This window comes from Netta rufina, assembly GCF_964035555.1.
Source record: "Netta rufina genome assembly, chromosome: 7".
In the NCBI taxonomy this organism is placed as follows: Eukaryota; Metazoa; Chordata; class Aves; order Anseriformes; family Anatidae; genus Netta; species Netta rufina.
The window spans coordinates 12,164,077-12,285,972 of NC_140130.1; the positions used below are offsets into that span (position 1 = coordinate 12,164,077).

A 121,896-nucleotide genomic window follows, 5' to 3' on the forward strand; every position below is an offset into this window, starting at 1 on the left:
TACTCATTCTTGCTCATACTTATGAGCAAGAATGGCCTCACAGAGACTGGCTGTAAATTACTATTCTTTCCTCAGGAAAGCTGAAGGAGGGGCAGTGGAATATGTCTGTAATCAGAACAAAAGTTAAATTTTGAAAAATTGGAGACAAAGAAATAAAGAACAGTTTAGTATCCTTTACATTCAAACTGCTTAAATATATGTAGAGGTAGCTTATATTTTGAAATGATTCTATACAAACCATCGATTATAAGAATATATTTTATAAATATAAAACTAGACATTTAAATATTATTAAATAGTGAAAAAACTATTTCAGCTATTAGAGTTACAAACAGTTCCCCTTTTCTTGAAAGAATTTTCAGGTCTAACAAATATTATCTTTCCCAGAAAAGCTTGATTCCATTTTTTTCAGTCAGCAAATGAGGCTCTAATAATTATCTGGCAAATCTACAACTGCTCCAGACTTTGTAGTTGTTATAGCCCTACAAACTGTTATGGAGCAAACAGAGTGACGTCAATATGAAGCACACTCAGTTCTTGTTTCAAATGCACACGTGAAAAAACTGCAGACTTTGTTGATTAACACACCAGAATCTACAAAGAAAAAATAAAAGAAAAACCCTCTAATCTCAGCCAACAGCATGCTTTGCACAGTCAGTACAGCACTCATGATTCAAGATCATAAACCTTAGATTTCTCATCTTCCTAAGGACTAGGCCAAAAATCTTCTGAAGGCCATTTTAAAGCACTGTGCTGTGCACCTTGTTTCCCTTAGCATCCTCTTTCCAGGACTGGTAGGCATCTGATAGTGGCTCATCATCTTCCATAGAGCATTTACAGCAGCTTTGAATTTAAATGGGGAACAAGAAAGGGAACATCTCTTGTTGAATCCCCATCACCTGCTTTTGTCCCTTTGAGTAAAAGGAAAACCAGTGATACAAAAAGGGAATACTAATGTTTAAGAGCTCATTTGAAATATTTCATACAGGAGCTTTTTATTTTCACTAAAATTTCAGAGAGGCAATGTAATTTGAAGTTTGGTGTGGTGAAGCAGAGAATGACAGGTTAAAATAATTGAAAAGGAGCTCAAGTTCTCTTGTTAATTGCATGCTTCAGGGAGAAATCCCTTGCTGCAGCCTCACATCGAATCGCTGAACAGAGACCCAATATTTACTATCAATCAACATTACAAGCATTTAATAAAAATTTTTCATAATGGAAAGACTGATGGAGCGGAGATGGATCATTTCCATTAACTAACTCCTCTCCACAAACTAGAAACCCATTACCAGATGCAGCAATCTACTCTTCTTGTAAAGTCTAGTTTGCTCCGAGAAAACAAAGAACAACAACAAGCACACAACTTCTCCAGTACATAAGAAAAACACAAAAAGCTTCCCCTCTTTATTTTTTCCTACTTCACTAATGTGCAAGAAGTGTGCTTGGGACTAAAGATAGTTATATTTCTTCTTTAACAGGAGAGTCCTGCAGGAGAACAGAGAGGTGTGAGAATAAAAGTATGGAATAAAATACTCGGCTTGGTCAAGCCAGCCATGAGTCACAAAACATTTTAAATTAATTCAAATAAAAGAGATGAACACAGGACCTTTATTCCTGTAAAAGCCCTTTGTTCGGCAGAAAAATTCAGATCCGGATTGTACACATGGCCAAGTCAGTAATGACCGGATTCCTTATCACTACATACCTGCTTGTTTTCTTATGTGTATCTGAAGTTGGCAACTGAAAAGTGAATCATATAAATTAATTTAGCCTTTAGTAAAAGCCCTTTAAACTCGGGTGATAATGTGGAAGTAAACAGGAAGGCATCAGAAATCTAGCATGCAATACAGTGGAAATATCCACTATCTACTAACCTCTGCATTCAAAGCAGACTGCTAATATCAGGTCAGGATGCTGCGCTGTTTTACACAACTAACCACACCTGGAAGTGATCCATGCCCATGCTCCATGGATAACTTACCCCCACAGCATACACTTACATACATATTCAGGGCACAATCTCCAGAAACTTGTATGTTCTTCCTCACATTCTCCATTCATTCATATATATTTTAAATAACAAATGGATCTATCGGTATAATGCAAGTAAAGGCTGCTGGAAGGCAAGGACATAATGCAGGAAAAAGGACAAAGAAGAGAAGGTCTATAAGCACTGTTACAGGAACCCTCAGTGCCCAGACAAGACTAACTGCATCAGTTAGCCTGGCTGCATTACAAATGAAATGTTTGTCCAAGATATCTAGATCACAGAAGTTTGAGTTATTGTCATCGTATATTTTCCCCATTTTTGGCAAGAGAAAAGAAACCCTTGAAGGACTCTCAGAGACTTTAGTCAAACGGCTGATACTGTCTGTTCTTGGCTAGAGTTCAAGCAATGACACAAGAAAGGATCTTGAAAAATGTCTGGCATTGAGAAGAATAATCAAGTGGTTAAACAAACACATACTGAATGTTAGTCTATAATAAGTGCAACGCAGTTTCATTAATATAAATATCTGAATCAAAACTAATAAAGGCTTATATAGCGTATATTAGCTAGCAAGTTCCGTAACCTAAGATTTTCTGGGGATAATATCCTTCCTGAAGTGACCTCAGTGAATTGAATGAACTACAGAGATCAATTCAGTTCACTCTTCATCTGTTCTTCCTCCCACCCTCCTTTTTTTTTTTTTTTTTTTTTTTTTTTGTTATTATAGAAGGAAACTGAAGTGGTTCAGACACATGTACAATTGTTTTAAGAGAAAATAAACAAGGAGGATGATTTTTCAAAATACACATGCTCAAGATACATTGTCTTTTCCATTAAGTGTTTCATTAGGGGGATGAAAACCCAAGCCAATAAGCCTTGTACTGCTTCAGGAGAATCAGAGTGAAATCAACTATCAAAATGAAGGAAAAAGACAGTTCCAATTATTGGTCCAGTAAGCCTAGAAATGGAACAAATAGCTTTTTTTAAAAAAAAAAAAAGTTATTAGCAACACAGAAGGACCGCTAAAGACTATTTTATAAGGTTTACTGGTATATTTGTCTTCACTGTGTACAAATATTGGATACTTGTACAGAATATCCCAAAACATATTGTGAACTATTGGAAATGACTGGTTTTGGTAGTTGCATTAAATACCTAATAAAAGTTAACATGCTGGAAGAGAACAAAAAAATAAAAGAAATCAAGTCATACAAGACACTTGCAAGTGCCTGAGTACTTGCTTAGAACTTTTCATCAACTGCTTTTCCATATATCGCAGCAATTACATGGGGATCTGGGGCATGCTTATGGGGCTCATCACCTGACCTTCAGCCTTATCTTACTTATTTGTAAAATTATTCTGATTAAAAGACCATTCTTTCACACACAGACTGATTCTAACTTAACTAATGCCTTATGGCTTGCCCTGATAACAGCATCACATTTAGAACCACAAAAATTATACCTATACTTCAAACATGCCAGGAATGCTACAAAAACCAGAGCCTGAGTATTCCTCACATTGCTCTTTTCTCTCCTTTGAGGGCAGGACCACCAAGCAGAAGATCCAACAGAATCCATATGGGGTTTCCACTCCAATAGCCTCCACGGTGCGTTTCCTGCAGCAGTTTAAGGGGCACAGGAGGTGAACTGTCTCAGGACAGCTACCCACACGTTCTGTAACAGGGTGTATGCAAAGCTAGCAACCAGCAGGCAGCTGCTGGGACAAAGCAAGCCTGTAAGAAGCTGCTTCTAGCTCTCTAGTGGCAGATAGTAGATACCAAAATTCCTCTCTGTATGTTCCTACCACTTTTTTTTTTTTTTTCTTTTTATTAGACTAGTTACAGCTGTGCCCTAAGGAGAAAGAAAAAAAAAAAAAAAAAAGTTTCTAAGAGTCCCTGGGTATTAATCTTGACGTTAATCAAGGCTTCATACTGCACAGGTATTGCTCCTTTAAGAAAAGCAAAGCAACAGTGGTGAACTTGAATATACTCATACATGAGCTCTCGTACATGATACGATTCACATCAGAAGATGAAGGGGAGTGGCAGGTGCAACATAACCAAAAATAGATATTCCAAAATGTTGGCCCCTTTAAAATATTTCTGTTTAAAACACTTACATGTGTGTGGGGAGGGTGGAGGCAGGTCTGTCATGATTCCCCCTGGAGTGATTCCAAGTCACGTATTTATTAAGTGCAGCCAGTTACAGCATCTCTTAGAAACAAAACAAAAACAAAGGTTTCTACAATTTCCTCAGCTTTGCTTTGTTACAGAGAACATCTATTCCAGGTCAAGCATAGGCCACACTGTTTCCAAGTACTGTGTGTCCTCAGCTTTAAAATATGGTACTTTCTTAGGTTTCTAATCAAAAAGGTCTTTGGCAGCCAGGAATCCCTGAAGATTGTTAAAAAAAAAAAAAAAAAAAAAAAAAAAAAAAGTGTAGTTTTTTTCCTATACTAGGCGAGAAGTTTTTTTGTCACAATTTATTCATCTTCTATCACCATATGGTCAACTTTTCCAATGCATCCTAATTAAGACTACATCCTAATTAGATCCATATCCTTAGCAGTGACCAGAAGACAACTATTGTGCTGTGGGTCTGCTCACCAAGACAGTTCTCCCTAGTTTATTTCCACAGGAAGCTCCGAGTGCTGAGGCTAGGAGATGCATATTCTATCACCTCTAGATTTTCTGCATTTTTTTGTTCAGGATAAACGAGACACAAATCTGGGTAGGGTAATATTTGGCTTTCTGAGGACTTAACATATTGCAGGGCGGGATTAGAAGTAGTGCGGTAGAATACAAGTTGTGCCTCGAGATTTCCTGTTTTGAAGGCATTTTGCTCCTTTCCTGTGCATATGAAGATTTGCCTTTTCTGAAAAGTTCAGGTCCACACCTGCTTCTAAGGTGGTATACACTTCCTGCTTGCCCATTGCAATGAACTTACCAATTCATTCATTAGTTCAATGGCTAGGAAGAGACAGGAGTAGCTGTGTGCTCGCCTAAGTAAAGAAATCCAAATGATAACTTCTAGGGAATGTGGTTGCCCATTCAGACCATGTTTTCTAGCCTTAATGTGCTGCTCCTGCAACAAACCTGACATTTTAACGAGTTTTAACCTAGTTCTGAAGCATTACCCATACACCACAGAGTGCACCAGCAAAACCACAGCATGGACATCTCCCTCAGCTTTCTGCAGGGGACTTTCAGTCCTGTGGTAAGCCCACAGTTATCTCACCATACGCTTCTTAACGTCAACACAAGTGGTCAGGAATGGAAATGAAACAAACGTGGACAGAGAGAACAGAGAGAAGATAAGGCTGCCTTTATAGAGCACCCTGGACTGCAATCTCTTTGCGAGTGACATTCAGCCTGCTAAGCAAAAACACTTTCCTTGCCTGGATTTTCTTATGGGGGAGATCAGGATAAATATGTATGTATATATATATATATATAATACACATTTTTTTTGGCAGAACACTGTACAGAAGTGTTTTGGTCTACTAAATTTATTAACATTACTGTCACTGTTAGATTTTATTGGTAAAGACGTCTATTTACAACTGTTATAAATCACAGGTAGTAGCACATCACCTCTTAGTACAGAAATGAATTTGTTTATGCAGGCTTTCCATTGTATGCTAGTCTTTTAAAAACAAATTTTGAGTAATGTTTAATTTTCCCCTCAAATTTATGAGGTTTCCTTTACCCACCGACCTCCACTCCCCTCCAGATCTTTGTCTACATTTCTGAAGTTCTGTAAACAGTATTTACATACCTTTAAATGAACTACACAGTTTGCACTGCAATATTTAATCTTCCATGATATCATGAAGATGCACTCCGCTCTTTGAAGGTAGCAGTACATCTTACATATTATTACTAGAAAAGGTCACGAAAAGATCAATACAAGCCTTATGCTTACATATCTTACTATAGGAAGTTGTCCTTTAGAAGTAATAAAAAAAACCTCCCTTAGAAGGGAGCAGAGTTGTAAGGAATAAAAGCGGTAATTAATAGGAGGCAGATGGAATGCCTTGAACTTTCAAGGTTTGATCCTCTGCAGCCTAAGAGGCGATAACATCCATAATAGACTCTTAATAACACCAAGCACAGATGTAAGTGGAACTGACTAACTAGGAAAAACGAGGGGGGTTGCTAACCAAGAAGTGGATGAGAATATAATCAGTACATTAACAAAATTGCTTCCTTCCAGTGCCCCACCCATGCACTTCTTTGCAATACTGGTGTAATTCCCTGCTCCTTCCTAAGCACCAAGTGCATCGCAGACCTAGTAAAGATTTTACTCAATAACTAGGTGAAAAGATCCAGGTCAGAAATATAATTTTAAGTTGTGGCTCAAATCACCAATTGGCACAAAGCCTACTTTCATGATGGATTATTAGCACTGTTGTTCTTCAACTTCAATTTTGTTTTAGCATAGATGGGCGTACCAGGGAGGCAACCTTTCCCTATTGTATTGAAGACCTTGCTGAGACTTGCTTTTATTAGGTAGCATTTTAAATCTGTTCCCTTCCATCACTTTAGCATGATCATTTTGCCCAAGTATGTTTATCACAGCCTCCTTGTTGCATAGATGAGACCACCAGGAAACCTGAGTACTTCTAAATCACTCTTGTTCTTTTTGCACACAGAAAAAAATGAGGCACAAAATAAAAAATAAAAAAAAAAAAAATCAATTCCAAGATCCAAGAGGGATTTATGTATTGAAAGTTGGAATTTAGGAACCTAAGCCAAAATTATAATCTTCAAAACCCATGTTCAGTGCTTAAATTCCTCTGATATGCTAGTTTTCAACACTTAAAATCCCCTATCTGCTGAAAGCACTGCTTCTACATGTCCACGTTGGGCAGATGAGGAAGGCTAAGAAATTCAGAGCTTAGCATCTGTGTCTTGCTAATATACATAAAGCAAAGTATTGCCACGTATCTGAGCTGAGGGGGTGGTTTACCAAGTATTCCCATAGTAAGCTGAATGAATGTAGCCCCATAATAATAGTAAGTTTTGTCTACCAATTTCAGCCCCAGTGATATGTACCTCATTCATTCTTTTATAAGATATCCCAGTGATCAAATATCTCAGCCCAGACAGAAAGTGCTCTTTCTCCAAATATTTTATGCTTAAAACTGAATTTATAACTTTAATCACCATAAGGACAGATTTCCTTCTATAGCACATGACACTTCCTCCATTCCTTTTCGATTTAGTTTATTTGAATCCCGAGAGTCCATTCTGAATCCTTAGAAAGTAAATCTCCATCTCTCCTGTTGAAGCTGACACCTCCACAGAGAACAGCCTGCAGCGAGACAGGGCACAGCTCCACTTGAGGCCTCACCAGAAGGAAGGACAGCGCAGGTAACCTGCGTACTGCTGACATCCCCAGTCACTGCTATTTCACAAAAGGAAATCATCAAATAGCCTAGCGCTTCATTTTATCAGTTACTACAGTATCGGCAACAGGATTCCCAGTTACACAATCCAGATTGGTTTGGCAGTTTCTGGAATGGAAATGAGTTTTAGCAGACACTGTGCTCAGTGCATGTTTGTGCAGTTCATTTGGCTCACTAACTCTCTTTAAAGGCAAAGTCAGTATGCACCCACCTACATCAGTTGAATTTTATGCTTCTCACTGAGAAACCAGTCTCTTACCTAAACTTACAGGGAGAGGTTAGGACTACAATTCAACCTGAAAGGAAGAAAAGGGTCAAAGCCATGTGGCAATGAAAGCCCTTCTCTTACTTGTTCTTGATAAGTCATGTATGCTCTCACAAAGGCACTGGGACTGTGATCTGTAAGCCCTCATGCAAGATAAGTAAAATTGAGACCCTTTCCCTTCTTGTCACTCTTATTCTAGGCCTGACCTCTAGTTGATTTTCTTCCAACTTTAAAGTCTGCATATTCAAGCTTATACACTGGCCTTTCAGAATTTCTTCAACATCTTTAGTAGTGTTTTTTTTTTTTTTTTGTTATTTCTTAACATGCAAGCACTCCTGAGCCCAGCCCTGCACCTTTCAGAAGCACCGTTTACCCTCTGTTGGTTTCCAAAAGAAGGCCACTTCCCACGCACTGTCTACAACAGATTATTATGCCTTTTTTGGCTCACAGCATTTAAATAGCTGGGCATTTTCCACAGGGTGCCATTCATATGCTATCACTAGCAAGTGACCAATTGTCGGCATGTGGCCAAGTTTATTTAAGCTGTCACCTGGAAACTATATATTTTTCTATTTGGAGCTCAACTGTCTTACATTGGGAAACAGTGAGATATATGCATGATTGCAAATAAGCAGCAGCCTGCCTTTACTACCATACACCTATTGTTTCACTTCCCATTCACAATTATTTTTGTTATTGAAATGATTTTGGCCTGAGACAACCTGTAGCATAACTGAAATCCACCTATGTTTTCAGGACTTCGTAGGAAAGCATTATGTCACTTCTGCCCCTTTTCTAAGGATTCATAGTCCTGAACTGTTTTTGGATTTTTTTTTTTCTTATTATAGGCTTAGGGTTTTGTTGTTCATGTTTAAACCTAGAGACACTTGAACTAAGATGGTTTTTAAGATTAGTTACATCTTACTCTAGGGAGCACGGAAACCAAGTCCATTCTCACGTGTGTTGTTCCTTTACTCCAGAAGGAGAGCGAACATCTCAAATACAGGTTACTTTTTAGCCTTTTTCTGACAATTAATAGCAGACATCTAATCACAAGTTAACAGTTATAACATTACTAAATAAAAGTATTTTAACAGCTAATTTCCCTCCACTGTTATGTAAACCAAGCACACAGCAGAGACTGATGAGGAAAGTTAAAGTGAACAAGCAGTTCTGGTAGAAGTACAGTCCCTTCATTCACTTTAGTGATTCAAAGGAAATGGGAGAATTTAAATTAGGGAAAACATTGATTTTTTAACTTCCATTATTTCCTAATCTTAGAATCCGTGTCAAAGTTGCATTGAGTTGCTACTCTTAGGCACTCAACAGGCACAATTGCCCTTTTTGTATTCCTCTCCACAGCACATCAGACACACATCAGACACTGGAAGAAAAGGATAAAATCCATAACCACTGCATACAACTTTCCTGGCCACAGGCAGCCCCACATGTGCTCCAGGGCAGGCTGGAGGTTTCCTCCTAGTCCAGGCATGGGGCTGAGCCTTCCATCCATGTATGTATGTGCAGCTCCGCAGCAATTTGGAGGGTGACCTTCCCACCACAGACCAACAATAGCTTGGTCCCAACAGCCTCTCCCAAGCCCCCCTTTAGTCAGGTTAGCCAGGGTACCTGTCATTTTACTGTCAATAGCTAAGGACAGGTAAAAACTGGGCAATTTACTTGGCTCCTAAGTCTGCTTAAGCACCTTTTATGCAAGTTACTTCCTCTTCTCTGGATTCCAAGCCTCACAGCCTGGATTTTATACCAAATTTCTGGCTAAGACAGAAGATTCAGCAGTTTCAGTGGAGGTGAACTTTCCCTAGATCTGCATTTGGCCTCACCAGTCATCCAGCAATTTTTCCATTTGCTTCACTTACATAACTACTCCTGAAATAGCATATGGATTTACTATAGAAATTCAGTTGCTCACACTGACTGCATTTGAAAGTGAGCACACTCTCCGACCTTGAAATATCTCAACAATGTAAGTCTAAGACTCTAAGAGATTAAAATAAACATTTTATCAAGCTATGGTCCACCAGAGCAATGCAGATACCTAAGCATACATCTTTGCTAAGAATTACTTTCCACATTAAACTTCATGTGTACATGCAAAGTTTGTGCCTAAAAAAAAAAAAGTTCATATGTTACTAAACTTTATACAAGAGCCTTAATCTATGTAAGAGTGAGCTTTAGTGTACAAATGAGTTTGTCTTCTTCTCAGAGCAAGTTTATGATGTTAAACCAGCACATCTGGTCGATATTTAATTTACAGTAGCAGATAGTGTGGAGCAGGCTGATTATTTGCTCAATGGTTGTAGGCAAATTATGTTCAAAAGAGCACAGCACAAGGACAGTGAGAAAAAAATACAAATATCAACTCTTGAAAAACAGATAGTTTCATTTCTTGCTTGTCTGATGGAACAACTAAGGGAAACAAAAAAAAAAAAAAAAAAAAGAAAGAAAGAAAATCAATGCATGCAAAGAAAAGTGACCAAACTGTGGCATATCACCTTTGTTTGATAAATATATCTCCAGCCTTGCTACATTTATATCCCATCCAATTCCAAGTGTTGAGCTCAACGAAAACCTGTGCAACATCACCTGGATAATGGTAGTTAAGGTACACAGAAACTATATAGTCATTTTGGGCTTCTTCGGTTATTCTTGGTTTTCAAAAATAAACTGCAGTTCTGTATTTAATTTGGGTTGAAAAGGGAAAAAAAAAAAAAAAAGGCAGATAAGATGTTCCTGGTATTCCACATAGAATAGCGAGCAAGGCAGAGAATGATAGTCATATAAATGGGACCCTTTGGGGCAAATGGCAACAAATACATTAGCCAGTATTTTAGATTTAATTTCACTAATGAGCTGAAATAGACAGCAAAATAGCTTTTGAAACGTGAATATGAAATATGAACATCTTTGAAATACAGTTACAACCAGAAGTTTTTGTTTTAAACAAGACATTTGTTACTTATCACCCTTTTTTTTTCTACCCATTTGCTTTTTCCCCAGTATAGTGTCCTTAAGGCCTATTGATGTATTTCATTTCCCAGGCACTCTTTTGCTCTCTTTGTTCTGAGACCCAAAAGTAGCCTGCATATTAGCCAAAGATTATGAGCTTATAGCTAATAAGTTCTGACTGGTGTAAAAGGCTCCAAGGGAAACAGCTAAGTGGGAGAGTGTGTGCAGACAAGCTCAATATTAGGACACTTAAAAATCAGCCCATCAAAGAGACATACAAGAACAAAAGTCCATGTATTTCTACTTTTAAGGAGTCTTCCATTTCCCATTGTCTTCCATTACACATTTTACAACTGAAACTTGTAGGGTTTAATATGTCCCCCCCAAGCACAAGACAACTTTACTTAGGCATCCAATTTGTCTGCCATTCATCAATGCCCTCCACGTGAACCTTGTGGCATCACAGAGACATTTCTATCCCCTGCATTCACAGTGCTGGAGTCTCTTGAGCCAACAAACTGTCAAATTAGTGCCAACTCATGACAGCTTTATGATATGTAATCTTGTTCACCAGCAAATGGTCTGAGACCCCCTGCTTGCTACTGCTGTCAAACAAGAAATGCTTTTTTGTATCTATCTGATAAATTCATATTTTGAAAGCAGATTCCAGCTGGGAAAGTAGTGGTTTTGCCTCACAAAAATCTCGCATAAGTACACTTAACTGCTTTCTCCCTGTGCTACTTAAAAACAAACTTAGGCGTTTTTGCTTGAAAACGATAACTTATGGGATAGTAAATTGGATTAGATTAATTCAAAATGTACATTGGGCCTTTGCTTCAAAATACTTAAGCACCTAACAACCAGCAAATCCCTACACCTTCCATATTCAATTATGATTGAAACAGTGCTAAAAAAATTTTGCCTGATCTCTATGAGCTGTAAAGCCCACGTACCAGAAGTGGATAAGCAAATAAACCCAGTATATCCAAGTATATTCAGAAAGAGGAAAAGTTGAGACAGAGAAACAGTTTTCTTAAGCTTTCAAGACGATTAACTCTGGATGAAAGAACAACTGTAAGAAATTAGAAGAGAATACACACACACCTTACATAGAGGATTCCTTGAGCCAGGAAATAAGTGTTTCCTTCATGTCTCTTTGGTCTAGTCACTGTAATATAAAGCAATAAGAATATACTTAGCTGAGATGTTATATGTATCCTGAAATTTTCAGCTTTTACATCCCTCTGTGTACAAGTGATCTGATATTAGCTGCCTGCATTTATTCCCTAATTGGTGGCAGAATTAACCACAAGCAGCAGCCAAAGAGAAAAGCGAGTGTGTGAGAAGTGCTTAAAAGCAAGATTGCTATTTTCAATTTGTTTCATTTATAATTCAGCAGACACAAAGGCTGCAATTCCGCAAAGTTCCCATACAGAGTACTCCGGCGAAGTCAGTGGAAGCACCAGGATTTACAGGAACAAGCCCTGTAAGCAGAGTCAAGAATAAAAACAAAACCAAAAAAGAAAGTGGGAGGAGCAGAAATTGGACACAAAAGGCATCACTGATGTTCTCCTAGTTTAAGGAGATTCACAATACTGTCTCTCCTTTAAAAAGGTCGAGGTATAACAACTGTGTTAGAAAACAGCCTCTGGTTTTCTTCTACTGAATCTTTCTCTGCTCTGAAAAGTAGCAGAAAGCATTAATGCTTTTGTCCAAGGAAATATTTTTGCAACTGTAATACACATATCCAAACTTAGCCAATAGGTTTTAATGAACATAGCATTCACACAAGTCTAATACCCCCAAACTAGTCACATAAGAAACAACCTGAACTATTAACAAACAAGCTTTCAACCACCATCCTATGGATCTGTGCTAGGACTTGAAGAGTCTGCAAGGCCACCTGGAAAAGGAGCCCAAAAGCACCAGAGCCCTGCCACACAGCCACCTGATACTGAATTTCCTGTTGGGAACTAGAGGATTCTGCCTGATGTGATCCTGACCTTAGGAGCACACAGTTGCTCAAAGGGAAAGCATCCCAAAACAAAGTCAATCATGCTGCTAGATGAGAAAATAGTCTCCCTAGGACACACAGAAATACAGGTATGGGTGTTCTCATAAGAAAAAAAAACTCTGCTCACAGTCAAAATCCCACAGATGGTTCCCCAAATTCATCCATACTTCTGGTACCCAAGCACTGCAGCACACTGTGGGACAGCCGGTGACTGAGAACAACAGTAAGAAGCACAGCATTGCCTTCTGGCTCTCCTGCTGGAGAGGTGAGCAGAGCAGAGCTGACCCAGGCCTACTCGGGGCATTGGAGGATCAGCTCCTTCCCGGCCCCAGCTCTGCTCCCACTGGCCCCACGTGCGGAGGCAGGTGGTGGCCACTGCCAGCAGCAGCTGGGCAGAGGTACGTGCTGCCCTACCTACCCAAGCCCACTTCTCAGAGATAACTTCCCATTGCTCTCATGGACGAGGACTCTGGGGCTTTACGATCAAAAATCCATGTAGATATTCCACTATTATTTTATAATTGAAGCTAACACACACACCTGTCCCTAACAGTACTTTCTAACATGGCTGGCATTAAAGCCCAATAATTAATGGAAATGAAAGATCTGCAGCTCACCCTATTTCAGCTTTAATGTCTTTGAAAGTGTTGCTTGTTCCTGTCCTGCAGCTATTCCCTGCATATGTTACATAGCCTGAAATTTGTTTCAGGTAGACTGAAAATTTGACAGCCTAAGTAGGCAAGTTTCTGTGCTACATTTAGCCACACAAACTAAACTGCTGAAATATACAAAGTCTGGAACAAAAAATAAAAAATAATTAAAAAAAATCAATATAAACGATGATATATTTTTCAAAAATACTTTGTCTGCTGGAGCTTCGATTAGCAAAACAGCTGTCAGATACTAGCTGAAGCGAGGTATTAGAAAGACAGAACCTCACAAGCTATTTAAGAACCTTTAAATTTAGTCCTTTAGGTTGGCATTTCCTGTATTCTGGTAAGAATGTGTAGATAATGAAAACACTCTATTTCCCCTGTAGTTATTCTTACTAATGTGACTTGAAATTATTTGAATTCAAAAGTAAAATCTAAAATTCATTTGGGTTGATAGCACCAGGGACTTGGATGCAGCTGACAGCTGGCCATCTCGCAGCTATCAGAATCACTGTGCCTACAGCCCGCAGCTCCGCACATACAGCCACCTGCCCATCCCACAGCTGAGACACACTGCTTGGTCTTTCCTGTCACAGCTCAGGAGCCCAGCTCTCCCATTTACCTGCCATCTAATGAGAAACAGAGATGAAATGACCTTTCCACTCACAAGTTAACAAGTTGGAATTGCTGCTCACTCCACAGGACAGCCAGAGACTTGAGCAAAATATGCGATCTGCAGCTGTACTGCAGTAACATGGGGCTTAAAGTTAAGCAGGAAGATGCTTTTTTTATTAGTCTTTGTAGTAGGGAAGTCTTATGTTGTGGGCCAGATAAATCCCTGTTGTTCCTTCCTCTGTATCAGCACACAGGAAGGCACCTTTCCTTCTCAGTGTGAGTTTACAGTCTGAGAGGGAGGGAGACACAGAAGTTTCTTGAAGCAGTGAGTGGAACCCAGGCTTTGGTCTTCCTGTTGAGATGCACCTATTCAGCCACACTATCTCCCCAGACAAAGGCTCAGGGTATCACAGTGTACTCAGCATACAGTACAATAAGCTTATAAATACATATTCTGAAGCATACTTATAAAATATGCTTAATCATTGTGGTCCCAGCTCCCTCAATGAAAGCTGCTGCTATAAAGTCACATAAGGCACGATCGTCCAACCGCAGGCTGTAGCAACTACTATCTCTGCAGTGTATAGCTGAGCTTAAACCTTCTTGTGCTTGATATTTGTTGGTAAACTTGTGTTTATAGTCAAGGGAAAGACACACAAAATGTACTCAACCTTTAATGGTCACTACAGTTATAAACAGTGACATTCACAACAGTCACTGTCAACCATCAAGCAAGTCCTAACAAAAAAGGATTGGATTGTGATGCCAGATTTTGAAGAAAAGTACACTATAAATCTTTCAAATCTCAGCATTTGCTATAGAAAAGCAGTAATGACCAAAAGAAAAAACAAAACAAAACAAAACAAAACAAAACAAAAAAAACAGAGAGAGAAGGAGGGGAGGAGAAGGAGAGAACAAGCAGGAGATTATGGAGCATTTGTTCTTTGGTGCCACCGGAGAAAGACTCCTGAGAACAATCTGTATTTATCATGATTGCCAGACTCAATTAAACTTCAGTGTATGCACCCCAGCTCCTGAGAGCAGGTAGATTGCTTTCATGCAGAAATCAGTTCTGCAGGGAAATCAGATCAATAAAGCTCTCAAAATGTGCCACAGTTTCTTGCTAATTTTCCATTGCTTACCACTCAATAAATGAGCATTAGCCAGCCTGCCTTTCCCTGATCAAGCATGTAGTTAGGTCCCCCTAAAAAGTAATCTGCTGTGCTGCACCAGACATGCTGTCCTCTAGGGGATCGGGAAGAGCCAGCGTTCCAGGCATCCCTTCTCCACTTAGAATTGAATTTGAGTTCAGACTTCAGATAAAGCAAGAAATTAAAACAATACTTCTAAATAAAGAAAAGCATGAAGCTCATTCATTCTCTCTTTCATGAGAAAGCCTTAAAATTAATTTTCACTACCATGCTAATGCTTCACATTCATTTTCAAAAAGCACTGTTCAGTATTAATAACAGATGCTCCATCCAGCTAATCCTGTCATTTGTTTTGGCTCTCAGGATTGCTGTTCTTAATGGATCCTTTTTCCAAGTACATCACCCTTGATGTGATATCACTGCTACAGATATAAGTGCCTCTTCCTCCCCTTTAAGCTCATGGTTTCGTGATGTACCTTCCCCAACCTATTTACTATACCATGCTAAAAATAATAACCTTGTCAGCCTACTTAAAGATGACCTTTCAAAGGAATACCTTTTGTAAGGTCAACGTGCCATTCTGCTTAAAAAATAAAAAATAAATAAAATTAAAGGAAAAATAATAAATCAATATTGAGCTGATAAATTTATAAAAACAGACCTACAGAATGTTCTGATATATACATATTTCCATACACAAATAGGATATATGCACAGAGAGAAAAATATGCGTTTAGAAGTCCAGAGTGGGACTTGATATTCACTCTGCAATACCACTGAAATTTGATCATTGCTGTCTTTAAGTTGGTAAAAGTACAAACATAATGAACAAGAAAAGGAAATCTGCCTATCATCAGAAGTTAGAGTCAGTGTGACAATATTTCCTACATGCATATTCTTGGCTGTATTGATCTCTTTGATTAACAGTGTTCCAGGAAGAAGGCATATGATCTTGTGTTATTATCGCTGTCAGCAATAAACTGACACTTTTGTAGCATCATACACAAAGCGAGCATACAAGTGCTCAACAGAAATTACTCTGGCATCATTCTTGCATGTTTCCAGCTCAGCATGTGCACTAACCATATGCGTATTTTAATTCTTAAGCTTGAAATTAAGCATGGGTCTCAGTCCTTCATCTAGGTAGTATAAATATCTGACAGAAATATGAATTCCACTGGATCCTGATGTGGGCTGGGTTTCTACAGTTTCTATACACAACTCATGACATCTTATGAACAGTGCTACCCCCTTAAAATTTGGGTACAAAATTTGAAGATATAATTTAAAAATAAATAAATAAATGACTAGCAAGAAAAAAACACATGAGCATCATTAAGAATCACTTGCAGTTGAATGCCATTCTCTGTGCATTTCATAGTATCTGAGTTAGATGTACCTGGAGAAGACAGGCTTTATGTTTTTGATAATTACATTTAGTCTTTCACATCACTAAGCTCTGACATCATACATAATATAATGGGGAATGTCTCCAAAAGAAGGAGCAGCAATACGTAGAAAGACATAGCTCTAACAGTCTGATTTCTAAGGTACCATAGTTTCTCACTTCTATGAAACTCCGTCATTCTGCAGATCTCTGAGGTAGGTGAGAGAAAGTTTAAGAGACACCGCACACTAATAAAGAGAGACGCCTGTGACTGCCAAGTTTCCTGTTCCTGCGAGTGCTGGCATCGCTCCTGGAATGGAGGGGAAGAACAGTCTGTTAAAGTGCTATTGTCTCCAATAGCTCAAACATCTGCAGGAATAATGAGGGGATTTAATCTTCTTTCTCCTTTCCTTTCTCCCACTTCTTGGCCACTTTCAACTACAAGCACTTGCAATGTTTGTGTACGTGCCATACTGCAATATTGACTTGAATCTGGCAGCAGAAAGCCCCAGTTATTTAGCTAGCTTAACTCATAACACCAAACTTCTGTAGCAGCTTTTCAAAGCATGTTTTTTTCATATGAGTTCTCAGTCTAATGCAAGATTTTCAGAAAACAATTATTCAACCCTAAGGAGTGAAAAGGAGCATCCATATAGATTTTGTTCGAAGTAACTGGCCATTTCTCATTGCTGAAACTAAAGCTTTCAGTAGATTACAGAACATAAAACTTAAAGCCACATTTCCAAAATCATTCTAGAGGATCTGTGGTCGAGCTGAGTACATAAACATACCTAACACTAATTTTCAATATCATTTTGGAAAACGCTAACAATCGTTTTAGTGTACAGCTATTATACTAGAAGGAGGTCTTAAGTATTGTAAAGCATATATGTAGGTCTTCTTCCAGAAACATGCAGGATTTAGCTTTTAACATCGTATGCTGAAACAAACAACTCCAATAGCCCCAATTCCCTCCAAAATAATTTTTCAAAGCATTCCATGTGTAGATACAAAATTAATATACAGGAACTCATTTAAATAGTCCTGGACAAGTATTATCTGAACTTGTATTAGCTGCTAGTATAACCCAGTTTGTCACCAAATCACATGCCAACTCACGTCCTGAGCATCCTGGGTTGCAGAGAAGTACGTTTGGTCTCTTCTGAAGGTATGCACATCACCATTTCTTAGCCATCAGCATTAGAATTGGTACATCAGAGTAGGAACAACTTGCCTAGTGAATTAGCCCTCATATTGGACTCTTTTAAATAGGTCAAGAACTGATGTCTACCTTAAGAATGTTTGATCACACATTATAGTCTCAATGAAGAAATCACAGGATTAATTTCTATGTCATTGAGTTCTACAACAGATCCCCCCACTGGTCTAAAAATCTATTATTCTAAAATAAATAAATAAATAAATACACACACACACCACAAACAACCTGACTCCCATTTTCCTATTCTGTAGTTCTATTTAAAAGTTTAGTTGGCTTAGAAGGGGGAGTGGGCATCCTCTCTGTTACAATAAACCAAGTTTTCATCTCAGAGAGCTTTTAACGCACATCAGCTGCAGCATTCTGCATTGTGAAAGAAGCATCTAGCACACATACCCTGGCTACATTACACACATTTCAAGCTTAGATGCAAGAGTTTGGCTCCCTTCTTATTTCTTAGGTCAAAAAGGGCTAACAGCACTTCAAAAGATAGTGCACACTCTCAGCTGGAGAACTTCTTCCACCATGGGGGCAATCAGAGTCCCAAAGGAAGCTCCTTTCTTCTACTAAAAAGGAGAATTTTTGGCTGCTGAAGGAGGCAAGCTGTGGGAGAAGATTTTTAATGAACTCAAAGCAGACACTGTGTGAATTAACAGCTGCGTCACTGGACCTGGAGTCAGGAGAGAACATACCCTATTCCTGGCTTTGTGACCTCAGGCAGATCAGTTTTACTTAATAATTACTGCACTACAAGTAATTGGTAGCTGTAAGATCTTGGAATGCAATACGTGCATAGTACTATCAGCCATCTTGCATTGCTTTCAGTTTAGTAACAAAACGGACTGAAGATGTCCAGTATTTCAGCCCTTCTGAAAAGTTGAAGTGGAAAGAAGACAAACCCCAGGACCTGGCTCATTGGGTGTCCCATGCATGTGCAGTGAGGAACAAAAGGGGAGCATGCAGACAGCGAGAAATAAATTCAAGAAGCCAAACACCCCTGTTCATACTGACAAAGCAAGGAGTAGCATCCAGACCATTTCCGGAAATTTCCCCTTTCACTGTGCTATGAAACTGTCTTCACCTGGTGCTGTTTTCAATAGCTTCATAGCTGATGACTGACATGATTCACTTGGTTTAATCCTGTATAAAGTACAGTGACAAGCAGTAACCACCACTGCCTTCTATTCAGTCATTTAAGGAGACCCAAGGTGCCTCCTACATCCTTTTAAATACCAGTTCAAAGTAAAATAAAAATATCCAATAGTTATCCAAATATCCAATAGCAGGAGAACCCGGAATACTGACATGATTTGGAGGAGAAGGAAGAAAAAAAATAAAAAAAATAAAGCCACAGACTAGAAATCATCAAGTGTTTTAATACCACAAGTCCAACACATGAAGTTACAGAATCTTCTAGAACTCTGCCAGTCACAATGACAGGTATACTTGAGGAAACAAGGTAAGTGTAACAAACTGTATATGCAATGGGTCATATCTTGCCTTCTGAGAGCAATGCAGGTGGCTTAGAGTTTTGGAAGGGGAAAAGGATTACTAGGAGACTATCAATCACTCTGCAATAGGTTATAAAGCAGTGCCTAAATCCCCAAAGTCTAATGACATTTAGGAAGACATTCAGAATCTGCTTCCCTTCTGGTTTTGCCGAGGCTTTCCCTAGCTAGTATTAACCCCAACAACCTGTCTCTTTGCATTAGCCTCAAGCTAAGTTCTCAGTGCACTCTTGGTCAGGGATTCCTGTTCTTGTCCCAGCACCTCAGCCAGTAATGTTTCTAGTTCAACTGTCAATATTTTCTCTAGGTCAGGTCAATATTTGATATCTTGGCTTTCCTCATAAATGAAATTAATACTGCAGCAAGAACAAACCATCCACGTTTTATCAGTTTTGAAACATAAGCTCAAAAAAGAAACCTCTCAGGTGCCCTAGAAAATATTCCTGCTATGAACTTTAGAAAGTGAGTGTCATTTTTAGTACCTGCCTATAATCCAAAAATTACACTTTTTTTTTTTAAGAAAGTTTCTCCTCGGTATCAAGATGCATTAGCGTCATCCATTGTGAATGGAAATAAAAGCTGGAGAACCTAAGTTTCTACTGTTATGGAAACAGGTTGGACAGAGTAAGAGATGTAGGATATGTGCAATAACTTCTGTCATGGAGAATTCAACTAAATAGAAATTTCTCTTTTCTGTCAAGTTGAGCCAGGGGAGTTTTAGGTTAGATGTTAGGAAGAACTTCTTTACTGAAAGGGTTGTGAGGCATTGGAACAGGCTGCCCAGGGAAGTGGTGGAGTCACCATCTCTGGAAGTCTTCAAAAGACGTTTAGATGTAGAGCTTAGGGATATGGTTTAGTGGGGACTGCTAGCGTTAGGTCAGAGGTTGGACTCGATGATCTTGAGGTCTCTTCCAACCTAGAAATTCTGTGATTCTGTGATCTCCACTTCAGCAGGCTGGCTCTAAGACACGCAGTATTTTCTCTCTTTCTCCTTTCCAGCTACGTTTATAGGGCTGAAGAATCTGACTACCAAGAAGTTTGTTAGAGCAATTCTTCATCAGGAAGAATTATGGTAATTAACCGATGCCAGGGTCACCTATTATACCTGGTGTCTAGCTGAATTAGGAAGCACTTACCACAGTTCTCACGTGTGGTGTCCAGTTTGCCATAGACAAGAAAAACAAAGAAGCCCAACAGAACAAAATAAGAACACAGAGCATTTTCCTGCTATAACTATTATATGGGGGAAAAAAAAAAAAAAAAAAAGAAAAAAAAAGAAAAAAAAAAAAGATGAAATGCAGCATGTCCTCAGTGAACAAGACTAGCCACAGACAGAGACACACTATGACTTAGAGGCACACGTGTCAGTAGCACCAAGAGAATACACGCTCAGTTCAGGTTAGCTGCATACACCCAGAGAACAATGGCAAGAACCTTGAAGTCTGAAGCCCGCTTCTCCAGACACACATCATCAGCTGCAAAAACCTATGAAGTATATGCTTAAATCCACAAACACAAACAGAATACCTTTGTTAAATGCTATTCATCCCAGCCCTGTAAAATCAGATTTTCTCAGCTAAATTAGGAAAAAAAAAAAAAAGAAAAAAAAAAAGAAAAAAAAGAGAGCGCAATACTGCTTTTCATACCACTCAGGAACAATTTAGTCAATATACTCAAACTATGAATTTGTAGGAATCTCACATTTAGTTGCCAGTGTAAGGCACATCTTTGTTACATTGCTTTTTATAGTATTTGTCACCAACATACATCAATACTCCGTGCAAATCTACTGAAAACTAAGAACAAAAAATCTAACTTCCCCTTGCTAGAATGTTTAAGTATATATACATACATATGCGCTATTTGAATGCAGAAATAAAATTATAATGAGATCCTAGAGACTGAATATATCAACTGTTGAAATATTTTGACTTTTCCAACCCTTGCTGCCCATATTTTTGTGAGCTGTGTTGAAAGCGATCAGTCTTGGATTTTGTAACAAAATTGGAAAGATTAAACCCATCATGCCTCAGAACAACAAAAAACATTAAGAATATGCTAGAACTGAGGGTGCAGTGCAAGCATCACCATCTGTTTTAGACAAAATAAATATTCTGACACTATTTTACTTCAGTAGCATTTGTGAGAATTAAATACATACCTACCACTTCTCTAGTGACATAAGAAAGGAGAATCATGCCCCACTACCAGTACAACCTGTAACATCCTGGTAAAGTGGCTGATGCCAGCAGGAGCCAACTGTGTGAGGTGGAAGCTTGGCACAGCTAGGAGCACCCTGCACTTGAGGGCTTGCCTGTGGCACGAAGCAGGCTTAGCTGATCCTTCCTGCCATTCTTCATACCTACCCGACATCCTTTCATAAAAAGTTTTCTTCCCAGAGTATGGGATCAGAAGATTACTTCAGTCAGTCCCTTTTGTACTTCACCCAGCTGACCAAGGACACACTTGAGTGGCTAGATGCTCTAGTTTCACGACTCACAAGCAAGCAAAATAAAGAGTGGTAACAAGCTCAATGTAAAAAGCCCCACATTACAGAATGAAAACACCTTGCCCATGTGCCTGTTCAAGATAATGCAGTATACCATGGTATTACCCAAAAAATAAGTGACTTACATGCATAATTCTGCATGAACACTTACAGGTCTTCTCTGCACCCAGTGGGCCACAAGACACTTCCAGCTCCCAGAAAGAAATCAGCCTGACTTTTCTCATCTTGAGAAGGGCTGATTCACAGGACCTGAAAACAGTAGTTACAAGCTGACCTGCAGCCATTTTTCTGTTGTAGATAAGGGCTCTGCACGTATGCTGTGGACCACGAGGCAGGAGGTAACCACTCGGCACTACCCCCTGCACACAGGCGGTTGAGCAGCCCGGGCTGCCCTGGGGAAAGAAGCAGCCTGTTGAAGTGTGTACAAAGCTGTTTTCTTTCCTGATGCCCTCTCTTTTTCTCCCTGCAGTAAAGCACCATTTTATTAAATAATTTAGCAAAGAGCAACTTGTTCAACACCAGGACAATTAGCTTACGTTTTTCCAGGTGGGAGCTTAAACCAATGTTCATTACTGACCCCTAAAATTCAACCCGGGTCCTTGTTGCTGTCAGCAATGGGCTGACAGTGGGGTTAGAGGTACAGCACCACACAAAGCAAAACACCACTGCCTGTGCACTCTGCATGCTTCCAGCCTTCAACCTGCCTAACACTCCCACTTACAGGGTCACAGGGGAAAGAGCATTCGGGATTTCAGCTACTGGTTCATGCCAGAGTCAAAAAAATTGAAATAAATCAACAAGACTTCCCCCTTCCTTAATACCAAGGGGAAAAAAAGTTCTTAACCAAAGCAGCATGCTTGCCTTGTCATAGTAGTCATTTTCTCTACCCTCAGAAGAGAGTATATGAAAGCAGCCTGGGATTACACTAAAACTGTAACAGTAACTTCACTGCTGAAAAACATGGACCTTGTGCCCGTTGCAGCCCTTTTCCTGTGCTCCAGGAATTCACTGAGGGCAGTGGAGGAAGAACCAGGCCAGTTCTCGCAGGTCTGCAGCAGCCTCTGCCCAAGGCGACACTCAGCAGTGCCAGCCCTGCACTGCAGGAGCCATTTCTGCTGATGGCCCCTGCCCAGGCGGGACAGCCAACAGCAGAAGTAGCGAGGCAGTGGCGGCTGTTGTCTACAAATCACATGGACTGATGAACCAAAAGACTTTGAAGAGCTTCAGAGATACAGACCCCTAGGAGCAAGCAATACTTTCTGCCCAGAGCTTCTTTTTCTTCTTGCTTGACATCTCTGATGTTAAACTGTGTACAGGCCACGGAATAAAAAGTTGGGAAAACAAAGTTCAGATGATAACAGAAAGAAAAGAAAAAAAAAGGAGGGGGGGGTGAGAAAAAGTGTAAACACTTGAAAACTTGTGTATCCTGAATAAAAGGAATTTAGATATTTTTGTTTCGATACTACGTGGGTTTCAAAGAAACCAAGTGTTCATTATCTTTAGGGGTAACTGTTCACATGAGCTTTGCCACTGGTGCAAAAGATACCAGTAGTACTTTCTGCAGAACCAGATTAAGAACCAGAACCAATCAGAGCAAGTCATTTGGAAAGAGCAGCAATCCCAGCGGAACACATGAGGTAACGTGACCCAGAACCACAGGTCGGGGCGGCAGCCTGTGCATCCCTGCAGTGCTGGGGATGCCACAGCAGCAGCACACACAGACCAGATGCCCCACACACGCCAGCCCTCTCCTGCTCCAGGGCCATCAGTGCTCAGGTCCACCACTGCCTTTCAGCATCCCTCTGCAGACCCTGATCATCTGCCTGAGCCTACTCTGAGCTAGGAGAGATCAACAGCATGACTGAGTATCATATAATATCCCTAGCATCAAATCCTGTAACAAGCCATGAATTTTAGGTGTATCATTTCTATTGGTGACAAATTTTGCAATGGAGACAGTCTAAGGAGCTGGAAAGGATTTAGCACAACGTGCACACAAACAAAAATAAATGAATAATACAATCAACCTCTCAAGCTCTTCTTATGGACTGTCTAAAGTTGCCTGGCTCTTTTGGCCTGTTACAGAGAAAGAGCCATCCCAGGTAAGACAAGTGAGTGCCTACGGCTTGTACATTTTTCTGTTCCCAGAGTTTGGCCCCCAGAGCAGAGAGTAGAACAGGAGTTCACTGAAGCCTGAGACATACAGAAGTAAACCGCTTCAAAACCCAAATTAAAAACCTGCAAAGACAATGAAGAGTGTGAGGTTAAAGCAAATGGTTTTTAATGGATATTAGTAAGAGAAGCATTCTAGCACATCTACATTGCCCAGGTTAATATGAAAGATGTGCCTTAAAACAGAAGAGTGTGACCAAACACTGCAACATCGAAATGCTCAGCAAAAGCCACCTCTGTACTAAGAGCCATTTCTCAACCGACCTGACAAAAACACCTCTCTTCTGCTCGCTCAGAAGTCCCTGACCCCCTTTCTTTCACACTCTTGCACCTCTCATCCTGCTCTGGAGTTGTCTGGCTGCCCACCCTGCTCACAGCAAGACATGTATACATATGTATGTATATGCAGTTGCAAGTCACGATGTGCTGCTTCCACAAGTAGTTTACCATCTCTCACCATATACAGCTGAACTTCAAGAAACTGCCAGGTGGGTTTACTGGTCTAAACACTGAAATCATTGTCATTGCAATTAAACCTTGCAACTTTTTCTGAAGGAGAGTTTCAGGCTCAGAGTTTCTGAGCAAGTCTCTAGGCTGGCCATCTCTCCACAAGTGCCATTTCCCAAGAGGCAACTGATGAACGTATGCTGGCCTGTTTTCCACCTCAGATTTACTGCACTCTAGAGAAAATAAATCTTTGTATCTATGGAAAAAAAAATCAATGTGAACTCATTACAAATGTGCGGTTTCTGAACTTATTTTTAGGAGTTGGTTGAAGCATCAGGTTTTTTTTTTTCCTGGTAAAATATTGTTTCCTTTTTTCAATCTCAAACATGCCTATGATTTGACTAACAGAAAATCAGAGAAGACAGTTACTGCTAGCCTGAAAATTTAGTTGAAACACTACCTCCTTCCTTCTGACAAAAACTTTCGTAAGGCAAAGCATTTCCTGAATATCTCGGAAATAATATTATTATGTATGAAAACAGAAGAGTTACGTTTGCCTACTGCTCACCTGTTATAATACTTATTCCAAACTTTCACATTTGGACAGGCAGCTGATGGTGTGATGCAGATCCTGACATGGGAATAAGCATAAGCTACTCCTTCACCTTATACATCAAAGCAGGCATCATTCCCAGCCCCAATACACACACAGGAGGCATCAACCACCCTGTGCTGCTGCTCAGGCATCACAAAGATTTGGTGTGGGGAAGGGGACATTAACCAGAGAACTTGGACAGGAGGGTCCAAGGTGTCTGTATGTCTACTCTGGGGCTGTCAAGCCACTTGCAATCTCTGAGCACAGGTACTACGCCTACAGTCCTGCTTCAAAGTGCTCTCCTAATAAATGTCCCTTTGCCACCTGAATGCAGTGACTCCACCCACCTAAGGGAAATGGAGCAACTTCTGCACCAGACATGAGTTCAGAGCCGCATCATATTTGCGAAACAAATCTCCAGAAGAAAAAAAGGGAGCATGGGAAGGACAGAAAACCAGTAACCACAGAGTTGGTCTCCTCAGAAATTGTCATCCTTTTCTCTTATAATGCATTTAGCAAACCAAAAGGCTTCAAACAGGGGACTGCAGGTGCCACTGTGTTTGCATGATTTATTTTATCCAGTGCAGATCCTTTCCATAACTGTGATACCATATCCTTCAGGAAGGCACAGTGCAATACACAGTGCATTCTGCAGGAAGTACGCTCAACCTCCAAGGAAGCTTAGGTTAAAGAGCCCTCTGCTGAAACCTATGTTCTGTCACAAGCTTGCTCTGCTTCATAACTTCCCTTTCTCCTCCACCTCTCAGAGCAGTTGCATTGATTGTTCAAGCCATAACGTCATAACCTCCCTCTTTAGCTAATACAGTCATAACCTAGAGAGATTCACTTAAAAAAAAAAAAAAAAAAAAAAAGAATATTTAAAACACTTTTTCTTCTGACAGTAATGATGCTCACTAAGCCCAAATTCCCCATCACCCAAAACAGAGAACAGTCTTCAAGACCTGCATTTAGCTACCCCGACCTACAACTTCGCATGCACCTAAGCATTCTTCAAACAGAAACCAGCACAGCTGTTGCCAAAATTTTATAGCACATGTAATTCCAAGCACAAAACAGTGGTTAATGCTTTCAAGAAGTATTTTCCTAGTCTGCCTTCAAATATTTACAAACACTACATTTCTTTGCCTACTAGCTGCCTTTAAAATTAATGTTTCTCCCCTACTAGCAAATACAGATCTGTGCATTGCAGGCAATTTTTATTTAACATTGTTCAGCATAGCTTCTCCAAATTAGAAAAATGTATCTTAGAAAGATGACCTTATTTCTGTGGAGTAGAAGAGTGTGGATGGTTCCATATTTTACAGAAGACCAATTAAAATCATTTTCAATAAAAAGCTCAGTAAAAATGTAAAAGATGGGGGGGGGGGGGGTGAGAGAGATAAAAAGAAAACAACTGAAGAAGTAAATTGCATGTAAACTTTCCTCAGATAGCAACCAAAGAATAAAACACAGTCATCTGACACAGAGAAGGTTAAGGGGACGAAAGAATGAATTGGGTGGACATGAAAAATTGAAGGAAAGACAAATTCGGAACTGATGTCAGGCCACACATTTTAATTGCGGAACTGCATGCCAGACATTAACACAGAGCCAGGGTCATTCAGAGAACGATCAAAGGGCACTTGGGGGACATTGGGCACTGGGGTGTAGCAACTTTCTACAGAAAAATCTTACTAGTCTTTTTTAACTTGTGCTATTGCTGGATCATTCAAAATAACTAGCACAAACTGTGCTGCTCCTTTAGGAGAAAAAAAAACACACACATACAATGAAAATAGTCATACCATCGAGGCTGTCAATCATAAACAAGAAAAACTACAGGCATTCAAAATAAACTGCCCCTTTGGAGCGGAGGTCACCTTGTCAATATCAATCTTCTCATTTTGATGCACATTAAGAGCTATTGGAGTATCCCCTTTTATCCTATGACTGTGAATTGACCTTACTGACATTACTGAATACAATATGGTCATTTAAATATGTGGTAATTATTGGTAACTGCACTAAGTAAGTTAGTAGTACACAGGACACCATTGCTTTGGCTTGTATTGCCACCTGGTCTTTATTTAGATAGATTTGTTATTTGCTGTGTCTTGACTCAAACTGTGTTCACACCAGTTGTTTTCCACTGGACTCCCATGAAAATTTACACTAGAAAAAAGACCATTTTTCACCTGGAAAAATTAAAAAATAATAATAATCTGTTGCTTTACATGTTTTAAGTTAGCAGAATTCATATTACATGAACACCTTTAGTTTTCCAGTCTGCAAACACACTCTTTCCAGAACAACATGTTTTAAAAAATAAGAACTGTTCAAATGGGAAACCAACTCACTGTGGCTGTATGTTGCCTTGTATGATCTTCTTGCTCATGAACAGCAAGCAGGTCTTGAAAGGAAATATTTTACATGTACCGCTACCTTTAGCACAGTATCAAAATGCTCTTTGCCACCTCACATTCACTCCTCATGCAAAAACACTTGCAAATGAATCAAACGGGACTTCTGTCAAAACATGACATAGAAGGAACAACCAAAATTGAGTCAAAAAAAAAAAAAAAGAGCTCAAAGAGCTCCTGTGAAACGTGTCACAGCTGGTCACCACAGAGGTGACAACACGCACCCCAGCACCTCTGATAACAGCTCAACAGAAGCAAAACCCTGCAAGATGCAGCATCCTTTCGCTAGGCCACACTTTACTTCCAGATCAAACCAACAGCGAAACAGTCCATCTCCAAGACTCAAGATTAAGCAGGGCAGGTGCTTAAGGTGTCTACGCATATATACATGAGGTCTTTTTTGCATGAATTCTGAGCAGCCACAGCCTTGTGAGCCCAAACATTGGCCTTGGGAGGACATTGGTCAATCTGAACACACACACACCAGCTTCTGTGCCACTGCTAAATGTGAGCAACAACACTTCCTTGTACATCAGCTCCCCTTAGTCTGAAATCGGCTTTGCTGATTTACTGGCCAAGATATATAATGTGATCACCATAGAGATAAATTTCTGTTAAAAGAAAAAAAGAAAATCAATAGTAGCTTGGGCTGGAAAGGAACCTTGGAATTGATTTGGAGATGACAAGCTGGGCTTAGGCCCAAAGCAAAAGATCCTGGCCAAACAGAGTCTAATGCTTTTAGAGTTCATTTAAAGATGACCCCAAATTAAATTTCCAATTGCAGGGGCCTAATTCACTCCAGATTGTTTAGCAATACCGCTAAGAAAAAAAAAAAAAATCCTGACATGAATATCCTTCAGAGGTTTTGGAGTTCAGTTTAATAAATTTTTAATCAGGCGTTGTATATCCTTCCATGCTTGTTCACTTTTGTTGCTGTAGGTTGTCACATTCTGTTAAGCCTGAGGATCAATAAGGAGGCAAGCTCCTCTGACAGCTTGCAAACACTACCGTTTTCTTCACACTGTTTCTATTCAGTGCTTCTTCCTTCATAGATACACCCACATTTTTAAAAGCTATTGCTTTTCCTCCAAAATGGATACAAAGTGAGCGTAGCCCCATTTTAAACTAAGCATCTCACTTTGTTTTGCCACATCATGAGTCAAATCTGATAGGTTATGTGGCTTTAAAGATTGCCATGCACTCATCCTTCCAGACTGCAGCAGCCCCATCACATCTGATTCATCTGCAGTGCATTCTTACCTGTAATCTGTGCCAGAGGCATTTGCTCCAGCAACTGCGTGAGAAGTAAAAATAAACCACATACTGACAACCTATCAAAAGGTCACTGAACCAGGTCCCACTGGGCAATGCCCAATGCACATTCAGGAAAAGATCTGGAGCACCAGAAGGGCAGTGGTGAGCACCTGTAGCTCAGCTGTGACCCAGAGTATTTCAGCAGCACCATCCAGGCTTGACTGGTACCTTTGCATGGCTGCCAATGCAACAGCCCTAGTGTTTTTGTTAAGTGTCACATTATAAAGATAATGGTGATGGAGAGAACAGTGAGCGAGGAAAAAGAGGAGATAAAGGTGAAAAACACTTCTTTAAAGTGAGCTATACTTGCTTTGATGATGGCTTCAATCGTGTCTTCACACACAATTAATGCTAGATTTTCACACTATCACTCATTTGGCAGAACATATTTAAGTCAATACAAAATGCAGATCTGATTTCAAATTAGCAAGATCACCAATGAATTATATGATGAGAATGATAGCAAGTCTGCGCTGGCACCAGGCTTTAGCATGCCACCTGGTATTCCAGATTGCACTGATCCCAGCCTGTGCTGATCCTCACCACCTGGTATATTGCAAAATGCCTTTCCTGCAATACTGCAAGGCTTTCTGAGCCTTTCCCTCTTGGAGGGAGAGCCCTTCTGTTTCCAAGGTCACCCACATCTCCAAGTAACAGTCTTGCAGAAAGGCTGCTCAGCTGGATCAGACCTTGGTTTGTATCTCAGCACTGCAAGAGCCGTACACTATTGTAATCTGCTGATCACCTACCCGGACACTGTGCTTGTTCTTGAAACCAAGAACGTTTCCTCATGCTCGCTCTGCTTTTAGACAACAGCTACAGTCCTCCTGGGCACGATCCGTGACAAGCACCCTCATTCAAAATCAGCATACGTGCTTCTGCCTAGATCATCATCTCTTTTCTGCTCCTCTGCTGCTGTAGCTTCACTTATACAGCACTGAGTACTAGTACTCCACAAGAAAAGACATGAAAGCGGGCTTGGCTTGACAGATAAATAACCCTTACAGACCCAGCTCCTTCCCTACTTTCTCAGGTCAGTTTGCACATCAGCTCATCGCTGTCCCCTTGTTACAGCTGCACCACAAATGAAAGCTTGCCCAGACTATGCCCAATACACACCTTAGGAAGCCCTGCTGTTTGCTGAGTTGAGGATACCTTATGTTATACAATCTGAACAAGAGCAACAACTTTTTTTGTATGAACAGAAAATTTTGCTACCCCAAAAACAATGCAGGGAAATCTATATTGCTGTGTTGAGCAATAGATTATTTTGCAACTCCAAACAACAAAATGACCAACCACACAGCAGAAGTCAAATGCCTGACCTATGTTGACAGGCAGAAGGGAGTCAGGCAGGGTCCAGCACCGCTTCCCTGCGGAAGCCTTCCTTTCAGCAGGAACAAGTTACTGCTATCGCTGCAGGCATGCAGCTCTGCATTGCCATTTATCTTCTTGAGAACTGACAGCACAAAGCTCCAGGGGTGAGGGACAAAGGAAAATGGACAGAAGCTACAAGCCCCAGCCAGGGCCCCCGAGGGGACTCCCAGGGGCACAGCATGCAGGATGCAGTGCCCCAGCCCTCACCACCCACCCAGGGACACGCAGACAGCTGGGACACAAGGCTCAGGGAGCACTGCCATCAGCAAACCAGCCCAGGCCACCATCCCCTAGCTCCACAGCTACCAAATACCAGGATTGATACAAAACTCAGAACAGCATGCATAGCTTAGAAAGTCTTTTTCTTACATTAACCAGTGGCTCCTAAGGAGGAGGCTATCACCAAAGAATCCATAGAACAAAGAACTTACTTCTCACTTACCGATTTCCATCATGTCCTCCAGCTCTGGCAGCTTCCCCTTCCAACAGAGCAGCTTCAGCCACCTGTGGCATGACAGCTTGGAGGCTGAAACACCTAAAAAACAAGGTGTAACTGGTCAGTCACCTTAATCAGAAAAGCCTGTGCCTCATCTGTAATATCACAGAGACCTAGAAAATTCTCCTGGGTTCAGCTAGCCTAACAGAGGTAGGTGAACCAAGGAACTGCCAGGAATACAGAGAGTCTCCTTGGGCAAAACAAGAAAAGAGGGCAAATAAAATATTTGTGGGTGGCCCTGTTGTGAGTTAAAAACAAAACAAAACAAAAAAGGTACACAAAGTGGCACAAGACCTGCCAAAATGAAGTTAAATCACCATGATTGAAACAAACGAACAAGTGCGTATTTTAACAGATAGGATAAAGATATATGGAAGTAGTGCTTAGTGTCACAGAGCTATAGCGATCTAAATCCAGTCCAAGGAATGCCAGAACACATTGTCACACCGTTGCTTTATTTCCCACCTTGGCAAATGGAGATAATTTATAATCTTTCTGTTATCAGAGTAGCTTAAAGGCTTCTTATGCTAACACATAACAAGTGAAAAACATTGAGAGTCTTGGAGTGTAGGTAGAATAAAAATGCAAAATATATTAGCTTTCCACATTAGTTATGGCTGGAAGGAAAATAGGATGCTAAGCAGACAAATTACTTTACTCAGTATGGCAAATTATCCATTCCAAAAGGCAACTATTGGCATGAAAATAATAAGTGAATGTTAGAGGGCATTAGCAGAGGTGCAAGAACTCTCCACCATTAACAGTGTTAGTTTATGCTTTTAGGTTTACTGGAAATTAGCCATACCTCTCTAAAGCTTATCAACACTTGACTCACTAGAAATTGAAACTTGAACCCCCAAATATCAGTTTCTCTGACATTTCATAATGACAAACCTTAAATAACATAAACTAATACTTTTCCATATTGGTTAGGAAAAAAAAAAAAGAAACAAAACTGCTTCCAATCTACTGGAACAGTAGTTTCAGAGGCAAAACTCCACTTACCCTTGCCTCTCTTAATATATGCTCATTTGCTTCAATGAGGACATTAAAATTCAAGAGCAGCCAGATCTGTTTCACCTCTCCAATTTAGCAGAGCGGCTGCTTTGGAGTCACAGCTGAAACCCCAATGGCACAGACTGTCCTCAGCAGGGCACGCTGCATACGTGTGACCAGCATACGCTCCAGCCCAAAGCCTGGCTGTGTGGTCGAAGTCAGCGAGGTGAAGCAACAAGGCAGGCTCTCAGAGACCCTGTTATGGGTGTGAATGGAGCAAGTTGTGTGATGTTGTGAAACACTCAGAGAGAAACAGCTTCTGGGCCGGGGGAGTGAGAGGCTGGGCGGGTCCTGCTTTATATAGCTAGTCACAGTTAAATGAAGAGCACATTTCCCTAACAAGCCCTTTTCCCCCCTATAACAATATGATGAATTAGGTTTAATAGCTGCTTCAGTTCACTGCTTGAGAAGATTAAAATGGTATCTTTCCGTTTTCCAGGAGCAAAAGACTGGATTGCGATTGTTCTTACTTGCAAAGCCATCTGAGACTAACGGGCATCACTCCATCTGGGAGACAAAAATCTGCCCTTCCAGCTGAGACCGTAACCCCTGAGTATCGATCAAACGTCCACCTCCCTTCCACATAATAGAATTTCCCGGTGAGCTAATTGTTTTCACTCCTTTCATCTCTGTAAATGAGGTCAATGGCAAGGGCAAAAAAGAGAGAATTAGCTCAAAGTGTTCTTGGCTTCAAAGCAAGAGGAGACGCAGCTTCCGGATTTTGGAGTGTGCCATACAGGGTCTATTATAAACCACCATGGGACTTCACAAATATTCTGAATGTCAAATTGCTTCTGCTTAGGACAATGCTTGCCCCCAGTGCCTGAGGATTTACACTTCCTACATCTACTATTATTATCTGGCAGTGCCGCTTATGGGTCAACAATGGCCTTAATTCATGCTGCTCAATTCTTTCAACAGTGACCAGCTATCATCCACCGCTCCTAAAACACCCTACAAAAACGCACAAAGCTTCACACCAGACATGGAGGTAGGCAAGGACCACAGCACTATCAGTGCCTCATCTTCACTGCCATCTTCTGCCTGGGGAGATGGGACCACATGGCACTGCCTGCCCCTGCAGCCCTGCTTTGTATGGGTGTAAGCAAGGGGCTGTAATGGTGCAAACAGATCTGAGAAGAAAAACAAGCATCAGGAAAGATGCACAAAACAAGGTTAAAGCCTAATCCTCAGGAAAAAAGTGGAATTTTGGCGCTCTCTCCCTAAGTAGCAATGATGCTCTAAGGTCTGGCCTTCAGCCCTCCTCCCATTTCACACACACCTTGCTTGGCCACACGTCCTAAATCGAGGCTTTACCCTGTGTGATACTGCATTTTCCCCTGTGGATGCTGAATGAAGAGCTCAGCACCAAATTAATTGCTTCCCCACCCCTACAAGCAGAAGTCTGCAGGTACCTGGTGCAGGCCCTCAATCCTCATCTTAGTTAATTGTTCTGCCTGCAACAACTATGCTATAAAATAGTATTGTGCTGAGGCACTAATGGGTTCGAGAGGCTTTTTTTTTTTTGGGGGGGGGGGGGGGAGTGGTGGTGGTGGTGTTCTTTTTTCTTTTTATGGGGAATCTTATTAAGAGTCAACATATCCCTAGTTACTTGCACGAAACTAAGGGCTTTTTTTTTTCTATCTCCTCTTTCCTTCTTTAAAAAGAATCAGTGTAACCAATTGTACTCTGAATTAAACTGCACCCATAAGTATTTTCATATTTTAATGTCTTCAGTCTCCTGCGTGTCCTCATTTAACTGTTTTCTTTCCTCTTCTCTTATACAAAATGTGTCCTGTAATCAGTTTGTTAAAACACATCAGCAGAAGGAAGCTCATTTGCCCACGGTAAGCACTGTCCCCAGGTGATTTCCAACAGAAAGAAGAGCAGAGGGAGCTGATACCACTCATGACTAGGCACACGATATCACCCAGACCTCAAAAACAGAAGTTGCTTTAATCAGTGTTATCAGAAAGATTCAAGATCATGTTTATTTCTCATATTTTGGGAAAAAATGGAAAGAGAATTGAAGAATAGAAAAAGAATAGAAAGCTAGAATGGAAAAGAAAGCATGCCACTAGCATAAACAGCTAAACTTCAGTTTTGTTTTTTTTTTTAAAAAAAGAAAGAAAAAAAAAAAAAAAACAAGACAAAAAAAAAACAACTCATACAAAGCTCAGCCTGCACTTCCCATATTCTTCCATTTCTGAGTCCCAGCACTGCCAGACTTGTAGCCTAAACACTGGCAGCAAGGAGTGGAGCCTCTGCCAAGCCCATGGCTGCTGCAGCACTTGCTCAGATGCCCCCAGGTTCATGCTGGTTGGTAACTGCCCAGAAGTAAACAGAGCAGGGCAGAGGCCCCAGTAGGTGCACCTTGCTGGCTCAGTTCTGGCCTCGCCAGACCCTGATCCCCCCAGTGTGCTGGGAGGGTAGGGTGGTGGACTGCTGGCCACCACCTCCACAGGGCCCACAGGCTCCCAGCTCCGGCCACTGGCAAATTGCTAGCCGGCACCACTTTGACTTGCTCCCAATCAAGGTAAGACAAAACTCTGTGGTGAAAGTCTCCGTGGTTTGCTGTTCTTCCCTAAGCACTAATGCTAAAGCTGTAAAAATCAGGTTTGCTTTCTGAACAGATGCACTTTAAGCCAAGATCTGAATTTGTGGCCTTGGCACTGAAGAGACCTTCCAGACACCACAGCTCTCAAAACACACGGACAACGGCCTGTCCACAGGAGCTAGCCCTCCTTAAACAGATCCAAAACCAATTCAAGGCCAATAGCGGCACAGCCTCCACTATTTGCGAAGCAAAACTGTTACAGGAATCTTCCTAACATGTCCACATATGTTTTCAGTGCTTTGTTGCCAGAAAGAACACCTTATAGGATGTAAAACTACGCCATAAACATATGCAGATCAGCTCTGGGAATTATTTTTGAAAGTCTGTTCTTTCCTGGATGTGAGCAAAGGTTATTTTGTGTCTTGAATAGATATAGTCTAGACAGATGGAGCATCATGGGGGGAGGACAGAACTCGTGATCTGTTTGTTTCCTGAAGAGCCTTTTGTAATGAACTTTGTAAAAAGGCTTTTTGTAAATCCAAGTGAATTAAACAGCTTAATAAAGCACTAGAATAAACAACTTATTGACAAATAGATTTTTTTATTGCTTAAACTATGAATATTGGAAACAGATGAACAAGCAGGAAAATTTGGATAAAATGATTGTAAAATATGCACATTCCAGTAAGATGGAAATTAATTCTCTTCCAAAAAAAGTGTTTTTAATTTAAATCACACAAGCAAACCCATCAAAGTCAAGTTTTAATATTTTCAGGAATAAAGATCTCAATCTTTCTTTTCAAGCTAAGAACGGTGTCAGATCACAACCATTTATCAAGATCCTAAATAATTCATCTTTCCCTGTGTTGATTACTGTCTGAGATGAACAATGTGCCCTAGAAGCTATTGCATGATCTGAAGACCTCTGAATCTTTAGCAGTCTGCTTGTCTCGCTAATTTTTGAAAGAGTGTACGGCATTAAGACAACAAGCTAAAGGCTTGCAGAAAAAGAATTCCTACTAGGTAGCAGTTCAAAGAGAAAACCCAGTGAAGTGTATGAGTTAACGTTTGTGTTAGCCAGTCTTTACATTGTTTTGCATACATTCAGTCTATAATCTTCTACTGTATCAAAAAATCTTGGGAAATCTTTCAGAGATATTATCCACAGATAATTTAAAATGAGGCTTAAATGGCAACCGGTATATAGACCATTAGGAAACCACAAAAGATGAAATTAATAAATAGATGATACTGTAAATAATTCAATCTATTTGTAATATTTAACTTCTATGGACCGTAAGATTGTTTCATAGTTTCTGCAAAACCTGCCCTTAACAGTAAGTGAAAATCATACAATAGCATTCCTCAATCTTCTGTGTTTGAGTGGTGATTGAAGTGCATATGAGGGGCTAAGGCCACCATTCAATGAGGTAGTAAAAGCTACAACTGGCTCAATGAATTTGCCCCCACCTCTATCTTCCCATTAGTTTTTGCCAAAGCAGGTCACACACTGCAAACTGGAGTGGGGAATTCATCCTGATTTAAGAGTACCTCTCCACTTTTTACTTTAGACTCCATGGATGAAGGAAAAAAAGCAGCATTAATTTGGGATTACAAATCAAATACTCATGTCCTTAAGGAATAGTCTGAAACCCTGGTTTTGGACCTAAGAAACCTGGCATTTAGCAATTGAAATTCAAAGCCAAAGAATCAGCCTCTCCAGACTGCATCTTCACAGATGACCTGTCTCAGGTTCAGCGCTGTTACCTTCCTGCCGAGTAAGTTTTCAGTACAGTCTTCCAGAATATGAATTTTAAAACCTCCAAAATAGGGAAGTTTAACCCCCCAAAAAATAATAATAAAAAGAGAAGAGAGAAAAGAGAGAAAAGAAGAGAGAAAAGAGAGAAATAGATCCAAATATACACAACAGTATCTCGTAGAGAAAAAAAATAGATATCCACAACTTTTTCCTTCATCTATCTAATTTTGATACAACCAGCATAGAAACGCTTAATGCCCTACAATATTAGCTACCCAACATTTTTAGTACTGGAAGTAAGTATCTTCTTTGTACTAAAGAGAATTAATTTTATTTCCTCTGTTTCCTTCATTCCGGCAACTGCTTAATACTTTGATCTTCCATGCATTTCCATTTTCTCCACCAATACATTTCGTATAATTGGAATGAGCTGCTCTATTAAGCTTCTTAATAGAGTCTATGTTCTCAAAACCCAATAACTTCAGGAAAATACATTAAAATAGACAACAAATTAAGCATGGTGTTTCTGAATGTGAGGCTCCATCAACAGCGACCTTTAAAGCTACAGTAAGGATGCTGTTCAAAATTGCTTGTGGAGAAACCAGTGCCTAATATGTCTAATTGCATTAGTTTGTTCCAATGCTACAGCACTCTGAAACTCTTTGAAAGCAGTATGTTGTTGGCTGAGAACAAGTTACAGTCCTTATATGAAGAAACAGTGGACATGTGGGGATATCAATGAATTGCCTCAGAGCTGTAGGGCAAAACCTGACCTCTATTTTTAGCTGTATCACCTAGCATAGACAAAGCCGTTTCAGCAGTGAAGTAAAGACTTGCTGTGGCTCTGTATATGCAAGCAACATCAAGCTATTACACATAGAATGAAAGTATTTTGACTGTCTAACATAGTTATTTTAATTATATCAATTGAATCCAATAACTATGCCACAATACCACATTAACTAACTTAGTTTGAAATACAATGTGAATGGAGCTTTTATTTCTAAATCATTATAAAGATGTAATTCCATTTTAATATAGCAAATGATATAAAATAATTCTCTCAAAGCTAGTTTGCTCGGAAATGATTCCTACCTTCTCCCACAGCCATACAACCAGCTACAGCCATATGTATTTTATCCCACCTCTTAAGTCAGTGAAAGAGGAGTTTTTCAACACCAGTGCAGAAGAAAGTGACCTGCCAATGTGCAAAGGGAACAACTGAAGCCTAGAGATGAGGTCACCCAGACACATTACAAACTGCTGGAGTGGCTATTTGCCAGATATCCACCCAAAAACCCTGCCGCTGGGGCAGGGCATGAAACTTCTTCTGCTCCAGTATGGTATCACCACCTGCAGCTTGAAAACGTACTGGAGACAATAACAATTGAGAGAAACCAGATGTAATCTTTGAAAAATTACTCCAGATAACCAATCAAAAACAACAAGCATTCTTTTAGCTTTATGCTTCCTAGATAAGGTATTAATTCAAAAGCCAGCTCCTAGATGATCTTCAGCTACCATTAGCATTTGCTGTTACCACAGGTAGTGCTGTAGCTAAAAGGCCCTCCCTGTCAGTAACACAAGCATCCTCTTGAGCATATCCCATCACCCCCTTACATTTAATTATTCAAAATTGACGATTAGCATCACGATCTAAATAAGATACTTCAGGATACAGTTCATTTTGTGTTACCCTGCCCAGAAGACCTGTATAATGCATTCTACCACATTCTTTTTCCTTTAACATGAAAATTATACAAAAGACTGTTTTTATTACATTTTGAAGCATGCCTGGGGCTTAATCATGAACAAGACTGCTAATTATTTGTACCTCCTGCAGCACTGATTAGGTTTATCCAAGATAAGAACAGTTCAGCCTCTTCTGCCACCTGCCAGCACTGATCGTTGTCAGCGATGCTCTCAGATAATGTGGACTTTCTTGCTGTACTCCACCATCTGACTTGTAGTGGTAAATTATATTTTTTTGGATAATTTTCCTCACAGTTTTACTCAGCAGCTGCAGTGAGGGTCGCAGCCCAGGCACTGGCAGCCTCCTCAGCTCGCCTGCCTGGCATTTTGGCTGGAAAATGGTTCCTGAGGAGAGGTGGCGAGCGGCCGCAGGCTGTGGGGACAGGGCTCCAGGGGGTGTGGAAACCAAAACCACAAGAGGTACCTCACAGGGTATCTTGTGTCGAGGACCAGATGCCATCACCAAATAATGCTGATGAACCAAAAGGAGACCGTCCTCACTCTTCACACTCTATAACACAAAAACCCCTCTCCAGACGCCATAGCATTACCCCGGGAGGTTTCTTTCTACTTTGGGGGTTACTTCATGTACAGTGAGGCCCTCATTTTCTCCAAGGCTGGCAGCTTTCTCCTCAGTAAATGTGCAGCAGTTTCTGGCTGCACTTTGGCAGCCGCAGACCTGTGGTCTGGGGGCCAGGGTTGGCCCACAGCCCACTGGGGCAGGGCTGCCTCAGGACTAACCCCTTCCCTTTTCTACTCCCTCAGGACAAAGCTAAACAATTCAGTGCTCAGAATGGGCCAAAAGCACTATTAGAGATCATTGTTACTGATTTTTTTTTTTTATATTTTTTATTTTAAAAAAAAAAAGTCTTTTTGGATGAAAAACAAATACCTTTCTTACCAGGACCCTGGTAGCTGTCTTCACATACAATATTAATGCGATCTCCCAGCTATGCAAAGTCATTATTTTCAGACAAATACTCATAGTGACGATTTTAATCTATATGTTGTGCACTGCTTCTCTCATACCAGAGTTGAGGATTTATAGTGACCTTCTCCACAGCACTGTAAATCACAGCCCAGGAACAATTAGCAAATGTGCTGGACCTCGGCCAAGCTCTCTATCACCATAAAACCTGGGCAGTGCTGGGCCTCTTCGAGTCCAAAGCAGTGACAGAATCTGCTGTGTTGCTTACTAAACCTGTTTTCCCTCATAAATTTCCAAAATAAAATCGGCTCTGCAAAAGACTGCAAGATATTTGCCTTTCTGTGAGCAGAGCCTCTGCCACTGCAGCAGATCTTTCCAGATGGAAGAGGTGCCCTTCCTCAGCCCACAGCACACCAGCCTTCAGACCATCTGCTCCCACTTGAACACGCGGAATGTCCAGGTGAAAACTCATCTTAACAAAGGCATATCATGGTATGAAGGTGCCCCCTCTTTTTTCTTTTTCTTCTTTAAAACCCAACTACCGGTATTTCAGATGGAAACCCAACTGCTGGTAGTTCAGATGGCTACCACCAACATTTTTCCATGGGTCAGCTACACAGACACCACCAAAGCTTTGGAAATTGCCACCCACCAGCAGACCCCCAAAAAGCCAAAGCTCACCTAAATGCCATTTCCATTTGCCATAGGAGTGCTGCTGTTAATTGCTGCAGACCAGTGGTAGGCATACGCTGACAGAGGTGTGGCAGCTCTCTCCTATCTGGTTTTGGTGACACCAAGACATAGGAAGAGGTGCCTGAGTGCAGGGAATGGGACAGAAAAACTGGGAACAGCTGCAAGTCACCAGTGACAGACGCTCCAATTGCAGTAGCATGGTGCTAAAATGAATGTTAGATAAGCTTAAATGTAGGACTTAAAACTGTACTTCAGGAGTCCTTGAAGAACTTCCCAAGCTCACAGAGTACACCAGCTTCTCTGCACAATTTGCTACATATTAAATTTCTGTAAAAAAGAAAAATCAGTTAATTTTTTTCCTCTCCCTTTGAAATGGGATACCTAAAGAGTATAAAAAAGTATAATCCAGAATATTTTGTACAACCTTCACAAGTTAAACATTTTCATACTACTTTGGCTCTCTGAATGGCTGTCTCCACAACAAAACTATTGTTGTTATCCACTGTTTCCCAATTCATCTTTGGCAGAGCTATTACCAGCAAACTACATCAAAATAATTTTAAATTACACATAAACAGCAGAGATGAAACCGTAAGTGTTGCAGTGGTAATGTTAGGTTGGGGAAAAAAACAAAACAAACAAACAAACAAACAAACAGAAAAAAACCTTTGCAATTACTTGTCATGAACTGTGAGCGAAAATGCAAAAAGGAATACATAGAAGAATGGAAGATACAAACAATGGCACCTAAGACTTAAGTTTGCTCACAACGGCATAAAAATGGGATCAAGGGGAAACACTTCTTGCAAATTCAGATTATACCTAACCTACACATACAGAGACAGAGCCAACAGCTTTGTTGCAAAATTCTGAAGGCAACGGTTGTTTGTTAAGCAGAGAATCTTAAATTATTTAGAAATAAAAGATATTCACATGACCTTAGTTGAACCTTACAGGGGAAAAGAAATTACCAGCAAATTAATTTGAGTCTGGTTTCAAACCAGTATCATATAGGCAGAAATGGATGCATTAGAATTTCAATATTATGAGTACACAGAATGTTATGAGATTAATTAAGGAAGTCCTGAAATGCTAAACATTCACATAGAAGTCTACAAACCCATTCAGCAGAAAGCTTTTGTGTGAGGGAATCTGAGCCCATATGGGATCTCCCATCAGAGATAGCAAATATTACCACAGTGTAATAATAATAATGAATTTTGGCTTGACGATAAAGAGTGAATTCATTCAGGAAAGAGACCAAGAAATTACTGATTTTTATCTGAACCACTGCCTCTTTTGAGGATGAAGTATTAAAAATAGGTATATCACAGTAACTATTTGATGGCATATATGGTATAACAAAAATAAATTCCTCTGCTCTCCCAAATAATGATTGTTCAAAGCCTATCACGCTGAAAAAGATTTCAACCATCAGTTAATTTAACAGAATTGAAACTACCTGGTACTACTTCACTCATCTTAAAGTTTAACTCCACACCATCAAACTAAGCTGGCCAGACATAATAAGACATTCCCAAAGGAAGAAAATTACATTGTGCCTACCTCACAGAAAATCACCCAGTAGTTACCAGCATTCAGAAAGTATCTAACACTGCTTGGCCAGAAAGTTGCACTTAACTGAGGGGTCTACTGGCAGTCTCAGCATGCCGAAACAGCTCAAGTAACAGAAGATCTGGATGAAGCTCTGTTCTGAACATTTATTTCAGATCTAGTGAGAAGCAGAAAAATATGAGATGCGTTCATGCACGGAACAGGTGATTTAAGCAAAGGACAAAGCTACTCTAGTGGCATTTGCTAGTACATCAAAGCCAGAGAACACAAAACTCGTGACCACTAACAGATGATCTTCATGCCTTTTAGTGGAAGACTTGCCAACAAAAAAATTGAGGCAACAACCCACAGTACTGCCAATTCAAACACATTCAGAGACATCCATTGGAGTTCCTTCTTCCACAGAAGTCTACTAGAATTAAGACGAAACACAAAGAATACACAGTAATTTGCAATAAAATACTTTATTAGCTGGACAGACTTGCAGCATGGATAGAAATATACTGAAATAGAAAGTCCTCCAGGATATAATGTAGAAAAATCACAATCCATACTTCTACATCTTATTTACATACATTTGCAAATGTGTTCAATACATTGAAGGAGGTCATGTTTGCATATTTTCCTGTCTTAATAGCACATTTAGTGTAGTCCAATACATTTGTTTCTTCAATAGAAAATTGCACGACTACCGTATTATTCCCATTTGCCCTGAACTCTGATAAAGTTTTACACATCCTTCTCTCCCTCACTAGATCCTTTCAAGCTTGACTTCTGCATTTTTTTCTCCCTTTGTCCCAGTATTCGATAAATTTTCTTCTTAGCCTCCTTTTGCCTGTTGAATTTTTGTTCCTCCTCCTTCTGCTTAACTTTAAGATATTCTTTAACCTGCTGTCGATGTTTCACTCTGGCTTTCTTTATCTTGTAATTATTCACTGTACTCAAGGCGTTGAGTAAGGCCGATATCTAAAACAGAAAAAAAAAAATGAATTGAAATTTCAGTTTTGGAGCAAGAAACAGTTGAACTGCAGCTGACAACCATATAATGAATCAGAGATTCATGGCAAATTCCTAACAATTTTTGCATCTGTTCCCTAATGTCTAAAGTGGTTTAATTTAATCCATCTTGTTGAGAAGTTAAACAACGACTTAATTTTTGTGTACTCTGATTTTGGTTTGATACTATTTACAAGACTGTGCTTAACTGCTACTATCAAACACAAACTGAAGTTCAGATCTTCTTGCTTGAAAGCACTCTGCAATTCTCAATTTTTGAAGTATTTGCTTCAAGTCCCATATTGGTTAATAATACATAATAATGACGAGACAAATAAAAGACTGCAACTATCAGTTTAAGTCACCCCAATGAGAGCACTATATCCAACCGAAATACCTTGAAAATACTATGACAAGGACAGAAGTCATATTCAAGTTTTAGGTGACCTACAAGCTTAATAAAAAGACATTATCCACTCAGAGCCATTTCTATTTATGTACCATGTGACAAACAAAGAAAAAATCGCAGTGATACTTTTTCAGTAGGAGCATACGTTATCTTTAGCACTAGCAATACATTCAAATGTGAAAACAATAGTTAGAAATGGTTTAAGCAACAGATTTACCAGTAGGGAATCCTTGTTTCAGAATAAGTGATAATTACCTTCTTTTCATGAGGCTCCCTGATAACAGCTGGTCTCCACTGGTCTTTTGGAGTCTTGCCTTTCTTCTCAAGGTTCTTAGGCTTGTTCTTAAATGGCAGTGCTTTCTGCAGTGCTTTAGGAATGTGGAGCTTATTGAAATGCCTTTTCTCCCTCACGATAGGCTAGAAGAATGGATATAGGGTCACGCATCTTACGTATGTTCTAAGAAGCTTTCATTGTATTTTCCAACATTCAGGGGAAAAAAAAAAAAAAAAAAAAAAAAGTTCTCCACACCCTAGCACCAAACTGTGAATGAAAACTTCACTCCTACTTTACTATCTAGATTACTTCATAAACTCTCATTGATCCAAAACAATTTGTTTTCCACTGCTTCAATTCTCTCTCATGCCAGGAAGTACTGTGTCCTGTGCATTAAAATATTAAATCACATGTTCTTACATATGCATATATGTGTTTACCCTGGGCTTAGTCATCTGCACAGCTCTAAGCCAGAGTGCAGATTAGACTGTGATCACTGACTTAAAAAAAAATAAATGTATTAAATATACCTTATAGAGGGAATCTTTGTTTTGTTTCAATTTGATGCCTCGTTCGTGCCTCAGCTGGCCTGTTGTCTTCATTCCTCTCCAACTGTCTTTCTCACCCGCTGGCTTCAGCAAGGATGTTACAGGGTTATAAAATTTCGGGATAGAAACAGGATACCAAGTCCTCACAAAGACAATATCTGAAAGAAAATAAAAATATCACTTGGTTGTGACAACATAGTTCATCACATCCATATTTTAAGCAAATATTGTCTGAACAGAATATATAACTAACATCTAGACCACATGCTAGTATTGTATTTGGCACATATACCAAATCTCTTCAAATTTAGGTAGAAACAATGTCATTATTTGTACACCTGGATTCTGCAAAATGCCATGAAGTTATGATGACGGTAGATTCCTAAAGAGCAGCCAGCTGAATACCACCCTCCATATTCCTATTTAATTAACGAACTAGCGCAAGAGTTCATGTATCTATCTGTGCCTGTACTATGACCGATAAAAAGGATTTGCCTAACCTCTCCTTATTTTTCATTAAAGAACTAACCTGCTTTTGTTCTGTACTGTCCATAATTTCACTGTGTTTAGGACATCAGAAGTCATATAAACCTAGATAAATACAAACTCACGTTCTCAACATCACGGTGACGCTCAGCAAACACAGGAGATCACTAACCCCTGTTCTCTGCTTACTTTCCCCAACACATTAGGGGGAAAAAAATTAACCAGTTACAATGCCACACACTGGATTTCTCAGTAAAAAAGACATCCTTCTAGTATTTGCACCACTAAATACGATTCACATTCATGAAGGAAAGCATACCACACTGTGTAAAACACTTCAAAACGCTCAGAGAAATAAATCTCCAAGACAAACCTTTTCATCTGTATACTGTAAGACTTCCAAGTATAACTGAAAGAAATCCAACATAAATGTACTTCTTTTTTTTATTATTTCATTCTGCATCTCAGCAGATTTCATGCTTTGTGAATTCACATCTCAATTATCAGATTCGAGAGACTGAGACGCTGCATTTCAATCTGTGAAGCAGGATGAAAGTCGTGTGATAACAGCCCCTTATCAATCTTACATGGAAAGTGCAACTTACCACTCATCAGCAACTTGTCTTCAAATGTTGCTCTAAAAGCACCTGCTGGAGCTCGGAGGGCCTTTTTGATCTGTCCTCGGATACCACTCACAGTACGAATTGCTGCACCTTCAAATTTAGCCACTTCCAACTGAGAGTTAAACATTCCCTAAAAGCGAGAATTACCCATCATTATTCAAGATGCTAAGTTTATTTCTGTGACCTATGTAGGCCACAAAAACAGAAGTCATCCTCACAAGCATCTGATGCAGAAACAAGAAGATCCGAGTATTGTCTTTATACCACAAGTACTGACCGTACCAAAAACCTACTGAACTGACTTCAATTTACTAGAAGTAATCTCCTTGGAGTCATACATCAGAGGCAATGTTTTTAGCATTAAATACATGCATTTAAAACTCTAAAACTGAGCACACTTGAGAGAATCTGTCCAGTTCTATTTGCAAGTGATTTGCTGGAAAATAGCATACCTTAAAAGTAAAGCAAGCTGCCTCAAATTGCTAGCTGTGAGACTAATACAGCTCTGCAACACTTGCGCTTCTCCTTGCATAAACTATGGGGAAATCCAGGAAAATTCTGCGTATGTTTAATGCAAACATTTGAGTGCTTGGCTGTTAGAATCAGTCCTTAGTTGCTTAATGCCCCAAATACAAAATAACCTAATTTCTTCCTCAGAGCCCAACTAAGGAGAGCTGAAGGGTCAGTCAAAATTCACTTCTGCAACATTTTCTGCCCCAGACTTTTTCATAACTATAGTTGTAAAGTCCTAAAGTACTGCTAGAAGCCATCTTTGACCCCAGAGCTGAAATTCAGTGAGATGAAGCTGCTTGAATGACACTGTGGATTGGAGAACATTCTCCAGAGTTGTCTACCACTACAGCAAGCTAACCTTTGAGTTAGCTTGCTGTTTGAGGAAGAAAATAAACTATAAAGAACAAAACAAAACAACAACAAAACCCACACTGAGTGTGAGCCAGGTGACTGTTCCAGAATTCTTGTCTGGTTAACAAAAGTAATTGGTATTTGTTGGCTAGTACCTTTAGAGACACTGCAATGATTATGGAGAACTTCTGCCTCGGGAAAGACAAATGAACGTAGAACCAAGTTCCATTCCTTCCTAACACTAGTGAACAGTTTTATAGTACATACATACCTTAATAAAAGAAGTGTTCTTATAAATTTTGAATGGAAAGCCAGTTAGCTTTAATTTCTTCACAACAGTTATGGATTTGTCTAAATCAAGCACAACTCCTGTAGCAGCTATCCGGAAATCAGGCTGAAACACGCAGAGATCAAAGACATGGCTGAACTGTATTTATCACATAGCAATACATATGTTTACTAAATAGTGAAGAAACAATTGCATTGATACAATTACATTGCTTTTTGGAGTTTTAGTTCAGAATTTATAACATTTACAGGAATACCTCAGGATAACAAATACAAACTGACTTCATACAGACTAGTTAAGATACCGCTGACACAACATTCCTGCCATTCACTAATAAGATTCTCAGAGCTTCCATTCTAATTAACTTGGAAGCAACCTGGAAGTCCTTGTTATCTGTCTGTTTTTTCTCTGTAAAACAGAATCTTGCTCAAAATCTCAAAGGAGAAGAGTCATGCACTGCTATAAATCACTATTATGTTGTGGACACATGATGAGAATAACCTTTTAATACTTGTAACACAATGTCTGTGCAACAGGACTTCTACAAGGTGTATTTAACAAAGAGATAATCACTACTGTCATCCTTATTACAACACCACTCAAGAAACTTTTCTATGCTGTCTGTAAACAGTGATCTCTTTATGGGTAACATATGCAAAAAAGATCAATACTGCTTATTTACAAGAATTCAAATACTCATAAAAACCCTACTGAGATACAGAAAAATCACATCAAGGACAAACTTTTTCAACAGAAATATTACAATCTCATCTTTTAAAAAGGTTTCAGTAATTATCTAAATACTGAGTACCCGAAAAACAAGTAGGCATAAATCCTTCCATGGAAAATAGTGTAACTGTGTTTATCATTTTCAGTATAGCAGATAAAAATTCATGTAGGAAAAAAAAGCCTCAATCTAGGTTCTTATCTAATTGCAATACATCTTTTAAAAGATGAGTCCACCCACCTGCTAAGGTCCTACAATATCACTGTTTTACAACATGGAAACCTTCCTCCCTGAACCCATTTATTATAAAGATATAAATCCCATGAAAAGCAGTAGTTGACACTTTGTTGTAACAAACCTACCGTTGTGCCACTGACAGACTGAACCGCCAAAAATCCTGTCCCCTGAGGAGTGATGGGCCCTACAAGAAAATTAAATAAAAAAGCATGAAGAGCTCCATTATACAACATATAGCTTCTACGTAAAGCTCAAAACGCTTAGGAACACCTGAATAATCTCAACAAATAAAACCAAGGACAGGTTAAATAAAATATTCAATCCATTACTCAGATAAATAGCCCCACTAAAATTAAAGCAATTATTTGTGCACAAATTTACCTACATATGGAAGCATTTGTACGTTGGGCCCATACATGTGCAACTGCTCGCCTTCCCTCTGCACACAGCCAAACATATCAGGTTCCTCCTTAATACAATAAAACCAAGCGGAATGCTCACAATAGAATTAAAAGCCAAACCTCACTACCTTCTCTTTTAGCAACTGTCTGCTTTACCGTATCATTTTTTGTTATTTTATATTCCACAGGGAACACAACTTCTTAAAGATCTTTCATTCCCAAAGTTCCCAGCTGTGTTTCCTTATAATCTTTACAGAATACAAGTAACTCAAGACAGTAGCTCCATAATGCCCTCACCCCAAAAAGTTGCTCCACAATGCATATGTTGCGGTGTGTACTTTAGAAGTCTGTGACGCCCATTGTGATCTTCAATGTAGAACATGGGGATAGTCTGAAATCGCCTCCACCCTAATGACAGAATTAAAGGATCACGTGTCTTAAGAATCTTCTTATACCATCGGTGCTTCTTCAGGCGCAACTAATTAGAAGAAAAGATAAACAATGTTATAACAAGATAATCACACTAATTTGGAAATTCAAGCCTTTACTTTCAGGAATGACTGAAAGCAGCTTCCATCTACACTAGAATTTTCTTCCTCAGAAAGCTTTTATCCTTGAACACTCTCATTAACGCTACGTTGACTGGAAAGAAAGCTAATCAGTATTTCACTTACTTCAAAATCACGTTTGCATTACAACAAGCAAACAAAATTTTATATATTAGTAACTTTTCTCTAGTCACCTCTTGATAGAACATGAACTTTAGAATACAATTCATGCTTGTGATTTAGCAATCACAATTACAGTGTACCTTAGTCCTGAGACTTATCTGCAGAACCCTATTAGGAACATTAAATAACAGTAACATTTTTCTTCCAGTTATCTATCTAAGCCTGTGAAACTCCAGCATCTGCTATTGTAGAGTTAATTGTATCAAAAACAATTCCATTATTCAAGAGAGAAAAACAAATACTTCTGTCTGATTGCTATGTCCTCAAGAAACAGAAAATAAAAAGCAACTCCAAACACAATAAAGCACATCTGTACTGAAAGAAAACGCGCTCACAGCTTTGGCTACATACCTGTACATATCCGACATTTCCTTCACTGTTGCCTAAACCTCCCAGGATAATAGGATAATGAGGGTCAAAATTCAGGACAAATTCACATGGGACATTCTCAATCTCTATGCGAACATACATCCCAGGCCGAAAGCCCTCATACTGCACTCTGGTCTCATCATCTTGATCTTCAAATTCAGCTCGATTAAGCTATGTGTCAAAGAGAAAGTCACCACGTGTTTTACAAAACTCAAGTATTAACAACTTGTTCATGAGGTGCTGGTTCTATTTAAAACATGCTAAGATTTATATAAATCTCTCCTGAAAGATCTAATAGGTTTTGTGACTTTTTATTCAGAACCATGAATCCTCTCTGCTACCATGAGATCCTTCCAATTTGAAATCTCAAGTGGGCCTGTTAGTCTACTTGAAAGACAGTGCCCAAGAGAAGCAAATGACTGAGCCACTTCTGATACACGTTTCATAAGGGTGACTTTGGATTTTAAAAGGTACAACTGTCAAAAGCACATTTTTGATTTAGGAACCCAATTACCTTTTAAACATAACATCCTGATCTGTAGGTGCCACTTATAAGGGGAAAGAGCTCGTATCTTACTCAGCAGCTTAAAAATATTTCTGTGTCCTCAGACACTCTGTATCCTCAAATGTGTCTTTTAAAGTTCTTCTGTGCCATATAAATGCAGATATTGTGTAAATATTTAACAAGATATCCTTGTGAATAAGAAAAGCTTTACCATCCTACTTGAGCTCCTGATGTTCAGTGATCTTACAATGTAAGATGCCATGTTCAAGCAAACTAATTACCACTTCCATTTTTCAAGGTACTAAGATAAGGCACAAATCTTGTGGCTCAAGTTTTGTTTGTTTGTTTTTTGTTTTATTTTTTGAAGAAGTCTTCACACATCCCCAGTTTGAGATATTTGCCCTTCCATCCTGCAGTAGGAGCACAGCCAACTGCAGGTACGTATTTCTTAAAAAGACCTCTAGTGAAACAATTGTAAATTATTTCATGTAATTTTACTGGAATTACTTGTTAACACTTAAAGTGTTCTTAGTAAGTATGTCAGTATACCACGATCACTTATGACACAGGCTAATACAACAGGGTAACACTTAGTTTAATGACTATCTGGGGCAAGATTTTATTAGAAGGGAAGACAGTGAAATTATTAGGAATTTAACACAATGTTCTTCCAAGCCAGCCAAAGAAATAAGCCACTTTTAAGTTCAGAGGATTTTATCTAGAAACAAGGCCTGGAACAAAATCAGTACCAAATTATGAGTAGTTCCCCTCAAAACTCCTACTACATGTATAGAGCATCATCACAACAATTTTTCTCAAAATAGCTTGACAGTTTGATGAGAAGACTACCATGCAAAAACTTACACATCTATTTTTAATACTGCAAAAAAAAAACACACCAAAACAATACCAGGCAAATATTTGATGCAAGTTAATATGACAAGGATTTTTACTTCCTTCCACATAAAAAGCTTCTTCTGGGGAGAGAAGGGCATCAGGACTCCTCTCTCTTGTTTTTGTCATTGTTTGGTTTATTTTTTAAGAACTGCCATAGTAGTTCCACTACTAAGTAACAAATAGATTATTGTTAAAAACTTCTAAATACGTCAATATATGTCATGTAAACTTCATCTATTCAGCGATTTAGAATAGAGTTAACTAAATAACTCAATTTAAATTGAACTTCGATTTGTTTGGTTTGTCATGTGTGTCTCCAGCAAAGACCTGCGCGGCATTTCTGAAAACATACAGTCAGATAAATTGACAAGTTAACAGCTTGTACCTGGGCCTGTTTGTGCATTTCTTCTTTAAGATCATCAAAGTACGTGGCATCCCCTTCATCATACTCTGCATCAAACATTTCTTTCAGTTTCCGTTTCTTGTCCAGCCGCTCCTTTTTCTTTTCCTCTTCCTCAGCTTCTGGTTTGGACTTTTTTCCATCATTTCCCTCTTCCTCATTTTCAGACTGATCAAAGGCAATTTAGCAAACATGTAAAAGTGTTAACTGAAAAAAAGCCATTCTGATCAACACTTTAATACACATTAAGAAATATTTTTTCATAATGCAAGTGATTGCATTGACTTATTCGTTTCTACCTAAAATGGAAATGTTTTCTAAGTTACTCATAAAAGAACATGTGACTTCGGCTATGACCAAAACATTCCATAATCTTATCATATCCCTTTTCACTAAAAGGGTTCTTGACTTAACATTTATTTTAATGTTGGGGAAGAGACCCTAAAATAGGCCTATTATGCTACATCTAAAACAAGCACACGTAGTAGAAGAGGAAAAACCAACTTGTTGATAGCATTGAGTAGTACTGCTCTGAGGGAAGCACTCTAGAGGCCAGAGAGGAGTAAGCTTGTTCACAAACCATTTGAACGCTGTCAAAATGATGATGTTACCCTTGATTTTATACCAACTGTAAAGACATCAAGTTGTTCAGTCTAAAAATTTATTGACTTTTCAATCTATATCATCACAGATGACTACAGCTCTGTTCTTGGGAGACATCCAAGCCACAGCAGCAAAGTGCTTCCACCATCCCCTTTTATACAGATGTAAGGAATTTAAGTTTCCATTATTTGTTGTGTTTAAACAGAGTTCTATAATCTTCCACATCAGATGACAGAGTATCAACAGTTGTGATAACACTTGCTTTTAAAGTATTTATCTTATAACTTCACATCCTCCAACTCTTGATTAAGCCTGACATCTACTGTTAAATAGTGAGATGACTTAATTAATCTACTCTATTAATTTTAAACAAATATGGTAGAATCTAAAAATACACTTTTTTTTTTGTTTGTTTGTTTTTTATAGGTTCCAGAGTCACGTATCTTTTCTTCCTTGCTCCTATTCATTTCTTTCAAGTCACAAAAATAAAATGTATTGCATGGGTTGCCTACTCGTTGATCAGCAACTCACATATACATATATACGTTGCTCCAGAATACACAAACACGGGTCATACCTCATCTTTTTCAGCAGCAGACTTTCCTTTGTGCACAACACCTGTTTCAAGATCTTCAAAATCTCCATACAGTTCTTCTGCAACAAGAAACAACCATGACATCTGACATCTAACCTGTTATACTGTCCCATAGAATTTCTCATACTTCCAGTGTTATCCTTGGAATTATTTTGTAGATTAGTTTCAGCCCAAACATATTTACTTCCTATCCACTTTTAGAAATATGTTCTGTCTTTCCTATTCTCTATATTCTCAGCTGAACTCCACTGGATATTCCTTTTACCTTTTGATACTTATATTTTATGTTCAAATACATAAATAAAGCTTAATCATTCTAAATGAACACAGATGCTGCCTCACAAAATTCACTTCATGTAACAGGAATGCTCTTAGTTAATACTCCAATGACTCAAGGCACCTAGCAGAGCAATTGAGCTTCTTTATTAAAATAATTAAAAAGATAAATACATATTGCAGACAATTTTTAGGTTTAAAAAACTCCTAAAACTCTCAAACCTCAATCTGCAGAAACAGTATAGACATATCACTAAAGTTTTTTTTAAGTTTTTCCAAACATTTATAAAACCACAAACAAAAAACAACCTTAAAAAAAAATCAAGATAGATCTCACTTCTGAGCCAAATGCAAGTGATCAGTTTGTATTTCCATAAAAGAGAATTTCTGTTTATTTCCACCTAGACTATCCAAAGCAATAAAATGTAGATAACTAGTAACTAAATTAATATAAACAATGTGAAGTTAGTATGATCGAGTGTTAAATAAGGACCTCATTTCCTAATTTAAAATATGCAGCCTTTTTCAGAGAGCAAATTTTCAACATGTGCTACTTGCACATTTTTACGGCAACATGGAAATATATTCACATCTGTAGAATACTTTATATTACAGTTTGAAGAAAATTTCAACATAGAACTAGTGCAAAACATTCTAAACGCATAACTATGTCATATCTAAGTATTTTTTTTTCAACTCCTTTATCCATTAGCCATTTTTAGAAGTCTTACACATACCATCTTCCTCCAACAACTTTGCAGCATCTTTATCATCTTCCCACTTTCCTGTAACAAAGCAGTCTTTAATACTGCTCATAACCTGCAAAATAAGAGTTGATAACAGGCTTTAACTATACAGGTCAACAACACAAAGGTTTTCTAATTCAGTCGCCTCTCCTCAACCATCTTCCCAGCTTAGAGATCATCTGATATTCTCACACACACCTTCACATCAAGACATCATTACCAAAACTACATAATGCCTCAGCTGAAAGCAGGAATGAGAAACTACCTCAAATCTCGCCCAAATGTCTTTACAGATCATATTTTCACTCTTGATTCCCGTCGTTTTTTTTTTGTCTGTTTCTTACATAAACAGAAAACTGTGATCCATCAGATAATTGAGAAGCAAGCATTAAACTATCTTATCTACCTAGTTTTCTATTCAAGCGAGAACAGACCTTGAATCCTGTTAGCCAGTAAATACATCTAATGACCTAAGTAGCAAAATATATGACACTCATTGTCCCTTGCATAGGTTTGTTTCAATGCCACTCCTCCACAACAATTCAGTAGTGCTTTTGAAGACATACCCAAGACATAACCATTATATGATTTGCAAAAACAATTATCTAAGTGCATTACCTCTTCTAAGTCCCAGTCCTGAGGCTTTTCTATCAGAAACTTGGAGCAGTCAAGAGCATTAGCCTTCTCTTTGGATTCTTTGTCTGGACGTCTGACTTGAAACAAACCTCCAAGTTCATCACCTGCATCCTCACTTTCATGTTCGTTGTCCTCAATCACTACATGAAGCATACAGACAGTTGATTACATCCTCCACAGTACATGGATTACTTTCGTCAACCACCTCTTTTCTACCTCGTCTCACAACACTTGCAGTAGTTTGAGGGAAAAAAAGAAAGATGCAAGCTAAAAGCACCTTATATCAAAAATATCAAAGACTGAAGAAAAAGTCATGGTTCTGATCCAGTGTAAGGGTTAAACTAATACATAAAAAAGGAACACGTCAGGTAAGCAACAGCCAGGAAGATAACTATATGCTGTGACCATACTTGGCTTCAGTTGTGCAGTTGTTCTGTATTGAAACACAATTTACTTCACAAATTCCATGTACTTACTTGACCAACCTGAGATCTAGTTCTATTTGCATAACAGGTATTATTGCTACCAATAACGCCCCATAAGTAAACAGTGTTCTCTCAATACCGTGGCTAGAAACAATACCAAAATGATCTGGCAGTAAAAGCAACACTAAACTAGTGTTTAAGTCAAGAATATTGAACTTGAAAATCTGTCTGTATGTCTTTCCATTCCTGCACTGTGAGAGGTTTATAGAAGCCAAATTCTTACTGTATTCTACTTTATACATTCAGACAACTCCTGGCAAAGTTGTGAATTACATAGGACAAATTATATAAAAATTATTTTATCTTCTTTTCAAGTCAGCTGGCTTACTTATTGCTTTTCCTTGACAAACACCCTTAACTCAGACATAATACTAAGACATGTCTAAAAGAACAGATATTCCACTCTCCATCACTGTGAGACAGAAATTACTAAAAACAGACAATGAAAAGACACTCCTTTATGAAAGGCATCAATCACCATAATGGATCTGTGTAATAACTACTATACAATTATAGAAGCGACTAAATTTTGATGCCTTGGGGAAAATAGTTATTCTGTAAAACATGAGTAACAACCGAGTAGCCTGCCAAATGAGCTCAAAATGTTTTTATTGGAAAAGTAAAAACTGTTTTTATTAAAATTATCAGTGAAAATTAGTATTGGCAATTAAGAAACTCAATTAATTCCCCTCAAGCCTCCCTCTAAAAGTGCTCCAAGATTTAGACTCACGAACTGGGTAGCAGCTAAAAGCCTAGTATATATTAAGATTGTACAAGTTTCCAGACAAATCTGTACCTGTTCCATATACAAGTTTACGAAGATTAGGGGTTGACTGTTGCTGTCTTAGAAAGGCCTGAGCTGCCTTCTGTGTGAGGTCCTCTTTCCACTTCAGTGCACCTGAAAAGGAAAAAATGCACATTGCATCCCCAGAAAATGGCAAAACTTAGGAACGACATAAATTATTTAAATAAGGACATAACCTCCCCACGCTTAAGAAATGTAAACACAATCCACAGTTTATCTTTTTTTTCATACTTCATATATACACAGAAACTTAAGTTGTGGCTAACAGGTTTTATCTCCTCTTTTATTTTTTTTTCCCTCCTGATGAACGCCAATTGTAGAAGGACAAGAGCATTAAGAGGTTATTAGCACTACTAACAAATTTGACTACTTCCATGATGATACTTTTCCTGTCCAAAGCATCACAAAACAGTTGAGACTGGAAGGGACCTCTGAAGTTATCTTGTCCAGCCTCCCTACTCAAGTAGGGTCACGTAGAGCAGGTTACCCAGGACCACCCAAACAGCTTTTAAGTATCTCTGAGAAAGGAGATTCTGCAGCCTCTGTGGAAATGTGTTATGTTGCCTCAGGGCAACATATTCAAATGCTCAGGTCAATGGTTAAAACATTTTAGTAATATTCCCCCAAGAATGGTTTATTCTTTCTAAATGTAATAGAGCATCTTAATTTATTTTACATAGTTATCCAGAAAGATTAAAGGTAAGAAGAAACGTATATAGAAACACTGAATTTTATAAAATTAATCACCTCCATTTTTGAGCAAGGAAACCTGAGACCAGCTTCCTACACTACAAATCAAAGGCTTAACAACAAATAATCTGATGTTTCCAAACTTGAAGTTGGCCACTCAATACAATGCTGCCCCTCCAATACATATATTTACTCATTACAATATTCTTTACCAGTGAAGCCAATAAAAACATCTGCAAAACAGCTGCATTAGAAAAATTTAACATGCACAGTCTACCTGCAGTGTCAGCTGAGAAGTCTATTTTTTCTTCATACTCCTCCTCCTCTCTCAGTAGATTTTCAATATCATCATCAGCTTCAGCTTCTACAGCTTCAAGTTTATTCTGTCTACGACTATCAGCTTTCTTTATCCAAGTTTGCTGAAATTGTTTCTGATTTGACACTTCAGCTTCTAATTCATCATGTGATTGTTCTTCATCACCTCCCTCATCAAGGGATTCAACCTCAGATTCTGATGCCTCTTCTGCTGTGCAATTTCCCGAATCTGTAGTGAGCACTGTTTTCTTTTTCAGACTGCGAGCTGACAGTTGCGATCTCATTTCCCTATCTGCACTAGTTATTTCATATTTTTCAGAGTCAGCAACTCCTTTGCTTACAGCCTCGAATTCACTATCTGAGCTTTCATTCCTGTATGTCCCTTGCTCATCGTCATCATCTTCCTCCATCTCATTTTCTTCAGGTGCAGTTTCTCCTTCTTCTTCAGAACTCATCTCAAGATCGTCCTCACTATCTGCAAATGCTGGAAGTTCACTCATGGATTCCTCTTTAGCCACCTCTGTTTTCAGGTGCTTAGCACTCCCAAGAGCCATCTCTTCCTCCTCATCACTTTCTTCCTCCGCATCTTCTTCATCGTCACCATCACTTCCATCCTCAGACATGGCTTCTTCTTCTTGGTCATCTTCCTCATCACTAACTGCATCAACATTTTCTTTCTTCTCTTCTTCATCAAATAATGCCTTCCGACGTACTCTTCCAGTCTTCGGATCAATCTGCCTCTCTTCTTTTGGCATCACAAACCTGTTTTCAAAGATCACATTTGGGGGAAAGAGAGTTAAGTGCAAGTAAATTTTAGTGAAACAATTAAGCTTCATGTTAATATTTTAAAGCCTTTCTGTAAGAGGAATATCAAAAACAGAGAGAGGTTATAGAAAACACTAGAAAGGCAACAGACTTAAGTATGGTAAACCTCTTAGTTCAAGAATACACACTACATTATAGGCCTACAGAATTCTAAGAAATTTCTCAATTTTCCATTGAAAGAAAATGGGTTATACAAGGAATTCAAGGAATTTCACTGAAGATTATAACTACCGTTCTCCAAAGCTCTGACGAATAGCACAGTTAAACTTCTTAACACCATATCAGCATGGAATTTCTGGATGGCAGAATTATACTGGTTGCAAAACTTTAACACCAGTTGTTTCTCAAAATACGTACTTGGTATGAGAAGTCTTAGAAGACAAAGAAATAGGCAATGAGCCATTCTACTAATTGTGCTCTATTAAGAATTTTTCGTAAGTTAAAACATAAAACCAGAGACTCTTTAATGTTCAAACACTACGCAATGTTCAAAATTCAAAACTTACTCTTGTCCCACGTCTTCTGAACCTAATGGTCTAGAGTCCATGAAGAGAGAAACCTTGCTTGATGCCATCTTAACATCAATTGCTGAATGAGTGGAGATGAGGCTCTGAACTAGTTCATGATTTGGTCTCACATCCTCCTGGTAAAAAAACATTTTTTTACATTTAAATTAGGATGAATAAACAAACAACTAATTAAGTCATTCATCTGCCTAAAACAGTAGAAATATTCATTTGTTAAGAAAAAAATTCTGAAGCATTTTCAATACACATTTTCTCAGCATAGCAAGGTCTCACTTCTTCAACAAATGCATGTAGTATTAACCCATGAAAAATGAAAGATGGCCTCCTTCACAGTATGTAACCACTACAATAAATATAAGCAATCTTATGTACTATCGACCTTCAGCAGAATACAGAGGAAAACAGCTAAAGTCAATTGTTTCATATGCAAAATACGTCATCTCTCCCTTTGACCAGTCAAATCCTTTACGTGCTTTCCTGCAAGTATCCTAATTTACATAGCAAGAACAATAATATCCCAGCACCAGGAGCTTCCGTAAGTCTTAAGTCAATGCTTTGACAGTTTCCAAAACTAACTTCAATTACTTATTAGTAATTGATCTTTCAAATGTTTTGCACAACATTTTGCAAAGAAAAATCACTAGAACAGAAAAATAAGTTAACCAACATATAGGGATTTTTTTTTCTTTTTAGTAAGCTTATTATTAAGCACTTCATTTTGGCTCTAAAGGTGAAAACTACATTCTGTAAGACAGGCGAATTCATACCAACAACATTCCTTTACCTCTTTGTTTTCATGAGCATGGCTTCCACCAAGGTCAATATAAACAGCGTCCTTATCATACACGATACCCCCCACTCCTGAGAGAGGGGCATAGATTAGCTTCTCTTTCTCACTTAATGAACGCTTCTTCTGCTGTTCAGGTAGAGCACAGGGGTCTGGTAGGAAACTCACATCACTCACAGTAAAGTCCCCTACACCTGGGGTGACAGACAATGAAGCAATAAGGCTGTCACAAAGTTTAAATTCTAAAATGTGTACAATTCATCACAAAGAGGTAAAGAAACATAACAGTGTTCAGTAATTTTTCAGCAGCAAGCTTTGTATCAAATATCTGATTCTTCTGTTTACCATTGAGCTTAGAGAAGCTTACGTTTTGTCACTAGAATACTGAAAAGCTTTGTGTTTGCCTGTTTTTAATAAGAAAATTAGTAACTCACTTTCCTCAGTAGGATTGCAAATTTAGTATTATCATATCTCCAAATTTAAGCTTTTAAATCATGCACTTAAATACTAAATTTATTCAGAGAGTATGAGAAATTTTACATAAGCCAAATTTCATTTTCACTACTAGAGCTAGTTTACACTACAAGCACCTTTTAAAGCAAAACACCGCTGATGATCTTCAGATGCTGCCAATATAATCTAACACTGTAAGAGAACCGCAGAATTAAAAGCTAAACTATTTACAAGAATGCATTTCTACAGGAATGTTATTATAAAAAACAATTTCCAAGACCGTAGAAAGGTGAAAAAAATTACAATGTACTGTTTAAAGATGCAAATAAATTCACAATAAAAATAACATCAGCTACACAGATCAGCACAAACAATTTCAAGAATCTGATAAATTACCTGGCATATGAATTTGGCTCTTATTTTTTAAGTGTGCTCCTCTTAAGTAGCCGTAAACTGATACCTTCCTGTCACATTTGGGATTGATTCGGACATCCTCTGGGTTTGTCAAATCTTCCATTCTACCCAACATTAAAAAAAAAAACAATAAAAATTAAGAGAATAGAACTGTGGCACCAGTAAGTCATGCTTTGCAAACTCTAAAAATCAAACTGGTAAATGACAAATATCATGAAGGGAAAAAAAAATTAAAATAAAACTGCAAAATATTTTTGAAGTTGCATCATCATGTCCAACAACATATTTCCAGAGGACATACTGACACTTCCCTAAACGTATACCTCTTGCTTAACATTTTAGTCATTATTTACACACACGAACTCCTCAAATCAATTTTGCTAGTAGAGGGAAAATGAGTTAGCACCTTAAGAATCTGAAAGATGTATTCCTTTCAGCCATGTAGTACCTTCTTTTCCTTAATAATGTCAGCGAGCAACACAAAAAATACCACATGGACTGGCAGAGGGAAAAATAGACTGATTTCAGGCAGATGAGATGGAAACTGCTTCCACTACTGCTTTCTACGCTGCACAAAGGAGGAAACAAAAACAGCCAAAGAGGGGACACTTATTCTGGCTGCAGATGAACTTAAAACCCAGCCAGAAACCAAAGTAATTTTAACAGTTAGAGTAACCTAAAACAACGTGACTGAAAGCCTACCGAGTGTTTTTGTCTCTTTTTCTCCGTCTTTGCTTTGTGTATCTGCATGATGCTTACCTACTTCTCTAAGATTTTTTTCCTAAAGAATTTCAGCTTTGAAAGAAACTGTTCTAGATCCTTGTAAGAGTTTAATCATAATTGTAAGCATTCTGGCAATAAAACATGAAAAGAGAGGTAATTTCTCAGGTAGGTATAGCCATCATGAAGATTGCTTTCATGTTGCACATGAACTAATTCACCAGCCCTTGTTAAACTGCTAGAGTGCTCTTTTACTTTTCTACAGAGATTTAATATAATCATAAACAAGGAGGATCCTTTAATTACTTATTTTCCTGGGTTTCAAAAGGATTTACTATATACCAAAGGCCAGGCAACATGATCCAATGCAAGTAGAAAATGAATGGCTAAACTCACAAATGCAAACTTAAAAGTATATTTTAATTTCCCCCAAGCCATCAAGATAATTACTAAATACCCATTACACACATAAAGCTGACTGGTTCTAATAATACATGAATGACCTTTTTAACTGCAAAGGTGTTTTCTATGCTGAGAATAAAGATCAGAGAAAAGCACGCACCTGTCTGCAAGAACGTACGGGTGAGAGGTTTGCCAAGTAAGAGGTCGGAATTTCATAACAGAGATAAAACGCCCCAAGTTGTGAATTTCCTGCTTTTGATATTCTCCGTGAACCATCCCAGACAGATAGAACAGCTTAGCACCCTAAACACGTTAAAAAGACATAAAACCATTAAATATCATTTTAATACCTGCAAAACTGAAAAAGCCAATGGAATTCTAGTTCGTAAATTATAAATGTAAATTGCAATTTAAAATGGATTCCAAAAGATCAAACTAATTGGCTTAATTCAACATGAAAACTGCCCCCTAAATCTTAGGAAAAGACAACTGATAGTGAAAGAAAAAAACGGTCCAAAGGTTCAGTTTGTCTCCTAAATTGAACAAGCACATCCCCCTTGCATAATACCTGTGTAACAGACCTTTTTACTAGTACAACACATTTAGTAGCTTGGGACACAGAATAATTATCCAAGTATTTCAGTAAATAGAAGATCACATTATCTGATATAATATCAAAATTGTCCATTTAGAGTATTATCAAAGAGATTTTAACAATGCCGTAATTTTTTTAAGTATTGCTTTAGTCTTAATTCAGCCTAATTTAATGCACAATATACAGAAAATGAATGCTGGATGTCATACCGGATATACTTCAGTCCAGAATCTGTGCTTTAACTTCTTTTTTGTCTTCTTTAATTGTTTGTTGTTCTTGAATGTATCCAGGTGGGTAAGAATTCCCATAATTTTGGGAAAGCCATGTACCTGACAAATGTTCAGGAATTCAAATGTTTCCATCTCGAATCCAAAGCTGGCATCAATAAGCATCAGAACCTGAAAGACACAAGATCATCGTTTCACTGGAAGACCACCACGATACCTATATGAGCTAATTTCAAAGACCAAGCCATTAAAGGTCATAACCTTCTTCAGAACAAAAATCCTGCAAAAGTTTTGTTATGTATTTTCATATAACCTGAAAACCAACTTGGTCTTTTTAATTACACTATCCATCTTAAATGCTTCAGAATTTAGTTCAGTTTAGGAAATCAGATCAGCTTTTCCAGTCAATCAAATCTTTGCACTGATCTCATTTGCACACTCTCACGAATAGAACTATGGAAGAACACAGCTGCCCTATGAATACAATAATATACACTATTATACTAAGGCCCAAATAGGTATCTACTTGGCAAATTTTAAAAATGAAAAATAGAAAACCCTCCAATATTGGCAGGAATGACTAATAAAATTAAGTTATCCCTCAGCTACGGGTATCTTTGTCTTAGATTCATTAAGACCTCTAAGGCAGAGTGTTTTGGTAAAGCAAGACAAACAAGCTTTCTTCACACACTGTAATACTGTTGTGCATCGCTCAAATACACTGACACAAGAAAGTGGCACCCAAAGTAACATGAAAACGGAAGCAAAGCCATGTTAGGTCCTCAGCAACGAAGAACTTAAAATGCATGGCAAATAATGAAAAAGGTCAGCGAGTTATTATGTCATCTCAGCCTCCTAACAATAAGCCCAAATACATTCACAGCATCACTGTGTGCATTCAGCATCTTAAACATGTCACATCTACTTTCTGACAGATTTTTGCAGATTGTTTTTAATACATCTCACTTCCTCAAGTAGAAAACATGCAGATAGAACAGTATCTGGACTATTGTATGTACTTGAATTCAGTCAATATTTAGCTAAGGATCTCAAGCCCTATCGGCTATGAACACTCAATGTACACAAAATTCTACATAGATAGATGGACTGTGCATCAGGTCCTCACTACAAACAGACAATAAATTTTACCAGAAGTTACAAAGGTGATCACATTTCACTGAAATCAACCACACGGCTGCACAGCAGCCTTCAAAGACAGACATCAGACTGCATCAAAGAAACTCTTGGTACAGTCCAGTCAAAAGATGTACTTCCAATATTTATTTTTATTAAAATGACCATCTATCATTAACTTACCAAATCAGCAACTTTAGCCAGGTCAATCATTGTGTTAATGTCACATCCACATTCAATAATAGTTAGCCTGCGTTTTTTACCTGAAAACAAGATTAAGAAGAACCAAAAACTGAAACAGAAAGCAAATTAATTACTCCACAGCTTGCTTTTCCAATTTATACTCCTTAAGTCCCTAAATAGTATCTGGGACTCACATTCTTGTCTAACATATAGACTGAACAATGTCACATTTGTCAAGTGCCTGTTAACATACGCTTTTAGTTCTGCTAAATTTTAACCTTTTGGTTTAAAATTATCAGGTTGAGTACATGGTTTCAAAGAAGTTGTCCTGCCTTTTCCAAAAACAATATTAATTTCAAAAAAGGTTGTTTTCTCTTTGTTTGTTTTTACTTTGAAGAAAACTTCTGCTTATCCTTAGTAACCCAGAGTTAGTACCAAGGACTTTATTTTACAGATACTTTTCCAGGTAATATCAAAAGGACAAAACTACACCCTGATACAGTTTAAAAAAAAAAAAAAAAAAAAGTAGAGGGTAAGAAAGATTTCTTAACATGCACCTCAATTAGAAGGAAGTACCCAGAGTTAATTTGACCTGACTAACCAGAGTTGTCCAATGAAACTTTAGACAAGAATGACATCTTGAAATAACTATCGTCTAAAGTTACCAAATTCCAGTCCCTGAGTCCCAATAGACCAACCAAGAAATCCAATTTAACACATTTTTCCCTTTCCATTTTTCCCTTTTCCATATTTGTCAATTATTCCTTGCAAATAGCAGATCACAGAATTATAGAATGGTTCATGTTAGAAGAGATCGCTAAAATCATCTAGTCCAGCCTTTGACCTAGTACTTACAATTCCACCACTAAACCATGCTACGGAGTTCTACATCTACATCTTTCCTGAAGGCCTCCAGGGATGGTGACTCAACCACTTCCCTGGGCAGCCTGTTCCAATGCTGCACAGATTTATTAGTTTAAATCTGTGGAGTCTACCTACACCAAACATGGCTGTCTAGATCCAAGCAAGATCTCCTGTAAAAATTCTTTTGCTGAGATGCTCCTCCTAGGACCTCAGTGATCCAACTGGTAATACACAAGAAAAGTAAAGAAAAGAACAGGCTAGGCCAAAGGAAAATTGGGACTGAAAATTTCACAAAAAAGAAATGGAAATGACTAGGGGGTGAGGTGGAGAAACATAACTGGAAATGCCTAAGCAAATTAACTCTTGGTCTAAGAAAGAAAGGTAAACAAAGATGGGACTGTAAGTCAGGGAACCTTAAAGAATGAGAAACGCATGTAGAAGCTAAGATAAAGCTAGAGAAAATCAGTTCAAGAGGGAAAAGAGAACCCAATAGAAAATGAAAACTAGGAAAAATATTTGGGGATGGAAAAAACAGACAAAAGGCCAGAAAGAAAAAAGAGAACTGGGATCCTAGCAGGGTGGAAAGTACAAGTTTAGAAATGCAAAAGCCCTAGTCTCACTATTCTGTTAGTGAACATGCCTGATAACACACCCAAATGATTTCTTCAACGTGACCAAAAATTATGAGAATGTGAACACATTCTAGCCCTAAAAGCAAGACAACTAAGGAGTGTAAAATAAGCATTTCAATTTCTTGTATCTTTGTTCTCACCTGAAACAATTGTAACAGGACCCCGGATTTCAACCAATTTTTGCCTTGTGAAGTTCTTAATGAGACATTTTATTAAAGTGCTCTTTCCAACCTTGGGAGGGCCAACAACAACCACCACCACAGGAGGTGGCTCCAAAGGAGTACGGTCAACCACAGGGATGTGATGTTTTTTAGTCTTCAAATCCTGAGTTCTGAGAATAAATTTATAACAAAAAAAAAAAAAAGAACAAAACACATACAATTCAGTAACGTTTCTTTTTGAAAGTCTTCAGCAGATGCAAAAATCCAAACATGAAGTTTCAACAGGCGCCTGGCTGCTACTGTCCATGTGGAACTCCGACAATCTGAAGAGCTACACAGATTTTGTTCTTTCCATTTCGAATAGCACACCTGCAGCACCTGACGCAGATGCAGAAAGCACTGCACTGGTGACACACGTGTAAGTTACAACACAACCTTGGAAATGGTGAAAGCTTCATGAGCACGCAAGTTACACTATATGCATTTCTCCTCAAAGGAGTACAGAAACCCCAGCCAAAGTCCGTCCAGCCGCCTAACTCTGCACGTTGCACACCGTATACATATCCCTGTTCCTTATATATATATATACCCCTGTTCCTTACCTGTGGAAAGTTCTGGCCATCCGCACCGCGGACTGGACCGTGAAGGCTTTGGGGTTTCTTTTCCGAGCATCCTCCTCGTCCCCTATTCCTAGATCATTGAGGTAACGTTTCCTTTTCTTCTCCGCCTTCGGCCCGCTGTGCTTCGCACGGTGCTTCTTCTTCTCCTTCTCCTCCATCTCCCCCGCTCAGCAGCAGCCCACACGCAGCCGGCTCCTGTGCGCGGCGCAGGAAGCGCAGCCATTAGCCCACGTGTAACACCGCGGCCCCCCCACCACCCCGGCAGCGCCACGGGGCCCGCTCCAGGCGGCGGCCGCCTCCGGTGCCTCCCGTCCCGCCCGGACACCCGCGACCACCACCGGCCCCGGGGCTCCCGGGGAGCGCGGCGCCCACCTGCCCCCTGCCTCCGCTCCCAGCGCCGCGGTGCAGGGGCCCTTCTCCCCCGAAAGCAGCAGCCACGCCTCGCGTTCCGGGCTGCCAGCGGAGCCCTTTCGCCGTCGCACCGTGGGGTGGGCGGGGAGACGGGTAGACCTGTCGGCCCGGCACTTTGTGTCGGTGTTCCTCTGTAGGATTGTGTGTGTTCAGAGGGCCTTGAGTGACTGGATGAAGCTGTGGCGCTTCCACGGGACAGGAGAGTGCTCCGGTGCTTCAGGTCAAGGCAGAAAAGTTAGCCGTGGCAGTGAAGGAGTCAATTATAAATTACTGACAAAAATCAGGACTAACAGTCCAGGCTTCTTGTGTACACATTCGCTAGACAGCTTCTTCACGGAGATGGCAATTTTATTCATAAAATAACCACCTGTGTTTGTTTCATTTTATTATATTTATTTTGTTCTATAAAAAAGGGAGTAAACAGTGTATGTGTTAAAATCTCGGTACACTTGTACAAAGAAAAGGATTTGCATGTATAGTTTTCAATACGCTAGGCCTGACAATGCTTCGACACAACCACAGAAGCCCTCCAGAGCTGTACATCCCTCCCATTAGTTTCATCAGAATATTTTTTGTGAATACAGTGGTCTTCCAGACAGCCATGGAGCTCAACGAGTCTAACAACAGGCCCACTGCATGAAGTGCAAAGCAGGAACACAATTACATCTTTGTTTGACTGCAGTTCCACAAGTTCATTATCGCCCTGGTAGAAAGCCTTCATTTGGTAAGGAGAAAATTACTTTTTTTTTTTTTAATTAAATTAACATCATTCCTTTAAAATAATAACAATCATACAATTTGAAAAAATTATACAGTGGGACACCACAAAAATATTGCCTTTTAGAAGGCTACAAAATTGGTCATTTTTAAATGAAAACACTATACATTAAGTATCTAGAAAAAGGCCAGGAGTGTCCTTTATCAGGAGCACACCTAAAACTCAAATAAACCCCGTGAACCATTCCCTGCCACCACCCAGATTGTTCCTGCCATGTGCATACCCGTTTTGTGTAAATGCCTTCTCCACTAGAGGCTGTAAATAAAGTCTGTTTTCTGCAAGTTCTTAAGTTAAAGAAAGTAGATTCAGACACAGGTAAAAAGAAAACCTTGTACAGCAAGGCTACAAACCCAATTCCATAGTCTCAAGCCTCCTGGCAGAATTAATCCCACAGTCTGAATATTGGATGACTAAGTCTTCTGTACAGATGTATTTGTGAAGATCAGTCTGTACATACAGGTTAAGGAAGCTACCAAAAGCCAAATGCATGCAGGAATTCCTCTGCAGTAAGCTTGGTGGCAATCCCAGCAGAATGGGGCTGGGAAGGGGCAGCAGTACACATTCAGCAAGTCACGCTCTTGTATACCTTGCTAATTGTGTTTATCTTTCTTTCCCTTCCAGACAGCACACACATCTCACAGCAAGCACTCCACCCTTTGACCTGCAAAACCTCTAGCCAATTTAGATGGCACTGCAAATTGAACAAAAATCACTCATCTTTCATCGGGCAGACTCGCTGTCACAGTTTCATGTGTGACCCAAATGACAGGTTGAACTCTGGCCACCCAAAGCAAAAAGATAACTTTTAGGCCCTTGCTCCCCATTTTGCTCATTCTCAAACACTGAGTCTAAGCCATTCCCCCAGATTTCGTTTCTTACACCCAGCCAATGAGGGTCATAGTCATTTACTGTCTCCAGCAGCTGCTGCCCATATGACGGGGCTGGAGCAGTCCCTGGGTATCTCCCTTCATGTTTTGCAGGTACCAAAGGAGGACTAGCATCACTCGCTGCAACCACAGGTGGGCTGTGCCTCATCTGCTTAAGCTCGAGCGTAGATTCCCCTTCACTGTAACTCAGAGTGGAACCCTTACCAAAGGGGGAAGTGTCTTGCTTCATATACAAACAGTTCTCATTGACCAGGCCTTGGTCAGCACTGAGGTAGTTTGAGACAGGCCTCCTATACATGTTCTCTTTAGCTGACAGATATTGGTAATCTTCTGTACATGGCTGGAGAACATCTGCATCTGCGTAGTAGTTTTCAGGGAAAGATTTCTTCAAGTAGGGATAGTCCTGCACTTGCGGGACAGGGAGCGAGAGCTGAGGAGCACTCCCTACGGCTCCCGCGCCGAACTGGACCCCTTTTCCCACGTAATCCGTGCTGAAGTGAGACGGGGTCTGGGTGAAGCCTCCAAACGCGTTATCCAAGCTCCTGAAATGCGCATCGAGCCTCGAGTACTGCTGCCCCGCACAGGGCTGCCCAAAGTTCAGGCCGCCCCCCGGCAGCCCGGGCTGCAGACCGAGGAGGCCAGGGTCCGGCCCCAGCCCCAGGGTCCCTCGGCACCGCTGCTGGCAGCCGCCGTGGCTCCGCTCCTCCTTGCCGGACACGGGTTTGGGCTGGAGGGCGGCTTCGCCCTTCCTGCGGTTCAGCTGCCGGGCCCTCCTGTTCTGGAACCAGACCTGTGAAGGTGAGCAGGCGTTAACCCGGCCTCCTGCCGCTGCCAGGAGCGCTCTGCCGAAACACGCGGCGAAAGGCGCTGCCACCGGGGGACAGCCCGGGGACCCCGCGCCGCCCGGTTGCCTCCCCGCTGCCCAGCACGGGGGGCCGGGGCGGGCAGGGAGGGCGCCCTCCGGATCTCCTACCTGGATCCTGGCCTCGGGGATATCGGTGAGGCCGGCGAGCTGCTCGCGCAGCGCGATGCCGGGGTACGGCTGCTTCTCGAAGGCGCGGACCAGCAGCTCCAGCTGCGCCTTGCTGAAGGACGTGCGCTTCCTCCGGCCGCCCTCCCGCGGGGCCTCGCCGGGCGGCGGCCCGGGCCGGGGGCTGGCGGGCTCCATGCGGGCCGAGCTCTGCGGGGCCCGGGCCCGCCGCCCGCCTTATGAGCCCTCCGCCCCGGCCCTCGGCGCCCCCCACCCGCCCGGGCCTGCCCCGGGGTGACTCAGAGCCGTCTCCCACACCTCCATTGTCATCCCATCACCAAAATACACACCGCGAGGGCTCGCCCCGACGCAGGAGCCAAAGCGTCTCCCGGCGAAGCCCCCGCCGCCGCCACACACCCACCCACTTTTTTTTTTTTTTTTTAAATTCAAGTGGAAGGGCAATAATTTCCTTTTTACTTCAGCTCGGCCTCCTGAAAAGGCTGCTTTTGCCCTCCGGCAGGGCTGGGCCTTTCCTGGAAACCTAGAGCTCCCCAGAGCGCTCAGGATGTCTCCCCAGCTAAGGAATATGGGTGCCCCACATCACCCCCTGTCCAAGGGGAAACCGTCCCCTTTCCTTATTGTCGCCATCCCTGTTACAGGTCCCCGTCTTCCCTGTTTGGTTATACAGCTCCACTCCTCTTCCTGGCAGTGGGAAACTTCTCACTGACTCAACTGGGGCAAGCAAAATGCTGGTGGCTTTGCCAGATACCACACCAGAACCCACCACCAACACCAAAGCTCCCCCCGGCACTCTCTGCAGTGCTCTGTGGGGGGTGAAAGAAAAATTTCCCTCCCGTGTGCCTGCTGAAGAGCTCAGTATAACCAATGCCCTTCCTGGGACTTCTCGTCCTCCTCCAGACAGCTTCACGCATCCAAGTTATGCACAGAACAAGCAAGCTCTGTGTTTCAGTCCAAGGTGAGGTCATGACCAAAGTACTAATGCAAATGAGGGGCCAGAAATATTTTTAGAGAGCCAAGTGTGACATAAGGGTTTACAGGAAGCAACAGTTGCAATGCCAAAAGGAATTAGATGTTAAAACAGGATTAGAACGGCAGCAAATCAATTAGTTAATGTAATAATTTGTCAAATGAGGCCATTAAAGGCTATCACTGAAGGAGTTCAAGAGCAACGGCACCATTACTTCATGTGTCTGTTGTCTCAACACGTCCCCAGTCATTTTCAGCCTTGGGACCTGCTCCAGCTTGCTGTGAAGCTTAAGGGTACAAGAACAAAACGTGAGCTATTACGTATTTGCATTCTGCAGGGACCACCGCGCCTGTGATCCAGGCAGCCACTTCTCAGCTGAGCTGGACAAGGATTTTAACGTGAGGCACACCACCACAGTCATTCACAACAACAAGGAATGCTCTGCCAGACAATGCCAGAGATGAAAATCTGCCTAGTCTGCTACTGACAATCCAACAAGTCTGCTACTCCAGAGGCTAAGTTCTTTTTTATCACCTCTGTCCATAAAGCAAGACGAATGCCCTCAGAAACAATAATACAATAATAACAACACAATAATTATATTGCAGTATTATATATTACAATAATACACATTTAAATATAAATGCTTATAAATGCAAAGAGTACTTTCTAGCAAAAGTGTATATGATGGCAGTGACAATTTCAGAGGGATGACAGCAGTGTGTAGTCCAGGACATCTGGAAGAAACACCTTGAAACAATTTCTCACTACTCCTTCCCATATAATTCTCATAAGCCTGGACTGTCACAGCACACATACATTCCACGAGGAATTGATTTCTCTCTCAGAGTTCCAGGATGGTTCAGAGACCTTCCTTTGCATGTAACAATACAATTTTTATATAGACAAGAATTTGCATGTGGGAAAAAGGGAAAACCAGGCAGCAAATGGTTTGGCAATTCTAGGTACTGCAAGGTATGCTGCTAACCCTGCAATTTTAGTTCACTTTTAATATTCAGATATGCATGTAGGGAGAGGTAGATTAAGGTTCAGACACAACAGGCAAATTTACAGAGCTTTACAACAGTTTTATGGACAATCTTCTCCACAGAAAACCCAGCTACCACTCCTTGTTCTGATCACGCAGGATGCAATTCTACTCACCTTTAAGCCCCCACATAGCTTAACACAGAGTCCTGCACATGCCAGATCCAGTGTGTGCTTGACTAGAAAGTGCAACAACTCACAGAGCTACTCCATCCAAAAACTGATCATTTTTTTGGCCAGGTTAGTTCTTGGCTAGCTTAATTCAGACACCAAAAAGGGAGGGGGATGCACAGGTGCAGAGAGAAAATTAGAACTGGGGAGCTCTGCTTTAAACTGGCCCAGGGAAGCATGGAATTGCATATGACCCTTCCATCTCTCCGCATTTCATCTCTCCGTGGGGTGCATAATGGATCGGATCAGGGAATGGTACTGGATCATTTGCCAGGTACAAAGAGAGCTAACTCATAGTCTGGCCACAGTGAAAATGATGCCACGGAGAAGGCAAAAAAAAAAAAAAAAAAAAAAAAAAAAGTCATTTTCCCTTTCTGGCTTTCCAATTTTTCTGGCAGAAAAGGTCTGAAAGTGTCACCTCATAAGGATAAGTACAACACAAAGCCGACCCTGCAGGCAGCCTGCAACATTGCTCTGGAAAGGAGCGGTGATCCCCCCCAGCACACACACGCACCCCTTACAGAGAGACAGCAGAGAAGAGATAAGGAGGAGTCAGCAGAGGAGAACCGCTGGGGCTTGCAGCGACTTGCACTACTTGCTAACAGCGAGTGTCCATCGCTGCTAGCTAGGTCAAACAGAGCGGGCTTTTGTTAACATCCCCTGGCTATGGAGAGAGCAGTTCACACTTCCCGGAGTTATTGTTCCAGGCGCTCTGCCAGGCAGCCTCTTTACACCCTTCATTTACAGAGATTTTCTTTGCAATGCTAATTGATAGAGACTTAGATTGTGAGTTTGTTTTTAAGCGAGATTCCAGGAAACAAGATGGCAATCTTTGCCTCCGCCTCCTCTTCCCCCTCTTCTGCTCTGGCACACGGACTTGGCCTAAGAGCTAATTTCTGCTAGTGACAATTTGGCCATGCTCTGAGCCAGGCACCGACCAGCCCTTGCTGACCATGTTCCCGTGGCTGCTGCATGTGTCATAACCAAAACAACTGTCTGTGAGCCTCCCCATCTCTTCTCTAAACCATATCAAGGGGAAATGCTTTTTTTTTTTTTTTTTCCCTCCTGTATTTTTTATTCATTTCACAAAGGACTGTAAAATAAATGCCAACAGCAGTGAAAAACGGGGAACGGAAGAAACGTGGAGTAAGATGCAGGAATACAGATGCAGTATGCTTAAAAACTGTATCTCTTCAGATGATACTCGGATTACAGGTTGTCTTCAGGCTCCCACCAATGCCCACACAACTTTGCTGCAGATTTCAGTAGGGTCTAAACGTGGAAACCCACCATGTCCTCTGCCAATGCCCCTTTATTTCAGAGTTATACCATAACTGCATCTGCAGACGAATTAAAATCACACATGGAATGTCCCGAAAATATTGCTCAAAAAACAAACAAACAAACAAACAAACAAAAAAAACACACTATGTAATAGACATCTAGGAGAGGCAACGAAATGATTAGCACTAGCCACAGTGGTCTTTAAAATGGCTCTGAAAAAGGTTTGCATCTATCCTAGCGCAGATCGGGGAACCAGGAGCTCCTCTCCTTTCTCCCTCCCGAGCAGCCCTGGTGTGAGGAGATGCGAAGGAGGCCCCAGAATCGTGCAAGCACAAACGCGATGCCCAAGTACCGAGTGCAGCATGGGCCCAGCCGCCAGGCGCCTGCCTGGGGAGTCTTTGGACAAGCACAGACCCCTACAAATCCCTACATCAAACATTTTCCAGGGCAGTACCATGCTATTGATATTTAAGAAGAACTTTCATCCTGAAGGAGGCAAGATCAATTTCACTAGTTGGTCTTCAGACATTAACACCTCATAAAAAGGATGTTCATGCCTCGCTTATCTAGAGTGCATCTTTAATTATCTCCTGGTACACATTTTGCAGCCCATTACTTACCAGTCAACACTGCTTTAATTATGGGCTTGGCAGTAAAAGACAGCCCTTACATCACTGAAATAAAAACGCTACAAAGCAACCCTGGAGAATAGCAGAGATTTCATGTTCAAATGTAAAACTGTGGAATTCAGCAGCAACACGTGGATCCTCTTCCACAAACATCTCCCCCCATATGCAGTCCTGTCATAGCCAAATGTGCCCAGGAGCCCTCCAAAGACCACGAGCAGCCAAACGATGCTTGCGCTCTCACCTGCTCTGCAGGGCAAGGAGCACTTACAGGGCACGTCTTGTTCTGAAGGCAATTCAGTAATTCTGAAAGTGCCATGCCAGACACACACACGTCCGTGACGTGTTTAGGCAAGCCGGATGGAGACACATCTTGCACCTTGAGCAAAGAGAGGTGAAATTTAGGATAATCCTTCCTTTGCAAGAGCACTCATTGCCCAGTTCAGCACCAGCTGAGAGAGAGCTGTCACCAGACCACTGAGCCTTTCCCTACAGCAAACACGTTTCTTGTGACAGAGCGTTGTTCTGACCTCTCCTCCTGCCTGAAATGAATGTCGTTTCCAACAGCTATAGTGAAGGAAAACACTATTGCTGAGAACACGAACTGTTAAGGCAAAGCAGTCTTGGTCTGCTGCAGTACCCATTAAAATTGACAGATTTCAAGGTGAAAAAAAGCATTAGGCCAGCTTCATGTAACTTGTGAATAATCTTAGACTTCGGTTTTTCTTACATATAACCCTTAGAAGTTCATAGTGTGGATTGTAGTTACCTGAAATCTGGGGTAGCCACTCAAAAAGGGCCATACTCACTAAGACCAGACGTATGTCTAACCTGACACTTAAGTCTTCTGAAACAGCCAAGAAAAGGGTTCCTGTCTAGGGATCCGGGGTACCAGGTCAGCCAGCTACGTAACAGCACGTTTACCTAGTACTCGCTGTCATTCGCGACTCAGGGACTTCCTAAAATGGATTAGTTTCTAAGTAAACAGAAAACACAATGTGCTTCTATTTTGTGAATTGGAACAGTCTTTTTTTTTTTTTTTTTTGAATCTATGTAAAATTTTAACATCCTCTCACTAAGACTTCCACAGCTTATCTACGTTATCTATGAAATAACATTTCTATTTGTTCTCGATGTGTTGCCTGCTTGAATAATTTGGTGCTTGCTGCCTCCCACACAAGAATTTGGAAAGCCCCATGCTACTTCCAGTGGTTCATGCTGCCTGCTATTTCATCAAACCCCATCACTTACTCCCTTCATAGCAACCTCATTTCCAGACTGAAGAGCCCCACTCACTGCAGTTGATCCACGGTTATTCACCCTATGCCCCATGCCTTTGGTCATTCACGTTCCCCTTTGAGAACTTGTTCCAGTGCTACTGTATTTTTCCTGAGACAGGAAGACTAAAATGTCTTCCAACATTTAAGATGTAAATAATCACGGTGTTTCAAGTTTTATGTTTTCAATGATATTTTCTTCACCACTTTCCTAACAACTCCTAAAATTATTATTTTTTTTTTTTTTTTTTGTCCATCACTGAGCTGGCATCCTCACAGAACCAGTTACCAAACTCCAAAATCACATTTCTGAGTTGTACTGATCATCTGTAGCCTGAACCTCAAAATGGGTCCTTAGTCGTACTGTCATTATGCTCCCTGCTGTTCCCTACTGTTGAGTTCTTGAGTCTTGTGACAATCTTGAAAGAAGTCGTCACTTCTTTCAAAGAGAAGACTGCCATAACTTTTAAAGGAAAAACAAACAACAACAACAAAAAAAAACAAACAGGTGAAATTGCAGACTTCATGCCCTACATTAAATGGTAGTTCAGTGGTGCCTAACACCGTTAATTTTTCTTGTGAACCGAACGATGGAAGAAAAACCCCAGGAGATGTATGTAGGATTTGCTGGGAAGGCACTGAATAGTGCTCCCATTCCCACGAAATGCGGTGTCTTCTCCTTTGGTGAAGGGAAATCTCTTCTGCGGGCCAGGCCCACCTCAAACAGCCATGCAGGACAGTGATTTGCAGTTTGGACAGGCAGAGCCTGAGCCTGCACAGAGTTAGGATGACCACAGGGAAGGGCAAATCAGCAGAGCCACGCAGGAATGGGCTGCTGGATTGCCACGTGTACAAAGCCCAGTGCATAGATCATAATTCTCATACTCCTTTAAACTCTGATAGAAAAGCTGTGCAGTGACGTGTGCAGTTGCAAATGCATTCACTCAAATCTTGCTTCAAGAAACATCAGAAAATTCTGTTCAAAATATCCTCCCAAAATCCAGACTTGGAGCACCCCCAAGTGCAGTTTGGTCTGGCAGGCCCTCACTTGCCCAAACCCCTGAGATAAGCACCGTTTTGTTTAAGTGCAGCAGTATTTTAAGACCAATAGGGTCATGTTCACAGTCTGCATTCCCTTATTGTAATCCCATCCCTCATACTCCCTACCGTCTCCTTCCCCGTCTCCCTCCCCTTTGTGAGGGCTCTGCCAGCCTCCTGTCTGCAGATGCCCTAGGACTGAGCAGCGCCAGAACCACTTGGGGACTCTTAGCACCTTGGAGGGTCAGACCTCTGAACTGCAGATGTTTAGGACAGGGACTACAACTTTTGTGCGTGTTTGTGTGTGTGTGTTGGCGCAATACAAGCACACCCATGTGATACTACAGAAATACTACAAACCATCATAGTCTGCCAAGCTTGATTACAGTAACTAGTCACCTAAAGACGAGTGAATGTGGCCTCAAGGCTAGTCTGCTGGGACTGGAGACAAGTTGTCTGCAGTCCTCTCCTCCCTGTTCAAAGACCTATTGGTCTAAGCTCCCTTGTCAGTCCTGCTCCTCATCTCCCAAGTAGTATCCCCGCCCATGTGCTTGCACTGAGGTGCGCTTCCCACCCATCTGCTACTGACTCCGTTTCTTTGCCAGATCTGTGCTGGCTTTTTTGTACTGCAGCCAGTTTTCCCTCACAATATTGCTATTTCAGACCCATAGGGGGAGAGAAAGGAAAAAAAAATAATAAAAAAATATACCCAGAGCTAGAAAACTGTGTCTATTGACAAGACATTTTCGTTAACTGAGAAATACATTAAAAATGCATTAGCTGGTCCCAATAGACCCTCAAGAGTAGAGCACTAATTGGAAACCTTCCCTTTTCCCAACACTGTGTGCCTGTGCTTACTACCATGCACGTGAAGAACTTGGCAACCTAAGGCTGTGGCTTTCAAAGCAGAAAGCAGAAATAAAAAGTTAGGAATTCTCTCTGAAAGAAACCAGAAACAATACCAGATACCAAATACTACGTATTAAAAGACTCAAACACTGTCATCAAGCAGTTAAGGGACAGAACAAGGCATCCAAATGCTGACAGCTTGTTGGAGATTTGCTCCTTCAGCCTGTTTTAACCACTCAGAGCATAACGCTGCCCAATGCTGGTATGCAGTCATGGCCCCCTTATCTCCATGTAACACAGTTTTAGAATAGTTTCAACTACTCAGGTTTTTCCAACATAACCAATATGAGCAAAGTTGTCTGGTCATGTTTAATTTGTCCTGGTAAGGTAGGCTCAGTATTATTAAGCAGTCTCCCCAAATGGCATAAAATATCTTTTTGTTCATATACCTTCTAAAAACCCTACTAAATACCCATTGCATAAATCCAACCTAAAAGAAACCCATCAAACACTTGTAGCACAAATCTGAACTGTATAAGCTGAGATTTCAAATGGATGTCACTTGTTAGTATTTCACTTTTTAAAGCTATGTCACACATGAAAGAAATCCATCAGAGATGCATGCATATCTTAGTAGGACTAAAGTTACTGACTTCCAACAGATAGCAGTAAAACCAACTACAGATCTGTAAAATGCATGCCTGCAATAAAAACTGAGGCTCTGTTTGCAACCTGGACTTCAAACTGGTGAGTTTTTGCTATTTAGAAGAGCTTATTAATGCTGGAGTGTTGGCTGCAGCACATTACAATATAGAGGCCTGTTCCTTTTTAATAACAAAAAGCATAGTGTTAGGATAGGCACACAGAACTTGACATAAATTGATCTCTAAAATGCACAAACTGAGTCTATAGTAAAATCCATGAGAAATTACTACCTTTATAGTTTAAAGGTAATACTTAGTTCTTAATTTTTGCAAAGACTAAAGGTGTAGCTGGGGCCTTTATAGCTGGCAATTTCCAAGACTTCCATTATGCTCCCAATTATATTCACAACATGATAGAAGAGAATTAGTTTTATCAAGCACCCATGGAATCCATTTACCTATGAGAGCGATAGATCAAAGAGATGTGTGAAGGTTTATTTACTTCCAAGTCAGAATTATTGTACCCCACTGCTTCCTCTTATGTACTTCTCATCACTCCTTGAAGTACATGAATCTGCTAAAAGTCTTGACCATTAGCTGAAAACTGTAAGGCTTTAAAGACCATATACTTCCTTAGCTTATCCAATTTCAAATCTCAAAGAGAAAATGAAATATTTTTCAACTTAAATTTAATTAATTTTCCATTTAAAATTAAAAATGACAGAGGAGTGAAGGTGTATGTTATCTAGTTAAATTAGCAATCAGACATTTCTAGCAGTCAATTCTTTACAGCATTGTGTCATTTAACTCTGATTTAAAAATATTTTATTGATAAATCCATTTCCTTAAGTATCTTTCACTGGCTGTATCTCATCTCTTTTAAACCAGCCACAAATCCAGTTTAAAGTTGGCTGCAGTTCGTTCCCAAGTAATTTCCTAAAAAGATCCCAATCCCTTAATCATTTTTTATCCAAAAAGTTGCTGTTTACACAGCCACATCACTGACTCCAGTAGGATGACTCACGCAATAAAGGTTAGTCTGGATTAGAGTAACCACCACCACCTTTTTTTTCTCTCTCTCTCTCTTTTTTTTTTTTTTTAAGAATTTTAAAAGCCACAGAAGAGCTAACATGTCTCTATCTAGTCTCCGGCATCTACCAAGAACAAAAAACAAAAGAGGCAGACTACCTGGCAAATACCCTTTGTACTTCCCGATGAAAGTGAGATAAGTCAATATCTCTAAGTTAGAGATAGCAAATGTTTCTAAACTGAAGGGGGAATGAGTTTTCTACAGTATTAGGTACAACAAGAACTTTATTATATGAAAATCTACTAGAGTGATATAGTGCTGTAAACAATGTATGGAACGAGACAGGTATGTTTCAGGGATTACAATGCAGTGGTCCATTTTATTGTTTTCAGCAGGACTAACCTGTCTCAGTTTACATTCACCTTTTTCTTCCTTTTATTTATTATTATTATTATTATTATTATTATTATTATTATTATTATTATTACTTTTTTTACTTTTTTATTTTTTTTTTATTTCTTTTAAACTAGCATATTTGTCTTTGAGATCTCCGGGAGGATCATACAGCCACCATCTTCATGTTAGGGCACTGTTAGTTGCCATACCTGTCGATCTCATAGCGAACATCTGTTGTGGTCTTAGATTCTTCAAGAATACTTGTGGCTTTAATTACCAGCCTGAGCCTGTATCTAAATCAAGTGTGGCAAGTGAAAGAAACACGTTTCTTTGCAAATATGAGGGGGTACACATTTCTTTCTAGCTTGTTTTTTTTTTTTAGGATTATGCTTTCCTTCACTTTTCTGTGGCTTTGGCTAGTACAAAAACAGACTCAATGCACAATCTGTGTAGCCTGGAGCAGGGTAAAGCCAGATTAGCTCATCCTCAAATGCCTATGGAGCCCTGTCACTGTGATGGCAGCCATGCTGATTGTTAGACACCAACATCCCTACGTCCCCTAGCACAGGAAAGGCCTTAGAAAGAACATGAAGTTGTCTGAATCCTGTCACACAGAGATATGTATTTCAAACTATATAAATCTAAATGCGGCCTGGCCAGAACTGACTGTGCTGTCTGCTGGTGCTAGGCCTTGGTGACATTTTGGTGTGTAGTGTGTTGTGGGGAGCTGCCAGGCCTTAATTCAGTCACTTTGTGACACTGATCAGAAAAATGAACACTAAAACTGTAGAATTCTCACAAGTTAAGGCTGGGGAAGTAAAGCATGAAGAAATAGTCTTATTTCCTATAACCTTGACGAAGTAAATTCATCAAGCCTAGCCTATCGTCGCCCAGCATTTTTCAATACTTCACACAGTACTGGTTGGCAACTGTAATTTCCAATTCAGATTACACTTGCGAATAAATATAATTACCGACAAATCTTCTGGTGTCGAAACCACAAAGGAGCCTAGGCATTAAGGCATAGATCCAGGCACTTTGCCGAAACATGATCAAGCTTTACAGCTAGACTCTGAGAAAAGACTTCCCCAGTGCCAGCCGCCAGCCTAACAGCACCTAAGAAACAGCGAGCAGGACCGACAGGGGGCAGCGGGATCTCTGTGCTTGGACACCTCGGTAACCAAACGCCCTCAGAAGGGCCGAGCCCTTCAGGGAGGAGCAGCGGCCGCCCTCCCGCTGCCCCGGGGATCGCCGCTGGGAGGCGCTCGCTGCTCGGGCCCGGGCTGAGGCGCGCCCCGGCCGCCATTACGTGCGGGGGGCCGGGCGCGGTGGCGGCGCCGCCCGTCCGGTGCCGCCCCCCCCGAGCAGCGCCTTAGCGGCGGTGGCGGCCCACGGCGGGGAGCAAGGCGACGGGATGGCGGCGGGGACGGGCGCGGAGCGGCTGCAGGATGGCAGCTGCCACTTCCAGCGCTCCCGGCTGCTCTGGATGATCGCCATCGCCTGCGGCATGATCCTTCTGGGCGTAAGGCGGGCGCCGCGTCGAGGGAGCGGGGCGGGCCGAGGGGGGCACGGAGGCTGCTGCCAACGTGCAAGGGGCAGTTTCAGCGAGCTAACAGCTAACCTTTTTTTTTTTTTTTTTTTTTTTTTTTTTTTTTTTCCAAGTGGGTAACGCTTGGACCCTCAACCATACCTTATAGCTATTTGGGACCGTTTGGCACCTTCCTTCGCCATATCGCAGAGCACTACCACACGTGGGTGTGCTACGCGTAAGTTACATCTGGCTCTGATTTATCGCACCTCGCTTGTTGTCTCGGACTTCCCTGTTTAGGCTGCGCTAAGGAGCTTTGCTGTGACCCGGCTGTTAATTACATGTAAAGAGGTCTGCCTGCGAGCTCATTACAGCTCGGGAGGGGGGTGCTAGGCATGTGGAAGACCAGAGAGGCTAAGACCTGGCTGAAAGCTTAAACGATCGGCTTGCAGCCTGGCATCGGTGTTGTTACAGTGAAAAGGGAAAGGAGGAGGATAGAGCTCCTGGGTACGTTACTAACTTATCCTGTCCATTGAGAAATAGTCTGCTGAAGCCACTGTGTAGTGCTTAGCTTTGCTGGGTTACAAAACACGTTTTGTTACCTTATTCAACAAGAGCTGGAATACACTTCCCTGTAGCCAGGTCTCTCATGTAAAGGGAATCCTCAGACTGTCTCACTTATTTTACCATGCATCATGTAGATGATAGCCTTCATCATTGCTTTCACATAGGTATTGAACTGATCTGAACTGCATATCCTGCATAGCTTTTCAAAAAAGCTTCTATACAAAACACTACTGATCAAGTTTGATTGCCACGTTATGTGTTCTGTTAACTTTCTCAGTGGACTTCAGGCAGTTTTAAGACAATACTTTTCCTCCTAAGATAATAAACACATCACTTTCTAGCTTAAAATGTAGAGTCAATTCTGTGTCCAGTTTGATATTCCTTGCATAATGCATTTTGGATGTGTTAGTCTTCCACCTAATTTTCAACAAAATAAAACATGTTTTCTTTTTTATCAGGTTCTATGTATCCTGGCTGATTCACCTAGTAGAAGCCCTGTATGGTGTTAAGTTATGCCAGTAAGTTGGTCCCCTCCCTCACCTTAAATGCTCTGGAAAGGATTTCTGATACAAGTGACATAAGTTACAGACTGATTTTGGTGGTGATAAGCAACAATATTGTTTCTGAGGATGCTGATAAAATTCTTGCTGCAGTGATAGCTTGCTGTCCTCCATAAGAGGTTACTGCTGTACTGGGTAGCAAAAAGGGGGGGTTGGCAACTTAGAGAACTGGCAGCAGCAAAGTCTGCCAAAGCTTGCCTGCCTGCCTCTGAACTCACTGTTCTTTGTATTTATTTATTTTGAGAATCATTCTTTATATAATAGGCAAGCATAGTTTCTTATTCTTCATTATTAGGTCAGATCCTGGGTAACATAGCACTTCAGAAAGCAGTGGGTAAAAATAAATAGATGTCTAAATTCAGTCAGATGTTAACAAAATTTTGAGACTGTTAATTAGCGGCTTAAATAAATTCTATCTGTATTGTGAAAATACAATTGGATACTTCTATTTGGGACTATGCAAGATCTGATTATATATGCAAGTGGAGGAAAACATTGACCAATCAGACTTGAAAAGTAATGCCAACTAAGTCTTAGATTAGGAGAACAAATTGTTTGGAAATGGCATGCAGTCCACACATATCATCCTTGTGTTCATTTGACTTAAGTTTGTAGTAATTCAGAAGAATACCGTTGCTACTTCTCATGCTAGTATTTCTTTTTGATTTTTGTGTCTCTACATAGTAGCTGGCAAGTCAGTTTGCTGTTGTGAACACTAGATGTTTTTCTACTTGATTTAATTAATGCCCTGTTTGTCACAAGCTTCTCGGATAACATCTCATGGAATCAGAGGGATTTTATTCTGTTGAAGCTATCTGAGGTGGTTCTCAAGGCATAAAACATTCAACGAAATAGGAGTTGTTAATCAACTCTTTACCAAACTCCAAACTTAAGTTCTATAGCTTTATGTCAAAACTTCAACTCTGATTCTACAGATGTATTTCAGATATATGGGCTTAAGGTGATTTTAAACCTGAGGACGCTTCATTACCATTGACCATACCAAATGGGTCTATTGTAATCAAGTTAAGTAATGAAGTTTTTGCAGAGCAGTGTTAAAGACCATAAGAAAAAGAACATGAGTTTACCTGCACATTGACTTGGATTACTAGCTAGTCACAAACGCTATATGCTTCTTACTGATGTAAAACATGGTGATGTCTGCTTATGAACATCACAAAGGAGGCATGAGGAAGAACTAGAAAGCAGGTAGGTATACACATGTTAATCAGTAGTGGCACTTCCATTTGGCTTCTGGCCTGTATTTTTGCATATGATCTTTTCAAGTAAGCTTGCCTTATAGAAGCAGGTACAATTGTTAAGACCTAGTTTTTAAATTTCTGTACTCATTTGAAAACACTGCAGCTGGGATTATAAACAGTTTTTCTACAGCTGGTAAGAAAACTTAAGAATGAATAGTAAGAAATGTTGTGTTAATCAACACTTCATACACATTAATTTGGTCTGTGTAGACACAATTAACAACTGAACTGTTCTAGAAAAGATCAGTAGAGGGAGCTCCCTTCTAAAATTAATGTGTACACTTAGGCTCAACAATTCTTCACTGGAAATGTGAAACCAGTTGTTCTGTTGACTATCATGTTTATCCTTCTATTCTCTGTAAATCCAGGAATATTTCCCAACAACGGTAGGGTGTGGGGATAGAGTGTCACATTGTTGGTTGAGAAGGACAGTTGTCTTCAAGACAGTCAACGTGATCGAATTTTTAAGGGATAAGAAGCATGACTATATTGCTAGACTGAGATAGCGTGACTGTTGCTTCAAACTCTTAATGCATTTACTTGAGTATAAGTCATCTTACAGACATTCTTTATAGCATCACTCAACCTCTTTGTGTAACATACGGGAAAAAAAAAAACAGGTGCTATTTAAATGACAAGTCAGGTCTCTTGATCTTTCTGTACCTTTTTCTAGCAACAAATTCAGGCAACAGTGATCTGCCATCCTGCATGGCATAGTGATACCTAAACAATTGTCAGGCCAATTCGTCCTAGTAGTACCCAGACTATCATCACCAAGAAGGTATATATGGATTTGTGTAAAGAGCAAAGGTAGATTAGTATTAGGCGTGTCTATTTTCTTGATTCTTTGAAGTTTGTAAACTTGTCATACAGAACAAGTCATTTCACATAGCATAGACAGAAATTGGAGATAGTGTATTACTGAGGAAATTTTATGCATGATATCTATAAAAACATTTGTTCTGTAGACAGCTTAAAATCCACTGCAATCTGAAGTACTAGCGTGTTCAGTTAGTAGTCTTTCAAAAATTTGCTCTCAGTAGTGACAGTAATCTAAGATCAAATGTTCTAATCAATTCTGGCATATCAATATCTGACCTTAGTAAGTAATAAAATGTAGCCTGCAAGATTAAGCTTTTTGATACATTTTATGGTTTTGTTAATGTTACAGATCTAAAGGCATCACTGACCCAGCAGTTCAGTTTCATTGGTTCGTTCAGACACTTCTATTCGGCTACGCTTCTTTTGGTCTTCTGGTGTCTTACAAACCTACAGCCAAGAAGCACTTCTAGAAGACTGTGAAAGATACCTCCTTCGACATTCTTTATCCTCATTTTTCAGAAAATAACCTGTAATTAGCTAACTTATGTTCCTGCTATGTGATGCGATGCCCTTCTACCAAAGTAACTCTCCTCTTACTTAAGAAGAAATCTACATGATATTTCATAGGGCCCTGTGGATATTTCAGCAGAAGTTCAGCCCTTCAGTCATGGCACTTCCAAAGTTTAATCCACTTTATTGTGCAAGAAGCCAAAGGTTGCTCCTTTGCAATGTTTGGCATTGATTGCATACTCTGATCATCATTGATAAGAAAAATCCCTGACAGCTGGTAGCAGTGATTGATGAACAACCTTTTCATGGAGAGCAAGTTTCTTCTACAAGAGGAACAGGTATTTGCAGCCACAAGGCAACTAGCACCTATTTTGTGGTAGGATTTAAGTTTTCCTCCATTTACTCCACAGGACCTTTTACTAGCTTTTTCTTTTTTGTTAGATCTTGGTCTCTGTAGTTTGTTCACTTAACTTACTTTGTTCCACAAAGGACAGACCACTTCATTGCTGCAGGCACATTAAAAATACCAAGTCTCAATTCAGGTTGAGGTACAGTGATGAGCAGGGATACATGAAGCACTTTAACTTGGTTTAATACATGTGCCTTCAATTTCATGCAGCATGACCTCATCTTTTGAATGAAGATTTTAATCTTTGGGTTACTGTAGTATATAGAGTGTAGTCTCTCTAGTATACTTTATTCTCTCCATAGAGCGTAAAAAGAATCCTGTAGCTTTTTTGAGAACTAATTTATTATCCAAGAAAAAGCACAAGCAATTAACATCTCAAAATCTAGCTGAAAATTTTCTAGATTGGTGAATGAAAAATATGCATACTGAGTAAACACCCACGACTGTTTACCTGATACTCATACACTGAAATCTTGGTTGAGAGACCATCTTAAGCATCCCTCAGAGTACTTTCTGTATGGGTAGTGAGCCCTTTTATCGTATTGTCTGTTTTATACTTCTCGCTATTTTAACCAGAATTAGCCTGTCTTAACACTTTTAGAAGTAATTATTTATAATATTAACTATGATGTGAGGAGAAGTTTTACCACACAATCTGTGACACTGTAAGAAAAAAGAAAGATAAGAAGAGGTGGGTTTTGCTCTAAAGAAAAGCAGTAACAAGTAAATATATACCATGTCCAGTACAAACAGACTACACTGTAAAACTTCTGATAGAGAAGTCTTATTAAGTACAGGTACATGAAGTTTTTGCTTTTCAGCTGCTACTAAGAGCATGGAGAACTGATGGGTTTAAAATTGCTGGTTTTCTTTCTTTCCCTTTTTTGGACAGTGGCCCACAGATAACATTAATAGTTGTTTTGAGTGGAAAGTTCTGTTTAGTGGTTAGAAATTGACAGGAACGTCAAGAACCTGAGCTCTGTTTGTTTTACCATACAACCTTTTCTCTTATTCTGTGATCCTTGAATAAAGTTTAAAAAATGTAAAGAGTTGGTTTTTTTTTGTTTTTTTTTTTTTTTTTAGCTTATGCTGGGAATAAATGTCTATACCAAATATATTTCACCTATCTAGGCATCATCTTTACACTAATAACAGTATTTATGCTTGCAGCACACAGCATTAGCTGGCTGTATGTTTTCCAAAGCAAATCCCACAGAAGCCCAGAATATCTGCTTGGATGAGGTATTGATACATTTTATCTCTGCCAAAAAAATCTCCCTGCTACTAAAACATGCAGAAGTATAACTAGTGGGTATATGAAGATGAATTTTAATTGAATGCTTAATGAGCTCTTAAGAATGGGAAGGCATAAAAGCTTTGGTTCAATATTATCATGATGATGCTCCTGTACAGAGGAGGAGGTATAACGGTAACATTGAGGCTAGTTAAGCAAAAAGTCTTGATCACTTCTCTGGTCCTTACCAAGTGATTTGTATACTTGTTTCCCACTATTCACTTTCCATCACTAAAGCTGTAAAAGAAGGACTAAGCTATTTTCCCCTCCCAGCACCAGTTGGCTGGGACACCACTCCTGATGCCAACCATCACAGCTTTCAGGTGGGTTCTGGAGGGCTATAGGTAAATCATAGCTTGGAGAATTTAGCAGCTGTCTGCTAGACTCAACTCAACTAGAAAGGCTTCCTTTTAAAGAGGCAATGGTAAAAGCTTTCTCAGTGCCACACAAGGAAGCAATAAGAGAAGAAAGTTAGTCAACTGATAACTGCCATTAGTTACAAGGTAGTATCAGGCTAAAACATTTCTATTAGTGAGACCATTGCATCAGCAGGTATTTTTGAAGACTCTCCATTTTTATTTATTAACTTGGCAGACTTCAGCAGCTCCTTGGAGGTTGTCAGGCATTGCTTTTCAGATTTTTTGGAAGTGTAACTACAGTGCATGTCTACTTTCATGCATTTTCTATTCTCTGCCCTTGCTTGGCAGGAGTTCACTTTTCCCACCTGTTAAGTTTTTTTTTTTTTTTTTTTTCATGCATGCATTTCCACCCAATGCTGCAAGAAGCAGCACTGCCTGACTTTTCATGTTTTTGAAACCCTTGAGATAACTAACTGAAAAAATTTGAGAAGTATGGGATAAACAGTACTGACTGTCTTTTAACGTAAAGTACCCATGAGGAAAAGAAGGAAACCCACAGAACAGAAAGATGCAATGTCATTTGGAGATCCCATTTCTGAACATTTGTTTATAGTGAACTTAACATCACAGCAAGGTAAACATAATACCTCACAAAATTATTTGCTAAGAAAAAGCCTGCAGAAGAACCAATCTAAGTCACCAACTCACTGAAGTTGTCAGACATTTACGGCTAGCAACAGGCTCTTTGGAAACAACACTGATTACGCCAGAGAGAAGCACTTCTCCAGGCTATCCTGATATAACGTTACTCTTAATCATCTGGAGCAGTTCTTTTCACTGCAATCAAAATACCCTCTCTACAACAAAAGGGAAAAGCAACAGAAGCGTGTCCTTATGTTCTTACAGCAGCTCAAAATCTAGGCTGGATTTCAAACCATCTTCCATGTCTACATCCAGCCCACCCAGCCTTCCAGAAGAAAATACACATTAGTACTTCACTTAAAGTTTTGAAAATGTTACTTCTCACCAAAAATGAAACCATATGAGACAGAAGGACTTTCACTGGTAAAGAACACTGCTAAATAATAAGGCAAGCCAGCAACAAAGCTAAGCTGACACTGTAAAAGATTTTCAGGATGCATATTTCTGCCAGTCAGCCAGCTGATAGTACCAAAGAGAAATAAATGCAGCTTAACCATACATTTCAAATTGAAACCATAAGAAAAAAAAAAAAAAGCTATGAAAGCCCATGTGCAAAACTAGATATGCTTTATGCTAATAATATAAGGTAGATGTCAGGAAAATACAAGACAACAGTGCTCGTTATTGGCAGGCATTTACCTAAATAAGGTATTTATCTGACCTGCATGGTGTCTCCCATTTATTTACAAGAACTATTTCTAAAACCTTAAGGGTTTTTGCTTAGTTTTGCAAGGGAACAATGAAAAAACTCAGTCACAGTATGGTTTCTTTTCTTGGTTTGCCACTCTTCCATTCTGACCTAGATTTTTCTAAACACAATAGGAAACAACCAGGCCAACCTTTGGAAATCCCCAAAGTGTTGGTTCATTAAACATATTCAGTTTGCCTTGGGGCTGGACAGCTGATCTCCTGAATGGCAATGCACTCCAATTAAAGCAGGGCAAACGGCCATCTTGTAGTCTGCAGTAAGTTTGACCTCTATAGCAACGATGGCAGACTGTCAATACAATAGATTTTAGAGAAACAGGGAGCTAACAGGTGCTTCCCAGAACCCTGATATTAAGGCTTCCAGACAACTGACCTTCTCAAAGGAAAAAGTAACTAACGTAGTAATGTTTTCATGAACGAAATAATTCAAATTATATATTTCTTCTCTATTTATAGCTCATGCTTTAATAATGAGAGGAGAACATCTGTTCACATTTTTTGATTACATAGCTGTTGTAAATGAGCGCTCATTACTGAAGCCATGAGCCTCACTTCACTACTTACTAGCATAAGCAGTTTAAAAAAAAACTTTGCTTTTTTTTTTTTTTTTTTTTTGCTTATTGAATACAGGCTTGTACAGTTTTATCCACCTGCCTTCCAGCAAGTGATCTCCACATATAAAATAAAAAGATTTTTGTAGTGGTGCTTTATTATTATTATTATTAATGACTCTGCTCATTTGAGGACTTAATAAAAACTTTTGGTGTATTGCCATACACCTATACATTTGGTTTATCTTGAAGTGTTTATTCAGACTGATGCCTGCATGAACAGGTCAAGAAGTTATCATGGTTTTGTAGTCCTGAACTGAAGAAAACAAGGAGACATTGAAGAAAGCAGTTTGTTTAAAGAAAAGGGGCGATAGGGAACCTCAGCATTTCCTTCACCATTGTTCTTCAGAGGAGAGGCAGTAGTAGAGCATCATCTCCATACTCTATGAGACCACACAGCCCTTGCGAGACCTCTACAACGCTACATGCAATTGCAGTACCTGAATGACTGGAAACAAGGAAGGGAGAGGTATAAGGAACACAGCTGTATGTATTCCCAATGTACTCACTTCCAGAAAAACATTTTAAGTGCCCCTTGAGAAAACAGACAGGGAGGCCAGCTTTCTGACTTCAGAAACCACAGAAGTTAAAGTTTCCTTCTTACGACCCTCTAGACTTCTTACCATAAGAAAACAAACATGAACAAACAATTCTCCTCTACAAGCTTCAGAGGCATGAGAGACTAAGAAGTCCACAGTTACAAAAAAACAAACAAACAAAAAAAAACACCAAACAAATATGAGTACCTGTATTTAGAAGAACTTTCAGCCATCACCACCAGCACAGCTGAAACCCCTTACTGACACACCCTTCCTCTCCGTGAGGCAGGACAAGCCCCTCATATCCTTTCTGTGGATGCACTCAGGTGTGGTTGATTCAACCCTGCCCCTGAAGGACTTGCTAGGCTCTTCCTTTCTTTGGAGAGAGACACACACGCTACGGTCTTAGGGATCTTATGTGTGCTCAATACTGGATTACTTCAAACATTCAGATTTTATAAGAAAGCTTTCCAACAACTTTTGCTGCAGCTTTATTTACCACCACCACCACCAACAAAAGCACATCAAAGCGATGAGAAATGCATCAGCTCAGGGAGGCATGAAATTCAGCAGGATTCCTCCTCCATTTGGATACAGCAACAAGTTAGGAACGCATGAAAGCAAAGGTTCGTAATAGAAGAAACTCTGTAAAGTTCAATATCCTACATGTGGCAGTCTGCTTATAGTTAAACACACAACAAAGAAGGTGACAGAAAAACAAAAGGCCATCAAATAAATGACCATCAATAATTAAAGGCCAAACCAAGAGTCTTACGGTTTCCTTTTCTGGCCACTAAACCACATGCCTATCTCTGGATCTAGCAACAGTTTGATACAGCATGTCAACTGCACTTACTGCATTGTGGCATGCGAAGGAAGAACATGTGCTTCCAAATCTTCCAAAAGTAGGCCAAACAGCAAGGTACTACCTGTATGGAGAGATGAACGGTACCTGATGCTATGTAAACATGTACTGGCAGCGTTTTAGATGTTAATGCAGAACTAACAGGCCCTGGCTGAGAAATTAGGAGTCAGTGTGGGAAGAGAGACCTTCAGCAGAAGATATGCGTTGCTTGCATCAGTCCTTGGAAGAAATTGTGCTGAGACCCTGGCAAACCTTGCATTCACAGATGCTCCCAAAGTTAAGTGGCTTACCTCCAGCAGAATTAACTGGATCAAAGCAGCCTCTTCCATCAGAGACATGAACATGTATTTTAGCTGGTGGAATCTGCTGCAATCTGCAATTGAAGGCCTGGTTTACCCAAGTTCACAATGTTCATGATGAGTATCTTTAAGATAGGATAGGATAAGGACTTAGTACACCCACACAGGCCCAGCCTAGGATACTTCTGTACCAGGCTGTACCCAGACACATTGCCCAGGAATACAGCTGGGTACAAGCAAGGCAGCATTTGCACCTGGCCCAGTATGTGAAGCAGAATTGCTTGCCAAGCCAGCAAGGAGCAATGCTTGTCCAACCACACTGGTGAGCAGTCTGTGAGGCTCCTGTGCCACTCTACAGGGCAAGAGGGACAATCCTGGCCTGCTGGGTCACCTCCCTGGCAGCCCAGAGCTCATCCTGCATGAGAGCTGTGAATTTCACATCAATGTCAACAACAGAGAAAGGGAACAAATGAACTCTGAAATTTTAATGCAGGGTTGCGACCAGTACCATATGAGAGGATGATAAACCTTTCATTGCTGAGACGGCATAACGTCATTTTTATTATTTTTAAAATAAATACAATGCTTAGATTTAAATTTTGCTGATATTTTTACATAATCTTTAGTTTTTTTTTTTTTTTTTTTCCAAGATACATAAGAACACTCTATAAAAATATTTCTTTAAATCAAACATTTTAAAATACATAAGTACATCTTCAAAATGCCACAATCCTATTATATTTCATAATGCAAAAAGTTTAGCAGCACAGATATTTCAGTATTCTTTCCAATCACATACATTCATTTAAATGCCTCTTCCCCCCAGAAGTATTTCGTCTTACCTTTAAAGCCATTGGACTTGCGTAAAAGCAGTACAGAATGGAGATCACTTCTGGTATCATTATTTTAACATATAAGGATTTTGCCACTGAAGAATATTTTACAGTTTATGTTTACACTTAATACAATATCAATAAAACCCAACTGCATATGTCATATGTGACATACTAAACAAATAATTTTTTTTTTTTTTCCAAAACAAATGTTTGATCATATGGTGATCTTGACCACACTGATTTTTGGATGCTCAACCTATTACCTCTCTAATCCCTGTTACGTGAAGACCTGCTAAATGCAGTTACCTCTGATTAGAAATGAAATCCCTAATACTCTGAGCTTCTAGAAAAATAAAATCCAGGATAATGCATGATAATAAATCAAGAATTTAGAGGACAAAGGCTGCTGGCCACTACTGAGAACTTTGGTTATAAAGCCTGACTTTCTTTTCACGTAAATATCCAAGACATCCTCAACATTTCCTGAGAGGTTTGCCAAAAGAGATGAGAGGGTAATTACACCCTTATACGTGTGTGTGTGTATGTGTGTGTGTGTATCTTACATCCCCAAATCTGCTCTTTGATGATGTGATTCATCACTTGTTTCAATGGAAGCAACAAGTACTCAATATGTGTTCCATCATCATGTATTTCTATACAAATTTCTTAAACTCCTGTGACTGAAAAAAGGAGTTGTGTCTGACTGGCTGATTTACAGTACGTTCTGGTGACCAAGTCCTACACTCGTTGCTGTGGTTAGCAGGAAGGGAAAGAAAATAACTGTTGGGGTATCGATATTTTTTTAGGTTCATTTGCAAACCAACATGATCCTTCAAAAAACATACCAAACCAGCGAACTTCTCTTATTTATCCACCATTTGTGAGAGTCTCTTCTCCACTCCTGCTCCTTTCTGAGCCACAATAAGAAAGAACAAATAGCCTGTTACTTCTTAAAAAAAATACCAGAGACAGCCAAGATGCTGCCCTCATCAATCCCACCTTGTAGGCACAAGTTAGGTTATAAATATAGGTGGTTATCTGTAAGTAATAGACATGATACAAGTAAGATATGCATAAGAATGGATATGAAGTTCATTCTTTGTAGTCCATGGGGACCCTCTGATTAGATTGCTCTAACTCTTTAGATGATGTTCTTCCTATCCGACAGATGGACTAGAATTGAGAGAGGATACAAAGAGCATTTGCCTGCCCCAGGGCCTTCAGTTTTCCACATGTGATTTTTTGTTTGTGCTCTAGAGACAGAAATTCCACATTGCAGGACTAGGAAAGGACACGTCCTAACAAGCACATGCTTCACTACAGGGGAGGACTGCAGAAGGAAACTCAATTTATCAGTTGTAATATGGCAACAAGGGAAGGTCATGATGGGCTTGTAGGATCTTTCTCCCTAAAAGCTATAGTAAAAGTTCATTTTCGCAGACACTGAAAAATAGTTCACTTGGCTCTGCACATGGGAACCGGATGGATTTGATCCCACGCTGCCTGTGAGGACACTCTGAGCTTGCTGGATTTTGAGTTGAGCTCTGCTAAATATACAGTATCTATTTTATATACTTAGTTATCATCTTGATATTCTAGAGACAGGAGACTTCACATTAAAATACCTGCACCCAAAATTTGGGTCAAATCTGGTGCAATTTAAATGAATGGAATAGTTTATATTGCTGCTGTTGCAGACAACCTTTAATTGAATTTTGCCCACGTGGAAAAGCAACTGCTGAACACACATTTAGAGGTGGGCCTGAATTTCTCTTACATCTCTTGCCATCCCACAATGTTACCTTATTAGTAGGTCTCCATCTCTAGCGATGAAAATGGTATATAGGTCAATGTGTTCTTCCTTAATTGCATTAGCCGCTGGCCTAAGACTCGGGCTTCCTCTTCTCCCTGAGCCATCTTTGCTTAGTAACTTGTGATCTTTAAATATATTTCACTCTTGACATCGTACTTAATCTGTCAGGTGAGATGGATCGAGTTTGTTTTAGACAGACTAAGACGATCAGTGAAATTCCAATTAGAAAACTCAAAAGGGTGAGAGGCTCCTTTTTATAAGGGAATATAGCTGCTTCATGGGCTCATTGTTACATTGCATCTCCAAAAGCAGGAGCAAGAATGACATTTATATTCTGCACATGAAAACCTTTTTTTTTTTTCTTCCTTTTTAATTGTTGCAACATTTTCCGGAACCTTACTTTATAAATAGGGTAATTTTTCCTTTGGGGAAAAAATACAGTATTAGCTTTTATCTGCTAAGGGTTTCTTTTAAATTACATTTTATTAGCATCATTTTTCCTCGTGATAGCAAAGTTCTTACGCAAATGCAACCATGTTCACCCGCACACATGTATATATCCCATGAAGCAGATTCAGGAAATGAAGAACTGCTTCTGGCCTGGAAATGAAAAGTGACTATACTAGTAATATGGCAAAATCCAGCAGGAGCTGCATTAACTAGGAGCATCAAAATCAAAAGCCCTCTGAGGGGCCTACATTCAGATATAAAAAATATGCATTCTCTCTGTTTATTTACTGAATGCCATTGGATTCTACACACTAGTCAAAACCCAGTGAAACAGCTGATAATTCCAACACTGGCAGAGACTATGAAATTTCCCTTAGCTAAGCTAAAGCTTCAAGTTCAACTTTATTTCCAAGGATGTTTGCTACATTTTGAGCAGGAAATAAATATCCTGAAACTATTTGATAACTGCTCAGCCTTGAAAAATAATATTTGTTCTGAATGCCTCAAGATTAGTGCTCTGCAAAATGCTTGTCCAAGGACCTCAGCCCCTTCCCTTGTGCTTTGCTCATCACCGCTCTGTCCACGTGGCTGTTGGGTAGCGTTCCAGGAGTGCGTTCCTCAGCTGGGCTGTGTGCATTTTGTCTCTGGTCTCCACAGTGCAGGTAACCTGGGAAAAGAATTAGGAGCATTCCTGACGGCATGGCAGCATTCTCAGACAAAGGCATTTCCAGCTAAATCCTAAAGTGTGCTCGTAAAAGCATAAAGATCAGCTTGACATAAAAAACTCTGGACCTCACATTCCCTATCTATGTAGGATTAAAAAAAAAAAAAAAAAAAAAAAAGATATTATAGAAACTCTGTGGCTCCTCCAGTTCTTCTGCATGATCTTAAAAATCTCCCTGCTTTATTGTCTTAAAAGTCTGAAGAAGATAGGCTGACCCTCAGATAGCTCCTGGGCAAATACTTCTCTGCTGTTGGTCTCCCGGAGGCCTCCCTGAAGTCATCCATTAGCAGCTTCTCTTTTCCATTCCCTGGGGTAGGTATCTGGTGCTGCTGCCACCTCACCTCTCTCTGACTCTTGCCTCACCTCATTTCCACATTTCTCAGCAGCGTTTGCTCCAGAACCTCCATCCTTCAAGCTTTTATATTCTCCTCTTCTTCTCTCTCATGGACTCATCCCCCAATTCCTTACCATCTCTGCAGTATTCTGGCTGGTTTCCTCAATTCACACACCTTGTTACTGTTTTATTCCAAGATTTTTTTTGTTTGCTCATTGCATCGCTTCTAGTTCTCTATTAGAGTTGTTCTTCTGCTACTTCAAACAACACCCAGGCAAACCTAAACTTGAGAGTTATTTTTAATCTTTGCTTGCCTTTACAATAGACAATCCTCTCACTCAGCCACTGAAGACAATAATGTCAACGTCATTTTTTCAATTCTTCTTTCATCCCTCTTTTACATGCTCACATCTCTACCCCATCACCATAAAATCTGGGCTCTATCACAGGTGAGGCACCAATATGAAGGTAAAAAAGTTCACTTCAAAATTTTAGACTACTAAATTAAGTCACCTCTGACCCTGCTGCAATTATTACTGATGTTGAAAGTGCCACTTGGAAAAAAGACCTCACAGAAACATGGCAGTCTAGCAAGAAAAGGATCCAAGATAAGTCAGTGTGACAACAGAGAGTTTATCCTAACAGGCCAACCGACAGAGAACAGGAGAACTGGTCATGATAACTTCAAGGCAGAGTGCTAGAGACAGATGCCACGTGTAACATTCCTATCAGAACTATATCCTTCAGAGAAAGCAGAAAGGCAGAAATAAAATTGTCTCAACTCAAATCTGTTTATGGGGACATGTCTTAATAAGAACTTAGAGAATTCATAATTCCAGGAATAAGCTTAAAATAACAATAACCCTTTAGCAGAACTATTTAAAGAGAACACATAATACTACCACCAATAAACAGCCATGAGCTCAGTTAACTGTGAAACTAATTCTGAAACGCATCATGAAATAAGACATATTTCTGATCTGTTTCTGTAATTCTTTGCCTCTTTTTTCTGAACATGGTTCTATTCTTTTTTTGTGATTCTTTGGAACAAGCTAGATGCAAATTTCTTTCTCCTCTGAAAAAGTGGGATTTTGTCTCAAGGAAAGGATAGTCATGGAGGACAGAATTAATAATGAGGGCAGAGGAGAGAACACAAACACTGGGAAAAGTATCCAAAGGATATCTTGGCACCAAAGCACCAAATACCATTAGTTACTCCATAGTTTGTATAAATTCCCTGAAGCTTTGCAGTCATATCTTCAAGAGCACATACTCATCTCTCACAGAGTCTGTAATTAAAAAAAAAGCAGCAACCCCCTCCCCCACGAGCAGTCCTGCCTGTTCTGTCCTCAGCAAATCAATTGTTGTTCGAGGAACCAGTCTGAACTTGCTAGGTTCAGCTTGGAATATTTGGCAGCAAACAAATGCTCTGCTCTGGGAGCAAACACAGGAACAAATTGGGATTTATAGTGCTAACTCTCCTCCTCTCTGTCCTTATTTTCTGCTAATGATTGAAGCCAGAAAGAATTGGAGAGATTAGAGCCAGAGTGCTTGCATTTTGGATAAATGTCTTTTTTTTTTTTCTGTGCATGCACAGCATCCAACACGTGATAATGGCTAGTAATGTGCTGTAGCGTATCAGAAATGTAGTAATAACAACAACAAACTGCTCCAGAAATTTATCTGATCTTTTACACTTGTCTAGTAAGGGAAGGGAGAACACTTGCTCACAGTAGGAGCAGAGATAATCACACTATGCTTTATGACAGCTAGAGATCTAAACAACGAGGCAGGCAAGAACATGGACTGTGGTAACTTGCTTTTTTGCACAGATTATGCCAATTTGCGCTGCAGTTTCATCTTCACAGAACCCCTCTCTCCTCTTCATTTCACCTGGGAAGGATGATTTACATGGGTGTCTGACAGAGTAATCCTTATATTCATGGGTAGGTATAAAAGGAGTCCTCTATTTATCTAGGATAAACATTTACCTACGTGCTGCTAGCTACAGGAGGTTACGAACCTATTCATGAGCTAAAAGTAAGTGTTGCAAATTGGTCTTATTTAACATATTCCTTGATGTTTCTTTTACTGTAGACAAAATGCAGGATAACTAGACAAAATTTGACTGGGCAACTTCAACTCCATTTCAAAAAACATAAGCCCACAGTAGTAGACCAAGGTTTTTAGATTCAGCAGAGTTCTCACTGACTGCAGAACCATGTTTGTGCAGGACCTTTAGTCTGCATATCAAAAAAAAAAAAAAAATAGTACATTTTATGCATTTCTCTCCAAGCAGATCACATCCTTGCTGGATAATAATAACAGTAATATTTTTAAAAGCTGTTGCAAGATTTAAAATAACAAGCTAGATGAATCTCTTACTGCATTTAGAGTTCTACTCTCTGTGGCAGGTAATCCAGCCTAAGGGTTTAGCTAATCTGGTTTTGTTTTGTTTTTATAGCAGGCTTACAGATAATGGAAGACAGAACAGTCTTCACTGAATATTGCTGTCCTATGTGTGAAATAGAAATAATTAGAAAACATGAGGGAACGGGACAAAGACTGAAAAAATGTATAGGCAAAGATCAGTCAAAAATTACCACTCTGTGCAATGCTAAAACCATATGCATAAATTAAAATCATTAATTGGAATTAATTCAATTTCAAGGAAAGTAAAGTTCTAAACTTCACAAAAGAAAGAAATTTACAAAATTCTATGCTCCAGAACTTGAGCAACAGAGTGAATACCTCTGCTCCCCTTTACCTCCAAGTCTTCCCTATGGGCACTTGGTCTTTTAGATCATATTTTCCCAGATACTCAAAATTATTTCAGTGTTCCCCTTAACTCCTTGGTGCCCAATATCTGTAGCTTGTGTACGCCGATAAGGGTACTGGGTGGCCCTTATAAGGCAACACTAGTGAACAAAGTAAGAGCAGCATTGTTCAATCAAAATCTTTGCCTTAAGTGCTTTTCCAGGCTCAGTGTAAAGGCTGATGCCAACCAGCTAGTGCAATTCCTTAAATCCATGACTCATCCATTGCACTCTTCTATCCCATTTCTTTAATTTTAGAAACAATATTCGCCTTCTTTTAAGATGTTAGTTTCCAGCTCTTCACATAACTTAATATTCATGATACACCATGCTCAGCAAAAGCATAGGTTTGTTTGTAAGCAAATGACTGGAGTTACAAACGATAACTTCATTTACATGTATTGGTTTCAGTTCTATAAATAACCAAGGCTTTTTGTTTCTATTAAGATCAACAACTAGGCAATTTTCTGAATTATACAGCAAACTCCCACTGCACGTTGCCAATTATCTGGCAGCAACACTTCCGTTTATGATTTCGGGATCAGCTGCAGGTAGCCCCCAGGGTCAGTGCAATGCAGTGCTTGAGAAGAGCATAGTATCTTGTGCAACTCAAGCCCTTATCTTTTGGCACACTCTTGTATTCAGGCCTGTGAGCACTAGCACAAACAAGTTATCACAGCATTACACAAGTCAGATAATAATCAAGCAGATCTACTCTTGGCCTCCTCAGACTGAGTTTCTTTTTTTCCTCAAATTGGAGTAGGATATTCTGTACCACATTAGTCTGCTGTAGAATGCCATTAAACTAAATGACTGAATTATTTTGGAGCACCTCAGAACAAACATATTGTCAGACTTTGCACTCCAAACGTCTCCTGCAGACAGGGAACTGAAGCAGGGAAATAGTGTCTTGCCCAAGGTCATGAAGGAAATGCTTTATGAATGATAGCATCCTTCCTGTAGCTGGACAGCTATGTGCTCATCTATATCCTTTCAACAGGTCAATAACGTGGAATATGTTTGCAACTGGGAACTCTAGTGGAAAATATTCTCCTCTGCTCTTTTACAACATGCAAGCTGGCCTAAAGGGAATACTCAAATTGACCAGAACAGACCAAAATAATTAAACGACTTCTGGCTCAAAGTGAATAAACAGTATGCAAACAGCAGGTATTACACCACACAAAGCCAGCCAGGAACCTGAGCACTGCTGGGATCATGTGTAATGTTATCATAAAGAAAAAACAACATTTTACTTATTAATTCATATTTTGTTGCAGTCAGATGGAAAAGTAGTGTGATGGATGTTCTTTTTATCACTGGTCTCTTCTGAGTTATTTAAAACCATAGCTGGGAAGAGGCCAGACAACCCCGTAACTTCAAACAGGACTGATGTCAGAGGGAAAACTACCACCACAGCTGCTTCTCTGCCAAGCTGCTGGAGCGCCTCATGACCTTGCAGGCCCTTGCTGCTCCATTCCAGAAGCCCTCCTGTACCTGCCTGTCTGCTCATGCTGTAGTTTCAGTGATGAGAAGACTTCTCTAGAAACTAGATGAGTGCAAATTTATATTTTTTCAGCTGAGTTGCCTGAGTCCAAATAAAAGACCCATTAAGGAGGTTAGGTGATAATCTACAGCAGAGACTTGCATGGTTTCATAATGGCTGGACCAGATAATCTTGGAGGTCTTTTCCAAACTTAATGATTCTATGATTATATAACAAAGGTATACCTCACCTCACTAGATAGCTTATTGATTTTGCCCACTGACTACTTCTAAGTTATCAAAAACATGAAATGAAAGGGATTTAAATAGCTGTAAAGAAATTTACAAGTGGAAATGTTTATTAAAGCAATAGGCTTTCCCATATTGGATTTGAGAGACGTTACTAATAAAGGCTAGGGAAGGTTCACAGAGGCAAGCTGTAGTTTCCTCCCACAAAATAGGTAATCCTTTAGATCTCTATATCCAGTTAGCTGGTGATGTTGGATGATTTTTTTTTTTTTTTTTCTTAGCTTTGACCTTCATTACTGTCTAGATATTCCTGGCCATCTAATCTGCTTCAATAGATGTAAAATGTAAAGGCTACCAAATTTGCTATTTGTATGATTTGCTAAGAGTTACCTCTCTGTTTCAATGCTAAGACTTTACAAGTCATTTCCTATGGGCTCAAGTAAATTAGGGTGCAGTACTCTGACATATGGAAATCCAGTGTGAGCCATGGGGGAAGAGAATTTAAACTGAAGGAGACCCTAACCTTCCACCTGTGATTTCACAGTCACATTAGACCTGGACAGTAGTAGCATGAAAACAGTGGAACCACACCTTTGCTAAACCAGTTGAAATAAGAGATATGTCATGAGATGAATGATCCTTTTAAGAGATCATATTAGGTGATAATACCTCCTCACCATTATTGAAATTGGACTTGATGATCCTTATGGGTCCCTTCCAACTCGGGATATTCTATGATTCTATGATTGTATCAAATATTCACCAAAGGAATAATGACTTTACTCTGTTCTCTTTGTAGATAGGGTACAAAAGCGTGGCCCTAGTTAAAAATAAGGTTTCCTTAAAAGTAAGGGTGTTCTCTGCATTGCTTTAAGGCAATTTGGTCTTCAGTAATTACAGCCAGCCTACACAGCTGGCTCTTCAAGTTCTAGATTCTGCAGATTGCTCATCACTTCTGTCACAGAACTATTCATGTAATGAAGGTTTGCAATGTTAACATCTGGACAGATCGTGTCACAATAACAGGTAAAACAGGTCCTCTATTATTTATATACCTGTTAAGTGGTGAGGCAAGGAGCTGTGTAACACAGAAGAAATGATCTATTACACTGCTCTCAAAAATCATTGTGAACACTCTATTGGACTTCCCCAAAATTCCACATTGTTGTATAAAGATTATAGAAAAACAGGAAAAACAAGGGGAGGTCAGCATTGCTAGAGAGAATGGAATTGTCTTACCTCAACACTGAAGAGCTCAGACGTCACAAACATTCTTTCTTGCTTGATATCCAAAACTCTAAATCAAATAAGGGATAAATTAAGGGATAAAATAGAGATCATAACAATTCTTTGTCATTATAAACAATTTATCTAAATGTCTGAACAGTAGCGATTTTTACTGCTTTGTGGGTCAGATACTTATTCAATGGTGAGAAGCTGCTTTTATTTTGGAACCAAAATGAAGGGGAAAAAAAACTTTTTCTGAAACATAACACAATTAACACTGATTAATTAGTTACTTATGGACTTGCCTTCAGAGGACATTTGGAAATACGTCCAAGTTTTTAATAATCTTTGTGCTATGCAGTGACTACATTTCCTTACTACTATACTGGATTTACCTTGCTTCTTCCCGAGCCAGAATCTCCAGTAGCTTTGAAATGTCTCCTGGGCAGTCAGAAAGCACAAGGGAAAATCTGCACACTCTGTTATCAAGGGTCAGGGCACGAGCTATGCACTGCTGCAGCAAATGCAACTCCACATTTCCACTGCATATAGCAATTGCCACTCTAAATGCAGAAAGAAAATAGGATTATTTCTTAGCGCTTCTCTGTGCAAAGCAGTCATAAACCACAGACATTAAATTCGATATCAGCTTAACATTTGCAGGGACCAGGCTTTCGTAAACATATATTACATTTCAGAGGAGCTCCTAGTTCTTAGTATCAACTGTGGGTGGGCTGTGGGACTCTAGAAGCTGGCTGTATTAGATCGTCTGAAGCTGTTTTGTTTTGACTTGGTATTTGTTGGGGATTTAGTTTTGTTAGAGATAATTAGCTGGAGAATTCTAGGTCTATTTCAAATTTAAAAAATGGAACAGCACTTTCACCAGAAATTCTGCATCTCGGGCTCTTAACAGCTCAATGCTTTCTGTAGCCACTAATTAAACCCACCTCAACCTTGCAAAATGAATATAGAAATGTTTGAAGAGCAACTGAAGAGCCACACGGTTAGTCCCTGATAATCTCTTTCTGCAGAGGCAAACCTGTGCATTTCCTCTTTTATTTTAGCTGTGCTGAATTGAATTTTGTTGCTGCTCTGTACATTTTCAGCCTTATCTGAGCAACTGCCTCAGCAGCATTTTAGCATCCAATGCTGTATATTGGAAACTTTGTCTTGAGCACATGTATATTTAAATACATTCTGGGCTGTATCTTGAGTCAAGGCTCAATCTGCTTAAGTACTGAGTGCTGAAGCCCAGATGCAAGAAGGGATTTACCCACACAGTTAACGCTAAACACAAGGGTAATCCTAGCTGGGCAGGAGCTCTTGGGGTTGGAAGGCAAGTGTCACTCAGTGACTGCAGATGACAGCCCAGCTCACTTGCTAGCAAGTTGTTTCTTTTTCAGGAGGCAGGGTCCCACTACAGATGGGGTTGATTTCCACATGTGGGATGTGAGAAGGCAGCAGGCTGTCAAGAGCAAGATGCTCTCATAGCAGATGTGCATAACTGCCTTTCTCCCAGTCATTTGAGAACACTGACATTTGTCTAGTTCAACATGGTCTTCTGACCTGTGAGTGGTCTCTTCAGCCTGAAGTAGGTGCTATGGATAAGCCTATTGGCAGTGCAGGAACAGAAACTGCCACATCACTCATAAAACCAGTACCTCCATTTCCCATGACCAAGGCACTTGGCCCCATGCTTTTGCCACAATTCCCTATTGAGTCCCATTTGCAATAGCTGCAATACCTTTTACCCTTCAACTCAGGCAGCTTCCCAGCAACCAGTGCTGCAAGTCCAATGGCCCCTTCTGCATCAACTGTGGCTCGCTCATACTCCAGCAGTCTCAGCATGGAAATGAGGATGTCCTCCTCTCTGGTGGAGAAAGAGTTGTGTCAAAACAAAACAAACAAACAAAACAGAAGAACTACCAAAAAATGAAGACAATACATTTATGTGTGAAGGGATTCTTTCTGTCCTCCTGGGTACATAATGATCCCACTGTGGTGTTATAGAAAGCTGTGCTGATGGGGGTGAATGTACAGTCTTATTACTGTAAGACAGTGTTATTTTTTACTAGAACCACTGTGCCAGCTAAATTATAGTGTGTAAATATATTATTGGAACTTGTATTTCGGTGAAGAATTAGAAGTGTTTATTAGCAGCCAATAAATTGTTTTGGCCAAAGGGGTCAGCTAAGTGGGGACAAACTCACTGTCTTCAGTGTCAGGTACAGCACAGTTTTCATACACAGCAATGTTCACCCAATATTATTTATTTTGGTGTTTTTGGTGTTTTTTCTTCACCTACCTCACAGCAACAACTTTATCCACAAGTTTCCCAGTCAGCTGCAAAGAATTGCTGCCAAAGCAAAGTCCACTCACATCTGCAATTTCAAAATACAAAAATGTGAAGCTGGCTGCTCTAGAAAAGTCCAACATTTTTTAGAGTCCTGACGTTGTTTTTTGTCCTTAATGACTGCATCATGTTGCTATCCTATAATCTTAGGCAGCTTGATTTTTACATGACAAAAATGAGTTTGGTACCAGAAGGCCAAGGATCTTCCAGGAAGATTTTGCCACTCTGGATCCCATTACAAAAATCCTGGTTCTTCACTCGCACTGCCTTACTGCATGAGTGATCCTACAGCCTGGTGTTTCTCAGTGCACAACTAGGCCTTGAAGAACCACCAAGTGTGCCACTGAATTAGCAAGCTACAGCATGACAGAAAAGGAGTGCAGGGACAGGCAGAACTTACTGAGAGAGTTAAGTTGTTTGGTTATAAAGCTCACATTTAACCTAAAGCTTCAGGGGATTTGAACATCTGGTAAACAGGATATTCTTAAATTGCTTAACAGCTGAGTTTTTTTTTGTGCAGATTATATGGAACAACTGAATTGTTTATAAATGCTGTTATCCTGAGGACATTTTTGCAAGTGTAAATATTTAAGCACTACATTTTTCTGCCTTTTCAAAAATTAGTCTTCTAGGCAAGAGCTTTCCCATTGACTTCACTGGTTAAGTTACTGCTTGTGAGCACAGCAGTCACATAACTACTCTCATATCTCTAAGTACTCACCTGAACATTTCATGTACACTGGAAATAGCATTGTACCTTGAAGAGGGGTGCAGTTTGTGTGTCAGAAGCTGCTCTTACAAAATACATTAAATTTTGTGAAATATATTCAGACAAGACTTTGTTTAAATACGTTAAAATTCAGTTAGCTGGAAGAGAACATGACTAGGTTGGCAAAATCAATTACAACCTTTATTTTACTTCCACAAGAATAATCCATTTTTTTCCTACCTCCATAGAAGTGATGATTGCTGCAAGCCTGGTCTTCAGCGGGGTGGCCAGCCTTTAGGGATTGTTGCAATACAGGGAAACTTTCAGATTCAACACCCTGGGTAATACAAATGATGTCACTTTTTTAGTGATCAAATTCTAACAGAAGGCAGTGTTATAACCAAAAAAGTTTCCTCTCAGAGTTAGTAACAAGGTAATTTGAATCTCACTCACATTTGAAATGTACATAATCTTGTCCATGTAGGTTAGTTTTTAAAAGGGATGAGGAAAATTTTTAGAACAAGTTTCCAGAGAAAATTCAAAGTGAATTAAAATTGAGTACAAACTGCAAAAAGCTTTTCATCTTTACAAGAATATTGTTTTTCAATAGTACAAAAGACATAGAAGATGATAATGAAAAAGCTAATCTAGTTGTTATGTATGGGATGATACCCAGGAATAAATGGGGTTGGAGTGGGGGGTGGAATTGATCACAGTCTTGTAAGAATTCCCTCACAGAAAAAGTTGATGGAAAAATAAATCTTGATCAACCATCCCGGTACTATTTCATAGCTCTGAAATATACATTCCATGGTTAATACAAAGTTCCTAGATTTTTTTTCTTCTACCTGTTTGTCTCATTCCTCATCACTTCTGGAGAGAATTATGTTTGGAAAAAAAAAAATTAAAAAAAATATATATATATATATATGATGTTTAAGTTGGTTACGGTTTCCTTCCACACAGGAAGATTCCCTTACATCTGTTACATCTGCAATGTCAAATGTATCTATAAATTACAGCAGCAGAAGTTGCTAAGTGTAAGTCAAATGTATCCAAGATGTATTCAAGACAGCAATGCTGTATTATGTGTGTTTATATCCCTCTTAAGCACACTGACGTCTGCCAGCTTCGATCACAAATAACTCTCCTTTTCTGAAGCGTTCACATTAAAATAGAAAACAATAGTACACGTACTGAAGTTGAAAGTTACCTGGCCACAGCAAAATAACAATAATAATAACAACGTTAAGCAATCAACAATCAATAAGTAATCATCAATTTAAAGAAATTTTACCATAACTACTAAGCTACCACTAAATTTACCCTGTGGCATCTTTAGGGTCAAACATTTCCAGTAAGAAATCAATTCAAAGCACAGAAACAGATGTCATTTGCTTTGGAAGAGCATTCTCAGATTTTTTCTTAAATCCAGCCAAGAGACAGGAGGCTTATCCTAAGCTCTCAGGTCTGCTGCTGGGTAGTGGACACAGGTAGTCCCTGTCCCCTGGCAGTCCTTGCCAGCATATTACTAGATACCACTGCCTTTCGAGAAAAAACAAACAAAAAACAAAACAAAACAAAACAAACAAACCAAAACAAAAAAAAAAACTGTGGTAAAAGGTATCAAAAATTCAACACTTTCTAGGTGAAAGGAAACTTACAATTACAGAAATACGTGGGTTGAGGTGTTTGAGTGCAGCAGCTGACCCTGCCAGCAGGCCACAGTGGCCTCCTGCTGGGAAAATCACCGCGTCCAACTTTGGCACCTGCTCGTACATCTCCAGTCCCACAGTTCCCAGGCCCGACAGGTAGACAGCACTGTCCTCTCTGTGTGAAGGAAAGGCACATCTCAGCAGAACTCACAGTTGTCAACACAGTAATAGTTCAATCTGCTACTCTAAATATATCATTCAGCAGGAAAAATACATGAGAATAAATCACCAGCGCAATGAGGCCAGGAGGTGATGTGACAGGTCAGTGCCATCGAACAGACCATCACTTCGTAAAGTGTGACGTTACCTACTGGAAGAACACATTGTGCCACTGAGGAACTGAGCAGACCCTTTCTACAGCAGAGCAAAATCAAAAGGTTAAAAAAAAAAAATTGACAGCAAAAATCCTATGAAAAACAGAGGCACAAATCATGCAGCCAGGTCAGCAAACTTTTCAAGCTACCTGAATCACTTTATTATCACCAATCATCTGGGCTTAACAGGAGTGCAAGTTTTCATGCAGGAGTGAATCCGGGGATTAATGCACAAAGTGCAACCAAGAAGAATTCATAGCACAGTCTGGCCCCGGGTAGGACTGCCAAGTAGCCCTTACGCTGACGAGCACGTACTGTTGTTGTTAGCAATATCAGGGATTTACAGAGATAAGGAGAGAAAGCATTCTTCCATCATCATAACTTCCTTAAACTTCATAAATTTTGAATGTTGTGGTCAAAACAAAAAGCAAAGTCTCAAAAGGAGATCTTGTTCTCTTTATTTGTATGTGGAATTCAGTGTTTGTGATAAATGGGATTTTTCTTTATGAAATTCAAGCACTGCGTTCAACCTCACAAATACCAAACAGAGTGTTACAGAGCTCAGTCTTTCCACAGCCCAGAGCCAATATCTGATACTTGAACATTACTCTGGAAGACCTCATGGAAGGATAAGCAAGGGTTTTAGTTTTCCAAAGTACTGGCAAAACACTTTCAGGCAAAGTTAAGTTAATGAGCAGAATATGGACAAACAGAGTCAGAGAAGACTCTTTTTTTTTCTTCAGAAAGTCTTTTCTTCAGAAGACTTCAAAAGACTTTCTTTTCTGAAGAAAAGCCCACTGTACGGTCGCACGATTGGCTTGGGTCTATTTCTAAAAGCAGTTTTGGATTTTATGTACAAGTTAGCAATGCTATAAATGTATCATGATATATCAATAAAAAATAAGAGACCTCTGTGTGCCCATATATATTTTTTTATTATTATTTTTTATTTATTTTATTTTTATTTTCTGGCCAAACAGAATTATAGACCCAATGACTTCACTTGATTTATTTTACTGAGTACGTTTTGGTACACAAGGAAGCCATGCTCTTCTGTCACTGCTAAGACATGCTGAGGAGCACAGAATGCCTGCCAGGTGGAGACCAAGGCACTGCTGAGAAATTACATCGATCGAAAAACACAGCAAATTGCTCAGGGCAAGAGTCAGTTTAGCTACACAAGAAAAGATGAGAGAACTGAACTTTCACTCCTGTACCAGAATTAAAGTAAAGAAATTATAGTGGAATGGGTAAATGAACCCTTGAATTTATTGTCTTTATCAAGACACTGATGCAGCTCTCTCCTCCTCTGTGTACACAACAAAATATATCACTGGTCACCTGATTTTATTTATTTTTTTCTGGAGCCTTATTCACAAATAAGGTTCAGAATTTAGATTGCAGTTGCCCTACAATGCTTACATGGGAACTTGCAAAAACAAATGCAGGCCTGGGATATTCAATTTACAAGCAAAACTTTAACAACTAAAAACTGTGTCCAAAGGAGACTGCTCTGTGTATAAACACTTAGTAGCAGTTTGAATAAAGGTTTCAGGTAATCATGTTTTTATTGCTAATATATTGTTAGAACACCAGTTCACCGATCGGTTTTCATCTCTTAATCATAAAACGAGTCACTTTATTTGCACCATCACTGATTACTTTTGCTCTGTGAAAACAAACAGCTCTCTCTTGATATCATATGCCGTTGAAGGAAAAACAAGGAAAAAGGACAGGTAAATTCAAAGATGGCACATTTCAATATGCATTTTTGAGTCAGAGCTAGAAATCTGTCCCTTTGCCTTCTGAAATGTGCAACATACCAGCAACCAAAATGGGCTGTCAGGCTTCAGATTCACAATGAAATTTTGACTTGAGAGTTACCAGGTTCTGTTCCCCTGTTCTCCAAGCAAAGGGCTCAAAAGCTATCAGTTGCCCTTCTTGGATTGTTAAACTAACCAAATCACAAATGAACTAGGATCAGGTCTGGCAAGTGTTTGGACAAGGAGTCACATGGGAAAAAAATGGACTCTCAAGGAAGGAAGGTGTGTAATTCATTCTGTAGCACCTCATTTTATACCTCTCTGACTCAGAAATCAATTATTCTCCAGTCATCCCAGAGGTACTCTATAATTTATTGACAATCTTCATACTACATTTATAATGACGTCCTGAACATCTGTAGTTACTGGAAATCCTACATTACCTGAGCAGCAATTATGTAGACTTCATGAGCAAATTCCAACTTGGAAAATCACATTTCCTTTCTGGCATTTCACAGGAAGATGCAACAGGATAAAAAAATTCCCTCCCCTAATTGGATACTTGCACGCTAGTTTTCATAACAGAGTATTTTAATTGCAATCAAGAAAAGAGAAGAACTGACACTGACACACCCAACTACAGGATACTACATGCACAGCTAAAAACAAAGACAGTCATGAAATGCCTGCTTCAGAAAGGAGAGAATAAACTGTTGGTTAAGGAGATCCAGAGATCCCATGAAGCCACCTTTCTCCATCTGAGCAACACCGCAACCTGTGCAACTAATAAATAAGCTTCATCTCTTGGATTTCATATGTGCTACCTTAGAAGACGACAGATGTCTGGACAGCTTCAATTGTTTTCACCATTCAGTATTTATTTTTATTTTTTATCCTATATTCAGTGAGGAATAAATACAGAAATAAACTCATGAACATGCATTGTATGGGAATGCTTTTCATATCTGGAAAAGCATTACTGTGATTTTCTAGGGATCAAAGGATCAAATTGCTGGGGGTTCTAGGCAAACTAGAATTAAAATGAAATAAATTCCATTTCAGAAGTTCCATTCTAAAGCACGGGAGAAAGGCTGATCTTTTACAGACAGCTTTGGCAAGTCGTAATGAATGTGTGGCAGATACATTGAAGAAGACTAGCTACCCGTACACGCACACATCTCTCTGGAAAAGTGCTCCCAGTCTATATCTAACAAAACATGTTTAAGGCATCCTGTTATGAAAAGGCCCACAACTGTACTAGTTTTGCTATTTTTTTTTCATCAGCATGTGAAAAAATTAATCTATTGAGAGATAGGTTGTAATTAAACATAGTAATAGACTGAATAACTGTTTTGTTTTAACTTGAAATACAATAAATCATAATACACAGACATCATTAATGATAATTTCATTTAGAATTCATCAATAGTAGATGCAGAAATCCTTTGCACACATTGTCTGTGGAATTCCATGAAGTTAGAGAATATCTACTTTACATAACAAAAATAAATTTGTTGGGGAGGAGACAAAGATTAAACATGAAATTACAATACTGCAATTTAGTTCTTATGTGTAAATGTGACAGCTGATGCAAGCCAGCTGGGAGTTAACACACTGATTGAAAAACATCTGACAGAAATTTGGAAATCATAAGATTATGTAAAGCTGTGGTTTTCAAAAAGAGCGTGTGTGGGTTTAAAATTCAGTGAGATCTAAGGCACCTTGTTCCCTTGTGTTTCTTTGAAAGTTTCAGTCTGAGAAAAGGCTGTGCCCATGGGGGTGGACAAGGCACACCAACCAGCCCTGTGAGTTAGCTGTTGGCAGAGCAGACAATCCAATCATAAGGTACAGGTTTTAATATTAATTTCCTAATAAACCAGCTGGGAAGGAAGAAAGGACTTTCTTCATCTTGTTCATTCTGAGATCCTCTTTCCAAGCAATATTACTCATTATTACTGTGTTTACTGCAGCAGTGTCTAAGGGGAATAGGCACTCACTGCAGTAGGTGCCATACAAATGCCCAGTGGTGTGTTGGTACAGAGGCAGCAATGGGCAGGTACAGCAGGAGTGTAAGATTCCAACTCAGTGCATCATCAGAGGGACTGCCAGCTATGTCATGTTAATGAGTCAACCCTCTGCACCCTTGGTGATCTTACTTAAAAAAAAAAAAAAAAAAAAAAAAAAAAAAAAAAAAAAAAAAAAAAAAAAAAAAAAAAAAAAAAAAAAAAAAAAAAAAGAAAACGTAAAGGGAAAGGAACCACAGAATAGACTGCAGAGAGAAAAAGCAAAGGGGAAATTAGATCAGTTCTAAATAATTTCCCTACCTTATCTTGTTCTAAATATGCTTTTACTAGAGCTGGTTCATTTCATGACCTCAGATAGCTTGAATACTTAAATTTATAACCATTCATAGCTACTTATGTGTGTACTAGCCTCCTAATCAGCTTCTTTCATGCCAGAAACAGTTTTGTCAGTTACACGAGATACACGAATACCTTTGCAGCACTAACCTCTTGCTCTGCCTTACACCATCAAATCTTTTGCATTAAAGGTTAATTTTTACCTACCTTTCTCCTCACAGAGAGACCAAAAAAGAATGCAAGCCTAAATGTATGCTGACAGGTTTCATAAAGATTTAACATATATCCACCGTCATACCAGGCCCTGAAGTTCCTAATCAGGAAGTTTACCTGGAAAAAGGTATTTCATTTTGGATTCCATCCCAAACTGCTATGGAAAGGTTCACTATTTGTACCTATAACTGTCCATCCCCCAGGTAAGAGGAATCTTTTGATGACGTGTGATCAAATTTTAAGTTTGAGACAACTAATGCCAGTAACCGTTTTTGCAGTGCTGGGCAAGTATCTGAACAATGATAATCTTTTTAAACAATCTGACTTTTTACTTACTCCTCGAGGTAGAGGTAACCATTCTCCTGTGCCAGCCGTCTTGCATGCATCTGGGAATCCTTAGCTGTAGTGCCATATGATATAACCATGGCACCATACTCACGGCACATCTTCACTCTGGCCGGGGAAGTGCTGGTTGACATAATGACAAACACTGGGATACGAAGCTCTGAGGCGTGGTAAGCAACAGCCATGGAAAAGTTACCATCTGAAGCCACTATCACCCCCTTTCTTTGCTGATCCTAAAAAACAGGATTGTTTATTGCACATTATTCAGTGTCACAAACTTGTCCCATATCATCCTTAATCAATCTAATGGTCTGACTTCTTTCTATTAGGAAGCCTTCTTTTCCTTTACTGTTTGATAAGGTTATGGTATTATGATACAGTATACATATGTACAGAGCTACAATCCCTGTATTCCCCGAATTCAATTATTTTTCCACTGGAATTAGCTGCAAAGATTCAGCTGATCCCAGAAGAGTCAACATCTGTCCCCTCAGAGCTGGTACCCATTCCCTCTTCCTTGCCAGTGGGAAATCACTTCGTATCAGGTTTCCCTTTAACAAAATGATTTATTTATATTATTGCGAAGTGCAGAAATAACCACTGTTTTGGGGCTGCTGTATCATGCCAACTATTATTGCTACAGAGATTCATTAGCCTCCTACAACAAAAGATAAGCAGGCTATTCATGCAATGGTACTGAAATTCATGACAAAAATCAATCGGTGATCTTGATAGTTCTCATCACCCATTGTAACTCGATTTCATCATCACTTCAAGTGTGGTGGTTTCAGCATGTCAGAACATATACACATACAAGCACTTCCATCTAAGTGTCACTTTTAAACAGTGAAGTTTACATTTTAAAGTTTTTTTTTTTCTTTTTTTTTTTTTTCCCCCAAATATTTTAAGCATTTCACCAGTGGATTAGCCATGCACAAAGAAGAAAAGTATTTTACATTCAGATATTTGCAGATCTACGTTATTCAGGGCAACAGTTCAAAAGGCAAGAAACACTCTGATTTTATGGACACTGTAGTTCAAAACAATTCTGCTCTATTTCTGTGAAGCCAAACTGATTCTTTTTATTTTCACATACTGGCACTTTGTTATACCTGAGGCAATGATGTCAGAAGATAAAGCACACCTCGCTCCTTCACAGATCCTGTGTACTGGAGGAACTCTTTCTTTAGGTAGATATCCACTCCATACTGCTTGGATAGCCTGGAGTACTGGAATATAGAAATATTATTATGGTGATAAACCGAAAACTAAGAAAAACCTTGCAGACTCCATCAGCTCCCTGTTGAAGGAGGCATGACTGCTATGTGTGACCTCCAAAAAGGAAAGTTACATATTCAGTTTCTTTGGAAATACATGACAGCATGCTGTTACCTACCAGACTCCTGTGGTTTATGGAAGTAATTTTCAAACTTGAAACGGTGAAGTATGTACAGCATGGGACTTCTGAAAATAGCATTGGTTTTGGTCTTGATCAAATACAGATACAAAGGTAACTACTTTCACGAGAGACGGATTAAAAGAGAGCTTGACAACATATTCAGTATTTCTATCAAAAAGTGTCATGCATGTTACGTAATGTATCGGATATGTGCAATATTTGCAATCTGATATGTACTAGCAATATGTGTCAGATTGTGGGACTTTCAAAGAGTTAAAAATTTCTATAAACTAAATATATCTGAAATGGATACTTGCTTTAATGTATGCAATTAAATTAAATACTTCAGATGAGTGTTTCCAGGCTTTTTAGTGCATTTGGAAACATTTATTTACTTCCTCACCCATAGGTGGGGCCAGATTCTCTATTTTGCTTCTCCTGCACTAGGAGCTACACCACTCATCATAGAATCGTAGAATATCCTGAGTTGGAAGGGACCCACAAGGATCATCAAGGCTAACTCGTGGCATCACACAGGTCAATGCTTGCTGCTCTCTTTGGAAATCTGTCTGCAGAACTGAAAGAATGGAAAGTGCTTAGGAAACTAAGAGAAAAACTGTTTCTATCCTAAACAGTGTGAACTACGGAGAATGCCTAAACAAAACAGAAGAGTGCTGGACAGGAAATGCTGCCTTACTGGGTCTTCATATACCTCACTAGTTTTATCATATCAGTTTTTGTAGAGCATCTTGGATTCTAGAGTGAATGTTAAGAAACAAGATTTAAAAAGATGAATCCTGTGATTTTGTAAAATTGCTAAGTCTCCTACATTTTAAGATATACATTAATTAGTCACAGAAGTGGTGTACTTCACATGTATCTTTTTTTTTTTTAAATTTTGATATTCGACATTTATTTATTTATTTATTTTTAATGTTATTTTTTTCCTTCTTCCTTTAACTGGGGCTTATTTTTGTGGCCTAAATACAACAATTACTTCTAACAAAGGAGGTGTCAGTGCTATTTCCAGCAGTACTGACCTGATGTATGACCTCGTAAGAGTCATTGAACCATCCTGTAACTTTTCCTTTTTGTCACCTTGGTCTTATCTAGGGACTACAGATGCTGTGTCTAAGGTACAACACAGAGCAGCATCCATTCTACATCCATAAAACTAACACAGAACAAACAACCTTTTAAGTTCCTATACCGACCAAATTGAGTGCCCAATTTAATGCTCAGTCCTTGCTTCCCTTTACCTACTACCTCCACAACCTCTATGACCATCATACATCATGTCATGCCTCAGCTTCAGGCAAGCTGCCGCATAAAGATCCAGAAGGATGCTTCATCCATGGTCTTACCTGCAGATTGGGAATCTCTCTGCAAAGTTTTTGTTTATTAATTAACTGAACAGTTTTTAGCTATACTTTTTTTTTTTTTTTGAATCAAAAAGAAAGTCCCTGAGGGTGGTTCTTACCTCCCACTGATGAGGATTTCATATAAAGTTTATCTGTGTTTTTGACACTACTGTGTGCTTTCAATACCTTCCTTTTGAATCAGTGCGTGAAACAGATACTAATGACTTTTCCATGAAGATTACTTGGACTAGCAACAGCCATAGGCTATTTTAACACTAAAAAAAAAAAAAAAAAAAAAAAAGGGTGTTGACTTTACACTATTCTGATCATCCTAAACACAGTTCATAAAAAGAGACTGAAGAAAGTTGGCCTGTTTAGCTTGGCACAGCAAATGCAGAGAGGGGATACAACTGTGCTGCATAAATCTGCCAGCAATGCCCAAGAGAAAAGAGCTATTTAAGTTAAGGGGCAAAGCTGCCTGAGAATAAATACTGTGAAATGGCCAAATAGAGCTTAACTAATTGTGAGCAGGAACACTACCAGTTTATGAAAAGTTTTCTGTTACACAGATGCCTGCAGGAGCAGAACATGGAATCCGTGGCTCACCTTTTCCCACACTAGGATGTGTTGGTTTACTTTCAGAGCAGAAGCCACACTTTGGGAGCTTAGGGAATGGGGCCGAGATACAGACTGTACTGTGAGCTGCTGGTCAGATCCATCTGAGTTGAGAGTGTGAATGAGATCCTGCAATAACCCATGTGGCCAAGGCTATCCTTATTCAGGGAACTCTGAGCCAAAAAAAGTAACACTGCAAGTAATTATGGTATCTCTAGATCAGCAGGCACCATCTGGGAACCAGCAGAACTGCTGTGCATTGCAGATTCAACCAATTTGCTCCAGGGAGTGGGCACCAAGGTCCTTTCCCTGTGCAGGCCAGAAAGACAATCAGCAGCCAGTGAGGTTGGCAGTGTGCCCGTGGGGGTCAGTGACAAGGAGACATTCCTCCAGAGAGAGATCTGGGGCTGCTCCTCTGAACCACCGTTTGCCAAAGACTTTTTCTTACCCACTACAGGGAAAAGAGGAGATTAGCCACAGAGGGCCTACAATCACCCTCCTGAAGAATTCCCAACAGCAGAAATACACCATGAATTAAATAGCTAAGTCACTGCACTTCTGTATGCTTTAACAAATGTTTTTACATATGCAATGAGAATGTCTCCATCATTTTCATACCTAGACTGACCAATAAGGGTGTGCGTGTATCTCAATATCATTGCTTTGTTGAAGAGGCATGTGGCAGAACCACCTGGTTACAGAACAGATTCATCCTTGCCAGGTTTCCCAAGCTAAGAAGGAAAATCTGATCCTTCAAACTTCCCACATATGTGGGCTACTTCCAAACCAGACCCTCTCATCTGACTGCTTTTGCAACAGTGCTAGTCAATGGTCTCCAGCTCAGATTCTTTGTCGCAAGTGTTTTTTTTAATACCACAGTGCATTAAGTCTATGCCTAATGTGGTTTATCCTTTGTTTACAGGTCACTGCAATCTTTGAGGATTTAGGTTAATGTAAACAGGTAGGAAGAAAATGATTATTGACAGTTCACAACAACTAATACGAATGTGAGTCATTTTACACAGATCTATCTGCTGCAGATAATGCATACTCTTCTTTCATTTCTGACCAATTTTTATGAGAGAGTATTCAAAGCCATAAGAATTCCCTACCATGCAGGGTGTTTTCTGAACACCGCTCTGAATTTTGAAAGCTGCTGCACTTATGTCTTCAAATCGAATCAGCTTGTTGTGGCTTGACTGGCTGGTCCTGGTGCTTGACTGAGGAATGAGGGAAAGGGCATCCCCAAGTAACTCCTCGTTACAGCTGACTATCTTCATTTCCCAGGTCTTCACATCCCCATTAAGGTAATCCTCTTCAACAAAATCTTTCAGTCTTTCAGGGTTGATAGAGGGTGGCCTCTGCCCAATGTGGCCATTTCTTACTGGCCCATCCTTACAACGGTGAAGATCACAAATTGCCGGGGCATCTCGTTTGTTGATTTTATTGTCATCCCTGAAAGCAAATAAAATAATTTTGTTAGGAAAGCTTGATTAAAGGCTTGACGTTTAGCATTTAAGTTGCTCTTAAATCAGTTACACATCTCAGTTGCTCTTCACAAGCCTCAGATGAGCAGACTAAATTATTAATGTCTTATTACCTATCTTGCAGGTAGATGGAAAGATACTGTAACCAGCCAGCTTTTACAAATGCCACAGGTAACCTGCAATGTAGACAAACTCAAAAACTGCCATAACCAAATAAATAGGGAAGATACAGTTCTTGCTGTCTGGGCAGGCAGACCTGCTTAAGTGCTTGGTCTCAGCTGGTGATGGTCCTACTTCAGTGTTGCAGGAATTCTGAAATGTGAAAACGTGTTTGCTGTATGCAATTCTAGGTTTTCCATGAAGTCACTGCTACGGACCATTCCCTAACACTTAATAGCAATAACATGATTGCATTGCAAACAAAAGGTCTGCTTTTCTTCTCGTGCCTACTTGTCGCACATACTCTTGTTGTCAACTGCCTTGTGATGGGAAGGAAATCACTCTGATAAGAGACAGCAACTATATCTTACTATGAGCGAAAAGACTAGGACTCCTGATCTGTGACCTAACACTTCACAGATAAAAGCACCTCCAGATAATAAAACACTGTGATGCCACACAAACCTCTTTCCCCAAGGAACCTTAGAGACAAAACCTTTTGCTACAAAGCCTTGCACTAGTCCTACCTTAGGCTGTCTTACTCTATGGTCTACAGTACTCAGGAGTTCACAGAGGATAAGATAGGATTTTGCAGCCCTGCTAACAAATAAAATCAAAACTTCCAGAAATTCTCAGAATTTGCTGAGTTACAAGGAGGAAACAAAGCATTAAGCAGAAGACCAGAGATTTGGAAAAGAGCTGATACCTAGTCTGGTCCACGGCTACAACTACACAGATGGTATAGTCTCTCTACACAAAGTACTCAGTATTAACATATTTAGAAGAAACAGTTTTCTAAAAATAAGCATGTTAAATTATTATCAGAGATTTCAGCATCACCCCTGGAAAAAACTACCAGTTTTTCAAAATAATTAGGATTTAATCTATGCAGTTTTTCATCAGCAGGGCTGGTTGAAACAAATACTATCCTAATTTTAGAGCAGTGATCTCTGCAATGTGCATGGTAATCAATTTCAAAATTAATTTTAAAAACATTTAGAAACAGCTGCTTTTTAAGCAATTGCTTCCCTTTTGACAGTGGCATCCATTTTCTTTGTGGTCCCATAAGCTATGCCAGCAGCTCTGCTTCCTATTATACTTCCAGTTGTCCCACTGAGGATCTCACATAACAATGTAGGCAGCATAAGAGGTTTTATTGTTTAAATCAAGTACTATACTTAAAAAAAAAAAAAAAAAAAAAAAAAAAAAAAAAAGAAAAGAAAAGAAAAGAAAAAAGACAGTTTTAGTGGCAATTTCTTCTCTCTCCAAAATTCCTGAGTTCAAATGTGTGCTTGCAGCCCAGAAAGCCACCCGCATCCTGGCTGCACGAAAGGCAGCGTGGGCAGCAGGGTGAGGCAGGGGACTTTTACCTTCTGCTCTGTTCTCGGAAGACCCCACCTGGAGCCTGGTTTCAGCTCTGGGCCCACAGCACAAGAAGGTCAGGGATTTATTAGAATGAGTCCAGAGGAGGGCCACAAAGACCTTACAGTGGCCTTCCAGTGCCTAAAGGGAGCCTACAGGAAAGCTGGGGAGGGACTCTGGCAGAGAATGTAGTGATAGTTTATTGAGTGGATCTATTCTACAATTTTCTGCATTTCTGCTCCTTTGGGGTTAGAGTATTGGAACATTTCCTAAGGATGTTAAACTTCCACTGTCAGTTCTCACGCGTATTAGTGATCTTAATGCAAATACGGGAATCAGATCAAACTGTCTCCCTGTGAACTTGTTATGGCACAGCCCATGGCTCTGGGAACCAAACGGGGCCATTGCATAAACAACAGCTACCGTGACCTAAGAGGCCACAGCTCTGATAGGAGTTCACACAGACACACACACCCCCCCGCAAACAAATGAATTGTTTTCTAAATCACACTAGCCTGTGGCCTCTCAGAAGAGAAGAGCATATACAACTTATCTCTAATCATGTAAAATGTTTAGCAAGCATTGGCAAATAATGGTATTTCTTATACCAGTTGTATATAGAGAGTGATATATATATATATATATATATATAAAATATATATGGATCAAAAACTTGTGATTTTTCTAGGTGATTTTTTTAATGACTTGTATTTGAGACAAGAGATAAACTCCCATTTTTCCCCGGTTTCTTTGGTAATCAAAAACTGTAAAAATAAATAAATAAAAACAAATCCAGGCAAATATGACTACAAAAACTCCACCAACGAACCAGTAAAGTACAGAAAGTAGAAATTACAGGGCAACACCACACTAATCTAGTGCCATTCAATACTTTACCAGCAAATACAAAGACCAGATTTGGATGCTGATTCTGGGCCCTAATCTAGGATTTTTTTATTTTTATTTTTATTTTTTCACAGAACAAAGGAGGTTTTTTGCATCAATTACTCTCATGAGCAGTGAATATTTGTGAAGGTCCCTAATGGAGACAACACCTTATAGCCATAACAACAACAAAAAAATAAGTCAAACATAAAAAGCGTATAGTCTTTTCAAGCATGATACAGGTTTCAAACAGATTTGAAACATTAACATCTCAGCATTTAATATGGAAACTATCATCCATTTGCATCTGAAAGGTCAGCAGCCTCATTTCCAAAGGAATATCACCATGCTTTTGTATATGCTATTTTCTTCAGATGAATTTTTATTCTCCATCTATGCATGTACTTTTCAGTTACACCAGTGAATGACATTTTTCCCTATTGAACCCACCTGGGTGAACACACAAGCCTTCAAACTCACAAGGTAAATAGTCATTTTAGGTTTGATGATCCATCACAAACAGGCCAGTAATAACCCTGCTGAGTTAGATGTGTTTCTCTCCTCTTCATATGTTTCACACAGATACCTCAGTGCACAGATTAACTTAATATGAATTTCTTTTACAGGAACGGTCAATGCAGGCAGTGGGGCATGCAAATGCTCACAAAACAAACAAACAAAACAATGTGAGTTCGCATGCACAGTAACAAAATATGGCATCTTTTCTAGTGATCATGCCTACAAGACAAAAAGGTTGAGCCAATATAAATACAAACTTAGTGTTATAAAACATTGTCACTTTCAAATGAATTGCTCATTCCTTTTTTGGAATTCGTTTAGGAAAGTTTTCATGAGGAAGTCTGATATTTCCAGCATAAAACAAATATCTAGCTGGCAAGTTTTGTTACATGTTATAAATCACGCCATTTTACCTTTGAAGTGATTAGTAAAAGCAAACATGGAAAAAATAGTTTATAAACCTACTTTTTCAAGAACAGCTGCTCAGCATAACTGAAAAGAAAAAAAAAAAAAAAAGAGAGAAGATCTGTATACAGACATTCCACGAATAATTAAAGAACTGGAAGAAGTATCATATTTAACAAAAGATAACTTTAAATATTTTGAAGTCTCAAAGACAGTGTGTGCTGAAATGCACTATTAGGGTGACAAAAACAATTCAGAATAAACAGTTCTGTTTCTAGACTGTTTACTTGAATATACTGATATTTTTCAATTCAAATATCATTGGGAAAACAAGTTTGGAAAAACAGCAATATTAATAGAACAATCATTTATTAAAACCAACAAAAATAACTCTAGGAAAAATCAAACAGTGATAGCACATGCTATACCTACACACCACAACTGTTGTCTTTTTTACAGGGAGAAATAAATGCCTATGCAGTTATCCTGCAATAATGACACGCTTGCATGTCCCAGTCAGATGAAGCTCATGCAGAATGGCTTCCTCAGGTTCCTTGTGGAAACAGATTTAATAGATTAAACTGATAAACTGGATCTCTTCAGCTTCCAGAACTGAAGGAGCAAAAAATCAAAGTCACAGATGTCCAGAAAACAGTGATCAGAGAATGATCACTGTTTCTCCAAGCATAAATTTTAGGGGGATATCGTATGAAATCATCAGACAAAAATTAAAAGAAAACCTTTTCTTACTGAAAATAATTATTTCACAGAACTCATTGCCATGGGATGCTATGAAGGGCAATCATACAAATGGCTTCCTAAAAATGCTGTGCAGCTCTGTGGAGTTAGGTCTAACAGTGACCATTACATACATCGTTCAAGGAGCAATTCTTGATTCAGGAAGACCCCAAGCACTTGCTTGGCAGACTTCACAAGAGAATATGAGAGAAAGCACTTTTCTTGCGTAGCTTATATTTTTCTCTAAGCTTCTGTTACTGGCCACCACTACAGAAAAGATAAAGAGGTGGTTGTCCCTTTGCTCTGACTCACTGTTGCTGTTCCTACAGCATTTCGATTTGTTGACATACTTAGAGCCAGCATTGGGCCTGTTTGGCAAAATAAGTCCCAACAACTCATTTCAAGGCAGAAGAAAGGCTGAAAACTCAGCATTTCTTCATTTCCACAGCAGTTTTTATCATCTGCATTCACAATGATGCACAGTCACCTTGAACAGGGTTCTGAAGCAGAAGTTCTGTATTGTACTTGAGCACCCTTAAAGCTCTATGCCATGATGGGAAATTCAAACCTCCACACTTCAGTTGGACTGATCAGTGGCATAGTGCAAACTAGTGGCTAGTGGTAAGCCTGAATACCACTTCAAATCATCCCAGTGAATTAGGACTGGCATGTAATTAACAGCAGCACATGCGCATACATGCATATGCATGGCTTTTTTGTTTCCTTTTTTTTTTTTTTTTTTTGGGGGGGGGGGTGGGGGGGTGGGGCAGGGAAAGGCACTTCCTAAGCACATACCGAAATGCTGCCATCACCTTCAAGCTCTCTGAACACCAACTTGTAGCTCACTGAGCAATAGGCACTGGTGAGATAAAGCTTTAGACGTACTTGTCATCTGCTTTGTGAATAAATGGACTCCGATCTTATGCCTGCAAGTTCGGAGTACTTCTTACAGGAAAAACAGACCCCCCTTTGAAGTCACTTCTGCCTCATTCCTCATTCACGGAATGTAGAGCAGAGATGGGTCATGGACTGGTTGGGGAGTAGCCAGCTGCAGGCACCAGGCAGTCTGCTTGGCTTCTGACAGAGAGATGCAGCTGTGACGGCACCTCCTCTCAAAGGAGTGAGAAAAAAGTAATCCCAGGAGAGGACAGAGAGAGCCCTTTCCCTCATCAACATCTCTCTTTTATCCAGGACCTCCTCAGCTCCATTAATCCTTCTTATTCCATGTCCCCAGCCTCTTTCTCCTCTGCTCCTTCCAGATGCTGGAGCATTCCACACCCTTCTGGAACCCTCCTGATTTATTGCAATCCTTTTTCCTGATAGCTCCTAAATCTTCCTGTTCCATCCCAGCTCATTTTGGCAATGTAAATCCCTGTGAGCTCTCCTGTGTTTGTGAAATCCTCGCTGGCTGCTTTCATTTTGTTTTTTCTCCAAGCACACCCAAATGCTGCAATAGCAGTGATTCTTACAAGTATCTCAGCAGCTTGTGCAAGTTGATCTTTATGAAAGAGAAATTATGGAAAAATGAAGGCTTGCTTTAGATACCCAATCCCATGCAAAGGTTCCTAAATCACACAGGAATCAATAATATCCTTCCTTAAACAGAAATACAAGTCAGTAAATATTAGCTTACCTTTGGTAAGATTGAATCGATAGAATCTGGGGCACAGACAGATAGTGATTTGCCTAAGACTCCCACAGGAAGTTCATAGCAAGGCTACTTATTAGAGTGTCTTAAAGATGAAGAGATCATGGCTTAGTTAGCAGCCTGTATGACACGAGTGCTAGAGGATGTAAGCACCTGTGACCATCCACCACAAACAGGTACAAAATAACCAAGCCTTGGGACCGAGCCCACGGCAGGCACCTGTAACTCTACTCACCCTGTGCAGCATGATCCCACAAAACTGTGTGTTGCTACACCAGCAGTGAGTGCAGAGAGCCCAGGCTCATGCAGGGAACAACCAAGCTGCATTATCACTTCTGAAAAAAAATGTATCTTTAGCTTCAGTAATTCACATTGACCACAGCCTGAGCCCAACACTGTATCTGCCTTCATCTCTGGTTATAACCCATCGCTAGTCTTCTGTACGTGCTACTGAAATGTCATTGCTTGCTACTAGCAATAGCAACGAGGTGTCAGCTGCTAAAGAGATAACAGGAAAAAACAATCTGAAAGCAAGGGGAACTCAAAAGGTCACCCTTCTTGGTTACCTCTGCTTCAACACCTTCCAAGTGTCCCTCAAACTGACAAATTCCTCTAAGTGCTTCTTAAAGATTCACATTGTGAATGTCAAACAGTCAGTATAAAGCACTGCACACAGCTTGGCAGTTAAAACAAAACTCTTACAGAAGTTAAACCATTTTCCTCTTTAAACTAAATCTTCTCTGAATTTAGAGGTTCTCTTGTGATCAACACATCCCATAATTCACCTATAATAAAGAGTGAGTAACATAATCCAAATGAGAGGAAAGGCCAGTCCTGTGATTAAAGGACTGACCCAAGATTCTCAGTTCACTGCAGCTATGCGTGACCTTGGGCAAGACATTTTTTCAGTGCCTAACTGCAAACTTCTCCTCCCCCTTGGTCTTCTTTTTCTCCCTCAAGCTGCCCGTTCCATGGGAGTTTATATTTATTCAGTGGACACTGAGCCTGCTTGAAATAAATTGTTTTAAATACTACAAATATATGCAACTACAGATGTAAACAAAGCAGGAGATGGTAATTGCACCTTGTTTATCCAACATCAGGCAATACCAGCTTCTGATCTTGCTAAGAGTGGTCAGAAAACAAAATAGGGGACCAAAACAGATACTGAAAAGGCTTCGAGTGAGGTTGTGCCAACACAGCTATGTCACGGGTGCACACACACTCTGGTCAGTGCAATGCAGGGGCTCTAGATGTCTCCTAAATTGTCTCTGCACCATCCATGCCTGAGCACAGTAAATCAAGTAGACTGTACGCACTAGAACAAAGATAACTGCAGAACACCTGCAATAGCAGAACGCAATACTGGCTGTCCCATGGTAGATTTTCAGCAGTCCATTGGCCTGCCTAGGCTTATTCTACGACAACACTCATGAAGTAAAAAAGCTGAACATTGGCTTAAAGTACTCACAGCTCCACTGCTTCCAGTGGATGACTCCAGAATCAACTCAGTCACAGAACCTTGAGAGACATTGGAAACTTATGAACAATTTCTTTCTTTCTTTTTTTTTTTTTTTTTTTTTAATAATAAAGTAAGGAAAAGTAAAAAGAAAGCATTACCTATACAGCATAGCGAATAAATAAACAACGAGGTGAAGCAAAACTCCAACTACGACACCATAAGGAGGCAGGAGGGGTCCGGGGGATGTCATGTCCATAGGCCTGGCCCTGGGTGGACCCCGAGGGTTGACCATGGCCCCTAAAGGGGAGGAAGGAGCACTCTAGTTCTAAGTCAGACAGCAATATTCTCCAACCTTTGCCAGAAAGGATCGTATTCTTCATCTTCCCTGGAGTGGTCCCTGGGAGTTCTGTTTTTTAACACCCTGGAGTAGATAAACTGTGCCGCAAAATTCATTGTAATTCCTGGTGCAAAGGAAAGCTGTGAGGCTGCGGGCAGTGGACACACTTGCCTGTGAGAAGTGCCAGCCCTGCACTGCCAGGATGGGGAAGAGAGGCGACTTGCTGTAAGCAGCTCTCCAACGCTCCTGGGGGAGGGGAACGACTTTCAGAAATGGCTGCTGCTATTTAAAGAGATTATTTCAGAGGCCAACCTGCCCTTGTCAATTTGAGTCAGGGCCTGGATTATGCCTGGGTGACGTTCTGTTAGCAGGACACATGAAGCTTTACTTACTTACTGCTTAGCTGTGGAGCATGATCGGGGCTCATTGCAAGGCCCATGATCTAACAGCGTGCACTGGGGAGACAGAAGTAGCAAGGAAGGGCCAACTTCTTTCTGTGGTGTTTCAGCCAGGTGCAAGGATCTGTTAAGGCAGCACCTAGGGACACAGGCCTTCGTGATTTCGTAACCAAAAGACTGGTTCCTCCATTTGGGCCTTCTCTTGGCAAAGTTGTAGCAGAGGAGAGAGATATGCAGATCATACAGATGGACAGAAAAGATCATGTAGGGAAACAACTGCAGTAACAGTTAAAGAAAGACAGTATCAAAGTTCTCTCTTCATTGCCCCGAGGGAGTGTTACTAGGGGCCATGAAAGATTTCCAGCCACACGATGGCTGTGTGGTGGGATGGGATTGGGGTCCTTCTGTGGTTCTCCTCCTCTGGAACGCAGCCCTGATGGAGCACAGGCTCCCAGCTGCTCAGGGACTGGCCAGGTGTCCCTCCCCAGGTGTCAGCGGTCCCTCCATGCCTGCTCTGGTTTCTGCCGACAGTGTACGTAGGTTTAACCTCCAACACGGAGAACAGGCACAGGGTGATCTAACCCAAGCTGTGACCTAACCCTCTCCGCAGAGTACCCTAACTAATAATAAACTGTTTCACACGCAAGAGTCAGAATAAATGACTAAATAGTCTTCTGGGAACTGTAGGAAGTGGAGCCAGGTTGTTGGAGGCTTCCCTACATAGGTGTGGCAGGCAGGTCCTTACTCCATGGACATCAATGCAGATGAAACTCTAGATTCACCACTTTTTCCTGTCTCTCCCACCCCCAAACCCTTTGTCATTCCAGACAGTGGATGTGCAGACCGTGGGTGCTGCATGTACTAAGCATGGCTGCAACCCAGCAGCATGCTACTGCCAGAAGCCGAGACAAAAAGGCAGTGAGATGCTGCCAGCACTTGCAGCTCTAAGTGAGAGTGAAGTTCAGGACAGCTTCACTGGTGAAGCAAAGAGAGAAGGCGGTTGGAGTTATTACTTTGCTCATAACACATCTGAAGTGCAATGGTGGACAGGAAAGGGAATGTAAAAAAGTAAAAATTGTAACGCTTAGCTTTTGGATGCCTAGGAGCCCAGACTGATGTGTTGGATTCCTAAGCTCTCCTTGCAGCAAACTGTGCAGATGAAACACAGACTTTGTTGACACTGCGTAGGGAGTCACCTAAAAATCTGTCTACATGCAACAGAGAAACATTAATATCTGCGAGTTTCACAGCATGCTCCTCCCTAACATTTACAGCTGCAAGGAGGCACCACCTTTCCTTCTACCTTTTTCCCCTCATTTCCAGTAATACACTTGGAGGTGGACACATATCATCTTCCTCACCTTCTGGTTAAGCTAAGTCCATATCCGCATTTCCAAGTCCTCAGCCACGTACCACAAACACGTTAGGTACCATTAAGGAATGAAGCAAGCTTCCCTTCCTCATTTTGCACAGGTAGACTGAGCCCATCAAGCAGTGAGGAACACAAAACAACTTGCACAAGAAACAAAACAGAAGTGCAACTTTATATACTGGTGGTCAGAGCTTCTCCAGGGAATTGAAAACACAAGAGAGCTGCTGTTCCAAGCACTGTTCAAGTATTTTTTGCTGAAGAATGATGAACACAAAATGTGTATGAACCAAACCTACCTCACAACCTGCTTGAAAGCTTATTTTACCCTTTTTAGCAGATGCAGGAATCACATCAGAAAGAGCAATTTGTCACATTTAGAGAGACAGAGACAGAAATGACAAACAAACCTATTACACTGACTACTGCTCAAAACTTTACGTGAATACAGCTCCACAGAAAATGAGGCCCTGATCTGCAATTGGTATTTGTAGACCAAGCAACAATGATAAAAGTATTTTTGGGTCCGTTTGGCCAAGCAGTTGAAAAAAAATATGCACCAACCTTTTTCAGGACAGAAGCACATGAAGCACTGAATCATGTCCTTCTAAAATACTGTAAAACAATCAGCTCATTAGGAGAAGAGGATATGTGGAAATTTCTGCTGTAGATTTAGACCCACGTCAAACATCCTTTCAAAATCCTGAGCTAAGCATGTGCTGGAAGTGCTGACTGTGCAGTGTCCTGGAAGGTACTGCATCACTGTAATTGCTCTAAGTTAACTATGACCATTTTCTGAGCTGCTTATTTCCTTAATGAGAGATAAACAGTTAAACACACACTATTATTAGATGCATCTTCCTTTCATTCTTGCCTGTCAAACTTCATTGTCCTTACAAGCTTCTTAAGCTTTGTCTGCCACTTTACGTATTTACCTTCCCTGTCTTTGTCCATGGAGGTGATGGCTGTACACAACAGTCTCGCTTTCTCTTTCTAGAGCAACTGGGTCTTGTCACCTTTAACAGGCACTGTTTCCCGAGGTTGTGTGCTTTCTCTCATTACAACACCTCTCTTTGTCATTTAAACCCTCTCAATAACTCAGAAGCCTTTATATCAAGAAAGTTAATCTGGTTTCTTCCTTCTTCCCCATATCCTCCTCCAGGAAATCCCTATTTATTTAATTTGTCTTTACTAATGCAATTATTAGCAGGAGTTGCCGTATCTGCTGCTGCTCCAGCTGAAGGCAATACCCCCTGTAAATGACATTTTCCAGGGGCACAGTCTCACGTCAACACTTGTGCTGGTTTGGTATGCCTTTGAATTGACAGTAAA

General features: G+C 39.9%; 3 protein-coding genes across 5 annotated transcripts; 1 reads left to right on the top strand and 2 right to left on the bottom strand.

The window, feature by feature from the left end:
- Window positions 1–41,280: 41,280 nt before the first annotated feature.
- On the bottom strand, window positions 41,281–63,736 carry BMS1 (BMS1 ribosome biogenesis factor). The gene is made up of 23 exons (XM_084290510.1): window positions 63,656–63,736; window positions 63,266–63,478; window positions 62,643–62,833; window positions 61,007–61,086; window positions 59,672–59,860; window positions 59,028–59,170; window positions 57,728–57,849; window positions 56,876–57,072; window positions 56,071–56,207; window positions 54,702–55,501; window positions 53,726–53,827; window positions 52,427–52,584; window positions 51,800–51,881; window positions 50,769–50,845; window positions 49,574–49,756; window positions 47,769–47,957; window positions 46,984–47,164; window positions 46,411–46,469; window positions 45,304–45,426; window positions 44,151–44,298; window positions 43,042–43,217; window positions 42,493–42,654; window positions 41,281–41,798 (listed from the first exon to the last, which is right to left on the bottom strand). The coding sequence occupies exons 2-23, from the start codon at window positions 63,439–63,441 to the stop codon at window positions 41,562–41,564; spliced, it is 3,912 nt and encodes a 1,303-aa protein (XP_084146636.1). The 5' UTR covers window positions 63,442–63,478; window positions 63,656–63,736; the 3' UTR covers window positions 41,281–41,561.
- A 13,271-nt stretch (window positions 63,737–77,007) lies between these two features.
- TMEM254 (transmembrane protein 254) lies at window positions 77,008–82,374 on the top strand. The gene is made up of 4 exons (XM_084289994.1): window positions 77,008–77,201; window positions 77,342–77,445; window positions 78,233–78,292; window positions 80,768–82,374. The coding sequence occupies exons 1-4, from the start codon at window positions 77,094–77,096 to the stop codon at window positions 80,886–80,888; spliced, it is 393 nt and encodes a 130-aa protein (XP_084146120.1). The 5' UTR covers window positions 77,008–77,093; the 3' UTR covers window positions 80,889–82,374.
- A 4,669-nt stretch (window positions 82,375–87,043) lies between these two features.
- LOC311211219 (L-threonine ammonia-lyase-like) lies at window positions 87,044–119,027 on the bottom strand. 3 transcript variants are annotated; one of them, XM_084289805.1, is made up of 12 exons: window positions 118,813–119,027; window positions 114,673–114,699; window positions 110,908–111,250; window positions 107,533–107,649; window positions 106,412–106,653; window positions 101,375–101,540; window positions 99,951–100,047; window positions 98,954–99,029; window positions 98,393–98,518; window positions 97,044–97,211; window positions 96,661–96,718; window positions 87,044–90,480 (listed from the first exon to the last, which is right to left on the bottom strand). In XM_084289805.1, the coding sequence occupies exons 1-12, from the start codon at window positions 118,911–118,913 to the stop codon at window positions 90,382–90,384; spliced, it is 1,620 nt and encodes a 539-aa protein (XP_084145931.1). In that variant the 5' UTR covers window positions 118,914–119,027; the 3' UTR covers window positions 87,044–90,381. The 3 variants fall into 3 exon arrangements, with proteins under 3 accessions (XP_084145931.1, XP_084145930.1, XP_084145929.1); XM_084289803.1 differs by having other exon boundaries at window positions 87,045–90,480; window positions 118,619–118,881; XM_084289804.1 differs by lacking the exon at window positions 114,673–114,699 and having other exon boundaries at window positions 118,619–118,881.
- Between the last annotated feature and the right edge of the window lie 2,869 nt (window positions 119,028–121,896).

What these genes read in the sequence shown, in the direction of transcription:
- BMS1 (XM_084290510.1), bottom strand. Translation starts at nt 63,441, where the DNA reads ATGGAGGAGAAGGAGAAGAAGAAGCACCGTGCGAAGCACAGCGGGCCG. An exon ending in TGGCTAAAGTTGCTGATTTG is followed by an intron (nt 59,861 to 61,006) that starts GTAAGTTAATGA and finishes TGTGTCTTTCAG; the next exon opens with GTTCTGATGCTTATTGATGC. An exon ending in ACAAAGATTCCCTCTATAAG is followed by an intron (nt 42,655 to 43,041) that starts GTATATTTAATA and finishes CCATTCTTCTAG; the next exon opens with CCTATCGTGAGGGAGAAAAG.
- TMEM254 (XM_084289994.1), top strand. Translation starts at nt 77,094, where the DNA reads ATGGCGGCGGGGACGGGCGCGGAGCGGCTGCAGGATGGCAGCTGCCAC. An exon ending in CACACGTGGGTGTGCTACGC is followed by an intron (nt 77,446 to 78,232) that starts GTAAGTTACATC and finishes CTTTTTTATCAG; the next exon opens with GTTCTATGTATCCTGGCTGA. An exon ending in TATGGTGTTAAGTTATGCCA is followed by an intron (nt 78,293 to 80,767) that starts GTAAGTTGGTCC and finishes TTAATGTTACAG; the next exon opens with ATCTAAAGGCATCACTGACC.
- LOC311211219 (XM_084289803.1), bottom strand. Translation starts at nt 118,752, where the DNA reads ATGGTCAACCCTCGGGGTCCACCCAGGGCCAGGCCTATGGACATGACA. An exon ending in GATAAAGTTGTTGCTGTGAG is followed by an intron (nt 98,519 to 98,953) that starts GTAGGTGAAGAA and finishes TTTCTCCACCAG; the next exon opens with AGAGGAGGACATCCTCATTT. An exon ending in CCTGAGTTGAAGGGTAAAAG is followed by an intron (nt 97,212 to 98,392) that starts GTATTGCAGCTA and finishes TTCTGCATTTAG; the next exon opens with AGTGGCAATTGCTATATGCA.